Source organism: Mirounga angustirostris, unplaced genomic scaffold (genome assembly GCF_029215605.1).
Source record: "Mirounga angustirostris isolate CCGP_5_RB_7025 unplaced genomic scaffold, mMirAng1.0.hap1 SCAF_6, whole genome shotgun sequence".
Taxonomy (NCBI): domain Eukaryota; kingdom Metazoa; phylum Chordata; class Mammalia; order Carnivora; family Phocidae; genus Mirounga; species Mirounga angustirostris.
This window is the reverse complement of record NW_026991714.1, coordinates 127,634,292-127,775,774: the sequence shown is the minus strand read 5'-3', so window position 1 is coordinate 127,775,774 and position 141,483 is coordinate 127,634,292. Positions and strand designations below refer to the sequence as shown.

The following is a 141,483-nucleotide window of genomic DNA, read 5'->3' as shown; positions in this document are numbered from 1 at the left end:
TTGATCTCGGGGTTGAGTTTGAGCCCCACGTTGGGTGTAGAGATTACTTAAAAATAAAATCTTGGGGCACCTGGGTAGCTCAGTTGGCTAAGCGACTGCCTTCGGCTCAGGTAATGATCCCAAAGTGTTGGGATCGAGCCCCGCATCCGACTCCCTGCTTTGCGAGGAGTTTGCTTCTCCCTCTCCCTCTGCCTGCTGTTCCCCCTGCTTGTGCTCTCTCTGTCAAAAAATAAATAAAATCTTTAAAAATAAATAAACATAAAATCTTAAAAAGAAAAATGTATGTGCCCAGGCCCCACCCTGAATCAAGCCAAGCTGTATCTTCAGGGTTGAGCCTCAGGAATTGATATATTTTATAAAGCTCCATAGATGATAGCTATGGTTAAAAAATTCTATCAGTTTAAAAAATGACAGTTTACAAATGACAAAGCACTGCCTCTCATCTGTCATTAGCCACGGCAGTATTATTATCTCCATTTTACAGATGAGGAAACTGAGGCCCAAGTTGATTAAAAGTAGTAGGTTAACCTACCTTCTGTTCTGTTCTCCTTCCTTCCTTCCTTCCTTCCTTCCTTCCTTCCTTCCTTCCTTCCTTCCTTCCTTCCTTCTTTCCTTCCTTCCTTCCATTCTTTCTCAAGGAACCAAGGGCAGCCTGCCAAATTCCAACTAAATCTATTCAGTTACTATAATTTAGAACATCTAGATGGGTCTTCTCTGATGCAGAAGCTCTCTCCTTTGTGATGTCTGCTTTGTGGACATCAATTCCTTTGATTTAATAACCCTTTATTAAGTTCTTACTTTGCTACTACATAACATCTCAAGAGGAATAAGATAAGGGTCTTGCTCTTTACTATGTTGCAGGAGAGAGGCAACATGATGTATCTGGACAAACAAGGCCTTTGGTTTAACCGTTGTGCAATTTGTATTCTGGTTCTACTACTTCCCATCCATGTTACTTATTCAACGTATAAGCTACTCAGAGCCTCACCTGTAAAGTGGAGATATAATACCTACTTTCTAGAATTGTTCCTAGTGCCACATCTGATCAATAGATGACAAATATTATTATTTTGAATTTAAAAGAAACAACTGTAACACCTGTGGAATGGCTAGACTTAAAAGGACTGGCAGTACCACAGTGACTGGAACTCACATATATTTCTGGGAGTGTAAGCTGGTAGGATCCCTTTAGACTAATGCTTGGAAGTACCTACTAAAGCCAAAGTTATCCTACAACTCAGCTAATCTACTCCTTGGTATATGCCCATGAGAAATGAATGATTATGCTCACCAAAAGTCAGGTACAAGAGTGTTCAGCAGCTGATTTTGTAATAGTCCCAAGCTGGGACAATCCATATGTCCGTTCACAATCAAACAGGTAAATAAACTTTGGTATAGCCACACAACAGAATACTACGAAGCAAGGAAAAAGACCAGAATACTGAAATATGCAAGAATGTATGTAAACCTCACAGATACAATATTGCATGAAGTAAGTTGGACAAAAAAGAGTAAAGAGTATACACTATATGATTTACTTACTAAGGTTCAAAAACAAGCAAAAATCAATCGAGGATGAAGATGATAGAAGTTAGAATAGGAGGTACTGGGGAAAGGGGCACAAAGATCACTCTGGGGTGCTATAAATGTGCTCTATCTTGATAGAGGTTACGTGTGTGTGTGAGAGAGAGAGAGAGAGAGAGTGTGTGTGTGTGTGAGAAAAATTCATCTAAAATTCACTTAAGATTACTGCACTTGGCTGTGTATGTTACATTTCCGCTGAATAATGATGCCAGCAGGCAGCCTGAGACCATGCCTTTAGAGTAGAAAGAACTCAGAATGTAAAGGAAGAGGTACATTGGTGGTCACTGTGCCTGGGGAGGGTGACCAGGAAGAGGCATTTTTGTAAGAAGAGGCATTTATTCTAAGATTTGAGAAAAAATTGGGACCCTGATAGGTAAAGGCGAGAGCTGTTGAAAAGGAGGCCTTTTCCAGTTGGGGTGTTCCTGTGACGGGTATGCAGGAGAAAGGAGCCCACAAAGGCAGCTGGAGGTTAGATCAGCAAGACCACCCCTGAATGCCAGCCGAGGAGTTTGTACTTAACTGGGCACCATGGGTTCTGAGCGGGCCAGGGACATAATGGAGTGTGCTGGAATGATTCATCTGGTGGCAAGTGGACTGGCTGGCTGGAGGGGAGAGATGCTGTTTTCTGCAGCCCCCAGGGCTGTGCGATCCTGGACCTCAGGCCCTCTGGGTGGTAGGGCCATGTCCCAGAGGGAGCCAGAGGGTTGTGATGGGAAGCGGGCCTTAGGAGGTGGCTTAGCTTGGTGGTGGGGGTGGTCCTTGAGGAGACAGGTTCCTCCCCAGGTCCTGCTGGAGGCATCTGTTGCTGCTTCCTCTGCATTTCTGCATCACTGGGCCCAGAACACTCGGCTCTGGTCCTAGTCCTGAGGGGTTGCTGGAAGCTGGGCCTGGGAGTGCTTGTCTGAATGAGCCTCCTGCCTTCCAGCAGAGCCCAGCACTTTGCTTGGGATGGGAAGATAAGTAATAAACATTTGTAAAGCGAAAACTTGAGGTCTAGATCAACTAAGACAGCAGTGGCTACAGGAAGCCTGTGGAAAGTCCTCAGAAAGCAGAACCGTGAAAAGACTGGAAGGCAAGTGTAGTTGGTCTGAGTGTGCGTCCTTCCTGTACCACTCACTAGCTGTACGATCTGGGGCAAGTTACTTTGAGTGCCTTGGCTCCTTCTGGTTACGTGGGGACAATGATGGGGACTGTTTCCCAGAGTTATCTGGAGGATGAAATGAAATAAAGCATTCAAAGCAATTGAAATAATGCCTGATATATAGCATTTGAGAAACATTAGCAGTTTGTATAATTGCTTCTGATGGTGGGATTAGGAGTTTCTTTTTCCTGCTTCTTTACACTTACTTTCTGCAATGAGCACAGATTACTTGGCTGGGCAGGGAAAAATTAAGTCAAAGAGGGAAGAAAAAAGAAACTGGTGATAGAAACATGTTTGAAGGGGCAGCCAGAGAAACAGACACTCTTATTCAGAAACATTTCTCCAGCCCCAAACAGGGAGAAGGGGCTGCCCACCCAGGTTTGGCTCAGCTCAGAGGCCTGGGTAGGAAGGGGGCTAGGTTTGAACCTCAAGAGTGGGAGATGCGTAGACTGATTGGCGTGTAGATGACGCTGCTCTGTGGATAAATCCAACATCTTTAATAAAAAGCCATCCTTCGTCAAGTGCTTACGAGGTGCCAGGATTTTTATATATTACTGTGATCATTGTCACAACATTACAAGGTAAATATTATTACCCCAATTATTACACCACTCTGAGAAGCAACCTGCCCAAGGTCCTACTGCAAAGCTGAGATTGGAACTCAGTGTGGAGATGACTTCTGCCCACTAATTGTCCAGGTCAATTTCCACCTAGAAGATGCAAGAAATACCGCTAAACGAGTGGAGGCTGTGCAGCCAGGCTCTCATGCCTGAACCCCTCCTCCAAGCAGGACTCGGCTGGATTGGGCATCCCTGTGCCCTTGTCTTCTCTTGCCCCAGGTTATTTCAGGGAGCTGCCGGTGCCTGGACTTGCCCGCAGACCCCATCCCTGAGGGTGGGCACTGGACATTGGTCCCTGTCCCCAGCCCATTCAATATTGTTTCCCCCCGCCCCATCTCCCACCTCCCAGACGGCTGACACCCTCCTCCCCTCCCCCATCACCCCCTCCGCTCCCTCATCCATTCTGTCTTCATTGCTGGTGGACACCCCTCCTCCCCGCTGCCAGCACCATCCGTCAGCAGCACTTGAAGCTCTGCTGCATCTCCTCAAAGTTGCTAGAATAAATCCCCTATTTGGTTTAGTTCCACTCCAGCTCCCCCTGCACAGAGGGACCCAAAGGGACGCAGGGAAATTATACATGTAATAAAGAGCTGATTTGCCCTGATAATTCTGTCAATGATACACACCTCACACCTTCCCATGCACACACACTGCTATATGCACACGCACATATCACGTCCAGCACCTCCCAATCCACATGCGCACCCACACACAGCCCAATCTGCTGACATGCAGCTCACATCCTAGAGATGCTGCCCAGACTAGTGTTTATACTCATGCACTAAGGTACAGACCCCATTCGCCGGAGATTCTCTGGGTACCTCCCTTCCTCCTGGCTCCCATAGCACCCTGCACTCCCTACCAGCTGGAATTTACCAGCTGTGTCCCGAGGGCCTGTCTTCTCCGGAGCCCATTACATTGTGAACAGGAAGAGTGTCTGTGTGGTTCGCTGTTAATCACACACAGTGTTTGGGGGACATGGTGGCCCCCCCATAACCTTGTCGAGTGAATGCCTGAATGAATAAAGAAATGAATGAATGCACACACCACGACATCCATCCCCTCAGAAACACAGATCACATCTTGGGATATCTCCCATCCCTGCCCACCTACACGTCACTTCTCTGATTCGCATCTTTTACCTACAATGACACACACACCACACACTGTGGAGCCACTCACTTCTGCTAGTGGGTGCTCATGACACACAGCCCCCCACAGTGATCAGAGACTGTTGTGAATAGCTGCTTGGGGTTCTCCCATGCATGTGGGGGGGGTTGGGGTAGGAAGGGACTGTACTTGGGTGTGAGTTGGGTATGCATGAGGGAGTATGAATGTGTGTGAGAGTGTGCGTGGGTGAGGGTGGGCGGGTGTCCGAGTGAGTGTGCGTGTGCATGTATGCGTGTGCCCACAGCCTTGAAGTCTCCAAACTTACCTTCTCCCCATCTTCTTAGAAATATTGACAAGAATCAGAGGGTTCTCATTCAGATTTCCTCTTCTCCTCCCCTCCCCCTGCCCAGCTCCTTTTAGAGAGAATTTTCTTCTCAGTTTCCCTATTTTTCTGTAGCCTAGGGAGATTTAGAAAGAAAAGTGGGGGGAATATGGGGGGAAGCTGAAGAATTCTACTCCCATCATCCTGGTCGACATTCTCCCTGCTTTCACCTGCTTTCTACTACCACTTCCAACCCCCTTTCACATTTGGAGAAAGCAAACCCAGAATACACAGTGTCTGAGCCCCTGAGGACTGGCAAGCCCGAGCCTCCCAAGCCTCCCAGGCTTGCTCATCACCCAGATTGCCCATGGCCGCCTCTCTGTCCCCACTCATAAATCCTGGTCACTGCGGCTCTGTGTTCTTCCTGGTCCCCTTCTTGCTTCTCACCTGATGTCTTTGCTCAACCATCACCATCAGGCCTGTCCCCAACCACTGTCCCTGGTTCTCTTTCCTCCAACCATGGTATGGCTCCCTAAAAGCCCGGCCCTTGGTTATCTTTTCTCTAGGGGACCTCAGAGAGCCTCGGAGTCATCCAGACTTAGCCATTTTTTCCCAGGGTGGAGCCCTCTCCTGGGCAAACTTAGTCACTGCCTCAGCTCTATGCCCTTGCAGGGTGACTTCAGCCCAGCCTTCTCCAAAGTCCAGCCTCTCTCCTCCCCCACCTGCAGGACTGGTTCATGGGTCCTCTCCATGTCCCCCTCCCCCAATCATGTCAGTCCCTTTTGGCCTCCTCCTGGACTTCTCTTCTGTCTGATCCTTAATGATCCCCCTCCCCTTGCTACTTCCACCGCCACCCCAGGCCTGCCTCAGCCTCCTGCAGCTCTCCTGAGACAAGCTTCCCGAAAATCACCTGGGGTCTGGAGGGTTCTGGGGCGGCCTCAGAGACAGCCACTCATGATCAGCCTGGCCTCACAAGTACCAGCATGTTTGGGGGGGGGTGTTTCTGCTTGTCTGTTTTTTGAGGACCCTGATGTGATCATGTCAATTGCTCCCCACTCTTCAAGGATAAAGGCCCCAACCTCTGCTAAAGCCTGCTGGGTTCTGTCCTAGTCTGACCTCAGCCAACCTCTGAACCTCATTCCTCACACATTCCCCTGCACTTCCCAAGACTCAGCCACGATGACCTTCTTCATGGTCCTTCTGCTCCTGGGGCTCTCCACACCTCCTTCTGCAGGCCATAGGGCTTTGGGCATGGTCTTGCTCTGTCTGAAATGCTTTTCTCTTTACCTACTTAACTTCTTCTCATCCTCCTAATAGCTGCTCAGACATCACTTCCTGAGAACAGCCTTGCCTTGACTCCTAAACCAGCTAAGACTTCCCTGCTTCTAGATGCATCTGGAACACCTGCTTGATTAGACTTATTACACTTATAATTTTACACTCATTTATGTGATTATTTCATTAATGTTTGGCTCACCCATTAGAGCTCTGGACAATGAGGAATACGTTTTTGTGCATCACTGAATCTACAGGGCAGTGTCTGGTACATGGCGGGGGGCTTTGATAAATATTTGAGGAATGAATGAATGAATCAGCAGTCTCAGCAGGCTGAACAAAAAGAGAAAACTTTCACCAAAACCTAGGTGGTGCCTGCTCAAGCTCTGGCTCTCTTCATTATGTCACATACCTGCTCAAGAATTTTCTGTGGCTCCCTATTACCTCACAAACCTCAAGTCTAAAGTCCTCTCCCTGGATTTTTCAGGCTTTGACAGTCTAGCCTCCACAACCCATCCGAATCTATTTTCTTTATTTTTTATCACTATCTTTTGCTTCCACCAAGCAAACACAGTAGTCCATAAACACACCTTGATTAGTCTCACCTTCATGTCTTTTTTCATGCCATTCTCTCTGTGTGGGAGAACTCATTTCCTCTTTTTCACTTAAATCTTACTCATCCTTTAAGGCCAAGATCATGCCCCAGTTCTTACACAAAGCCTTCTCTGACCATTCTAACACTTATTGAGCTTCCATGCCCCGTATTTTCTATACATCCAGAATATCGGAGACCATTAACCTTGGAAGGGCCGCAGAGGTCACGGGTTCAACCAGAGTCTGTTCAACCTCTAAAGTCATGTTTTCCAAGCTTCAGCATCCGGGCACACGTTTCCCCTTCTATCCAAAAGGAGAGCATTCCTATGAAACCTTTCATGAGCCCAAATGGCGTAAAACAAAGAAGCCATTGCCATTAATTTATACAGGAAAAATTTTGAGCGTTCCCAGACCCTAAGAAAACCTCTTTTAGGCTTTTCTGATACCTTAGGACACATCTTGCTAACGGAGGCACAAGATAAATCAAGATAAAGCACAGATGTTCCCAGACACAATCCAAAGCTCTGCAGGCTTGATGCCGAGAGATGCTGAGAGTGGTCTCCAGAGAAGGAGCGCGGTGGGGCCACTCTTGCGGCACGGGGTGCACCCGCCTCTACAGTGGCTCCAGCTGCAGAACAAATTCTGAGCTCTAGTTTTGCTTTTCTCCTTTCTTCGTGATAGTGAAAGTCCTCTTTGGATTTCTTTCAGTTAGTGAAAACAGGTACGAATGCAGGTCTTTTGTAAACGAAGTGCAAGAAGGCGAACTTTTGAAAAGTGAGGGATACCCACACCAGCTTCACAACTCACGCCATATCCATACATCACCTATAATGTGGTTTGCTTCATATTTTTCTTTAAAAGAACTTCCTAGTTTTACTTATTATTAAAAAAAGACCTGGGGCACCTGGGTGGCTCAGTCATTAAGCCTTCGGCTTGGGTTGTGATCCTGGGGTCCTGGGATCGAGCCCCACATCGGGCTCCCTGCTCAGTGGGAAGCCTTCTTCTCCCTCTGCCTGCCGCTCCCCCTGCTTGTGTTCCCTCTCTCGCTGTCTCTCTCTCTGTGTCAAATAAATAAATAAAATCTTAAAAAAAAAAAACCTTCTAGCACTAAACTAACTATAAAACCAACCATCACTTGCCAAAAAAGGGCAGTAATTATAAAAATAAGTAAAATTTAAAACTATGATATTCAGTCCTGGCTGGATACCTCTGCCTCCTGAGAAAGTTCTTGGGCTTGTGGGCTCCTCTTTCTTTGTCAAGAACGGAAGGAAGAGAAATACACGTTAGAGAGGTGTTAAAGATACGCTAGCACCAAACCGAGACTTTCTCTTTGATAAAACTGGAAGAATCAAACAACCCAAAATTTCCATCAATGGAAAATGCATATTTTCCATTTAATTGTGGTGAAATATCCATAACCCAAAATGTCACCATTTTGACCAGTTTTAAGTGTACAGTTCACTGGCAGTAATTATATTGACATTGTTTCACAACCATCACAGTCATCCATCTCCAGAATGCTTGTCATCTTCCCAAACTGAAACTCTCTCCCTCTTAAACACTAACTCCCCATTCCCCTCCTGCCCTAGCCATTCAAGGACAACTCTACTTTCCATCTCTATGAAGTTAACTACTCTAGGGACCTCATGTAAGTGGAATCACACAATATTTGTCTTTTTGTGCCTGGCTTATTTTATTCAGCATAATTCCTTCAAGGTGCATCCACATCATAGCATATATCAGAATTTCCATTTATTTATTTATTTATTTTAGAGAGAGTGAGGAGAGTGCATGTGTGAGCAGGGGGGAAGGGGTGGTAGGCAGAGGGTTGCAAATCTTCAAGCGACTCCCCTCTGAGACCTGAGCAAAGAGTCAGAAGCCTAACCGAGGTACCCAGGCGCCCCTTATTTATTTTTTTAACGCTTTTTATTTTTTATTTTTTAAAGATTTTATTTATTTACTTGACAGAGACAGTGAGAGAGGGAACACAAGCAGAGGGAGTGGGAGAGGGGGAAGCAGGCTCCCCGCCGCGACGCCAGGCTTGATCCCAGGACCCTGGGATCACAACCTGAGCCGAAGGCAGACGCACAACTATTGAGCCACCCAGGCACCCCTAAAGCTTTTTATTTTTTTAAGTAATCTTTACGCCAAACGTGGGGCTTGAACCTACAGCCCCAAGATCAAAAGTCGCACGCTTTTCCAACTGAGCCAGCCAGGTGCTCCCTGAATGTCCTTCCTTTTAAAGGCTGAATAATATTCCATGCATATACTACATTGTGTTTATCTGTCAATGGACACCTGGGTTGCTTCCACCTTTGGTTCCTGAGAAGAATACTGGTAAGGACAAGGGGTAAGGAAAGTGATGTCTTTACAATAGGCTGTGGTATTCTCACTCAGTGGACTATTAATACTGTAGTCAAAACAAAGGAATTTCAGGGCATGCAACAGGATAGATGACTCAGCAACATAATTTTTTTTTCCAGCAACATAATATTATGTGAAATAGTGAATTTCCAAAAAATTTACATACAGCCTGATACCATTTTTTAATAAAAATAAAAAGAGTTAAAGTTTAAAAAATACCTTTTTAGGAGTACAAAAAGTGTAACTATATTAAACTATATTAACTCTATTAAAAGGAAAGCAAAGAGATGATGAATGTGGGATTCAGGACATCAGTTGACTCAGGTCAAAGGCTGGGAATGGGATGGGGAAACCATTTGCTTAGTTGTTAGTTATTGTCAAGTTCTTTGATTTTGTTTTGGATGATAAATTCATAGGGTGCTTATAATGTTATTTTAAAACAACTAATAAAAATACTAACTATATAGGGCGCCTGGGTGGCTCAGTCGTTAAGCGTCTGCCTTCGGCTCAGGTCATGATTCCAGGTCCTGGGATCAAGCCCCACATCGGGCTCCCCGCTCTGCGGGAAGCCTGCTTCTCCCTCTCCCACTCCCGCTGCTGTGTTCCCTCTCTCGCTGTATCTCTCTCTGTCAAATAAATAAAATCTTAAAAAAAAAAAATACTAACTATATAATAAAGTGGTCATGCAAGGACCAGGATGACATTATGTCATGAACTGAAAAATATGATTAATCCAGTTCTGTGAACCTAACATTCAATGGGGGGGGGGGAGGGAGGGAGAGGAAAAAAAAAAAGAAATGGACAAGAAAATAACTTTCTCACTATGGGATTCAGTGTGATTTAATGTCTTGTCAATGTACCATCGAAAATCATTTGGCATTCTGCCAGAGGTGCAGGTTCTGCACTTGGGTAAACAGCTCTGAAATATCTCTACCATGAGGCTGCCTGCTTCCTCTGCCGTCTTGCTTACCTCCAGCACGAGGGAACTCGGGACTCCTGGAGGCACTTGGACAGATCGTTTTGTTAGGAAATTTTCCCTTGCAGGGAGACAGTTCGGCCTCCCTGCAACTTCTGCCCACTGTCTTGCTCTCACCTTGGTGCCTGGCACAGGCTTGGGCACACAGGAACCCAGAAATTTCCACATCAATTTCCTCGTGCTTGAGCCTCCAGCCCCAAGGCAGGAGCCAAGCCGGTGTTTCCAACCATCAGACAAAGGGATCCCAAACATGTCTGGGCCTTTTCTTCTCAGAAATCAGTTTCCCATCCACCTCGCCAATTGTCAGTGAGGATGTGATTCATTTATCCAGACTTTATTTTTGCATGTCCATTTTAACAATAATTCTAACCACTATTCTTTCCTCTAAATGCATCTACCAAGAGGTAATCCTTTTATAGGTCTCTTCACTTCTAGTGAGATTGAAATAAAATTTTTTTTAATTTAGCAAATTTTTAAAATTTTATTTTATTATGTTATGTTAATCACCACACATTACATCATTAGTTTTTGATGTAGTGTTCCATGATTCATTGTTTGCGTATAACACCCCGTGCTCCATGCAGTATGTGCCCTCTTTAATACCCATCTCCAGAGGTTGAAATAAAATTTTGACACATGCTCATAAATAAATGTTCTAAAAAGACTTTGTGTGTGTGTGTGTGTGTTTCTTTAACACAATTGAATACTTGAAGGTGGGCTAGAATTTCTTAGCTATATTTTTACTAATCCTCAGGCTGGGGTTAACTGAGACTCCTTGGTCCCAAACTCCTTGACCAGACCCTGTGGGGCCACCTACCAGCTCTAACCAGCCACTCTCTTCTCCTGACAGAGTCCCTGGCCTTGGGAATTCCAGAGCAGGAATGGACAGAAGGAGGGAAAAGGAGGAACATAGGCTTGAACGTATCTCCATAAATCCAGGTCCTCATTGAATCTCGGAACTAGGGATGAGGCTGCCTTCACCCTCTCCTCTCCTGTATCTGAAAGCCGGAAGCAGTTACTGGGATAGGGGCTAGAGACCCTTGGACAGAGGGCTGACTCTGAGGCCTCTGCCCTCTTTTTGAAGGACCGGGGTTGAGGAGGAGCTGTGAACATTGGTGACTCAGGTAGTGCTTAGCAGCCTGGGTCCTTAAAACCTGGCCCCTGTCCAGCTCAGAAATGAGCCCCCTGCCTCCCATTGGACACGGGATTGACTTCAGGCACAGCTGACTCCCAGCTGCTGAGCCTGCACCCCTCCCCCATGGGCTGCCATTAAGGGGGCCCACCCAGGATCACCAAAACAGACCAGGGAAGTAGACAGTGGGCTTGGGGTCTGCAAAAGGTCTCCGTCTGCCTTTGGAGTGTCAGCTTGACCCCAGAATGATCTTCTTAATCTTTTTCATCATTTCCGAATTATGTATGTTGATGGGAGAAATTTGGAAATTACAGGAAAGTATAAAGAAAATTAAATCATACATATTCTTACACCCAGAAATCACCACTGTCTCTATATTCCTGGCTTTATTCTAGTCTTTTTGTTTAAACTATAGATTTATTTTTGTTTCATAAATGGGATCATTTTATACCTAATGCTTGGTACCCTACTTTTTTCTTATCATTATGTCCCCAAAATGTTCTTTGTGTGATTAAAATTCTTTGAAAATCTGATTTTGAGGGGGTGTAAGTTACCATAAAGTCCACAAGCTCCCCCCTCTCTCTCCCACCCCTTGATTTCCAGGGTTCCTAGTACATGGTCTACGGAGCTGTAACTGTGGTGACTCTTCCAGCAGAGGCTTGGGGCCTTTCTAGGGGCAAGAGGAGGGCTGGGCCAGGCCACAGGAACTCTCAAACTCATCCTGGGGCAGATCCCTTTCCTTCTGGAAGCTGCCGCACGCCTGAGAGACTGAAGGGCAGTCTTGGCTCTATGTTCATCCCCCACCCTAGTCACGCAGGAAGTCCGTGCTCTGTCTTCCCTCACCCCCCACTTTCCTTGGGAAATGGGTTTCCAGGGTGTCTGTGGTTGCTCAAGGCAGCTCCTCGCCACTTTGGCCAGCCTCAACCATCCTGCACCACCTCCCCACTTCTGCCTGGTTCAGGCAGCCCTGGGCCTGAGCCGGGAAGTTGAATGGGAGGGAATGGTGTGTGGGGAGTCAGAAGGCAAAAGAGTACCTGGAGCCAATGTTTGACATTTGGCCTTTAAAAAACTCCACCCCCGCCTCCCCCAGAAAGCTTCTAGGAGCTACAGAATGGCTCTGCAATGGTGAAGCCCTGGGGACAAAGGGGAACGCCCTTGGTGCCTGGCCTTGATTCAACAGAGACAAGGGGCCACCGCCCCTCCCCCTGCCTCCGCAGGCCTTCTTCCCAGCCCCCCAGGTCCTTGTCCTGACTGTGCCTCCCCACCAGCCTAACGCCTTGTCCAGGAGCATCTCCACAAGGGTGATCCTTGGCACACGCAGGCAGCTGATGGCAGCATGAAAACTCCCTTCCTGCTCCATGAGGAAATCTCAAAGCCCAGACTCTAGAGGCAGGCCGGTGACAGGTGCCAAGCGTCATCACTCAGTTTAATCTGACCTAGCGAACAACAAGGCTTTAAGAGTTGTTCCCAGCACTTCTCTCCGAGCCCCATGCAGTAACAATTCCATCAATAGCTCATTTTGAGGCACCTGGCTGGCTTAGTCAGAAGAACATGTGACTTTTGATCTCGGGGTTGTGAGTTCGAGCCCCACGTTGGGTGTAGAGATAACTTAAAAAAATTAACTTAAAAAATAGCTCATTTTGTACAGTACTTTAAACAGAGCATGTTCCCATGTATCTTCTCATTTGATCTGCTAACGTTGCTATTTGGCAAGTAGGACTGGTCTTATTTTCCTCATTTACAGGTGAAAAAACTGAGGCCTGAAGTGGCCATTGGTGACGTCAGAACTGCAGTCCTCTGATCGGCAAACCCCAAACCAGCCGTCCTTCCTGCCTCGCAGCTCCCCTGGACACTGAGAAGTCAGGTTCCCTCTGTCTCAGCTTCCCATGCCCGCAGATCTCAGATGGAGGGAGCCCCTGGCTCTTCCAAACCTAAATGGTGCCGGGTGCCCACCCAGAAAAACCCTTCTCTGTCCTGGTATTTCTGTTCATGTGCGTACATTCCTCTTAGTGGATTGTATTGGGAGGGGTGGGGACGAGCTCCTCCTTGAAACCTGTCCTAATTGATATCTCTCTGACCAGGTGCCGTTGTCCTTTCCGGCTCTGCCCTTACAGCTTCTCCAGCTTCTTCACACAGCCCCTCCACGCCCTCTCTCCCGGCCTCCTGCCTATTCCCTGGGCTCGAAATACCTTTCTTGATTTTTTCCCTGGAAGCCATCATCCATGACAGGCTTATGACCCGCATGACCATCAGGAGAGATCTGCCCCCCAGAGCCCTCCACACAGGTACACACACACACACACACACACACACACACACACACACACCCTTGGGGGGGGCGGGGGTTGTTCACCACATTCTGCTTTGTCCGCTCTGTACAAGTCAGACCGAGGGAGAGCAGCAGCTTCAGGGATGAATCTAAAGAATTCGGCCTGAGGTGAGGGCTTTCTGGCCAGATCTCTCAGCGGCTTGCCGGGGTAACCCTGATCCTCTGGCTAGGGAAGACATATTCTCCTGGGCCACCAGCTCCCTCCCCGGCCGACCCCCTTCCCGGGAGAAACGCCGCAGAGCCCAGGTGGGCTGAAACAGGTGCCTCTGGTCCCAGACCTCCGATGCCCGGCTGGGCCAGAACTCAAGCCTCCCACCCTATCCTTCTTGTCCACGCCCCCCCCACCCCCCCCCCCGTTTCATCCAGCCAGCTCTGGGGGAGGGAAAGAGACTGGCTGGGTGCAGTGCAGTGCTTCTGGGGACTGGGGGGCAGGGGAGTCCATTCAAATTGACAAAAATAGAACATCAGCCTCATATCATTTTTCTCAAAACAAGATTTATTGAAGTTCTGTCGGTGAAAAACGCTGCTGTGTGGAACGCTTAACTTATAGATTAGATTACTCAGTCGTGCCTTACTACATTTTTCATTAGAAAAATATTGGCTGGGAGAGTTTGACCTCATAATCTCTGCATTTTAAACAATAACCAGAGGAAAACCAAATAGAAGGCACAAGTTAACGGGTTTCCCCCCCCCCAAGCATTTCCCCCGGGGAGAGATCGGAGCGAGGCCGGGAAGGGAACAGGAGCGGAATCTGCTGTGTGAGCAATTCCCCGTCTCCCGACCCGCTCCCCAGAGGCTGCGGGAGGCGGCTGGGGGCGGGGGGAGGGCAGGAGCAGGGAAGGCCCTGGCAGATCCCTGCTGGGGTGGGGGGGCTGGAGCTCTGCAGGGCCCAAGCCCACGGGGGAGCTGTAGGGTGGTGTACACTCATCCCGTGGAGGAGGGGCAGGATTCCCAGGAGGGAAAAGCTTTCTCTCTGCCCCAGGCAGTGCCCAGTCTAGTTGGGGAGACAGAGCAACAGACAAGACCCCGAAGAGTCCAGAATCTTGGGGCAACGGTGGGGCTCCATCCAGGCTGCGAGACTGAAGGGGAGAGGGCAGAACTACCCCTTCATCCCCCCCCTGCCCAGGGAGGGGGGCAGTGTCCCTCCGGGAAGATTTAACAGAGGAGGAGGGAGCTTCTCCAAGGCCGGGCCAGCAGGGACCGTCTAGGCTGGCCTCAGGCATTCTGACTGTGCTCCTTGACCCAGGAGCAAAGGCTCCTGGGGGGACCTAGGCCTGAAGCCTACAGGCGGAGGATAAGCATGGGGTGCTGGCTGGCTCCAGGGAAGGGCAGGCGACTGCCCAGGTACAACTAGATCCCTGGCCACATTAGACTGCTGATCCTGTTCCTCACAGAGCGGCACCCCCAACCCGTCTGTGTCTCGGTTTCTACTTTCTGAGGCTTTGGTGATTTCCAAGTTCTGACACAGTCATTAGTTACAAAGAGCAATTATTTTTTTTGTCATTAAGTCATTTTTTAAATGGCTCCAGGCGACATCACAGAACAAAGAAACAAAATATCCATGAAAAGACTTAATCACAAATTACTAATTATTTCACCCCCTCCTCCCTCCCAAAATCGTGAAATCTGAGCCCCATGAAAAGGGAGAAGATCTCCCCAGCCATGAGCTCTCCATGGCTCTTAGGCACCTAATCCATCATGGGGGGTGTATTTCCTGCCCTTCTCTGAGCCCCGTAGGGGGGGGTGGCAAGGAGTCCCCCATTTCTGACCTCTGAAGTCACCTTCTGCCCATAGATACAACCCTCAGCCAACGGTGGGGGGATTTGAAAGTGAGTGAGGGACCCCATCCAGAGCCCCCCACCTTGGGCCCCTCCTCCCAGGCCGGCACTCTCCCCAGCTGGCATTCCACTCTGGGCCCTTTGAAGCCTCAAGGGCCAGAGCAGAGGAGCCGCCCCCTGCCGTGGGGCTCCTAGAGTCTCCAGCTGGAAAACAAGCCGGGGGAGGAAGTAATCCTGGAGGGAAAGCCCCTGAGCCCCCAAACGTGAGGAAATAAAATGTGTTTGACACCAAGATGTATGGGAGGAGGGGTAAATCCAGGGTATGGGCCCCTCCATCCGGCCAGGCCTTCTCCTAGAGCTGACTGTGGTTTCCTTATCTGACCTTTGCTGAGTGAGAAAGGGGCTGCGTGGAGGAGGCAGTCAGGGAAGCCCTGTCTCAGTTCGAGAACAAAGGAGGGTCTGCCAGGGGGGTGGGTTCTGAGACAGGGCACCTCCTAGGAACTGCCCTCGCTTGCCCTGTCTCTCTGCTCAACACACCCAGCTCCCCGTAAGGGTCAGCTTAGCAGTCATGGAAGGAAGATCCTATGAAAGATGGGCATTGCAGGTCCAGGGATGGGGCCCCTGAGGAGGAGGGGTATGTGTCCAGGGTGGGGAGGGCTGCTATGGGGTCCCCAACCTCAAAACCCAAGTAATCTCCCACAGGCTCTCTTCATACATCAACTCTGAACCCGACTCCAGAGTAAAGCCAATCCCAGCATTCATGCATTTAGTAAATGCTTCTCAGATGGCTACTATGTGCCAGGATGCAGGAATCCGTGGGTGACCAAGAGAGACCTAGACCCCACCTTCATGGACACCTAGTTTACTTTTCTTGAGTTTCTTTTTCTTGAGAAGACGTGGATCAAAGAGAAAGTCAAAGCCATGCCCAGTGTCCCATCCAGCCTGTGCTCATTCCTTGGTTGTTTGGATAGTCATCTTTGGTTGTTTTCTGACTCCCCAGTCAGAATGTTCCCTTAAGTATGGGTCTCATGTATCTCCTGGGTCCACCTCCCTGCCAGCCCTGGGCACCTGATTGAGGTGGAAATGGTCATAGGTGGCAAGAAAGAAGGCAGGCAGGCAGGCTTTTAATAAACAGAGCCTACTTAAGTGTTTGTAGCCATTGTTCCTACCTCACATGGCCAGGGAAGATCTTAAGTATAAATGTATAAAATATTGGAATCATAGTCACTGTCCCAAGCAAGAGAGCTTAGAATTCAAATAATCATCCTTGGCCACACATAGATACTCACTCTCCTTTCATTGCTCAAACTGTCCTCTTTCACCCCTCTCAAAACCTTTCTGGCCGAGGAACACCTGGGAATATGCTGAGATTTGGACTGCCTTTATTAAAGGCATTTCTTTAAAAGGAACAGGCTTTTCTTGAAGGTTATCCACTCTACTCTCCTGCTGTCCAAGGCTCTATGCTCAGATCTGTAGCATCCCTGGGGGGATAACCTGACTCTGAGTGTAGCAGAGACTGCTGGTTCTCCCTCAACATCCATTCTCCCCTTCTTTTTAAAATAACAAACCCCCAAAGTGTTAGGTGAAACCCAGTTTAGGACTACATTCCCCAGACTCCCTTGCAGCTAGGTGTGTCCAGGTATCTAGATTCTGGCCAATGAGATGCAAGCAGAAGTCATGTTCTACCTTCTGAGCTCAGCCCTTAAAAAGAAGGAGCTGACCCTCCACATCCTCTACTCCCCCTTTCCCTGGGTGTAAAATGGACATGGGAACTAAAGCATCCATCTTAGAGCTCAAGATGAAACCAGGTATTGAAGATAGTGAAGCAGGAACAAAGAAGGAGGCAGTAGCCTCGACCCTGGAGTGCTTCCACTCGGACTTAATGGGAGAGAGAAACAAACCATTTATGTGCTTAACCCACTGTCACTTTGTGATTTGCTTGCTTTCTTTCCTTTTGCTTTTCTTTCCTTTTGCTTCCCTGAACAAAGGAAAAGCAAATGATCTAAGGCAGCACTGTACAGAGTGATGTGAACCACATGTGTTATTTAAAATTTTCTAATAGACACCTTTAAAAAAATTAAACAGGTGACATGAATTTTAATAATCTATTTTATCTCACCCAATATGCCCACAATATTTTTTCAGCATGTGATCAATATAAACAATTACTAAAGACATAGTTCCCATTCTTTTCATCATGCTAAGTTTCCAAATCCAGGGTGTATCTTACACTCTCATCTCAGTTGGACTAGTTGAATTTCCAGTGCCCAGGAGCCACATTTGGCTAGGAGGGACAGGATTGGCCAGCACAGGTCGAAGGGAACTGCCAAAGGTTGAGCCAGTGAGGGACTGAGGACAGCCCAGAGCTAAGTACGGCGGCTACAGTAACCAGAACTCCTACTGCTACAAAGAGGGCCTTTTGGCAGTTAGCCCATTTGTGGCCAGATATCTGGCATACCCATTGTGCTCTGGCTCCGACCCACAAGGAAAAACCTCTCTACCTTAGTTTCCTATATTGGACCCTAGAGAAGGGCTATTTTAGGAAACATGTAGACCCTCAGGGAGATGGAGAAAGGGAAGGGAAAGTGGAGTGTGGGTTGCCCTCCAATCTCTACTTGGCCTATAATCAGGTATGATCACAGAGGCATTAGGAGAAGGGGTCCTCCCTCCTAGCTCAGAGAAGCCCGGGGCCGTGACACGTTCCTCTGGAGCTTACCTGAAGGATCAGGTTCATCTCATATACTTGTTGGGATTAACAAAAGAACAATCATACTAAACAAAGGGAGTCCATATTAACCAATGTAATCCTTGTCACCAAGTCCTGCACCTGGACAGTTGGATATCTCTACCATCGTCACAGCCACCTTCACTTGTGACCCTAATTATTATTACCACCATCCAGTGATACCGTCATCACCCCCAAAATTATTGCTTCTGCCACGGCTAGTTTCACTATTACCACGTTTCACTAGGACAGCGACCATCACCACCACCATCATGACTACCCAGCACCCCATCCCTGCTGTCACCAGGATTGTCCCATTACCATCATTATCAGCCTCATGGCCAGAGCTATGTCCCACTTCTACCATCACCATAATAAGTATTAGGATCTCCAACATCAACTTCACCTCATTTTCTAAGGTCATCCATAGCTTGTCCCTGTCCTAATTAGAAGACCTTGGAGTGTCCCCCAAATTTTCACCTGGTCAAAATAATCCCGTTGTACCCCCTTGTACCTCGACATCCCCCTCACTCAACCATTCTTGCCCCAGAATCAAGTTTTCATTGCCCTATTTGACCTTTTGGATTCTGGACTCTTGCCTACCCTGACCTGTCCATTGGAATCTACAATCCCTTTCTGCCTGCTTGGATGCTCTGGGTTTTGGGCCCTTGGTTTATATTTAACTCATAGCCACTTAGCCTTGGGCACTCTGCCGTTAGTTACAGAGGTCTGCCTCATTAGACCTGGGGAGCTTGACATTGCCGTCTACTCTCAGGGGACTAAGACCCTGCCAACACCTTTTCTTGGATTTTTGCTGAGTGAAAACAGGCTGCTTTTGTATAGCTGGTTCCTAAAGGCTGATCTGGTGACTCCCAACCCCAGAGGAAGCTGGGAAAGGGTATGTTTTGGCAGGATTTACCACAGACAAACCTAGGGCATAGAAGTGTGAGAGGAAGAATAGGTTGAGGGGAGAGGACAAGCTCTTGACTCTCCCTGGTTTGTCCAGTGGAGATTACAGTAAGATGATGGCCCTCATGTATTTCCCTGCTGACCCCAGAAAGAATGGTAACACTGCTCTTTTGTGGCCATCTTTCGGTAGAGAAAGACCCTGGACATCTCATATCTCTTCCATGGACAGCGAGAGTTTGGGAAAGGAGGCTCCTCTAGTGTTAGTGATGGTGACGGCCATGTCAGAGGCAGGAAGAGCTCTCATCTCTCCCCTCCCCGGTGCTCCAGCTGTGGTCACCAGTCACCCCCTTACCCTCCCAGGGATCCCCAGGTACCCAGGTTTTCTGTAAGCAGTCAACCCATCCAGTTACACACAGTTCACAGGGAGGAAAGGATGTGCATTGGGACTGAGTTTAGATCTCAGGGTGCATCTCTTGATCTGATCATGTTACCCTGAAGGAATGGATCTCCAATCCCTAGATCTGAATAATATTTACCAGAGGGTTGTGAGGTAGGAAGGAGGGGACTAGATCCTTGTTTTCCATGTATTTTGAGGCTAGACCCCTTCTCAATGCCTGGCAAGAGTTTCTGCCCAAAGCAAAAGGGGTTGATTTCCTGCCTATCTGCAAAGAGGATGGGGTTGGTGGCTCCATGACATGTGAGCAAGTCTGCCTACACACTGGGGACAGCCAAATGCTCATTCATAGTGACCTTCCTCCCAAATGCTGGGCCAAAGGATTGCAAAGAGACTCAGGGAAGTGGCCAGGTGGAAGGGAAAAAGGCAGCCACCTCTTGTCACTACAAGAGGACCCCCTGGTCATAGACATATCAGTTAATAAACACAACTTCTGGGACACCTGGGTGGCTCAGTCAGATGAGCGACTTGGTTTTGGCTCAGGTCATGATCTTAGGGTCATGAGATGGAGCCCCACTTTAGGCTCTGCACTCATCAGAGGGGATTCTCTCCCTCTCCCTTCGCCCCTCCCCCCACCGCATGTGTGCTCTAAATAAATAAATAAAATCTAAAATAAACACACCTAAGAAAAGAGGTAAAGTCCCCCCTTCTCCCCTCTCTCATGCTTTCATTTGTTCTATCTGTTCATTGAGCAACTACTATATGCTGAGCACTGACTGAGCTGGACTTCAGAGACACAGAGATGTACAAGACTTGGTTCTTATCCTTAAGGAGTCCCCAGCTGTCACCGAGAAGAGAATAAGGAAAAGGTGCCGCTGGCCTCTCCAGCTTGTCAAGGGTCAACCAAATGCCTGAGTCTGTCCCCCCCGGAGAGGGCGGCGGGCAACATTTCAGCAGGTAATGGATGAGCGCCGCTATGCCCTGACAGGGACATTGCCTGCGATTGGTTCCAGTCATCTATGGAGCCAAGCAGCTTTGAAAATTGCAGGAGGATGGTGACAGAGGAGGGCAGCGCCCCCCACCCCATCCTTAATCTATCCCGATCCCTCTCCTGAAAGAAGCAGGGGATGGTCTCCCATGGCCAGAAGCAGAGAAAATATCTTTGGCCTCTTCTCCCTGCTAGGCGGATCTCTGCACAGGCCGGAAACCACCCCCAGGGAAGAAGCACTGAGGGCCCCAGGAGAGAGGGCAGAGGCCAGAGGCAGGGGACTGCCAGCTCATGAGGTCAGATTCCAGAGCAGACAGCACGCTGTCTGCCTTCCCTGACTCTGGAAGGATGGGAGTGGGGGTAGGAGCGGAGGGGAAGTGTTAGGGTCCCGGTGGGCTGGGGAGGCACCTCCAGGGTCTGACTGAGCGCCCTCAGGACATTGTGTCCGAGCCTCTGCTGAGAAAGGGAGGCCGGAGGCAGCCACTGAGTGAGTGCGGCCCTCAGAGTTCCCAGAGTGCCCAAGCACAGTGCAGAGGTGAAGCTGGCCTTCTCCTCAAAGGTCTTCCTGTCTCCAGGTCACCCCTATCTTTGGCCTATTTGGGGGTGAGGGCTTAGGAAGTAGGAGAAAAGAACCTTCTGGGGAACGCCAACAACACTCACTTGCATGCACACCCCCAGCAGGTACACACAGATTCCTAGCTCAGGTCTGTATGTCCACATGCATGTGCACTCACAGATGAACACCCGCATCCGTCCTGTTCGTTCATTTAGTCATCCAGCAAATAAATGTGTGTGGAGCAATTATCGCGCCGTGCGTACTAGGCTGGGAGCTAGCGTTACAGCCACGAGTAAGACAGACATAGACGAGTGGCCTAGCCTCCAGGGGGCTTACAGCCTAGCAGGGGAGAGAGAGAGTCCACAAATACTTACACAAGATTGCTAAAGACACTGAAATCCTAAGTGCCATGGTGGAGAAAAGTCCTCTGGACTTTAGGAAAAGAGAGTAAGGAACCCACCCAGCGCCTTCACCTAGTTAGGCAGATCACACTCTGCACAAGTGGAGGGCTGTGTCTTTGTGGAGGAAGGGGTATCTTTTTCTAATCCTCACAAAGGCACCTCATGGGCTGGCAGAGGCCTGAGATCTAGCCTAGTCGGGGGGTCAGTGTCACATCTACTACCTCATACCCAATCTCATGATGTCTCAAGGCCAATGTCAGGGTGATTCTCATTGTCATACATCCAGTCTTATGCATGTCCTAGCATGCTCTTGCTCAATCCCCCACACCCATTCAACATCACCCCCAGGCTCACCTGGGCTCCGCGCCCCTGTTACAGACATGCCTTTGACATGCCCTTGAAGGGTCCTCACAATCACACGTGAACCGTCACACGTGCAGACACAGCTCCACCACAGTGCCACATAATCCTTCACGTCCTGTTACACACACACACGACTGCTCTCACACCATTTCACCCGTATGCTCACTGCTTCACTAGAGGTGCCCACGGTCCCTCACACCCCGTTACACACACACAGAGTCTCTCGCACACACAGGCGACCACACTCCTGTTAGGCTTCTGGAGACAGGCATGTGCAGCCCCTGATCACAGCTAAATGTCAGCGAGTCCCTCTCCTCCCAGTTAGAGATGAATTGTTGCTCGGGAGATATTTCATCCTTAATGCCTCCTGCTTGAACTGGAGCATGCGTCTCCAGGAGGTTACGTTTTTCCCAATCTGTCTGCTGCCCCCCGGCTGGCTCAGGGAGCTGCCCTCCTGCCTCTCAACTTTCATGGGGGGAGAGGAGAGCTCCCTCTCCCCTTACAGCCTCTCCTCATCCTTTCCCTCCCCGACAGCTCAGCTCCTGGCAAAAGAACAAAGCCTAGGCAGGCTCTCAGGCCCCGTCCCCAGCTCCCAGCACAGGAGGTCTCCCCAGATTCCAGGGCCCATCGCCTGAGTGATGCTGGTGTGAGAGTAGACTGGTACAACCTTGCAGGAGGCCAGCCAGATAAGATGTATCTACAGCTTCTACAAGCTTCTTGCCCCGGCAATGCCATATTCAGGAACGTATGGTAGGAAATAAGCAAGGATAGTCCAGACGGTTTGGCTTCAAGGGGCTCATCCTGGTTTATAAGAGTGAAAAATCAGAAACAACATCAACACCCTACAGGAGGGACTGGCAGTGGCAGGACCATCAGCGGAAAAGCACGCGCCCATGAACACGACGGTGTGGAAGAACGTTCAGCATCATCGGAAGGGGTTTACACATAATGTTGAGTAAAACAAGCAGGTTGCCTAAAACAGTATGTGCACCCAATGTGATGTGGGGACTGGGTGGGATCCTGAAATCAGAAAAGGACATTCGTGGGAAAACCAGTAAAAGCCAAATAAAGTCTGGAGCTCAGTGAATCATAATGTACCAGCGCTGGCTTCCTAGCTTTGACAAATGTCCCCTGGTAATGCAGGATGTTACCACTGGGGGAAGTCGGCTAAGGGGCATACGGAAACGTGCTGTACTATCTTTGTTAAGTTTTCTAGAAATCTAAGATTATTCCAAAATTAAGTTATTTAAGAAACCATTATGTGATTCCCCCATTTTGCTTTTTAAAAAAGTACATATTCATCAAGTTCTGAAAGACTACTCACCAATATGTTAACTTTAATAATATCTGAAGGGTGGGAGTACAGGCAATTTTAATTTAGTTTAATTTCGGTCATTTGATCATTTTGATAAACATATTTGGTCATTTTGATCATGTTCTTCTTTTCAGATTTATTGATATATAATTGAAATATAGCATTGTGTAAGCTTAAGGTGTACAATGTGTTGACTGGACACACTTACATATTGCAATCTGATTACCACTGTAGCATTAGCTAACCCCCCATCATATCACATTATTACCATGTCTTTTTTGTGGTGAGAACATTTAAGATCTACTCTCTTTGCAATTTTCAGGTATACAATACGCTACCGGTAACTATAACCACAATGCTGTGCATCAGATCCCCAGATTTTTTTTTTAAATAAAGGAACATGAACTACTTGTGTAATTAAAAAGCAAAACAAAACAAAAAACAAACTTGAGAAAATCCAGTGGGGATGCTGAAAGCAGCTTAACTCCAAGCCACCCCACCCAGCCTCATCAGTGCCTTGGAGGCAGTGAGCCCAGCCATTCTGGACAGTTTCTTTTACTTCTCTCCAAGCCACTAATTGGCATGACCACCCCTCGCCCCTGGAAACTCCAGAATTTCAGAATCTGCAGTTCTCTTCTTTGATCCCAATCTCCTATCCTTTGCCTCACTCTTTTCCTCCTTTCCACTGACTCATTCTCTGGTCCCTTAAACCCTCCACGTTCTCCCAGTCCATCATCCCCATCCTGGCTTTACTTCCTCTCTTTCTACCCTGGCTCCATATCAGCCATTTCAACAACGTGCCTCCTGCCATCTTGCCTACCAATCTCTAGCCTTAAGCAACGCTGCCATCCACTTTCTGGCTCCTACTCCTGGGCACACTGGAGCGGATGAAAAAACTGGCCCATTTATGCTCCCTCAACTCATGCTTCACCAGTATGCATTAAAAAATAAAAACCCTCTTTTTCTCATCTATAACTGAGTCATCATTACAATTCCACAACCGCTTCACACTTTCTCTACAAGCCTTCAACTCTAAATTGACTAAGAATATGGCGTCTGATCCTCAAATAATGTTCCCCTTTCCATCTGTCCCCAAATTCATCAGTTCATCCCAGAATTTCCCTATTACCCATCCATTTTCTTCCCTCCTGTCCCTGAGGAAGAAGAGTTTTTCCTCCTCACCAAGGATCCAATCTCTCCAGCATTTTCCAGAACTTCCTCCATTGAGCATCTTCTCCTACATCTTGTCCATCTTACTTTCCCCTCCCTTTTTCTCCCAAACTTTTTTTTTAAGATTTTATTTATTTATTTGTCAGAGAAAGAGGGAGAGAACACAAGCAGGGGGAGTGGCAGGCAGAGGGAGAAGCAAGCTCCCCGCTGAACAAGGAGCCTGACGCAGGACTCAATCCCAGGACCCTGAGATCATGACCCGAGCCAAAGGCAGACGCTTAACCGACTGAGCCACCCAGGCATCCCCCTCCCAAACTTTTTGAAGGAGAAATCACCCTAATTGCCTCTAGCTCTTTGCCATTCACTCTTCATGCAACATCCCCACCACCCTGTCATCTCTTATAGTTGCCTGTAATCTTGGCATTTCCAAACCTGCTGGCCATTGACTCTGCCCTCCTCACTGATCACTTTGCAGGATTTAATACCAATTCCCTCCCTAAAAACTTCATCATCTCTAGGTCACTAGCTTCCCTTGTTTTCCTCCTAACTTTCCAACTACTCTTTCTTAGTCTCCTCTGACTCCTCTCTCTCCTCCAACTTCCCAAATACAGAAATCTAGGATTCAGCTTCCAGTCTTGTCTTACTCTGCCCTTTGTCTGTCTCTGGCAAGCTCTCCACTCCCCTGGCTTCCATGAGCCATCTCTTTGGAAGAATCCTTAACTGACAGCTTTTTTTTTTTTTTAAAGATTTTATTTATTTATTTGACAGAGAGAGACACAGCGAGAGAGGGAACACAAGCAGGGGGAGTGGGAGAGGGAGAAGCAGGCTCCCCGCAGAGCAGGGAGCCCGATGCGGGACTCGATCCCAGGACCCTGGGATCATGACCCGAGCTGAAGGCAGTCGCTTAACCAACTGAGCCACCCAGGCGCCCAACTGACAGCCTTTGAGTTCCTGTCTGGAATGTCCAACTTCCTGCTGAGCATCTCTGAGCTGATGTCCCAGGACACCTCAAACTCACCATAACCACAATCATCTCCACCCCCTAGCCCAAACAAGCTCTGCCTTTAGACTTCCACCATTCTTCCCAACAATCAAGCTGAACACCCAGGAGTCACTTGGACTACCCCCCTCTCCTTCATCCCCCACCCCCACAAATCCATTCACCTGCCAGGTCTGACCACTTCTGCATTAGCCCTGTCTCTTGCCCACACTCCTTTGTGTTCTACCTTCTGTGCCCCCACCCGCCCTCACCAATCCTAGCAGAGTAATAGTCCACAGCCTCTAAAGCTGGAGTGACCATGTACTTTACAATTCAAATCTGGATGCTTTTGAGAATAAAAAGGGGCTCTGTAAAGTAATAATAATAATAATAATAAACTTTAAGAATAAAAATAATAAGGGCACCTGGGTAGCTCAGTCGGTTAGGTGTCTGACTCTTGATTTTGGCTCAGGTCATGATCTCAGGGTCCTGAGATTGAGCCGGGCATCAGGCTCTGCTGCTTCTCTCCCACTCTCCATCCCTCTGCCCCTCCCCCAACTTGTACACTCTCTAAAATAAATGAATAAAATCTTTAAAAAAAGAATAAAAATAATTACAGTGGGGCAAAAGGCATAAATTGGAACTGCCCTGGGCATAGGGTCATCCTCCCAAAAGTACACGTGTGTTCACATCCCTTTCCTGCTCAAAAACCTCCCGTGACTCCTATTGAATTAAGTTGACATTACATTGGCATTCAAGTCCTGCCTTTTAGCCTCTATCCCAGGCACCCCACTCTCCTAATAAGCAGAACTCCTCAGTGGTCCTTGAACATGACTTGTGCTATCCCAGTCCTACACTTACTTTCATTCTCTTCCTTTCTTCAGGAAGTCCTTGTTACCAACACTGCTCCCCAAATACCATCTTATTTCAAGACCCAAACCACCAAATGCCCCCCATGAAGTCTCCCCTCATCCTTTTCTCGCACCTCTCTTGTAGCACTCTGCACTTTGCCCTTTGTATGATCTTATTTCTACTCTTGGATGTATCAACGATGCTGATCTGTGGCTGCATGAGGCCCCGCTCCCCGCCAGCTCTTTGGCTGGGCAGCTGCTTTCGATGTGGCCTGGCATTTAAAAGATGAGCTGGGCCAATCCCATTTCTTCTGGGAATTCGAACTATGAAATATGGAGAGACTAGAGCAGTTAGCCGAGGTGATGCAGAGAGAGACTCAGAGAGGCCGGCTGGTCAAGTGCAAGTCACGGTTATGAGAAATTATGAGGGAATCCAGGAAGCTCTTGATGCCACACAGAGGTCAGAAGCAGTTATGAGCTGGGGCGCTGGAGGCCGCCCCGAGTGAGGGTCCTGACTCCTCCACTTCCTGGCTTGAACCTGGGGCAGGATACCTAACCTCCCTGAGCCTCAGTGTTCTCATATGTAAAATGGGGTTATGATACTCACTAACTCATAGTGTTCTTGAGAGGATTTACTGAGATAAGCATGGAAACCAATGTGGTGGGCATTTGGCATGTGTTCAGAACTTGCTAGTTATCATTCCTCTTCCCCCTATAATAATAATAATAATAATAATAATAATAATTACATTAATATTAATGAGGAGAGAGACCCTATGGAGTGCCTTTCCACCTTATTATGAAAAGGAAGTTGGTCCCCAGAGCTGCCTTGGTCCCTGCATGCTTTCTGGGCCCAGTTGCATTGCCAAGCCATGTGCTTCGATACAAAGGCCCTCCTTTTTCTTGGGATTACTCAAGTGTACCTCTGTTTCTTGCAAACAGAAGGACACCTGCCCAGATTCTTGTCTTCCTCTTGCATCTGGACTTGAGCTCCTCACAGTTCAGTATACTGAAATGTTCTACCTCAATATCCTGCCTGGGCCTTGAACATAGCTGATGCTTATTTCTTGATGAATGAATGAATGAATGAGTGCATAAGATTCTAAGTCCTCTCTAGGGAACCTACAGAAAGGCTATTTTTAGAAGACTCAGAAATCAGGCGCCTGGGTGGCTCAGTTGGTTAAGCGACTGCCTTCGGCTCAGGTCATGATCCTGGAGTCCCTGGATCAAGTCCCACATCGGGCTCCCCACTCGGCAAGGAGTCTGCTTCTCCCTCTGACCCTAACCCCTCTCCTGTGCTCTCTCTCATTCTCTCTCTCTCTCAAATAAAATAAATAAATAAAATCTTAAAAAAAAAAAAAGAAGACTCAGAAATCCATGGGGCATGTGGTGGGGGAAAGTCAGCCCCCTGGTTCATGGCTTCAGCCCTCAAAGCAAGAAAGGAGGGAAGCCAGGATGAGGATCCCCTCCCTGAATTCTGGCTTTACCCACATGCTGCCAGGCCTTGCCTCCTCCTTTCCTCACTCCCTCCAAGCCCAGGATGAGGGGCAGTAGGGTCACAGGAGGGAAAACTGAGGGAAGAGATCTGGCAGGTCAGGTTGCCAGCCTGCTGAAACAAAGCGGGTCATCGTTTACCAGGCCCGGCCCCCTCCCCTGCCCAGTCTCATCCACTCCACTTCTCCTGTATCGCAAACCCCAGTCACACTCACATCTTTCCACAGCCTTACCTCACCATGCACATTCTTATGTCTTTGTACATGCTATTCCTCCCCCTTCAAACGCACTTCCCTGCCTGCCTTCACGTCCAGTGGAAACTCTTACCGGTCTTTTAACACCTGGCTCAGAGCCAGCTCCTGTTGGAATCTTCCCTGGACCTCCCAAGCAGGATTAAATACTCCTGCTCTGTGCTTCCAGTCCCTGTGGAGATGCTTATGAGCCCTTTTACCAATTACCCGTGTATTTGTCTGTCTTCCCCTGCGAGGGTCTCAACGACAGGAATTATGTCCTATTCATCATTGTGCCCCCAGTGCACAAATGCAGCAAAGGACGTGGCACATAGTAGGCTTTCACTAAGTGTTTGTTGACTGACTGTATGAATGTACGAATCGATGAATTCAGTTTCTCCCAGCTCTGGGAGCCCTGGATCCTGCTGTTTTCTCCTCTTCTCTAGCTGTCTTGGGCATTTCTTGAAGACTTCTACAGTCTCATCATGATTTCTCCCAAAGGTACCACTACTCATCCCCAGTCCTGAGCAACATCTGATGTCCACCATGCAGGATACTACAGGGTTATGGATCTGGAGCAATTCAAGACCAGAAATTCGGGGTTTAGGTACTGAGCAGGGACCAGGGGAGAATGAGGACAAAGTGGGGCAGGCTGGGGACTTGAATGTCTTCATGGCCATTTGGGCCCTGGGGGGTGGGTCCAGGCTCTCCCTCCCAGGCAGGCCTCTGACTGGGCTGCTGGGCAGGGCTGCCACTTGCCTGCCCTCCTATCTCCCCGGGCCCATGGCTGAGCGGCTGGCAGAGGCAGCACTGGGCCAGCCCGAGCAGACAGCCTTGCGCGATTGCTGGCTCCAGGCCTCCCAGCCCAGCTTGTAGCTCCCCCCAGAGTGGCGGGATTGATTGGCTGCAGCCGGAATGGGCACCAGTCTCCCTGGCTTGGACAGAAACGGGGCCATCTGTTACACCTCTAGTTAAAAGTACATAAAGTTGAGCATTTGTGCGCCGACAATACCACCCCTGACACCCTCCGCGCGGCACAGCGCTCCGGCTCCTTGGCAGGCTTGCACTCGGCGACAGGCCGGCAGAGCAACGCCTACGCGCAGGCTGCCACCTCCGCAGACAGCGCGGCTCCGCCCTCCGGCCGCCGGCCCGGCTGGGTTCAGCCTGAAAGCCGAGATCCCACCTGTATCGGAGGGCGGAGGGAAGGACAGGGAGTAGGGGCAGGGTGCAGAGCGGTGGGAGACTTCTGCCCCAGTTCAGGGGGCCTGGGCTGCAGATGAAGCCAGACTTCAGGTTCTGATTTGGGAGGACCCGGGACAGCTGCTCACGCCAGGCTGGAAGGGGCGGCCTTCAGGTGGGCCCAGGCCAGCTCCCGGCTCATGGCAGGTCTTGGGTTTCCCGGCCCCACCCGATCAGAAGAGTCTACCTTGTTACCCAGGGAGCTCACGCACCTGGAGTGTGGAGCCCCGTGGTGGCATCTTCCACTCACCAAGAGGACAGCTTTGGATGAGGCTGGGTTCTGGACTTTGGTCTTCAGTTGTGAGTTGTACACCCTGATTTCTGAGTCCCAGTTTCCAGTTTCCGGCTTTGGGTCTGGACGTTCAAGGCATTCCACAGATGTCTTTCCCCACCTATCTTCCTCTGGTGCCGGCTCTGGCTAGGCCAGCCTTGCCTACTCCGAAACTGTTGCGAGCAGTCATGCTCTGCCCTTTTGCTCCAGCTGCCCTCTCACTCCAGCCTGGAACGTTCTATTTCTTCCTGCCAAACTCTCCATTCTTCCTACCTTTTAAGGCCTCACTCCAGTCCCAACTCTGCCACGCAGACTTCTCCCCACTGTGGCCCCCCCAGAGGCCTCCTCCCCCACCTGAATGGTTTCTCCTGAGGCTTGTCCAGGGTGAAGCTTGAGCTCTTCCTGCACGGGCAGAGCTGTGCTGGCCCTTGTCTCCCCCACAGACTAGAATAAGCCTGGGCACACAATGTGGCAGGAAGGTCTCTAAGTGCTTGCCTGAACTCGGCTCAGCTGTGGGGGAAGGAGGACAAGGACAGCAGAGTGGTACTGGCTCTCCCCATGGCCACCCTCATGGCCTTGCTGGTCAGAGCCCAGGGAGCATCTGGTCAGCTTTCGATACTCGTTTACTCCTGTGTTTGTTCAATGCGTATTTATTAAACACGTGCTATGTGCCTCATTCTGTGAGGGACATGGAATAGGAGAGGGAACGGTAAAAAAAATGAGATTAGACACAGTGCTCATCCTTCAAGAGTTTACCGTTAGTAAAGGCCACGAGATGAGTCCAAATAATCACTATAATGCAATGAACCAACCCGAATCAACAGAAGTGCCCTTTGTCTTCTGCAACACTACACTCTCAGAGCAGATAAGGACCCAGAAGGTCAGAGACTCTGATATCCCATCCTTGGCCAAAACACATTTATATGCGTTACATGGGATAACGAGGTAAAGCTCTTACATGGCACAAAGGGAGTAATCGTAAAATGATGATGACGATGACAACAATAAAATGGTGACTATTAGCCTTCTCTGCAGGTGCTAAGCCCTACTTGTATACGCCACCTGTTGGGGGAAGCTCACTCCCACGCAAGGCAGCTCATTCCATTGTTTTCACTTTTACCCTTCAGAAAGCCATTCACAAGGATAAGCTGAAGTCATCCTATCTCCACTCAGCAATTCGTGGTGGTGATTCCACCCCTGGGACCACACAGCAGAGCTGGGACTAGGGTGAGGCAAACGAGGTGCCTGAGCACAGAATTGAAGTACACAACACCGAGACCCAGTACCCCTTCAATCCTTGCCCCAGGCACCTCACTTGTCTCCCCCTAGTCCCAGCCAGGCCACACAGTGAGTTTGCACCCTGCTCCCCCAGCCAGCCCCAGGTGGGAACGGTCAGACTTTTCAAGTACCCTTAGCCTCCACACAAGCTTCCACCAGCAGCCTACAGTACGTGGGGTGACCTGGTACAGCCCCAAAGATGAGGTGATGAGGGCAGAGGAGGACTGAGAATCATGGGAGGGTATTAGTCCTAACAGGGGGACTTACCTGCCCGCTCCACTCCTTTCCTGCACGACACCTTCTGGCCTGGCCTCGTTGTCCCCAACCCTCCCCCCACAGCACTGGTAAAAGGGCCTAAGTAAGGCTGGTATTCCCAAATCTGGGCCTGAAAAGAACCCAGGCAGTGGGCTCTAAAGGACATTGGGCAGTGAGCCTGGATACGGAAATTCATGTGACTGATTCTCCTCATGTGCATCCCCAGGTAGGTATGTGCGTAGTTAGAAAGCAGACATATAAAGCTTATAGGCCATGGAAAACACTGGAGGATGGGGAAGGGAGAGGGGGAAGGTAGGGAGTGGGAGGGCTAGGGGAGGAAGGGAAGGAAGCAGAGTCTGAAGACAGTGTGACCCACCGGTGCTACATTCCGGCTGGGTCACCTCAAACAAGCCACTTGACCTGAGTCTCAATGCACTAGCTGTAAATTGGACTACAAAGACTGCTTGCCTACCTACAGGGAGGACCACAGGAGAGCCCACTGCCACAGTCCAAGATCTCTACTTCATTGAGTTGCCTTCACCATGGCTGCGGGGCAAGCTCAGAAACACGGAAACCTTCTGGGCTCTGCTCAAGCTGGAGTTGCACTCTGCTCCCCAGCCCGGGTTCAGCTTGAGGGTCTGTGTTGCCTAGAACCACTTTTGTGGCAGCCCCCCTATTTCTCTATGGCTCTCTTCGGCCCCATCTCGACAAATCCTTGCCTTTTTTCCTTCCTGTTTCTAAAGCCCTGTCCACCCTCAAGGCCTCTTCAGCCTCCCAACGAAGAGCCCTGAGAGGAAAGCGGTTATGGACTAATCGGGTTCCACCCCGCTTCCCAGGCACAAACCAAGGCCCACAGTCAGTTAGGAAGGCGGGGGGAGGAGGGGGGCGGGCTCGGACTCGGTTCTTCCGAGGCCCTCCCCCCAGGCTGCGGCCCGAGGGGCCACGGAGCCACCGGAGGATGAGCGCCCAAGCGGGACGGGCACGGGGCGCTCACGGTCGGCGCGGGAAGCACCCGGCCGGGGCCTGCGCTTCCCCCGGGCCGCCAGCAGCAGGCGCTGTGGCGGCGGCGCCCTCAGTACCCGAGCATTAACTTCAGAAGAGCTCACACTAATATCCCTGGCTGTGTGGAAACAGCGTTTTATTAAATGCTTCACACAGATTTGGTATAATAAAGATGAATATATTATATCCTTTGCCTCCCCCAGAGTGAGACAATAATAAGAGAGGAAAAAAACCAATAAAGTGAAACATAAATACAATATAATGGGACTTGTGCCGAGGGACGCATGGCCTGTCGGGGCTGCCACGGGGCGACCCTGCAGCGGGAGCTCGGGACGGGTCGCTGGGGAGCCGGATTCCAGCCCTTCCCTGCCCAGCCAGGGGTCCCCAGGCGCCAGCTTCCAGCCTGCCCACCTCTGCTCCCCCACAGACAGTTCCACTTCTGCAGCTAGGAGGACCCTACCTCAGAGAGGCGCCCCTGGAGAGGGTGAAAGAGTGGGGGGATCGTCTGGCCATACCTCTGCCCTGAGCCGTGTGCCTTCTTCCTGGCGCTCCTTCTCTCCCTCGGTCCAGGACTTCCGGGGGCGTAGCCCCCCCCCACCCGCGGGGACAGACAGACTCTTGAGCAGATGGATAGATTCGCGGGGGGGCTGGAACTCGGGGGAGCGATGGCTTCTACTTTGGCCCTGCCACGGCCACCTCCCAGGCTCGGCTTTGGAGAAATGCTGCCCTCCCTGTCCTGTCCCAGATGCACTGCAGTAACCTGTCTGAAGTCCCTCACTGGGTCTTATTTCCATCCTTCTCTGGGAGCCGCCAAACTCATTTACCTAAACACAAGAATTTCAAAGCTTTCCCAGCACGGAAAAAAGGGAACACTTGGAGATTCAGCCCGACCCCTCCACGCTTAGGTCGCAGCCAGCCCTGAGAGGCTCAATTCACCTGTCCAAGGCAGACTGCCGCTTAAACTCAAGAGTGCCTGAAACTGGATTTGGGTTGGAATCCCACCTGTGGCAATGACCAGCTGGAGGTGATCTTAACCTCAGTTTCCTCTTTGGTAAAACCAAGACCTGGTGAGGATTGGAGAGGTTTCTAATGCCTGGCACCCTACCAGCTGTAAAAGACAAAAATAAAAAGCAGCTACCAGCTGCTCCTAAATATTCGTTAAAATAAATGGCCATTCCAGACCTAGAATTCTCCCCAACCTCACTTCCTCCTTAGGCCCCAAAGCAGGCAACCCCTTTTCCCAAATGAATTAAAAGGCTTAGTCTCCCATCTCTCTACCTAAATCTCCTGACTTTTGCCCCATCAAAGTTCAGAGAGGTTAAGAGACTTACCCAACGTCACACAGCGGGCCTGGAGTGGAGTTGTCTGAGGTCATGGTGCCATCAGCCCTCTCACCTGCCTCTACAAAGACACTCAGGTGGCCCTGCTGCAGAAGGTGTCGGAAATTTGGCCGTTAACCCAACGTTTCAGCCGAGGACTGGAGAGAGGCACAGTAAGCTCAGGCCTCCCCAGGGCCCAGAGGCTGGGGCTGAACTCACCTCACCTAACGAAAAAAAACGAATGAGAAAGAAATACCTAGCAGCAGAGGCAAGAGGAAGAGGAGGAGGAAGCCTCCGCGGAAGAAGATTGGTGCGGGTGCCGCGTGGGCCAGAGGGGAAACGAGCTGCCTTCCGCCGACGCCACCGGGGCTTCTGGTCTGGCTGCCTGGACCACCAGTGAAGACCAGACTGGGGGCCTTGCCCGCGGGCAAGCGGGGCTCCAGGAGAGCCAGCGGGGCCAGTGTGAGAGTCTGGGCCCGAGGTTCAGCACGCAGGGGTAGGGAGGCTGCTGCAGGGAGGATGGGGTGGGCCTAATGGAAGTGAAGGGGCGTCGGAAAGAGCTGGAGGAATGAAGCGTCGGACGTTTGGAGCCCAGGGGCTTGTGGGAGGTAGAATAGCCAAGGGGAGCCGGTTTCTCTCAAACGAAATAAGGCTGCAGGCGCTGCGCACTGAGCAGCCTGGGGCTCCCTTCCCTCCCCCCCCACCACCTTTTCCGAGAGCGCTGGGCCCCAGCCACACCGCGGCTGGACGTGGCAGAAACTGGATCCGGGGGTCCGAGAAAGGCGAGGACAGAGGCCGGGGAACCTGGGCTCCTGCGGCTTCCCTGGAGCTTCTTCGCTCGGATCGAAAGGAAAATCCCGGCCCGCTGAAGCAGCCTCGGGGCGTCCAGGCTCGGAGCACAGGCCCGAGCCAGCCTTCTTCCCTTTGCTCCGAGCCAAGCCGCCCACATTCTTCCGTGCGGTTGGGCCCTGCCGCAGCTCGGCTCCCCGCGGGCCGACCCCCCGCGCCCCTTGTTCGGCCTTGGTTCTGCCGCCTGAGTTCTCTTGCCCAGGCTCTTGAGAGCGGCTTAGCTGGAAACAGCGCTGCCCGGCAGGCGGCCCTCTGACCTTTGGCGGACGGAGGAGCTCGGGGACCCGGGAGTCTTCTGGGCCTTCTGGGGCTTGGCCCGGCCGAATCCACGATAGGAGCAGGCAGGGGGTCTTTACCTGGCTCCCCGCTCCAGCGCGTTAGTGACCCCCTCCCCTCAGCGGGAAGGCGAGGGGCTGAGCTGGCGGCGGCACTAACGCAATGAGCCCCCGCACGGCTGCTGAATTATTCAGGTACAGTTTATTACGAGAGGCCTGACTCAGGCCTTTCCTGGGCCGCCTAGCCGCCGTGGCCCGCTCCGGGGCCTCCCTGCCTTTCCTGGCTTGCGTTTCTCCTTCTAGCCCCCTCGCCCTCGCCCAGGCCGGCCTGCAGCCTGGTGCGCCACAGGCGGGGAGACTCCTGTGGGAAGGGTGACACCGACCAGCATTAGCGGCTTTGCTCCACCCAGGAGTTCCTGGGCCAACTAGGTTAATAAGAGAGAGAATCAACTGTGGGTAGCAAGGAGAATGGGTAGTCCAGGAGCAGCGAGGGCGGGGGGGGGGGGGGGGCAGCCTCTCTCCAACTCCCCCCCCCAACCCCCTGCAGCCCCTAACAGCCATCCCAGGAACCCACCAGCCCCTGCCGCAGGCTGCAGACCTAATGGGGGTGCACAAGGGAGCAAGGATTTCACTCCCAACCTAGCAGCTTGCTGCTCAGGCCACAGAGGGAGGAAGTAGAGAGGGCACTCTGGCTCCCCTACTGGGTTTCCGCTTCTGGCCTCTGGCTTGGCTGTTACTCTTGCCTGGAAAGTGGTCCTGGCTTCCGCACCTACCCAAAGGCTCCTGGTTTTTTTAAAGCTCAATTCAAATGCCACCTCCACTGGGACGGCAACTGACTTCTCCCACTTATCCTTTCCTCTCTTCACAGTCCCCTGGGCTACTGGGGTGAGGATGTCTGTCCCCTGCCACTCCTGCCTGCCCGTCACCCTCCTTCTTCTGTCTGTTCTTCCTCTCTGCTTCTGGGCCCAAAACATGATGGGGGCTCAATCCTGTAGAGAGACAGACAGAGAGAGAGAGAGAACAAACTCCATTCCTGAATCAGGCCACACCACAGCTGGGTCCAGAACCCAGGACCTCCCTCCTCCCTCCACAGCCAGCAAGCATTACAGAATGAGGTCTCTGTGCCCCTCTGTGCGTGTTGGAGGTATGAACAGCAGGGGTGCCTCACACATCTGCACACAGCTGGCAAAACAATGCACCTACCCTTCCCTCACACCCCTAGTCCTCTCCCTGGGGCCCAGGCTGAATAAAGTCCTTCCTGGCTCTCTCTTTCGTCTCTTATTATTCCTTTACTTTATTCGACAAATGCATGAAGAGCCCTTGGTATATGCCAGGCTGGCAAAGGCCATGGGGAGGAGATCCACAGCCAGGTGGAGAGAGGGGCAGAAGGACAGACAGACAAACCAGCAAGTTCCTGACAAACTGACAGATTCCAAGGCGGGTGTGCTAAGGAGCACAGAGGAACTGAACAGGCCAGGGAAGTTGCCCCAGCTGAGCACTAAAAACAGAGCAAAAGGTACAAGGAAGGGAAGTGATAGAGACCCTTCTGATGCCGGCTGAGGGGAGCAAAGGCTTGGGACCAAAAAAGAGGGATGTTCTGGAGGCTGCACAGTATGGTCACATGGGTCATGAGCACCTCCCGGGAAGTGTCTCTTCCTGTCTCTACCTGTCTTTATCACTAAGTGGTCTGTCTCTGCCCCACCCATTTCCAAAGGGTACCTACACCCCCCACACACACACCACCCAGGGCTGAAGTGCCTGGAAGAAGTTGACCCGTGTGGTGGGCCCACCCTCTCACAGGCTCTGGAGTTCAGTTCACAAAAGAAATGGGTGGGGGAGAAGCAGGAGGGGGTGCTCTCCAAAGCAGTGCCCTAGCCACAGTCCCTGCCCCACCTCTCTTTGCCAGATGAGGTCCTAGGGCCAGTGGCCACCGACAGCAGGGCAGGTCCATAAGCAGACTTGGAGCCTGGCCGGAATTTTGGTGCAGTTGGCTCCCTACTCCCCAGGCCTACAGGGAGGCAGCCTCCCTCCCCCTTCGCCTATTGGCCTGCTTCTGGTCTTAAACTTTTCTGGATCTCCAACCCTTTTGGAGACTCCAACGTGTTATGTAATATCACCCCTGGAAAAATGTGCCCACTTGCGCTCACACACATAATTCTACACACAATTTCTGGGATCTGCAGAGCCCCTGAAGCCCATTCAGAGAGCCCCGGGAGGGGGGTGCTCTGGTTAAAACCCCCATGGTTCTGGGATTACACTTAGAGTCAGAACAAACAGTCTTCAAATCCTAATTAATCCAAAACAGGCTGTGTGACTTTGGACAGGTTACTTAACTTCTCTGGGACTCATTTTCCTTATATATAAAATTGGGGTGACAGCAGTAACTACTACCTCACAGGGTTGTGAGTAATAAATGAAATGAATAAAACTCTTAGCCTGAAGCCAGGTACACAGTAAGGGCTTATGGTGTTTATTGTCATGGTTATTGTTGTTGTTCCTGCTGACGGTGGCCCAGGGCAGAATATAAAAACCAAGTGGGCAGTCCTGGTTCAGCCAGGGAGGCAGGAGGCCATCTATCGGAGTCTACTTCTATAGCAGAAGAAACACGCTGAATTCCACAAGGAGTGTGAGAGTAGCAGGTCCCTGGCGGACAAAAGTGATCCCAATTGGTGGTCAAGTTAATTCCTTTCAAGCAGTGTCAGAACCTTTCTTTCTAAGGGGACCTCTGGCCTGAGGGCCATTGCTGGTGCTTACACAAATAATCTGGAAACAAATGGGGCTACCAAAACAATCTGGATTAAAGCTGATGGAGCATTTGGGGGTTTACTTGAATTATGCTCTTATGCTAAGGAATAACTCATTTTGTTTGGGTCTACAGGGTCCCCTTATCCTGGCAATTCATGCAATGCTCTTTCCCTCCTCTTTTGTCTGAAATATTCACTAAAGTAAGGGGAAAACAGATTTTTGCTACACTAAGCCCCTCCCCTTCCACTGAAGACAGAATAAGACTGGACCCTGGTGGCAGAGGCAGCACGCAGGAATTCTTCCGGAGTCAGGATACAGTCCAGACCAGGCTCTGAAGACAGGCATTCCCTGGGCAGCAGACTCCAGGGACCAACTGCTTCGGCTTCATGGGAGATGACACTGGCTCAGCTGACTGGGGGTGGGAGGCCCCAGAGCGTCTTCCCCACCCAGCACTGGATCCCAGGAAGGGGCTTGGGCAGGATAGCGTCTTTCCCCCACCTCCCTCCCCCCCACTGCCCCTGAATTACTCCCCTAATTTTCATCATCTCCAGAACTCCTGGCGGGGGGGAACAGTCAAGGCCCAAGCCTCCCCCCTCCATAATACACAGTCATTTATACTCCATTCGATCAACAGAAACTCATTCAACCTGTACAGGGAGGGCACCAGGTACCTGCCTGCCTGCACAGGTCTGGGGTGGATGGACTCCCCAGATCAAGGTCCCTGCCCTCGAGGATCTCCCTGTCTAGGAGGAGACGGAGTGAGTCTGACTGCGAACCCAAGATACAGCCCCTGCTCTGCTGGAGGGGTATGGGAAGCCAGTAGATCTGGGTGTCTAGGAGTTCAGAAGATCCTAGTGGCCCACACACTGGGGTCTGGAGTGGGGAAAAACTGCAGGGTTGGGAAAAGGTCAGTGGGACAGTTGGCCTGGTTTTTGAACATAGCCTGGATGAGGCAATAGAAGTAAGGGACCCTAAACAAGGGTGGGTGGCGCCATATGCCCTCTTAGCCCCCAGCTGTGCCTGCTGGAGCTGTTTTGCTGGGAGTCCAACCAATTAGGCTAAAAACAAAGCCTTCCAATTGGGCTGCAGGAAAAAGAGGTTTGGCCACGGTGGGTCTAGAGGTAATATAGCAGATGATTGTGGAATGTCCTGTCCACTTTGACATGATGTGGCCGAAGACTAAAGATCCCCGGAAACAGGGCCCCCTTGAAGGAATTCTATGCTCTTGCCCCTCTGCTCCCCAATTCACATTCCTCACCTTCCTGGCAGTGTCACAGTAATTCTGAACTCCACTGTTCCTGAGGGACTGGGAAAGGGACAACAGCAAGGTTGTCCTTAAGATACCATCCTGCAGACCAATAGCAGGTGCAGACAAGAAGAATGGCAGAGGGTTAGGGATGGAGCTCCTTCCAGGGTAGGGACTCAAGAGTTGCTGTTCCCTGATCTGGAGAGGCCTCCTCTCTAGCATGGGGGATGCGGATTGCCTGAGGCTCTGGGTCTGGGCTTTTGGGGTTATGGCAGGAAAGGGCTGGGGGGCGGGGAGGTGCAGAGGCTGAGGCAGGATCCTGAGAGCAGGAAGTTAGAGGAGAGGGCAGACCCCTCCGGTCCGAAGCTTCCAAGCCAGCAAAGGTCATCAGGCTCCCGGGCCCCTTCTCCCTCAGGTCCCTCTCCACCTCTCTCAACTCTGACCCCACTGTTGCTGGGCCCAGCATCCCCTCGTGGCTTCAGAGCAGCGCGGATGCACTCGAGATAGGCCTGCTTTGAGGACAGTTCTGCCGCTCTGGGGGAACTGAGAATCCCACTCTCCCCATTCCTGCCTCTGAGCACCTGTCCTTGCAAATGCAGGAAAGAGGGTGAATAACTCTTCCCAATACTCCCGAGCAGGGTGAGGGCAGGCACTGGGGTCCCAAATAGGAATCTTTTCTTGGTCACTGTCCCTTTTCTCTGGGGGAGCTGCAAGCCATGTTCCAAACAAACAACTAAACAGGAGATAAAGAAACCAATCTCTGCTGTGCGGAGGCCCCTATGCCGGAGCTGGAGGCATCCTGGGAGAGAACCTGGCCCCGTCCCCTGCCCCGCAGCCCAGCTTGGCTTCCTCCCTCTCTGGGGCAGTATGAGGGGGTCCAGAAGCCCAAAAGGTCCTATTCTCCCACCCTAACCTCTAGGCTGGGCCACAGTGCCCTGCACTGGCCTCTCTGGGCCCTTCTCTTGACTAAGCAGGGCTACCAGAGCGCAGTCTGCCCAGGAGTTTACAAACAAAGCCAGGAAAAGGGCTGAGGCTGTATGAGGGGAGGGAAAGAGCTCCCTTGGCTCCAGCCCCTCTTGCTCCCCTCCTTTCTTCAGGGGCAGACGGGCAAAATTAGGTGGTGGGGCCAACGCCCCCATACAAACCAGGGGAGGGAAACAAGAGTAAAAAGAGCCTGGGGGTACAGCCCCTTTGGGTGCCTCTAGGGAATGAAAGACATAGGTAGGGTTCAAACACGCCTAAATACCCACAGGTTACATATGTTTACACAAATAAACACATTGCGAACCCCACACAAATGTACATACTCAAAAAACGTAAACATTCAAATAGCGATGCGCACAAATGCTTGCCTGATGTACGCAGAGTCGGGCCCATAGGGTTCCCAGCCCCCAGTCCGACTCGAACCCGGCTTCCCTGCGGGTTCCTGGGAGCGCAGCCCCAGCCTTGGCCTGGCCCCCTCCGGGCCCCCGCCCCGCATCCGGAACAGCTGGAGTCGGGCGGTGTACTGGAGCCCGGCGCTGGGCTGGGCGGGGCCGGCAGCGGGGCCCCGACCGGGGCCTGGGCAGAGCTCAGCGGGGAGGCCCCGAGCCGGCCCCGTTAGCCCAGGCAACCGGCCCGGCTGCCCGGTCGGGCGCCGGTCACCAGGCGGTCCCGTGGCCCCAGTCGGCCGGGAGAGCCCTGGCCCGAAGAGTGTGCAAGACCGCCGGAAGAGGTAAGGTTGTCGCTTCGGGCTCAGGCCGGTGGAGAGGGGCCTGGAGCCACCAATAACTCCCCCCTCCGCCTCTCGGCTGGGGAAGACTGAGTCCTCTGGCTGACCCCCTCCCCTCAACCCCTGGGATCCTCCACCCCTGTCCCGTGTCGCCTCACCCAGGGCTGCAGTACCCACACGGACCTCCCGCGGGCCAGCCTGGAAGCTGCAGATTCCCTCTCCCCAGGCGCATGGACCAAGGCCGGGGGTGACGGACAAGGAGGGTCGAGGGGTAGGGACGCTGGGTCCTTGATCTCAGCTCGGCAAAGTCCGCACTGGGCGGCGGCGGGGCCCACCCAGGCTCCTGGTCTTACCTGGCCCGCGCGGCGGCCGCGTCCCTCTCCGGCTGGGCTCACGCCGCCCTTCTCGGGCGCCAAATCCCGGGTCGGAGAGCCTGAGACCTCCGGGCCAGCGCTGCCATCGCAGGCAGGCCGGCGGGAGGCGGGTGCGCCGGGAGCGAGGCTCGCAGTTTGGGGTGGGGGTGGCGGCTTTTGAGTCGCCCGAGGTTCGGGTGCAATAAAGGCGCCGCTAATGTAATTTACAAACAGCTCGGGCCGAGCGCGGCGCAGCGCCCGGACTGACAGGCGCATTAGGCAGGCTAATTCCAGCCGGCTCCTCCTACCCCCGGCCCGCTAATTAATGAGCTTCCCAACTTAGAGCCGCCTGCATTGGACAGACAGAGAGTGAAAGAGAGGACGAGGGAGAGGGAGAGAAGGAGAGAGACGGGGGGGAGCAGAGAAGAGAGAAGAGAGAGAGGGAGGGAGAGAGAGAACAGGAGGAGAGAGAACAGAGGGAAAGAAGAGAGAGGAGAAAGGGAGAAAGGAGAGAGAAACAGGGAAGTGCCGTTGCAGATAATTGATTACTCCTCGATCAAGGCTAACTTGTTAGCAATAGTCAATTGCCCCATCTCTCCGCCTCCCCTCGCAGTACGGGCTCGGCGCCCTCGCCTCGGCTTTTCCAACTGCCGCCGCCAGGACCCGGGGCCAGGAGCCGCCGCGGAGCCACCTGACACCTTTAAATAGCACCGGGGCTGGCGAAACTGGAGCCCCGCGCGGCGCGCCCCGGCTCGGGCCCCGGATTGCTGGAAGCCCCGGCGGCAGCGGCGCCCGCGTCAGCGCCCTCCTCCCGGGGCCCCGTGCGGCTCTGCTCGCCTCTGCCGCTGCGCTAATCGGCCCCGCGCCCGGTCCGGCGCCTGGCCCGGCGCGGCCTCCTTCCCGCCCGCCGCTGCCGCCCACCCGCGCCGCCCGGCGCCCGAGCTGCCCGCGGGCTGGGTCCCCGCGGCCCGAGCCGCCCCGGCCGGGCCCCCAAACAAGGCCGAGATGACTTCCAAGGAGGATGGCAAGGCGGCGCCGGGGGAAGAGCGGCGGCGCAGCCCACTGGATCACCTGCCGCCTCCCGCCAACTCCAACAAGCCGCTGACTCCGTTCAGCATCGAGGACATCCTCAACAAGCCTTCTGTGCGGAGAAGTTACTCGCTGTGCGGGGCGGCGCACCTGCTGGCGGCCGCGGACAAGCACGCGCCGGGCGGCTTGCCCCTGGCGGGCCGCGCGCTGCTCTCGCAGACCTCGCCGCTGTGCGCGCTGGAGGAGCTCGCCAGCAAGACCTTTAAGGGGCTGGAGGTCAGCGTCCTGCAGGCAGCCGAAGGTAGGCGCCGCCGCTGGGTTCCCCTGCGCCCAGCACCCCACGACCCGCTCCCGGTGCCCCACTCTTTGTGCCCTGTGCCTCTGCCCGCCTCCTCCCGCGCCTGCCGTCAGGGCCCTCCAGCCCAAGCCGCTGCCGCTGGGAGTGGAAATGAGTGGGACAGGACCCAAACCCTATGTCCTAGGGACCTCTGGATAGGCCAGAGTCGAGTGACCCAGGAGGGATGGCGGGAACCCAAGATCTCTCCGCAGTTTGCCTGCTCTGCTTGGCTCCCTCCCGTTCCCAGTGGCCTGGGCGCTCCTCGCCCTGTTCCTGGGTTGGAGAACGGAGAGCCTTTCAGCTAGGACTTTTTATGGGTAGGGATAGAATCGGGGTGATTGGGAAGAGGTGTAGAATCAACATTCACCCAGCAGTCGGGGCGTCCCTGTCTGGCTCCGTTGTGCTCTAGCGACCTCGGGCCTTTCAAATCAACTCCTAGGTGGGGAGCAGAGACTAAAACAATTTTTCCTAGAGACTTCCGGTAGACAGGAGCGGGGGGGAAGGTTTGCCTTAGGCGAGGCTTGCCCTAGTCGGGGAGGCCGAATCAAATCCGAGAAGGGAACTGCAACAGACCTCAGGCCGGAAGGGCCTGGGTGGGGTGAAAGAGAGCCCGGGTGTGGTCTCCTCTCCCCCGGCGCAAGCCTATACCTATGGTTTCCTCGCAGGCCGCGACGGGATGACCATCTTCGGGCAGAGGCAGACCCCCAAGAAGCGGCGAAAGTCGCGAACAGCCTTCACCAACCACCAGATCTACGAGTTGGAGAAGCGCTTCCTCTACCAGAAGTACCTGTCCCCCGCCGATCGCGACCAAATCGCGCAGCAGCTGGGTCTCACCAACGCTCAGGTCATCACCTGGTTCCAGAATCGGCGTGCCAAGCTCAAGCGGGACCTGGAGGAGATGAAGGCCGACGTGGAGTCCGCCAAGAAACTGGGCCCCAGCGGGCAGATGGACATCGTGGCGCTGGCCGAACTCGAGCAGAACTCGGAGGCCGCGGGCGGCGGTGGCGGCGGCAGGGCCAAGTCGAGGCCTGGCTCTCCGGCGCTCCCCCCAGGCGCCCCGCAGGCCCCGGGCGCCGGGCCCCTGCAGCTCTCTCCTGGCTCCCCGCTCACGGACCAGCCGGCCAGCAGCCAGGACTGCTCAGAGGACGAGGAAGACGAAGAGATCGACGTGGACGATTGAGCCGCCCGGGATCCTCCGCCGCTCTGGGCCCCCAGCGCCGGTACGCCCGCCGCCTCCCGGACCGCCGAGGGGAGCTGGGACCTCCTCGCAACTCCCGCCTTCTCCCCCCGTCCCTGGCCCGGACTCAGCTCCCGGCAGCTGCCTCCTCCCTCTCGAAGCAATAAACCCGGGCTGGCCGGCCGGGCCGGCCGCCGCGCGCGGCCTCCGCCGCCCCGGGAGCCCTCGCCGTGCAATTCTGTATGGCTCCTGTATAAATATTTAAGCTTACATAGCGGGTTCTTCCCATCTCAGCCTGACTGTTTTCTTTCTTTTATTTTTTAAAATCTCGGAGATTTCCATGTTTTCAAAGCTCTCAGGCTGCTGGGTTTGCTGAGGGCCAGGCAGTATGGAGGGTAACGAACACTTAACCCCGCGATCTGGAGGAGGGGGCCCGCCCCGACTGTTTTGATTTTTCTCTGCATGTGGCGAATGCACTGGCCCTCTTCCTCCTCGCCTCCCTAGGCCTATTGCAGTTGACTTCTTTTATTTCCTTCTGCCCCTTTTCCCCGCGTGGGAAGGGGCTGAGGGGGACAGCCGGGTCCTGACTTGCAAGTTTCAAATCGATCTTTTCTCTCCCCTACCCCCGTCCCCAGAAGTCTGTTTTCGATGCCATTTCTGCCTCCCGATGCCCACTGACGCTATTTTTAAGATTCCTCCTCGCCCTCTCTCATTTTCCTTGGATTGACTGCTGGGGTCCGGGTCTTCAGGACAAAGCAGGGGGAAGTCCAACCAATCAGCCAACTAAAATGGAACCCAAAGCCCTAGAACTATTTTTTACTCTTTTTAGAATTTTTCTGCATGTGACAGAGACTGAGAGGAGGCCACCCGAAGCCCTCACCCCACCTCCTCCGCAGCTCTGGGTCTGATTGCAGTCTCCAACGCCCTATTCCTGCTCCTAGCTCCACTTGGCCAGACAAGGGTGACTCGATGAGGGTGGGTCCTTGGTGCCCCTTCCCTGATCCTGCCCTGCCCTCTCCGCCCCGGACTGTACCCAAGGCCTCTTTCTCCGATAAATAAAGTCTTTGCCATTTTACTAGAACCGGCGGTGACCGTGTCTGAATGAGTGGGCCCTATTCAGGGAAGCCGCGGCCGGCTCCGTGTCTCGCCACTGCTTGCTGCCGGCTGCCAGGCCTTGGCGACTTGGAGGAGTTTCGGGGCAGGCGCGAGGATAAGGGGTGAGGGGAAAGCGGGAGGAGAAAGCGCCTCCTGCCCAGAAACACCCGGCAGCTACCAAATTGGGGGTGGGGGCGAGAGAAGCGGGCTTCGCCAGGTCCGGGTAAAAAGTGAGGCGTGCTCTGCTGGGAGAAAGAGTGCATACATTGGGGACGTCACGGGTGGAAAATTAATTTTGAGGGGGAAAGGTGGGTAGGTGGGGGGACTAGCCCTGCGTTTCGTGCATCCCACCCCCACCCCAGGGCATTCTTCTCGCATTCTGCGGACGCGGGCTAAGCGACCGGTGTACCCCAGGTATAGCTCAGTGGGCAGCAGGGTGCAGCCCGAGGGCTCCCAAGTTTTGGTTCCCCCGAAGGGCCTTGCCCTTGGGGGAGGGAGGAAAATGAGGCCAAAGGCACCAAGGGCAAGCTGAATTGCGCACGCGGGCACAGGGAGGTGTGAGCCGGAAGCGTCTGAGAGTTGTGGTGAATTTCTGGCAACATTCACAAATTCTGGGCCCCAAGAACTCGGCTGGGGGCAGAGACATCAATCTCCCCAGGACTCTCTGGGGTCCCCACGGCCCGAGGGAGGCTGGGGCAGAGACGCAGGCAGCTTTCACTTTTCTGGACAGAGCGGGTTTCTCTCTGGGCTTTTGTTGTCGCTGGGCTGGCGAGTGGCCGCTGTCACCAAAGGAGGGTCCCGCCTCCGGGCCGCTCGGCTCTCTTTCTCCGCAAAATTGATGTGAGAAATGCGCATCTGGTCTCGGGCAGGCGATGGGGCCCCGGGGCCTGAGTCGGGAGCGTGCGTGTCCAGGAGGAAACTAAGAGACAGAAACAGAAAAAGGAGCACAGAAAGACACTCCAAAAGCAGAGCGAGAAAGCGGGAGTCACGGAGACTGGGGGGGCGGGGGGGGGGGCGGGGGGGGGGGAGGAGAAACAGAAAGAGGAAAAGCTGCACACGGGGAGACTGAGAGACCGAGGCGGAGAAGAAGGGAATGGAAAGGGAACGGGAAACGGTGAGAAGAGAGAGGAGAGAACGAAAGGAGGAGAGGCGGCAGGGCAGCCAGACGGGCGTGCGGCCGGTTCCTCCCGGGCGACATAAATCGCCCTTTCTCAGGATGGATGGGTCTGTAATTCGGAGCGCGGACCATGAAGGCCGGGACGAATGGACCCGGGCGGCCGCTGACAGGCGACAATAGCCGGGCCCAGCCCCCCGCGGCTCCGGGTGCGGGCGCGGCCGCGGCCCTCCGCAGCCCAGAGCGCGCCGGAGCTGGCGACCATATGGTTTTTGAATTTTCTTCACAATTTGTAGACAATTTGATGGATTAGGTCCCCGCGCGCGCCTCCCCGGCACAAAGGCGGCGCGGGGACCGCGGCGCGGCGGTCACCCGGGCATCTGCGCCCGCCGTGCGCACCCCCGCCCCCGCCCGGCCCCCGCCCCGCGCCCGGAGCCCGGGGCCGCCCGCCCAACACGCCCATGAATCCCAATGAAGCGGCCCTGGCACCTCCGGCCGCTCGCAGCTTCGCGGCCCCGGGCCGGGCCCTGCTGGGTCCCTCCGGGCTGGGGGCGGCGGCCCCGGGGCTGAGCCCACCAGAGATGAGGCGCCCGCGGGGCGCGCAGCTAAGCAGGCGCATCGGGGCTGAGGAGAAACGGGGCCATTTATCCGCCCGTCTAGTTAAAGCGGGTTATTTGTTTGCTTCTCCGGCCTCCCCTCCCCTCCCCTCCCCTCCCTTCCCCCTTCCCTCCTCCCCCTCCTTCCCCCTTCTGCCTTTTATTCTTTTGTCTCTAAATGGATTTAATGAGCCTGAAAAACATGACAATTGAATATAACCAAGAAATAAAAAATAACGAGGGAGGAAGGAAGGAGGAAAAGAAAGAAGGAAAGAAGGAAGGAGAAGGATTAATAAAATAAAGGGAAAATCCATTCTATTCAGCAAATGTTTATTGTGCGTCTTTTCTGCGCCATGCCGCGCTGGGGGCTGGGGAAAGGAAGCGAATCAGACCCAGTTCCTGCCCTCAAGGAGTTCCCAGTCTAGCGGATGAGACCCGTCGCACCCCCCTGGCGCTATCAGGAGGCCTGGGCAGAGGGGCAGGGAAACGCTCTTCGCAGAGCTCCGAGAGCCGGCTCGGGGCTCGGGGTGCTGGGGGCTTCCCGGAGGAGGTGGCATTGGACCCAGGCCTTGAAAGATGAGAAGGAATTCGTTGTTTCTATAGGTCAGAAAGAAGGGCGGGCGAAGGAAGGGCAGGACGGTGGTCGGTGGGAAGCGGAGAGAGGCGGACGCCCGAGCCCTGGGCTGAGCCGAGCCAAGGAGGCCTGGGGAGAGCGCGCCGCGCGTTGGGTCCCGCACAGTTTGGGGAGCGAATTCCGGTCCCCCATCAGTCTCCTCGGCTCTGCTGGATGCGAAGCCTCCGCCAGGCTGCCTATGGGCTTCCGGAGCCCGGCTGCCAGCGCGCTTGGGCGTTTCGGCCAGTCTCCGTCCGACCGAGCACCGCGGCGTGGGCTAGTTTCCCGGCCCCCCGGCGCAGGGAGGCGGCGGCGGCCGTGGGCAGGGGCTGAGGGGTCGACTGTACGCGGGAGCTTGGGGCTAGGAGCCCGGGGGGCCTGGGCTCCCACCCACTCTCTCCTCAGCTCTCCTGGCTCTGACGGGAGCGCTTGGGTGGCCTTGGCCGCGCTTCGGTCGCTACCACGGGGACCTGCGTTGTGAGAGGGCCTCGAATCCCAGCGCCGCCCTGGGCCTCTTAGCGGCCGCCGACCGGGCCTGCCTCGGGGGCGGCCGCTGGGCCGTTGCACCGCCTGCGTGCGCTCCGAGGGCGCAGGCCGCACGCCCTCCGTGGTACTCCCCGCGTGTGGTGTACGTGTGAGTGTGGCGTGGATGGCGTGAGGGGCTGCGGGCCCTGCGCCCATTCTCGGGGCGAGACTCGTTAAGGCTCGGGGCCCTCTGGGCCACCCGCCCGGTGGCCAGTGTTCCTTCACCGCCCGGGGCCGTGGCAGGCAGGTTCCCTGAGGGCTCTGGCCTCTCTGCAGACCCGCTTTCGGTTCCTGGCCGCGCGGGGAAAACCGCCTGGCTTTCCCTCTTCCTTCCCTGTTTGGTCCGGGGCCTCGGCGGGGCTTGCCAAGCTCCAGGACGCGGGCGGTCTCTGCTCTCCCGGCCTGGGACCCCGCGGCGCGCTGCCGGGCCAGGCCCCACCGCGCGAGCCGCCTGTCTCGGCTTTCCCCGCTCTGCCCGCCCCGGCCCGGCCGGCCCGGCGGGCGGCGCCGGGTGAGGCCGGGAGGCTCAGTTCCTTATTTTACGAGGTGTCGGGCCGGTGTCAGACGCAGCTCTGATAAGTAATACTCCAGTCTGAGGGACCAGAACGTGGTAATTAATCCCAAAGACTTAAGTGTATTTTAGTTCAGGAGAAAAAAAATCACTAATTCAATCGTCCGGAAAATTGAAGTTTGATGCATGAGTCCCCCCTGAAAGGGACGGGCTGGGGCCTCGCGCCTCCCCTCCGCCCCTGCCGGTCGCCTCGGGGACCCCCTCCTCCCCACCCTCCTGAGCCTCCAGGTCCAGGGAAGTCCACTCACCCCGTCGTGCATGTCCTCAGCCACGTGAACCCAGGGGCACCTTGGCTTTGCTCCCTACCCCCACAACCAACCCCTCTTTCTTGGGGCCCAGAAAGTGGTTTGTGCTGAGACTACAGATATTCCCCCAAACACCACACCAGGGAAGGGGTATAAGGGAGCCTAGGAGGTGAAGGAGGAGTGACTGGGTAAGGGGCCCAGAGTGGAGAGGGTGGGGCGCTGCAGGGCGCTTGGAACCTGAGAGGAGTGGGGTCAGGAGGGCCAGCAGGTAGGAGGCTGCTGTCTGCAGGCGGAGAAGTACACTGGGCTGGCAGCGAGGTGATGCGAGTGGCCACTAGAACTGCTGGGTGCTGGGCGCTGGGTGCTGGTGGTTGGAATGTAGAACTGTGCGTGCTTAGGCTGTGTGGGCAATGGGTGCATCCCTGAGCTGCATGGGCAGGCCTAGACCCCTTGGCCAGAGGTCAGCAGGCCTGAGGGAGCTGCAGCCTGACCCCGAGTGGGTCCCCAGGCCACATCTCCCAAAGGAATGGCTCCCGGGACTGGAGTGAAGGAAGGTGGTGACCCCCCCCGGCCTGGGGCAGGCTCACGAGTGGGGAGCAATATGCTGGAGGGAGAATTACCACCCTGAGTTTCCTGCGGGCCCCACCTCTGCACTCACAATCCGTGGCTGCCATCCTAATTGTTTTCTCCCCCTAACGGTTGCCGGTCCCAAGAGAGACCTGAGGCTGGGGGCGGGGTGTGTGCATGGCGAGCTTTGCAGGCATCCACAGGGTGTGCCAATGAGTGTCAGAGAGGGTGTGCAACTGAGAGGCTGGGCATGTGCCGCTGACAGAGGGAAACAGAGCATGCGCAGCTGGGGGTGGCTGGGGGCGTGCTGCTGTGCTCGTGTAACCAATTGTTGCAAACTAGTGTGTGCAACTAGGTGTGACTAAGTTTGTGCAATGGGGAGGAGAGGAGTAAATCTGTCACTGGGGTGGGTGTGACCAGCAGGTGAGTGATTCTCCGGGGTGCGAGATGTGTGCAGGGAGCTGGCGTGAGCAGATAACCGGGAGAACGAACATTGATGTGGAACTGAAGCTACAGACAGGCGACCAGAATCCTAGCTCCGAACAGCTTTGATTAGGCTGGCTACTCAATTTTTCACTTAAAAGGGGGGGCGGTGGAGAGAGGAGAACATGGCCTGAAGGGAGGGGGCTCGTGAAAGGAGTGAGCAGAAGGTGGGATGAAGAGCCTTGGCCTGGGCATGAGTCTACTCTGAAGGCAGCTGAGGTCAGTGAATAAACACTACGTAGGACCAGACTCTGCTTGTTTGAGAACAGCTTGGGGTAGGGGTGGGGGGGCTGTCCTCTGCTGTGCTGTTGGGTAAAGGCCGGCGGTCCTGCCTGCCCCTTCCTTCTCAAGTTGGGTCCCAGGCTGAACCTTTGTCTCTAGAGTAATCTGCAGACCTACCTTTGGCCCTACCAGTTCCAGGACTCCCCTGAAGGCCCAGTTTCCCCCAGCTCACTCAAAGGAAGTTCCTCCTTCCCGTGGGGGCTCAGCCCTGCCTTAAACAGAGAGGGTACACATGGCAATATGCACATGTGTGCTGGGTGGATTGGCAATGCCGCCAGCAGGGTTGGGCTTGACTGAGTCCTTCCCACTTTGGAATCCGCTTTGTGTTATGTGAGTGTGTGTGCGGGGATTGCTGTGCATTGGTGTGTGCATGTGGACAAGTGCAGCCTTCCCCATGGAGAGCTGGATGCAGCTAGCTGTTTGGGAGTAGGGGTGGACTCAGTGGGGAAGGAAGATTAGTTACCTGTGACTATCATGGGACCTGTGTGGATTTAGTTATCAGCATGTGTATACAGAGGTTTGAGATTAAGTTGTCATCACACGTGGAAGTGGCATCAGATGATATGGGACAGAGGAGTTCCTAACTGGGTGTCTGCACCCCCACCCCTACCAAATTCAGGGGCCTAAGTCAGAAGCAGTGGGTCCAGGGCTCTGTGGAAAGGGATCCACAGAGAGTCTGGGAGTCCCCTCCACCAAGAAAGGGAGGCCTTCACTTGCCCTTCCTTACCCGCACCCTCCCACCCGTGCCCCACACAGAGGCTGCAATGGGGGATAGGGTGGGGAAGAGGTGACCCCTCCTATCTCTCAGAGACTGCTCAAGGTGAAGTGCGAGGTCTCCATAGGGACTGTCTCCCCTCCCCTGACGTCTGTGATGGGGCCTTTTGATCTGGATTCCTGAAGCCCCGCTGGGACCACGCGCCCACATACAGATAAAGGGCAAGCTCAGGTAGGCTCTCAGCACACCACGCATGGCCAGTCCAGAGCACACACAACAGGCACACAGTGTCACGCAGACCCACTGCGCAGAAACCCAGCGCACACCCACAATGACACAGACGTACGGGGCGCCCAGAAGCGGTGTGATCACATACAACACAGCACACGCACTGAGAAAGAGGCGGTCAGTAGCGCGTGCACAGTTAAACAGCTAAACGGATAAGCATTTGCTGGTAGACAGATACACCATCCCCACCGTTATACAGACACACACAGCGACAGAGGCACAGCCCAGAGTTACCACAAGCACACAATGCACACGCTTCCAGACAGTCTGTGCAACCACAGGCGTGGGTAGGGAGTTAGCTGGTTTAGGCGACTTTGGGGGAAATGCGGCGAATGTTCTGATGTTCTGAAAGGAGTCCAACAGCAGCGGAGGGCAGCAGATAGCAGACAAGGGTGGTGGGGCAGGGCGGCTCCGGCTGTCTGGGGGAGCTCCCAGCCCTTGGCCCAGGAAAACACCAAATCCCCAACCACCTCAGAAATGCAATCAAAGCTGCCTGCCACCTAGCCACCCTGCACAATGGCTCTGGCTGGAGTCGTTATCATTTTTGTTAACTTTTTATCGACTGTTTGCTAGATGGCGTGTCAGTAAAGTGTATGATTTGAGATGAAAAATTAGGCAGATTAACCTGAGGGGAGAGCCTGATTGATTACTAAATAGGATCAATTTGAAAGTTTTAGTCCTGGCGTTTCTGCAGAGCCTCTTAATACTTCAAACTTCAATTTTACGGGCGATTGAACTAAGCATGTTTCTGACAAAATTGATATATGTATTAATTTGCTTTAACTGGTGATTAATTACTCTCCACTGAAAGAATTATATGGAGCTGTTTGCCTGCGATTTGCATATTAATCAAATTCTAGTTGATAATTCCGCTGGTGGGGGGGCGGGGGCGGGGCGTGGGGTGTAAGGGTGTGAAGGGGTGTTTGCTCCTGTGCCAGTGTGTGCGCCTGTGGGGGGGGGGCTCCCCGCCCCCCCCTTTGCTCGCTCCCTGCTTAGCTGCCAGTTTAGTGCATTAAAACCAAAGATGCAGAACGAGTTTGCCCGGCTATTTGGCGGGAGCAGAAATTGCCTGTCCGGTTTTATGATCTGCTCAGCCTGAGCAGCCGGGTCCTTAATGTCCCCTGTCAAAGTGTCCGCGATTTAAAGGGAAAACGGCCCCCGCTTTAGCACTGCGCCGCCGGCCTGACAAGGGGCGAGGCAGGGACGAGCACCCCCTTAAATAACTCCCCTTCCAGAAGGACCATGGTTTCCGGATGCACCCCAGCTCTGGGAACCCTCAGAAACCAAGCCATGTCCTTGGAGAGGTCCCAGTTCTTGTGATGTTCTAGCCACGCAGTGCCCCCCCACCAACACTCATATACCCGCGTGGGGGGCCGGGGGGGGGGACATATGCAGGCACAGCAGAGACCTAGAGACACGGCCAGACACTTCAGACACTGTCACTTGAGCTGATGGGCAGGAAGCCACCCTCTTAGACACGTGCAAACACAGCTACCCAGTCACACTCCTGTTCCCTTAGACCCCTGCTCTTGGGTCTGTCTGTAGACACACTCAGCTACCCACAGTACACCCAGACACACAGAACCGCACACAGACAGGGAGCACACATAGGCACCCAAGTCACGTCCACAAGGCCTTTCAGGCACATGTGGTCATGCACACTCAGACACACGCACATTTTCAGATCCACACGCAGACCTCGTCCACACACACCCAGGCAGGGAGGCCCTCTCGCATGGGGATTTGCAGCTGGACACACATCAAATGCCGGCTCACCCCCTCCCTGGCACACACAGTCCCACAGCCCCTTCCAGGTCCCCTTGCCTGGCCCGACTCTTTAAGCGAAAGGGGGTGGCACCACTGAATCAACTTTTCCCATCTCTGGATTCAAAGGGTAGGAGTGTAATTAAAACCAGATAATTAATGAGACAATATTCCTCCAGCTACATCTTTAATGAACAAACCCCTTCAGGGCAGCCTCTTCTTTTAGGCTCATTAAAGAGAAGAAAGTTGGGCGGCTCGCGGACTTCCCAGCGCGTTAATAACGAAGCCGGAGTGGGTGCCTCGGCCTGGAGCGCGGGAGCCACAGCCGCGCGCCCTGGCTCTGGTCCTCCCACCACCACTTTGTCCCTCGCCTGCCCCCACTCCCACCCCTCATTCTCCACCGCCGCCGGGTCCCACCGTCTCTGGCCGCCCTCCAGCAGTCCCAAAAGCCGCTGTTCAGTGACTCCCTGCTCTGCCTGGCCTCTCTCTGGCGGGCTCTCCAACAGTAGGCAACCTGCGCTCAGACGCGGCGGGGCGTCGGGCCACCCAGCTTCCCTCCCGCTGGGCGCTGCCCGTTCCAGACTCTCTGGCTGGGTAGGGACGGCTCTGTCCAAGGGAAATCGAGGCAAGGTAGGGGCCGGAGTCTCCCTCTGAACTACAGTGCCCTAGCGGGTTGGCGTAGGACTGGCATTTGAGCTGCGGTCCCGGGAAGGCGGGGGCGAAGGTGGGGCACGGGCGGTGAGGAGTGGGCGGTGGGGATAGAGATCACTTCATTTTCCATGCTCGCCCTCGCTCACTCTCAGGGAACGCGCATTAGCAGTCCCAGGCATGTGCACTCGCGTGCACGAGAGCGTGCATACACGGACACGCCCTCTTGCTCGTGCACCCAGGGGCGGGGTCGCGAAGCCTCGGGTCCAGACGGCGCGGCCCGCGCAGCCCGGAAAACCTGGCTTGGGCCTCCCCCCCGCCGCGTGAGGTTGCCCTTGCTTCATTCGTCTCCAGGGTCGGCACGCAGCCTCCAGGGCCTGGAGCGGACAGCTCGGCCAGAGAAACTAGGAGCGAGCAGCGTAATGGGGGCCCAGGGCCCGGGGAGCCCCAGTCAGACCCAGGCGGGGGCGGCAGCTCTGGCAGCAGCTTTGGCGGAGGCGCTTGTGTTCGCCTGAGCTGGCTTTTAGGGATGAGTTATGTGGCAATGAGCGAAGTAAATCTGCATGCGCAAAAGATGCTAATTACTCTTAATAGCCTACCCAGACGCCCCGAGACTGGAAACCCAGAAACGTAAATCTGCTCCCGATAAATATTTTTAATTGTGAGATTTCCTGGAAAGAAGGCTTTGGGTGCGCGGGCCGAGGCATTTGGCTTCGGAGGGAGGGAAACGGCCCCCACTCCGGAAGCGGGGTCCGGAGTCAGGGCCCGGCTCAGGGGCGCCAGGCGCGCGGGCCGAGCGACCTGAGCCCGGCTGGCCGGCGCTGGGTAAAGTTAGTGATGTATCGCATTAATTACCAGTGTGAGCTGCAAATGGTTCGAGGCCCAGGGAAAATTAATGGGAATCCAAATTCTAATTATGTAGCTGTTGTTAGAGTTTAGATAGTCACGGAGAAAATTGGATTATGCACAGAAATAGGCAGCCAGCGTGCGCGGTCCGGGGGATGGGTCCGGGGACTCTCGGCCAGGCCACCCCCCTGCCCTGGAGGACACTCCTCCTCTCAGAGGAAGGAAAAGGCCCATCCCCGCCCCAGCGTATAAATAAAGATCCCCCGTTTTCCGATGGCAGTGGCAGGGCGGGTCTCAGGATGGGAGGAGAGGCCGAAGCTTGAGGAGGCGCGCGCTCGGATGCGGGGTCGGTGTGGAGGTCCGGGGTTCCTGGGTCTCTTAATCTGGGTAAGCGTTTGTGCCCATTTCTCAGGTTGTCTCCGGGTCTCAGCGAATCCTTCCTGCACCTCTTTCTGATAATCTTATAATTACATCTGGGCGCTGTGGACTTACATTCTTCCCACTGTCAGTTTAAGGAAATAGCCACCAACCGGAAGCCCAATTACACCCGATGCCTCGTCATTCACTTTATTAAGGACCCTGGATATGTTTTCATTTTCGCAGGAAATGAGGTCCGATCAAGCAGCACTAATACCTTGGGCCTCGGGGAGGGGGCGGGGACTCTCAGGGGCGGGCTCCAACCCCCCATAGGCCCGGCTGGCGGGTGGCGCCTGAGCTTCGAAAAGGGTGGGGCACCTTGGGGCGGCAGACACCCAGTCCTCCACTTCTCCCAATTTCTCCCAATTTCCCCCTGGATTCATTCGGTCCCGGGAAGCCCACGCCGCAAGCCTACACTCTCCGGGATCCCAGCGCGCGGAGTCTGGAGCCCCAGCCACGCTGCCCTTTTTGGGGCGGGGGTCGAGGACCTGGGGAGTTGAGGGGACATTGCAGCCCTCAAAGAGAGAACTAGAGTCCTTTCAAGCCCACCTACCCCCCGCCCCCCTCAGGAGCTTGGCACCCTCCGAAGACGCTGCTAAGGCCTATGGAGCTGGGCCGGTAGGCCTGGACGGCGGGAGTGGGGGGAGGGCGGAAACACTGTCCCAGTCCTCTCCCCTTTTAGTCTCCGATTCCGGATTTCTACCTCCCTTTCAACAAGAATGCAATCTCTCCCCACCACCCCCTACTTTAGAACGGGAAGCCGGCGGGTCCAGGTCTCACCGAGGAGCTCCAGTCCGCCAAGCCAGACCCTGCTTGGTGCTTCCCGGACGCAGGCAGATTCTAGCGCCCCTCATCGGACCTCGATTTCCTAGACGGCCCGGTGGGATTAACGCTTGCCCTGCCCACAGCGCGACCCTGGGTCTCTCCAAGTCTTCCCTTCCCTCAACACAGGCTCCCATTTGAACCCGGAAAGTGAGGAGTTGGGGAGGGATGGGACCTCCGGGATGGTCTGGAGGGAGGACCCCAAGATCGGGGCATCAGAGTCAATAATTTGAGGGCAGTGGCGAGAAGCCAAACGGGGGCACGAAGAATCAGTTCAGGGCAGGCCTCACACTGAGAAGGACGCATGGCCCGGGGGCTGTCCCTGACCTGGGGAATGGGTCTTGGTCAGATTCGTTTAGAGCCCCTCTCCCTTTCCTCCTGGGCTCTGAGGGGGTAGGGGGCCATTTCTCAAAGCTTGGGGCCGACTTCCCAGTGTCAGCAGGGGGTATCCGAAGGAAGAGCAAAGGAAAGGAAATCAAAGATTCAGAGATTACAGCCCACTCCATCCGCGTCGCCCATGGTGGAGTCTGGAAGACCCAGAGCAGGAGGTAATACACAGACCTGAGCAATTCCTGGAGGAAACAGAGTCATGAGCATGCTCTTGGGTTGTTTATTCCTGGGTCGAATTCGGATTCCGAATTCTTCTCCCAGTGACCTCAAAACAGAACTCAAATCCAGAGAGGCAGATGGACCAACAGCAGACTAAAAGACTGAGGATCCTCCACCCTTTTGCAGCTCCTGGGGAAGGTCTGGGGGATCCTTCCTCTGTCTTCGCCAACGCAAGCAGTGCCTTCTTGCCCCATCTTCTCCTCGCCATGAGGAGGAGAACCATGGCTGCTCCTTAGGCCCCCAAATACTGAGCTGTTCCCCAGTTTCAGTGAGGAGGGTCCTTGGACCGCCGCTGGCTCCTTCCTGCAGCCCTCGAGGGGTCTCCAAGCCAGCCCCCTCCACCTGAGCCGCTCTTCAGAAAGCCTGCGCTTCTCTATGAAGCGGGCTTCGAGCGCCACCTAGCGGCATATGTAGAGACGTACAACAGCGGCCGGCGCCCTCCTGCCACGTCTTCCTCTCCTACCCTTCCTGGAACCCCGACGCCTACAGCGACGCAACCCCACTCGCACACCACAAGCCCTTACGTGAGCACGATTCACCTCCACTTCCTGGCCCTGAGCCATTAGGAAAAGGCGACGGCAAGGAAGAGCAGGCGTATGGCTGGGGGGCTTCCCTGGAAACCCGCAGATGCTGGGGACGACGCTCTTTCAAGGAACTGGGTATCGCGTGGGGCTGAGAAAGGGGCCTCATGTCTCTGCTGGTGTGGCGGGGGGGTAGGGTCCTCCTTGGGGCATCGCAAGAGGACACTTCTTCTTTTAGGTGAGCGCCTAAAGGGAAAATTATGAGCCCCTAGTCATCCCTATTCCTACCCAAGCCCGGCCCTCTGCAGGCACCTGGACACTAGAAGCAAATGATCAGAACCCTCTTGGCTCTCACAAGTTGAGGTTCTTGCAACGGCCTCTGCGCTGGAAGGTTAGGCAAGGGCTCCCTCTGCTGTCCATTGTTGGGTACTGCTGCAGGCTGCCAGGCCACGGGGCTGCAAAATTCAGACCAGAAGCAGAATCTGCCTCTCAGATCCAGATCTGATCTGCTAGCGGTCATCTTAGGCATCCCTCGGCCTTCAGGAAGGATATCCTTTCCCAAGATGGGCAGAAGAGGTTTCCCTGTTCTTCATGGGTTTGCACGGGGAAGAAAGGACTCCGCCCTGCTGAGTTCCACGCCTACTGTCAGTTCTGTGCCAATCTTAGCTCTTCCCATTCTGCTGCTGGGCCAGCTGCCCCCCAGCTGATATGGTGCCTGGAAAGTTAGAAGTTTCTTCCTCTACAGTATGATTGTTAAGCTTGACAGGAGGGGCTGTATTCCCTCGTTAGCACTCTACCGATGGAAAGGTCAGGTGAGGAGAGTGCCAGCCGTTTCTGGGTGATAGCCACTCCCTGGTGGAGAACCCCCATGAGGGCGCTCACAACGCCTGACACACCCTGATTCCCTGATACGCCAAATAGCCCCTCACGCTGACCCAGGCTGCCACTATCTATCGATGCTGAACCCCCTGACCACAGCCACACTCTGGCCCAGAGACCCTCTCCCCAGATCTCCCATGGCAGAACATTTCCTAGCCCCAGACAACTAGGAGACGCAAGGATCAGCATGGGCAGGAACACTAGGCTGGTGGGGGACAAGGCAGTCCGTGAAGATCACTCTGAGTCTTTAAGCTTGATTTTGTGATTATCCAAGAGAAGAGAGAGGGAGGGCGATGTGTGTGTGTGTGTGTGTGTGTGTGTGTGTGTGTGTGTGTGTGAGAGAGAGAGAGAGAGACAGAAGGACAGATACAGGACTTTGAAGGTTCCCCCGTGACATGAGATATGGTGACAACCTTACATTTGAGGCGATGCTCTGACTGTGGATAGGCCTCTCAGAGCTCGGATCCAGGGCCCCTCCTGCCCAAAATGCAGAACTCTCGTCCTGACGCCGATCGGAGTGAGCCACGGTGCTGGGAATGTCTGCTTACTCTAGCCCGAGAAAATGAGAATCCTTAAACCCAAGCCTTAGATGGGGAAAGAGGTGAAAGGGAGTCTTCTGCTCTTTTCCATTTTATTCCGTCCTCCCTCCCTTGAGGTCTTCAGTCTCCCATGAGGGGGCAGTGCCTCTGCCTCTTTCTTTCAAGAGTGTGGACATCTTGAGGTCCTTGGAGTCACTGCACTTACAGCCCGGATACTCCGGCATCCCCTTCTCTTGCACACAGGTGGAGGAGGAGGAGGGGGCCCGGGAGGGGATGCTGAGGTGCCTGGCTCTATGCTAATCTGAGCTTGAGAAAATGCGGATTTCAGGGCCCTACTCCAGAGCCACTGCAATTCCTGGGAGCAGGGCCTGCAAATCTTCCCTGTGATGTAGCTGCCCGCTCCCTCTTTACCTCTTTTCCAGACTCTTGGGTTTTTTTAGATTTATTTATTTATTTGAGAGAGAGAGCACATGCTCCAGTGGGGGTGGGGAGGAGCAGCGGGAGAGGGAGAGAGAGTCTCCAGCCAATTCCCTGCTGAGCGACCCTGAGATCATGACCTGAGCCGAAATCAAGAGTAGGACGCTTAACCGACTGAGCCACCCAGGTGCCCCTCTTTCCCAGATTCCTTTTTTTTTTTTTTTTTTTACAATTTTATTTATTTGACAGAGAGAGACACAGCGGGAGAGGGAACACAAGTAGGGGGAGTGGGAGAGGGAGAAGCAGGCTTCCCGCCAAGCGGGGAGCCCAATGCGGGGCTCGATCCCAGGGCCCTGGGATCATGACCTGAGCCGAAGGCAGACGCTTAATGACTGAGCCACCCAGGCGCCCCTAGACTTTTTTTTTTTTTTTTTTTAAGATTTTTATTTATTTGTCAGAGAGAGAAAGAGAGCACAAGCAGGGGGAGCTGCAGGCAGAGGGAGAAGCAGGCTCCCTGCTGAGCAAGGAGCCCTATGCTTGGGATCAGGGACCTGAGCCGAAGGCAGACGCTTAACGACTGAGCCACCCAGGCGCCCCTCTTTCCCAGATTCTTAAAGTCACTGAGCTGTGAGCAGAGCAAAAGCTCTCCCCTTTCTACCCACTCCTCCCAGAACAGGTGCCAGGTGAGGAAATCAAGCCTGTCAGCAGGAACCAGCCATCCCAGTTTGAGCCTGTAAACTCCTAGCTGTGGGACTTGGGCAGGTCACTTCATCCCACTGAGTTTCCTTCATCTGTGAGTTGGGGACAGTAATGTCTGCCTCAGAGTTTGCACTGAGGACCAGATGAACCTAATGTCCCCAAAAGGGGCTTTGTAAAAGGCACAATTCATTTTTTTTTTTTTTTTAAGATTTTATCCATGTATCTGAGAGAGAGCAGGAGAGCACAGGCAGGGGGAGCAGCAGAGGGAGAGGGAGAAGCAGGCTTCCCGCCGAGCAGGGAGCCCAATTCGGGGTTCCATCCCAGGACCCTGCGATCATGACCTGAGCTGAAGGCAGATGCTTTTAACCAACTGAGCCATCCCTAAGAGGCACATTTCAGTACAAATGCTGGTTATTATTGAAGAACTTCAGTGCCAGGTGTAAGGTGTTAATTAGTCTAGAAGTCTCCCAGGCCAGGGGAGACAAGCCCCTCCTTTGGGATTTCTCTGAAACTGCTTCCACTGTTTCTTCCCAGCCCACCTTTCCCACCAAAGAAGTAACTGATCTCTTTGGACAGCTGTACCCTTACCCTTCCCATAAAGGAATTGGTTTATCTAGTGGTTTCAATATTAACAAAGGGACTGAGTGTCAAATTCACCTGCCTGGGGGAATCTTGATTAAACAACAACAACAAAACACAGGCTGAGCCCAGATTTAGGAGTTTTAAGGGGAAGGGCCCTGACTGGTACATTTCCATCACGGTCTCCAGGCAACTAGGACTCCTTTGTCCCTAAGACCCACTACCCTAGAATACCTAGTGTAATTAATGAGAAGCAGGCAGTGAGGCCCTACCAGAAAAGCTCCCCCAGAGACTTCCTGTCTCTGGTTTCTTCTAAGGCAGAGGCTGAGGTTGAGGTGGGGAGTAGTGAGCTGGGCAGACTAGGGGGACAACCACCATTGACTTTAGTATGACAGGAGGCAGGTCTCATGGAAGGAGCTGGGCTTTGAGGTGTGGGGCTGGAGAGCATTGCAGGGGTCTCACTCATGCTAGCCTGATAGTCTGGGCCAACTTCCTGGACCTCCTGGAGCCCCAGTTTCTTCATCTGTAAAATGGGGGAGACACTGAGAACTGCTCTGCTCCAGAGTGGTCCTGAGTGGCCACTATGTCCAAAGAGAGGCTTGCATCTTCACACATATGTGCACATGTGTGTGGAAGTAAGTGCAGAACATGTGTCTTGTTTTGAAATTTACTTTTTTCATTGAATGAGAGATCTTGGATATCTTTCCATGCTGATATCCTGTGGTGGTACCTCGTAAAGTGTAAACTGCAAAACTGTTAAAATGTTACTTGATTTTTTTTTTTTAAGTTTTACTTACTTATTTGAGAGAGAGAGCACGCAAGCACGAGCAAGGGGAGGAGCAGAGGGAGAGGGAGAAGGGCAAGCAGACTGCACTGAGCGCAGAGCCCAATGCGGGGCTCGATTCCAGGATCCCGACATCATGACCTGAGCCAAAACCAAGAGTCAGATACTCAACCAACTGAGCCACCCAGGCATCCCAAAATGTTACTTGACTTAAATAATAGACACAGGGGCGCCTGGGTGGCTCAGTGGGTTAAGCATCTGCCTTTGACTCAGGTCATGATTCCAGGGTCCTGGGATCAAGCCCTGCGTTGGGCTCCCTGCTCAGCGGAGGGCCTGCTTCTCCCTCTCCTCCCCACTCATGCTCTCTCTCGCTCTCTCAAATAAAATCTTTTTTTTTTTAAAGATTTTATTTATTTATTTGAGAGAGAGAGAATGAGAGACAGAGAGCATGAGAGGGAGGAGGGTCAGAGGGAGAAGCAGACTCCCCGCTGAGCAGGGAGCCCGATGCGGGACTCGATCCAGGGACTCCAGGATCATGACCTGAGCCAAAGGCGGTCGCTCAACCAACTGAGCCACCCAGGCGCCCCTCTCAAATAAAATCTTTTTAAAAAACTAAAAATAAGTAAGAGACAACACTACCCTTTGGAGAGGGTTGAGGGCTGTGTCCTTATGGGAGTATAGTGTGTGTGTATATGTTGGAGGAAAGGGAGGGTTGGTGAGCATGCATGGATGCTTCAGGAGCTGGTGATGGGGGCTTTTAATTATATACAGCCTGGAATGAAAAGGGGGGACTCAATTAGGAGCCTTTGGCCTTTAGAGAGCCACTCCCAGGAGTCCACCTCCTTGGCTACTGGCCTTTGAGGGGCTCATACTTGGGACTTAGGCAAGGGAGGGATCTATGGTCACCTCTGGGGTGGCACAGAGGGCATATTAAGGGATATCTAAGCTGCTGTAACAAAGGGGCCCCAAATACAGAGGCTAAACGGTATGGATATCTATTGTCCATCACCTAACATTGTAGTGTATAGATCTCTCTTCTGTATGCTGTGATAATTAAGAGCAGACTCTGGAACCAGGTTGCCTGGGCTCAAATCCTGCCCTTTGTGACCTTACAGAAGTTACTCAACCTCTCTGTGTCTCCAGTTCCTCATCTGTAAAGTTGGAATGGTAATAGACATGACATAGTAACCCTACCTCAGAGGATGATTGTGAAGATTAAATGAGTTAAGTCCATCCAAAAATGTATTTATTGAGTGCCTGCTGTTTGAGCCCATGGTGGCTCCCATCAGTGAGGTCAAACTGGCTGCTCTGGCTCCTTCCATCACGTCTGCCTCCCAGTCAGTGGGAAGAAGGAAAGGGCAATGGGGCCCCTGGGCGGCTCAGTTGGTTAAGTGTCTGCCTTCAGCTCAGGTTATGATCTCGGGGTCCTGGGATCAAGCAGGGAGTCTGCTTCTCGCTCTCCCTCTGCCCTCCACCCCCCACCCTGCTTGTACCCTCTCTCTCAAATAAATAAAATCTTTTTAAAAATTAAAAAAGAAAAAGGAAAGGGGAAAAGGAGCACTTTTCCATTCTTTCTAAGGCCATGACCTAGAAGTGGCATACCTCTGACCTCTTGGTGGCCATCAATCATGATTTGGTGGCATAGCCTCACCTAAGCTGCAAGGGAGGCTGGGAAGTACATTCTTCAGCTGTGTGATCGTGTGCCAGCTAAAACTCAGGCATGCTAAAGAAAGGAGGCGACAACAGATCTTGGTAGAAAATGAGCACTTCCTTCTCTCTTTCTAGGGGCAGCCGGGCGTCTTACTCACATACAGCCCTGAGGAAGACAGTGACAGAGGGGGTAGTGAGGGGGAGCCTGAGGACAAAAAAGCAAAGAGGGATCACTTAAGAAGGGAGGTCACTGAAACAGGGACAAGTTGATGGAAGGGGAGAAACCAAGACTGGGGCTGCCAGCTTGTGCCAGGACCTGGGGCCAGGGAGATGTCATGGGTAAGGGGACCATTTTTATGCATTTGGATCTTGTCTATTTCCTGCCGCTCCCTCTGGGTTCCAAGTAAAGGTCAATGGCCATTCTGTGCTGGGAGAAAGGGTATATTATTTTGTGTGCTAGCCTGAGCCCGAGAGGAAGAAGACTGAGAATATGCTGGGGGCTCTGGGGGAGTCCTGGGCAGTGAGAGGGGAATCAGCCACAGGCCAGAAAGAAGTGGCCCTGGGTTTTATGTCACCGTCACTGGGGACAATGCACTGAGATTCCTGAGGATCCCAGGAGAAGTGGCTGACAGGGATGCTCCAGCTGGGTAAGTCTGCACTTGGACCTGGGGGACTGTGCAAAGGGCAGCTGTAGGTGGCCCCTGATGGAGTTGGGAAGTTGAAGGCAGAGGGACAGTGTGATGACACTGAAAATTAGGGACCTTCGTCATCCCCACCATCTCATCCTGTTGTCTGGCTGTGTTCTGCCAGTAGCCTTAAGCTTACAGGAGCCTCTAGACCTAGCATTCCTACCCAGGGCCCAGTATCCCCGGCAAGTGGGGACACAATTGTGTGGGTGTGTGCTTAACTGTTTTTCTGAGTGGGGATGATATGGAGTGCTTTTATCAGATTCCTAAAAGGTCTGTGACCCAACAGAAGTTAATAGCATCAAGTTCCTTTTCTTTGGGTGCCTGGGTGGCTCAGTGGGTTAAGTCTCTGCTTTTGGCTTGGGTCATGATCTCAGGTCCTGGGATGGAGCCCACATCCTTGTTGTCAGGCTCCCTGCTCAGCGGGGAGCCTGCTTCTCTCTCTCCCTCTGTCCCTCCCCTTGCTTGCTGTCTCTGTCTCTCTCTCAAATAAATAAAATCTTTTAAAAAAATGTCCTGGGGCGCCTGGGTGGCTCAGTTGGTTAAGCGACTGCCTTTGGCTCAGGTCATGATCCTGGAGTCCCAGGATCGAGTCCCGCATTGGGCTCCCTGCTCAGCAGGGAGCCTGCTTCTCCCTCTGACCCTCCTCCCTCTCATGCTCTCTCTCTATCATTCTCTCTCTCAATAATAAATAAAAATCTTAAAAAAAAATGTCCTTCTCTTTTCCTCGAGTCTGCTATGAGGAAACCATCTTGATTTGATTCTGAAGCTCCTGACTGCATATAAATGTTTGTGTAAGTTAAGTTTGAAGATGAGCAGGTATTCTGGAGCCCCTGCCCCTCGGAGGACAGCCCTCAGGATGAGGCTGAGATTTGGGCCAGAGAAAGGGGAGAACAAGGCCAGGGAGAAGGGGGAGCTGGGGGGGGCCGCACCTTTACCAGCAGGAGGCTCTCTGGAGGAAGAGGGGCGGCTCACTGTTCTGTGGACCCCAGCCAGAGAGGGAGGTCAGAGTGAGGGAAACACAGAGGACCGAGAAAGACACAGCAGGACTTGCGCCTCGGCAAGTGAGGGGGTAAACTCTAGCTGGCTTTTTGCTTCTCTTCAACTCCAGCCATTTGCAAATCTGGATTCCACGAGGCAAGAGACTGCAGACAACCAACTCTTTGGAAGCCCATGATGGGTTTTCAATGTATATCTGTTGACTTGAATGACTGAATAAATAAAGCAAAATGGCTTCACGAGGGTTCGGCCATGTTAATTAAAAACAGAGAGACGCCATACGTGTAAGTCATCTGAAGCTCGTTTGGCGGGGTCCTGAGTCACTTCAACAAGTGGTTGCGCTGTGTGTGCCCAGAGCCTCACACGTGACTCCCTCATTCAATTCCCGGAACGACCTCAAGACATAGGCATCGGGAGTTAGGATGCCCCTGATAGCCAAGGTGACATGAGGCTGGGGAGCTGGGACATTTGCCCAGTGGGGCAGTGTGCAGGCGATCAGAATCAGAGCCCACACTTGGCTCTTCCCACTGGGCCACCACGGCCAGCTTGCCCTTCTCCTTGGGCTGGCCAGGTTTCGAATTGTGTCTGCAGGGTCATGGCTTCCCTTTCAGCATCTCTTCCCCTCCTCCCAGGTGAGGTGGCATCCGACTCTCCAGCTTCTTGCAACTCGGAGTGTGGTCCTGGGACCCACAGTCTCGGCATCACCTGGGAGCCAGTTAGGTGGAAGCTCAGGCCCTAGCCTGAACTGCTGAATCAGAATCTACATTTGAACAAGATTCATGTGCACATTGGAACTGGGGAAGTTCAGCTTTGGATCTCTCTGCTGGCTACAGGTAAGGGAAAACCCTGGCTAACCTGGTTTGTAGGAAGCCGCTTCCCCAGGGATGCTGGGGCAGGGATGCCTGTCTCCTTCCAGAATGGCAGCCTCTCTGGTCTCCTTCAGATATCCTGGGATTTCTCCCTTCTAAACCTTCCTTCCCCTTTTGACCAGAAAGCCAGTCTTCCTGCCCTCCCCTACATCCCTGCATTACCTTTTTTTTTTTTAAATAAGCTTTTAATTTCAGAATAGCTATACATTTACAGAACAGTTGCAAAGGTAGCACAGAGTTCCCATGGACTCCTCACCCAGTGCCCCCTCTTGTTAATATCTCTCAGTACGTGTGTCCCAGCTGAGCAAGAATAGTGGTGTATCACTTCTAACCAGACTCCGCTGCAATTCAATTTCCCTAGAGTTTCCACTAATCAGGATTCCATCCTGGATCCCACACTGCCTTTAGTCACCACATCCTAGTGTCTTCTGGTCTGTGACAGTTTTTCAGACTTTGTTTTGTTTTGTTTTGTTTGTTCATTTTATGCCCTTAAGAGTTTGGAGGAACACTGGTCAGGTATTTTGTAGAAGGTCTCTCCATGTGGCTTGTTTGGTGGTTTTCTCATGGTTAGACTGGGGTTGTGGGTTTGGGGAAGATGACCACAGAGGCGAAGTGCCCTTCTCATCATATCACACAGGGGGCCATGTCACCAACAGGACTCATCGCTGATGATGTTACACTTGATCACCTGCCCCACCTAACCTTCCCTTTCTCCTCTCCCTGAGTCTCTATAGCTCCCCGTCCTGGTGGTTTGCCATTGTTTTAGTAGTTAATAATATGTTTGTGCAACCGTGTGTCCGTGCAACAGCCCCCCCCAGCCCCGCCCCGCTCTCCAGTGCTTCCTTCCTGTGCCATTTAGGTTGTTGCTCGATGCTTTCGTGACTGGCGAGGTGTGTTGTTGAAACACATCCTTTGCCAACAGAAACACTGATATAGCCCCATGTGTCCCTCCAGCACGAAGCCTGACAGCTAAATGGAAGCTGCCCACCAGGGCCTGGAGGCAAACAGGAGGTTGGGCTTTGAACAAGCCAAGATATGCTCCGGATGATTTAGGAAAGTATATTCTACTCGGGAGGAAGGAGAAAATTAGATTAGAAAGTGGTCGGGAGCAGGGCGATACTGGACGTGCGAGGGAGGGAGGTATCCAGACATGCCCGAGTGTTTGCATTTCTGTGTATTTTATTCTTAATTCTGAATCATCCCTTTTGTCATGTTAGGGAGCAGTTATATGCTTCTGCCTTAACACACGCCAGTGATATTTTCAATGAATAGTAAGACCAAATAGGAAACATTCTGCTGTCCTCCCCACCGTGAGCCTTCAATCTGCCTGTGCTCTGCGGCAGCCTCCATCCCCGCCCTAGGGAGACGTCACCAAGTGATCATGGAAGAAAGAGAAGTTAAAGACCTACTACAGGGGCTCCTCCAAGCAGACTGGGAACGCAGGAAAGGAAACTCTGGCCTCTGGGTGGAGGTGATGTCGTTAGAGTCCTGAGTACAGGGGTGAGAAGAGGTGCCCAAGACTCATGCTGGCCTGCCTCAGGCCCTACAGCCCTACTACCTGCCTCCCCTCATGAAATCGAGAATCATTTTTAACTTCCAGAATTTTCCATTCGGTGGTAAGTCTGTCTGGTTCCAGGATCATCCAGAGATAGTGAAATATTGGTATCTGTCCTTACCGAAAGGGCAAATTATGGTGTACATGCCAGGTTGGAGTCTGCCTGTGGAATATTCTGTAGGATTCTTTGCCACCCTGCACAGGATGCATGATGGGTCCCGGTAATATGTCACCAGTTCTCCCTCAGGGGTGGTAGTGGGTGGTGGGGGAAGGGAGGGGCAGTCGGCTGCCACCACCACCAATTCTGGTTGTTCACAGGAGAATCATTGTGGAAGAATGTTCTCTGCTCTCATTTGGGAAGAACCCGCCCTTTGATCCAGCTGGACAACTCCTTGAGCCATACACCTTCCAATGAGGAGAGGTGAGGGGCAAACCGGCATCCCAAGGCTACTGGCAGTTGTCTTCATCAGTTCTATTTAATGGCAGTGGCTGGAAACCCACCCAAAGCAGCCTGCTCTGAATAAATCACAAGAATTCACCCCTGGGTCAGGGGTGAATACTGACCCAGACTGGGCCCAGAGTTATTCTGATTTATTCTTGTGCTCCCTGCAACTTTAGTCTCCACTGTGACTCATTCTGCCGGGCCTCAGCCCACTGGCTCTTGAGCCCTCGCTTATACTCTGGAGGAAGATCTGAGCAAGAGCGTGTAACTCTCCCTGTGGGTTGGTATTGCCCACTGGGGCTGAAGGCCTCGGCTCGCAGGGGCCACTGGGGCCAGAGGAGGTCAGTTCATGGAGGAAATGGTCTGTACCTGATACAGCATCACTGGCCCAGGCATTAGGCCCAGAGGATCCCGAGCTGAACTGACTTCTGTCCCTGAGAGGATCTCCGAGTAGCCCTTCCAGCAGCAATTGTAAGCCCCTCTCTGTGTTGACTTCTGTCATCTCAAGTTTTACGCAAAGTTCTATCAAATGCTAACAATAATAGAAAGACATTAGAGGTCAGAGGCCTGCAGGCAAACTCTGCCTTCAAAACCGAGACATGGGGAGACATCAGGATTACTTCACAACTCCAGTTGTCTCTCAAACAAGTCTGCTCAGACATCTTCAAATATGCATTTTAGCACTTCTCTCTGCCAGAGTGTTGACACTCAGGCTGGCTTCCCCAGGGCTGAGTGATGCCTCGGCGGGTCTGTGTAGCACTTCCCTGGTGCTCGGAGGCGCAGGCATTGCCAAGAGGCAGGAGAATGAGCCAGAAGAACATTCCTGCTTCTCAATCAGTACCTTTTCTGTTTGCAAATCCCTCAGCACAAACCACTTAATACATGTGGACAAATCTGTCCAGACTTTCCAAAGATACAATGCTTGGGGCTGAGGGAAGGACAGACTTCCCCACACCTTGGCCATGACTTCCTATCTGCCCCTCCCCCCAGGCCCCGCCCCCAGCCCTGTGCAGGAAGATTCTGAGAGTGGACGAGAAAGCAGAAGCTCGGGGACCTCAGTGAAGCCAGAGGATGGGCAAGGACCTTGACATGGGGTCTCACTAACGGCCTGGGGTTGTGCTGCCTTTGGGACCCACTGTCCTGCAAAGGTGTGGAATAGCATCACTCAGAATCTAAATTAGTGCCAGGCTGTGTTACTTTAGTAACTTCCGTTTAGCTACCTTATTTTGAAAATATTAAACATACAGAGAAATTAAAATAGTATAATAAACTCCCAAATGCCCTTTACCAAGATTCACTAATATTTTACTACATTTGCTGTATTGTCTCTTTCTTACACACGCACACGATGTAAATCATTTTAGTATTCTTTTTTTTCTGAACTATTTGAGGATAAGTTTCAGACATTATCACACTTCATCCCTAAATACTTCAGCACATATCTCTTAAGAACGAGGACATTTTCTTAACTACCAAATTAAAGACATGTCATTGATACACACTATAATCTAATATATGGTCCTTGTTCTAATTTTGCCCTTTTTCCCCCGCCGTCTTCTGTAGCAGTTTTTTTCTCAGGTCCGATACCGATCCAGAATTATGGGTTGTGGTTTTTCATTCTGGAAAAGTTCTTCTCAACTTCTTTTGCCTTTCATAATATTGACTTTTTGGAAGAGTTGGGATGTCTGACAGGTTTCTTATGATTCAATTCCATTTCTACCTTTGGGAAAGGGATGCCACGTGAATGGTGCCATGTCCTCCTCGGTGCGTCAGTGGTTAAGCCCGACTCTGGAGTCGGATGGCTGGAACTGGAGCCTGAGTCCATTCTCTTAACCTGTGTAACTCTGTGTAAATCCCTGAAGCTCTCTAGGTAGGCCTTGCTTTTGTCACCTGTGGAATGGACAGAAGAGTATCTGCCTCATGAGATTGTGCGGATGAAATGGACTAATACACGGAAAGTGCTTTGCCCAGGTGGGTTATTGCCCACCGGATGGTGTAGGTGATGGTGAGCAACTGAGCTTTAAAGGGCTCCAGCCCCAGGGTAGCATCTGCCTGCGGCCAGAACCAGTGCTTGGCTCCTGGAGAGGCCCGTGGGTCGGAGGAGCAAGGATAGTCCCGTCCTGTGGCGCTGGGAGGGCCCAGATGACTCACTCACCCACGTGGTGTTTACACTTTATCTCCCACCTGCTTCCAGAAAGACTATGAAGTGGCTCACAATGAAAGCCTCAGGTGCCTCAGCCTGCTGGGACGGGAAAGACCATGTCCCAGCTGGAGCTGGCTTGGTCAAGGTGGGTCCTGGGAGGAGGGCCCGACTTCCACCAGGGAGGGGTGGGGGATGGCAGGGATGAGAGACGGAGGAAGGAAGCCAGGCAAGCCCTGACTGACCACCTGGTGCAGAAGGGCAGAGGGGACTGGAGGCTGGAAGTGCCCAGATCCAACAAAGGAATGGGGAGGAGGACCCTGAAAAGAGGCTCCACAAAGTCTCGGAGTCTGGCTGGGCCCGTTTCTGGTATTTGCTGAGTTGCAGTCTTTGGGCTTAGACCATCCTATAGGATATTCTTGTTGGCCAGCCCTGGGCCCTCCCGCTGCCCCAAGGCTAAGGCCCTCTCCACCCAGAAGCACCTACTTCTTTCTGGAGGGCGGGCCTCTCCTGGGGGTTCCAGGTGCCTCTGGCCGCAGGCTGAAATGTTTGTTAGAGGAATCCTGTCTTCCCCCTACCCCCTCACCCATTCCCCCCCCCCACCTCCCTCCTTCAGCCCCTCCCCAACAAGAGTTGGGCCCCACCCACCCCACCCTAACGCTGTTAGGAAGTCCCTGCCCCCATCCTCCTTTCTCCGCCTGAGCTTCATCTGCTCCACCCCCACACCATTTCCTGCCTCTTAACCTGGAACATCCTGCTGGCCTAGCCTCAGCTCTGCTCAGGTTTCCTTAGGAGGCACGGTGAGAGCGTGCCCACACTACACCAAGTTTTGGCAAGTCCGGCCCAGCTGACAGACTTTCTGTCACACTTCCCCACAGCTACTTAAACCACACTTTACCGTGTAATGGAATACCTTCCATTTCAGGAAGTGGAGGGGGCTCACCCAGGCAGGATTAAACATGATGACAGTTCCCAAAGGTAGGGGCTGGAATTCAGGCAAAAAAGGAAGATGGCAAGACCTGGGGCTGGGAGAATCAGCAGTTATAGAACCAGCAGCTGCCAGCCTGGGTTGCAGGGATGCCCAAGGTGGGCAGAGGTGGTCACTTGGCTCAGAGGATCCCTGCCTCCACCCCTGCTCTGCAGAAGGAAACCCCACCCCTGAGATCAAACGTGGGGGAGAAGGAAAACAAGGTGAGAGGGAGCCCAGTGAGTAGAGGAGAGAGCATCAGGGCTAGAGCCGCACTGGCCTCATACCAGAGGACAGGCTGGTAGCTAGACTGATTGTGGTGATCATTTCCTAATGTATATAAATGTTGACTCACTATTGTACACCTGAAACTGGGACGATATTGTGGGTCAGCTACACATTGATAAAAAGGGCTGCTATAGACAGTGTGCAGGTTTTTATAGGGACATAGATTTTCAACACATTTGGGTAAATACCAAGGACCACAATTGCTGGATCATATGGTAAAAGTAGGTTTAACTTTGGAAGAAACTGCCAGATTGTCTTCTGAAGTGGCTGTACCATTTTGCATTCCCACCAGCAATGGATTCGAGTTCCTGTTGCTCCACATCCTCACCAGCATTTGGTGTTATCAGTGTTCTGGATTTTGGCCATTCTCATAGGTGTGCAGGGGTGTTTCATTGTTTTAATTTGCAATTCCCTAATGCCATAGGGTGTAGAGCATCTTTTCGTGTGCTTATTTTCCATATGCGTATCTTTGGTGAAGTCTTTTCAGGTCTTTTGCCCATTTTCTTTTTCTTTTTTAAAGATTTTATTTATTCATTTGACAGTGATAGACATAGCGAGAGAGGGAACACAAGCAGGGGGAGTGAGAGAGGGAGAAGCAGGCTCGCCGCAGAGTGAGGAGCCCAATGTGGGGCTTGATCCCAGGACCCTGGGATCATGACCTGAGCCGAAGGCAGACGCTTAACGACTGAGCCACCCAGGCGCCCCTTTTTGCCCATTTTCTAAATTGGATTGTTCCTTTTATTATTTCTGAGTTTGAAGAGTTCTTTGTATATTTTAGATAGCAGGACTTTATCAGATGTGGGTTTTTTTTGTTTTTTTAGATTTTATTTATTTATTTGACAGAGAGAGAGAGCACAAGCAGGGGGAGAAGCAGGCAGAGGGAGAGGGAGAAGCAGGCTCCTTGCTGAGTGGGACACCTGATGCAGGGCTCGGTCCCAGGGCCCTGGGATCATGACCTGAGCGGAAGGCAGACACTTAATGATTGAGCCACCCAGGCGCCCCTACCAGATGTGTTTTTTGCAAATATTTTCTCCTAGTCTGTGGCTTGTCTTCTTAATCACTTGACAGAGTCTTTTGCACAGCAGGAGTTTTTTGTTTTGTTTTGTTTTAAGATTTATTTATCCATTTGAGAGAGAGCCTGTGGGGGGGGTGGGGCGGGGGGCAGAAGGAGAGAGAGAGAATCCCAGCAGACTCTGAGCTAAGTGTGGAGCCCGACTTGGGGCTCCATCCAATGACGCATGAGATCATGACCTGAGCTGAAAGAGTCGGACACGTAACCGACGGAGCCCCCACAGCCCCAGCACAGCAGAAGTTTGTAGTTGTAATGAAGTCTAGCTTATCAATTATTTCTTTCACGGAGAGTGCCTTTGGCATTATATCTAAAGCCATACCCTAGGTCACCTCGGGTTTCTCCTAACCTATCTTGTGATGATGGCTCTTCAGTGAAGCATACAGCCACTTCTTTCCAGAGCAACCAGCACCTCATCGCTAGGATACCTAGTGAGAGTGTGGGGCCAGATGTCCAGTCACTTGTCGCAACAGCTAGAATACAGGATCTCAAACAACAAGCTCAGTTCTTAACCATTCATCAGTGAAAACTAGAAGCTGAACTTCTTCACATAGAGGAGCAACCCTGGGAAAAGAAGAAGTTCCTGGAAAGCAGATTCATTTAACAATGAACTTGAAAGGCTGTGTGGTTCATGGGTGGAAGCGGATACAGAGAAAACCACAGTTGGAATTGCACAGGCAGAGGGACCAACCTGCAGAAGGCAGAAAGAGGGAGAGAGAGGCAGCAGCTTGGGTTGACCAGGGTCAGAGCAGTATCGTTCCTGAGGAAGAGCGAGCAGCTAACCAAACCAAACCAAAGAAAGGAGATAAGCTAAAAAGCATTTCCCTGGCGACAGAGGAGACACTTGGAAGACATGACAGAAAGCCAAGAGAATGATGAAGAAGGCACGTCTGCTCCTGAGGACAAGGGGAGGGCGTGGGAAGGGGGGCTGGTGACAGTGAGGCCGGCTGGAAGAGGTGCCACAGGGGAGGAGCCACCACAAGATCCTGTACCAGAAGGCAAGAAAAAAAGAAATGTTGCCTTGTTTAATGTGTTCTAAATAATTTTATAAATGAAAAATTGTTCTTTGAGTTCAGAAGAGAACAACAACAGAGGGATGGAGCCTGTAGAGGCTGCTTTTAGGCAGCAAACAGGCTTGAGCAATGGAAACTTGATCAAGGCAGAAGAGACCCCAGCAACCACCGAGCTGAATGCAGACGGGCTCATTAAAGGACAAATCTCGAAATAACCATAGACCAATCGCGATCAAGCACAGTTTCCTAGATTGCCAAAAAAGGGAAAATTGCATATGTTCCCATAGTCCCCACTCTGCCCTAGAACTGTGGTCCCCCCACCACCGCCTGGTGGCAGACATTCTCTCCTTTGCTGTCCTGCCCTCCGCTCCCTTGTGGTGTATTCAATAAACTTCTATCTCCTTTTTTCTGCCTCAGGTGAATTCTTTCACTGCCCACACTGCTGGGTGGTCCCCCATCCGATGTGAGCACCTTCCCACCATCACTGCATGGCTGATCAGATGCTCTCGCCCAAGCCTTTGAGTCCTAATGGAGAGATAGGAAGGAGGAAATGGACAGTAGTCCCTTGTCCATGTCAGTGTCTGCCATCGTCCATGCCCCACCTTTCCTGTCCCCTCCTCCTCTGGGCAGTGGGGGCATGGGCCAGATTGCTCTGGTGTGAAGCTTTTCCTGTTGTTCCTCCTGCCTGGCTTTTGGGTTCTCTGGTTTTCCCAGACTCCTTCCAACACATCCCACCTTCTTTAAGCTCAGGTAGCTCTTTAAGTTGGTTTCTGTTGCTTGCTGTCAGGGACTCTAACTGACACATGTCTGGAAATGGCTATCCCAGCCATGACTCTGCATTTTCTCCCAGTTCAATAGTGACAAACTAGAGCTCTGTATCCCAACTTTAAATTTCTGAGACAACCAATCTGATTGGCCAGTTGAAGTTAGGTTGGACCAATCAGCCTGGCTCCAGAAGAAGGCAGAGGAACATGATGCTGACAAGGCGAATGGGGAGGCTGACAGGACATAGATCCACATATGGTTAGGCCGACTGTGCAATGCATAACTCCAAGGGGTCCCAGTCACACTACAGACATGGTAAATATGCATACTCATCATGAAACTATTTTGGCAGATGGCAATAAAATGGATCGAGAAAGGGGCACTTTTTCCCCAGTTCTTAGTAAAGCATCCCATGGGCTAGTGGCAACCCAGCAGGGCCCACACCCCAGCACGCAGGGGCTTGGTAGGCAGCTCTTAGAGAAGATAACATGAGCCAGCTAGAACCCCACCAGGGGTTCTACATATCACACATAGCTGGGTGGGGGTGGGGGTTCAGTGGCCTTGATGTCTGGCACACACATATTATCCCCTCTTCATGGGCAAAAACTGGTTGTGAAGCACCTAACACTTAGAGAGTAGTTCAAGGCTTTGGCATAGGTGGCTTTGGAAAGGATGATGGGGAGAATGTCTGGGCAGCAAAGTCTGACGAGCCAGGTTCCATCCACCCAAGGAGTTCAGGGCTGCCGCACACGCCTAACAAAATGCACCAAAAGATTTCTCCTCTCTGTAGCTCCCCTGGAGAGCGTTCATTCATTTGGCCACTGGCTGTGTGTCAGCTCTGCATTGTGGGCTGGGGCTATGGCAGGAATAAGAGGCAAGGTCTAGTCTAGTGCGGGAGACAGATGGGCAACAAATATTTCCTAGATTATGCATGTGCTAGGAGAGGGGCATGAGGAGAGTGCCCTTACAATAAGGGGATCAGACTGAAGGGTCAGAAAAAAGTGCAGGATGAGCAGGATTCAACCAGGTGAAGAGTGGGGTAGCGCAGATGAGGGCGGATTTATTTAAGCTACAGGCTAAGCTCCTGTTAGAAAGAAACCAAAAACATGCAATGGGTCGAATAAGATACAAGTGCTTTCTCTCCTGTAAAGTTCTAGCAGTAGGCAGGGTCCAAAACGAGTAGGTGTCTCAGCTCCATGAAGCCAGATCAAAGTAACAGTGGTTTAGGGGCACCTGGCTGGCTCAGTCAGAAGAGCGTGTGACTCTTGACCTCACGGTTATGATTTTGAGCCCCATGTTGGGTGTAGAGATTACTTAAAAATAAAATCTTTAAAAAGCAACAACAATGACAAAGTAACAGTGGTTTAAACAAGAGAGGAATGTACTTCCTTCTCTCAGGGAAAGGTCCAGAGCTAGAGAGGCAGGGTTGGTACAAAAATTCTGCTCCATTAAGTCTGTAGGGAAGTTATCTACTAGGGTTCAGTTGGGGAAGCGGAACCACTATATCATGCAATCAATGATTTATTATAGGAATTAGACTTTACACAGTTGTCAAGGGAGCTAGAGAAGTAAAGGTCACAAAGAGGAGGTAGAGGGTCCCAGAAAAGCCATGACTTAGCTTTCCAGAAGCACTGGGCCCATAAGAAATGAATGTTTATTGAAATATGTAAAATGTCAAACTTTGGACAAGAAGAAATAGAAAATAAGCCAACAACCAGGAAAATATATTGAATGAGAATTAAAGTCATCTCCTTTTAAAATTTTTTCTCAGCTCTTTTGGCTTTAGAACGAAGCTCTTGCCCATTGCATTACACATGTCTTTTTATTCTGCTTCTTTATATTGCTAGTCCTGGGGAGCCTGACCTCTGAGGCCCAGCCAATTCCTAGAGACAGCAAAGGATTCACCTGTGAGCACGCCTTTCACATATAAACTAACAGGTCCAGAGCCCACATCCCTCTACCTCTTCTAGCCAGCCCTTCCCACCCCTGGCTGCTACTATTTCTTTGCCCCCATCTCCCCCGGGGGGCCAGGGACCAGGCTACTGGGGACAGCCCCTACACAAGAGCCCGCTGAAATTATTTAAACTAGCCAAGCCTAAGCCCGCTTACCTTGCCTTATATCATCACCTCCTGGCCACGTGCCTCAGAGCAACTCAGTCTGGACTCCACGAGGGGACAGAGGAGTGTTGTTGGCTACAACAGAGGACTCAGTGGCATCCTAAGTATCCATCATTAGGACAGGTAAACGGGAGAGAGAGATGCATTCTGTGGAGTGAACAGGGAGCAGTTAGAAGCAATAGATTTGAGATATATAGAATAACAGGAAAAAAGTAAGGACTAGAAAGAGATCTAAAATGCATACATATACAAAACACAATATATTTTTCAAAGATCTATATATAGCTAAGGACATAAGCCAAATACTATATATTAATTGTCTTTGGGAGAAAGGGGAAATATGAGCAGTGATAGAGATGAAGGGAAGAAAACTAAGCATATCAAAGAACACAAGAGAAGGCCCTGTATGAGCCCATGATCCTGATGCATGGTCTGGGAATATGGTGGATTCAACTCTGCATCTGAGGCCCACCCCAGCCAAAGGCTCCCCTCCCCCTGCCACAACCGCATAAAAGCTACATCCTGTGCCAGATTTTTGGCTCCCTTAAAATCAAGTCTGGGGCCTCTAAGGTGGATCCTGGGGTGCAGGCAATGTTCTATTTCTTGACTTGCATGATGGGGTATTCACTTTATAACTAATCGGTAAACTGTACAAGTTGTGTTGATTTTTCTTTATTGTTCTTTACATCTTATTTCAAAACATGACCTCTTGAGGTTCCTGGGTGGCTCAGTCAGTTAAGCGTCTGCCTTCCGCTCAGGTCATGATCCCGGGGTCCTGGGACCAAGCCCTGCATCCGGCTCCCTGCTCAGTGGGGAGTCTGCTTCTCCCTCTGCCACCCTCCCCCTGGCTCGTGCTCTCTCTCTTTCTCTCACAAAAATAAATAAATAGATAGATAGATAGATAGATAGATAGATAGATAGATAGATAGATAGATAGATGATAGATAAATAAAAACATGACCTCTTAGGGAGCCTGAGTGGCTTAGTCGGTTAAGCGTCCAACTCTTGATTTCGGCTCAGGTCATGATCTCAAGGTTGTGAGATGGAGCGCTGTGTCAGACTCCATGCTGAGCAGGGAGCCTGCTTGGGATTCTCTTACTCTCCCTCTGCCCCTCCCCTTCCTGCTCCTGTGCACGCTCTCGCGCTCTCTCTCTCTCTCTCTCTCTCCCTCTCTCTCTCTCTCTCTCCCCTCTCTTAAAAAAAACAGAGTTCGATCGGTAGCGGGAGGGGAGAGCGGACCCCAGAGAGCCCTGAGCAGCCCCACCGCCGCCGCCGGCCTAGTTACCATCACCGCAACCACGAGCGAGGCCGAGACCCAGCAGCCGCCCCGCCCCCCGCCGCCGCCCCCGCCCTCAGCGCGGCCGACACCAAGCCCGGCACCACCGGCAGCAGCGCAGGGAGCGGCGGCCCCCGCGGCCTCACATCGGCGGCGCCTGCTGGCGGGGACAAGAAAGTCATCGCAACGAAGGTTTTGGGAACAGTGAAAAATGGTTCAACGTAAGAAACGGATATGGTTTCATCAACAGGAATGACACCAAGGAAGATGGATTTGTACACCAGACTGCCATAAAGAAGAATAACCCCAGGAAGTACCTTCGCAGTGTAGGAGATGGAGAGACTGTGGAGTTTGATGTTGTTGAAGGAGAAAAGGGTGCGGAGGCAGCAAATGTGACAGGCCCTGGTGGAGTCCCAGTGCAAGGCAGTAAATATGCAGCAGACCGTAACCATTATAGACGCTATCCACGTCGCAGGGGTCCTCCACGCAATTACCAGCAGAATTACCAGAATAGTGAGAATGGGGAAAAGAACGAGGGATCGGAAAGTGCTCCCGAAGGCCAGGCCCAACAGCGCCGACCCTACCGCAGGCGACGGTTCCCACCTTACTACATGCGGAGACCCTATGGGCGTCGACCACAGGATTCCAACCCTCCTGGGCAGGGAGAAGTGATGGAAGGCGCTGACAACCAGGGTGCAGGAGAACAAGGTAGACCAGCGAGACAGAATATGTATCGGGGTTATAGACCACGATTCCGCAGGGGTCCTCCTCGCCAAAGACAGCCTGGAGAGGAGGGCAATGAGGAAGATAAGGAAAATCAAGGAGATGAGACCCAAGGTCAGCAGCCACCTCAACGTTGGTACCGCTGCAACTTCAATTACCGACGCAGACGCCCAGAAAACCCCAAACCACAAGATGGCAAAGAGACAAAAGCAGCAGATCCACCAGCTGAGAATTCCTCCGCTCCCGAGGCTGAGCAGGGCAGGGCTGAGTAAATGCCAGTTTACCATCTCTACCATCATCCGGTTTAAGTCATCCAACACGAAGAAATGAAGATGAAATTCCAGCAATAAGAAATGAACAAAAGATTGGAGCTGAAGACCTTAAGTGCTTGCTTTTTGCCCACTGACCAGATAAATAGAACTATCTGCATTATCTATGCAGCATGGGGTTTTTATTATTTTTACCTAAAGACGTCTCTTTTTGGTAATGACAAACGTGTTTTTAAAAAAACAACAAAACCTGGTTTTTCTCAATACATCTTTAAAGGTTTTTAAATTGTTTCATATCTGGTCAAGTTGAGATTTTTGAGAACCTCATTTTTAATTTGTAATAAAAAGTTTACAACTTGATTTTTTCAAAAAAATCAACAAACGGCAAGCACCCGTTAATAAAGGTCTTAAATAATTGTCCAAAAAAACCACCAAAAACAAAACATGACCTTTTTTGGAGCTTCTCTAGTGAAATGGGGATGGGGGCTTTGAACATTTGGTGCTCACCTTGCCACATACCTCTCCCTGCCTCCTTGTCTCTGCGGGGTACAGAAAAACACAGTTTCAAACCTTCAGTGTGGTCCAACCCTTGTTCCACTGAGAAGCAAACTGCAGTTTGTGTGGGGCATCTTTGGGATGGCCTCTGTCAGCTCCCAAAGTGGGCTAAATCATCAGTGGTTGTAATGAGTCGTGACAAAACCAAGGCCAAGGGATGAAGGTTCTGGTCATTCTTTTTTTTTTTTAAAGATTTTATTTACTTATTCATGAGAGAGAGAGAGAGAGGCAGAGGGAGAAGCAGACTTCCCGCAGAGCGGGGAGCCCGATGCGGGACTCGATCCCAGGACTCCGGGATCATGACCTAAGCCGAAGGCAGACGCTTAACCATCTGAGCCACCCAGGCGCCCGGTTCTGGTCATTCTTGACCCCAGAAGGCTGCCCTCTAAGTGCCAGGCACTGAGCTGGGCACAGATGGTGGAGCTCTTAGTCCTGCCTGCTCGAGAGGCCGGACAGTACCCCAGTAACTGACCTGTGAAGTCTATCCATGTGCTTACTCTGCCTGGAAATCCTTCTGCTGTCCTTTTTCTGACCTTGTCAGGTCCGGTGCTTGTCAGTCCTCATCCTCAGCCAGAGTCCTCTTGGGAGAGAGTTAAGAAAGGGAGCATGTGGATTTCCTGCCAGCCCCCACCTGAACCCAGGTTCACCTCTTTGGCTTGAAGTCATCTGTCAAGAGGCGGCCTCCTCTCCTTTTGGGAAGTTACCTGTATGTCAGTTTCAGTGTGTGTTTAAAGATGTTCCATGGGTGAGGGGAGAAAAGCATTAAAGAGGCTCGTGAATATTCCCTTTTCCTGGAACAACTGATTCCTTAGCATCTCATAAAGTAAAATGTTAGATCTCTTCTTTTAATCTCTATTTCGTGTAAGATGACCATGGAGGTGATGTAACTTGCCCAAGTCACCAGCAGAGTGAAGACTGCACAACAGATCTATCTCACTCCAGAGCATGTAGCCACCCAACCTTCTCCAGAAGCCATTAGGGTGGGGTGGTGGGGGTGTGTGTGTTCAAAACCAAGTACATTTCTAACTCAGGAGGGAGACTTGTGGGAAAATACCTTCTCATCCCCTCCAGAGAGAGACTGGGTTCTGTGCAGAGAAATGAACCTCTGCTGGCCTAGATGGCCCAGGGGTGCCAGGGGCCAGTGCCTCGTCTCATCCGTGCTGCTCTAGGGGTGGGCCCAGTGGATGCTTCGAGTGGGTGGGATGAACCGGGAAGGGCACCTGGGTGGCTCAGTCCATTAAGCGTCTGCCTTTGGCTCAGGTCATGATCCCAGGATCCCGGGATCGAGTCCTGCTTCGGGCTCCTTGCTCTGTGGGGAGCCTGCCTCTCCCTCTGCTGCTCCCCCTGCTTGTGTGTGCTCTCTCTCTGATAAATAAATAAATCTTAAAAAAAAAAAAAAAAAAGAACGGGGAAGGGTGAAAAGAACATAAACTGGTGGCTATTTGGGGGAATCGGAGCTATCGCGAGGTGATGAGAGTCCAGAGGAAGCAATCCTGGGCTTTAAGAGGAAACACAAGGAAAGGGCTGTCAGGAGCCACTTGAGCTCTGGCATGCACTACACTTCGCAGGGGGCTGCCAGGGCCCGGGGGTGCTTGGTAACAGCTGGGTAAGGTGGAAAGAACCAGCCTCTGACGGGAGACCGGCCACACTGCAGGTAGAGGGACAGGAGCCCAACACACTAGAACAGCTGATGCGCTCCGCCTTGTGGCACGTCGGGGAATGGCAGCCCCGAGCTCCGGCCTGGGCATCTGGGGAAATTCCTTCCCAGCCGGGCTGGCACTGCCGGAGCGCCCACGGTGTGTTGGGTCTTGCACGAGCCATTTACATCCACCGGCTCACCTTCACAACAGCAGGCCCCAAACCGCTTTTCTTCATCAGCGCCTGTTCCTCCCTCCATCCCCAGGTGTGAGCCGAAGGCTGGCTTCCTCCCCGAGGGGTCTGCTGTCCCCCGTCCGGGGTCCTGTACCTCTGCTTGGTACTTCTGGAAAGCCTGGCTGGCTCTCTGACGCTTGTTTACTATTACTAGTTTATCTAATGGTGTACCTTCACCCATGGGCCATAACTTCCTCGGGCAGCTTACTCTCCTTTACGGTTGTGACTGAGAGAAGGAACCAGATGAATATGTGATGAATGAGAGAGTATTCCTGGCATGTATAGCTTGGACGCCAGGGACACCACAGCCTGCAGTGACGCCGTGCCCGAAGCTGGCACTCACTTTCAGGGAGAGTGTCTCTAAAGGCCATTAACCTTGAAATCTCAAGCACATCCCCTTGCAAAACCCCAGATGACTACATGTTATATTCCTCTGTATTTGCACTGTTCTCTCACTGGTGAGATCCTGGGAGAGAGGAAGCAATCAAGGAATTTTATGACATAATTGTCTGGTGTTGAGACAGGGTCCTGGAGAAGGTTGGTCCTGGCCGTGGTTGCTGAAATGGGGGAAGAGAATCCATTAGGTAATGACCCCTGTCAGGTGAACCCTAAGAGGACACTTATTTATTTTAAAGATTTATTGATTTATTTTAGGGGGAGGGAGGGGCAGAGGGAGAGGGAATTCCAAGCAGACTCCATGCCGAGCATGGAGCCCAACTCGGGACTCGATCTCATGATCCTGAGATCACGACCTGAGCTGAAGCAAAGAGGTGGATGCCTAATGGACTGCACCATGCTGGTGCCCCCTAAGAGGACCTTTAAACTGGTCCCGGATCCTGGGGCTCAGATCAGTAGGGTCAAGGACCACATCATCCATCTCTCACTATTGCCTTTTACGAGGTTCCCATACATGACCTTGGCCTCTCCTGGTCAGAGTTTTGTCCTCATTTGTCACCTGTGCGTAGTGGTAGAAATGGTAGCAGTATCAGCAAAAACTTGGGCTCCCCAAGTGTGCCACGGAAACACCTCTGGCAAGTCTTAGAGCACCGGGCAGACTTCTACAGTCTACTTTTACAGATGAAGAAACTCTTACTCAAAGACTAATATAACTTGCTCACAATCAGACAGCTGGTAATTGGCAGAACGACGATGGCGATCCAAGTCTTTGCTCCAAATGTGTGCTCTTAAAATCTGTTTTGAATAAATAATATACTCACGGGCGCCTGGGTGGCTCAGTTGGTTAAGCGACTGCCTTCGGCTCAGGTCATGATCCTGGAGTCCCGGGATCGAGTCCCGCATCGGGCTCCCTGCTCGGCAGGGAGTCTGCTTCTCCCTCTGACCCTCCCCCCTCTCATGTGCTCTCTGTCTCTCTCATTCTCTCTGTCTCAAATAAATAAATAAAATCTTTAAAAAATATATATATACTCACACAACACAAAATCCAAACAGTTCCAAACAGTGACGAGTCAGACTACCTTCCATCCTCTAGCTCAGGTATTCTGTTGCTCTCCCCAGAGAGCCAGAGCTATAATTTTCTTGGGTATCTTTCCTGAGCTTTTCTATGCATATTCAGACATATATATTCTCTCCCCACATAGCACATGTGGAGGGCAACCTCGCATGTGCCCTATTCCGCATCCTGTTCCTCGCACCTAACACTGTGTCTAGAGTTTGCTCCACATCCGCGTATTTAGAGCTGTCTCATTCATTTCATGGCTGTATTCTATTACACTGATAATTTATTGTCTTGGTCCTCTACTGATGGACATTGATTTGTTTCCGATCCTTGAGACTGCAAATAATGCTCCCACGAATATGTTGGTACACATGCCATTTCACACGTGTGCATATATAACACATCAAAGCCTCTTAAGGCTTTGATTGTTTGCTCATTTGTTTGTTTGGTCATTCGTTCATCTAGGCCCTGAGGACACCAAGATGAATAGGACCTGGTTCCCTCCTGGAGGGGTGTGCACCTTGGCAGAGATGGTGAACGGGGCATGGAAGAAGTACTGGCCGTTCTGCTTCTGGAAACTTGAGGCTGACAACTGGTCTGAGGAGTGACCTTCTGCAAGCTCCTGAAAGGATGCTGGGACTCATGTGGACCACACTCTTCTTCATGCCGCACTGTGCCCTTCCCAAGCCTTCCTGTGTATGGCAGTTTTCTGCCCCATTTGTCAGTCTTCATTTGAGTAGTGTTCAGGGAGGCGGGTTGGAGATGGTAGGAACAGGTGCAGAATGGAGAGCACCCGCTTGTGGATCTCTGTGAAGGCAGTGTGGGAAAACCCAGGATAGACAGCCTCTCCTGGTCTTCTGGTGCTCAGTTGGATACCCTCAAGACCCCTCCTTTGCCTCAGGTGGTAAAGGCATGGGCGAAGAGTCCTCCCAAATCCTGGCACCCCCTACTACAGAGTAGAGGCTCAATTTTAGAGGCATCCTGTGCCCTGGGCTTTAGGATGTGAAATAGGAGTCAGAGAAAAGGGAATTAGGAAAATAAAAACAAAAATGAAGGAAGGATCAGAGATGGAAAAAAGTAGGTCCACCAAAATGGGGATCACGCCTAGGGGAAAATTACAAAGACTGTACTTTCTTCATTCTCCAGGTTCACAGACCTCTGTCTGTCCCCAGACACCCCTCTCTTTGCAACTAAGACAGTGATGCTCAAACTAGCACCCAGTAAGTGGGGCTCAAATCTAGCCAAGTTGGGCAGGGCTGGCCCTTAAGGAGAGCTATCCCTGCAGCTCCTCCCCATTTGGGAAACACTGTGAGTTGGAATTATGGCCTGATGTAGCCTTATGGATCGGACCAGCCCCAAGAAAGACAGTGCCTCCAGGCCCCAGTCTGGCCCCTGGTTCTACTCCACATCCGGCCTGTCTGCTAACCACTGACAATGGCCATATCAAATATATCTACCTGTTCCATCAGCTGGGGCAGCTGAGTTCTGGGTCCCTGTCTTCTGAGACCAAAATCTCTCTGAAGCTGGCCTGGATCCTCACTTAGGAGAGGCAGGCAGGGCTGTGGGGATGCTTGCCTTGTATGGCCATGGTCATAGGGAGAGAGAGAGGGGATACAGATGGGAGGAGAAAGGAGTTAGTCCTGGTACTGGGAGCTTTTACAAGTTAGGGGTGTGGTAGGCAGTCTCTGTGATGGTCTCCAGTGATCCCTGCTTCCTGTGTAATCTCTTTCCCCTTGTAGAATCACCTCCCCTTGAGTGTGGGCTGTACCTAGAGACTTGCTTCTAATGAATAGAATATGGCAAACGTGAGAAATGTCACTCTTGAGATTAAGTTATGAAGAGACTGTATTCCATCTTGCTTGCTCTCTTAGGCTCTCTTGCTTACTTGCTCTGATGAAGCCAGCTGCCACGTTGTGAGCTGCCCTACGGAGAGACTCACATGGCAAGGAACTGAGGGAAGCTACCAGCAAACAGCCAGCGAGAAACTGAGGTCTTCAGTCCTCAGTCCAATAACCCATAAGGAACTGAATTCTGCCAACAACCATGTAAATGAACTTGGAAGTAGATCCCTCCCCAGTCAAGGCTTCAAATGAGATCACAGCCCCAGATGATACCTTGATTGCAACCTTGTGAGGGGAATGCACACTAGCAGAAGGTTGGATGAACATTTAATGGGCTAATTCGTAGTATCTACCACACCTTCCACTGAAAGTGGAACTCCATCCTCCCTCCCAGAAATTCCATGGACTCAACCCAGCTAGCCCATACCCACAACCCCCTTCTACCTTAGCCCTGGCCTAATTGTCTCAGGGAAGAAGGACCCTCCCTATCCTGCCAATTGTAAAGACATCTTATTTGTTTTAGTGAAATGTGGCCTTGTTCTCTGGGTACAACCAACGTTCAGTAATTCTCACTCTGCCTGTCCCTGAAATGCCAAGGTCAGGCTGGTGGGCTTGGGGTCATTGTTACCCAAGTCCCCAACTATTTCTGCCTTCACATAATAGGCCCTAATTAGGAAAGCCCCAGAACAGAGGAATCTTGGCTTATTGTCACTCAGAGGATTCTCCTCAATGCCGACCAGCCTTGGAGAACCTCAATCCTCGGTCCTCTCCAGGTCTTGTCTCCTAGTATCCTGCTGATGGAATAACGTGGTGGGGGGCAGTGGCCCTGCATTTCTATTATCCTAAGATGTTCTTGATCTCTGTGGATGGGAGAAGGAGCCCAGGAACAACTCTTATTAAGCACCACTTCTGACTCAGCCCTGAGACAGGCACTGGGACAGACTTGGTTATAACTCAGAGGCTGGCCTCTGGAGCTTATGGTCTCATGGGAGAAAAAGACAAGTAAATAAGCACTCACAAAACCTCATGATGAGTGTGACGAGAGACAAGTACCAAGGACATTTTGGGAACTGAGAAGAAAGTCTAATTCTTTCCTAAGGGCAGGGAAAGCTTTGCAGAGGGTAAGAGTTTACTGGGTCCTATGAAAGAGAAGACATTCCAGACAGAAGAAATGGCATGCACATGGCCAGGGCCATGTGAGAGAGGGTGGTGCACTCAGGGAATGGCACGCTATTTGGAGAGCTGGCACTCCAGTGAGACAGGGACACAGGAACCACTGAAAAACTTTTTATTTTTATTGACATGGAAAGATGTCCAAGATAGGTTATCAATGAATAAAGCAAGTCACATGAGAGTGTGTAGTGTGATCCCTTTGTATTCTGTGTTAAGGATATACCTATATAAGCACCTGCTTGCGTGTGAATGTCTGGAAACTTACTGAAAGAAAACACAAGAAATCAGCCCTTGAGGAGTTGGACTGGACTGGAAAGGAGAGGAGAGAAGAGAAAGGAGAAGAGGAAGAGGGGCACTCTTCCTTTTTACCCCATCCCACTTTGCACTGTTTGCATTTGCATTATTACACAAAACTGATATGTTAAAATAATTTAATGGGGGAAGTGATGTAGCCATATTTTCTTTACAGAAAGATCACCTTCACAAGATTTGGGGAACAATTTGAATGTGGGATGGATATTAGATGCTATTAAAGAATTATTGTTAATTTGAGCCACATATGAAAAGAATCTTATTTTTCAGAGGTAAATAGTATGATATCTGACATAAAAGGATTTCTAAGCCCTAGGGAGATTCAGCAAAAGCTGGACCCCATGAATTTACCTGTGTGAGTTTCTCCAGCAGTGCTCTGTGGCCTGGGGGAAAAGAAAGCATGCGGTGGTGATGTGGCTTTGGGCCTGGGGTTTGTCAGTGACATGGGTTAAATGCAAGGACAGGCTGCAGCTGGAGATGGGTTCTTGGCCATATGGAGGAGAAGGCGAGCCAGGAAGTCTCCAACCACAGGGAACAGCTGTGTGTATATGTGTGCTTGGCTACTCCACATCTGGACACACTCCAATCTGGGAGGAACCCCCCTTTGTGGGTGACTTGGAAGAAGGCAGAATCTCATCTGCCACTAGAAAAGCAAAGGGGCCAGAGCTTTCTCTTTCCATCCCACTATCTGCCAGCCTGTGGGCACACGACCCAAGTTAAGCCAACTAATGCTCCTCCCAGGGATGACTCAAAGATGCAGGGACAGGTGATAAGTTATTCAAAGTGGGAACACTGGGGAAGGAAACACAACACCTGCAGCACTGAGTGCTCAGTGGCAGAGACACCAATGTTCAGTGGGGACTTCCAGCCAGAATATTCTAGTGGTTTGACCTTGGCTGTATTTCTTGCCTTCCTAGTTCTTGAACACTGGTTCTTTAGCATTTATATGGATTCTTTGAGCTACCCAACTCTTTTTTTTTTTTTAAGATTTATGTATTTGTCAGAGACAGAGAGAGACATCAAGAGGTACACACAGCAGGGGGAGCACAGGCAGGGGGAGAAGCAGGCTCCCCGCTGAGCAAGGAGCCCAGGCAGGACTCGATCCCAGGACCCTGGGATCATGACCTGAGCTGAAGGCAGATAATCAGCTGACTGAGCCACCCAGGCGTCCCTGAGCTACCCAACTCTTTCCAAAAAAACTCTCTTTACTCTTTTATATTTAGGGTAGCCAAAGTTAATTTTTATGCTTGCTGCCAAGAACCCTAACTGGTACATAAATTGGTACCACACAAATGATGGCAGGTGAAAGATCATAAGGAGAGATGGTGAGTTATTTGGCTTAGTTAGGGCTATAGGTCTACTGGAATTCAGGAATGGGAATTCAGTGGCTTATGCCATACAGTACAAACCATCTATTAAATTATTGCTTGTGATCACCTAGAATGAAGTATCCACTGAGGACAGGCTTTAGGAGACCATAGGGAAAGGAGTACCTGCTTCTAAAACCACAGAACAGCTTCTAGAAGTTGGATAACAAGTTCAAGCCCTATTCCCTCAGCTCAAAATATTAACTTAAACCCATGGACTTCCTGTTGTTGCTGGAAAATATACCTTATTTCTTGTATCAACAGGGCTGACATAAATGAAAACCAATTTCAAGAATCTGATCTTAATGGTTCTTGAACTATAATGTTAGACAAATCATAGTCTTATAAAATTAGAACATTTGATTAGAAAAAAAAGGGAACCCCAAGAACCAGAACAGGGCTACATAAGAGACATTTAGAGGAAATCCCCAACTATCACTGAGCATCCCTCACCAGCTGAAGCAGCTCCTCCCCACTGTCTGGCAATGCCCTTCCCTTGACTGATGATGTGACTTCTCCTGAAGTTGCCTTGCAAGAGGACACCATTTATTTTCACGCTCCACCCCTCCTACCCAACATTTTCTTTAGATATGTCAAATCTCAGCATGCCAATTTTGGCGGGTGGTCCTGTTTGAAGGAGCACATTGTTGACAAACCTGGACTGCCAGCTGCCCAAACTAGAACACCAACTTCAGGATCTTTGATAAGTATGCATACATCAATCCATTCAGATTGCTCTAAGGTCACAACGTCACAAGCAGTATAGGCTCATAGGAATCTGAAGACAGATGAAGATAGGAACATTGGAGAAGATTTCTCCTGTGCAACTTGACCACCCACACATTATGTCCCTGAAAAGGGTCCCAGATGTTTCAATTCTCAAAGATCTTGGAAAGTGCTTTGGTGAAGGAAATAACGGAAGCACCAAAAAGCACTTTAGTAAGCCGTTCTCTGCAGGTTAGAGATGCTACCGAGAGATGGTGAGTGGCTCTCTGTTTCAAAGAAATGAATTGTGTGCTTCATTTATTTTTATTTTTTTAGAGGGGGGGAAGGGGAGAAGGAGAGGGAGAGAGAGGATCTCAAGAAGGCTCCATGCCCAGCACAGAGCTCAACAAGGGGCTTGATCTCATTACCCTGAGATCATGACCTGAGTGAAAATCAAGTGTCAGAGGCTTAGCCGACTGAGCCACCCAGACAACCCAAACTCTGTGTGCTTTAGACCAAGTAGCAACACTTAAGTAGCAGAGGCAAATGTCAATAGCACATTTGGCAGCAGAGGTCCCTGACCATTATAATTATTTTTGCTTCTTCTAACTAAGTGCGTGGAACTAAAATAGCCCATAAGGTGCCACTTGATCAGTATTTTTTTAATGGTAAAAAATGGTGAGTAGAAGTTTGAGTTGAGTTATTGTGGCAAAAACTACAAATTGTTTCCCAATATCTCTTTTCCCCTTCTCTCTCGTAGAAATAGGATCTCTGATTTTTAGCAGAACACACGGCTACCAAGAATAAAGACTACATTTCCCAGCCTCCCTTGCAGCTAGGTATGGCCATGTGACTAAGCTCCAACCAATAGGATGTGAATGACAGTAATATGTATAATTTCCAGATTGTGTCTTTAAAGGTAGCGGTTATATCCTTTTTTCCTCCTCTTTCTCCATCTTGCTGCTCAGAATATAGAAGTGGTTATGAGACATTTTGGAATGTGGACCAGGGCAATATTTTAGTGATGGTGACAAAACAAGCTAAAAAGGAGCCTAGGTCCCTGGATGGCCTTGTGAAGTAGAGACATCCTACAGCCCCTGGACAGCCTACATTTGGGATGTCATATAAGAGAGAAATAAACTCCCATTTTGTCTAAGTCTCTGTTATTTTAGGTCTCTGTTACTTAAAGAGTGAGTAACTAAGCAATGACGATAGATATAAGCCCCCAATGACAGAGAATGTAGGCATCTCTTTTGATTCCCAGACCTGAGTCATTTCACAGACCCAAAGCCCCTTAAGTAAAAGGGAAATTAAGCATTTGTAATGAGGAATTCTGTAATAACAGCACAATAATGTTCTTTAATAATTATAGCTACCATTAATTATGAACCAAGCACCATTCCAAGCGCTTTACATGTATTAGTTCATTTAATCCTCAAAACTTCCCTATAATTTATATGCCAAAAAAAGTTGATGAATACCTTGCAGCAGGTACAAAAATTAACTCAAAATGGATTATAGATCTAAATGTAGAATTTAAACTATAAAACATTTAGAAGAAACAGAAGAAAAGTTTTATGACTTTGGGTTACCCAAGATTTCTTAGTTATGACTCCAAAAGTATCCATAAAAGAGAAAACTGATAGACTTCATAAAACAATTTAAACTTCTACTCTTCAAGAAACACTGCTCAGAAAATTAAAAGACAAACCAACACACTGGAGGAAAATATTTGCAAAACACATATCTGATCCAGGATTTGTATCCAGAATATATAAAGAGGTCTCAAAACTCAATAAAAAGAAAGTAAGCAATCCAATTTTTTAAATCAGCAAATTATTTGAAGAGACACAGACATATGGAAAGATGATTAACATCATTACTCATTAGGGTAATATAAATTAAACCACAATAAGATACCATTACTTTAAAATGGTTAAGGGGTACCTGGGTGGCTCAGTTGGTTAAGTGTCTGCTTTTGACTCAGGTCATGATCTCGGGGTCCTGGGATTGAGCCCCACATCAAGCTCCCTGCTCGGCGGGGAGTCTGCTTCTCCCTTTCCCTCTGCCCCTCTCCCCCACTTGTGCTCAATCTCTCTCTCTCAAAAAATGAAATCTTTAAAAATAATTAATTAATTTAAAATGGTTAAAATTTTTAAAACTGAACATACCAAGTGTAGACCAGGATATGGAGTAACTAGAACTCTCATACATGGCTCATGGAATTGCAAAATGGCAGAGGCATTTTGGAAAACAGTGTGGCAGTTTCTTATAAAGCTATACATACATACATACTTACTATATGACCCAGCAATCCCCCCTTCTGAGTATTTACCCAAGAAAAAGAAAAATTATGTTGATACAAAACCTAAACATGAATGTTTATATTGACTTTATTCATAATTACCAAAAGCAGGAAATAACCCTAATGTCCTTCAACTGATGAATAGATGCTTAAACTGTGGTATATCCATACAACGCAATACTATGCAGCAACGAAAAGTAATGAATTACTGATACATGCAACAGCATGAATGAACCTTCACTGCATCATGTTAAATGAAAAAAGCTAGACTCAAAAGGCTACATACAGTATGATTCCATTTACACGACATTCTGGAAAAAGCAAACAATAGGAACAGAAGGCAGATCAAATGTTACCAGGAGCTGGGGATGAGGGAGAGACTGCCTACAAAAGGGTATGAGGGAATTGGGGGGGGGGGCAGGGAGGGTGATGAAAATGTTCTATATCTTGGTTGTACAAACTCCTTCTCACCCATCAGCGTGCAGCTGTAAGATCACCTCCTACAGGAAGTCTTCCCTGGTTGCCCCTCCCAAGCTAGTTTGGGAACACCTCCTACTGGTTTCACCAACAGTGGCATTCACCATACTATACTGTTATAATCTGTGAGTCTCCACAATGGTTACACAAATGGGTACATTTGTCAAAACTCAGAACTGCCCATAAAAAGGGCAAACTTTATTACATGCAAATTATATCTAAAATCTGACTGTAGGGGGGAAAACTACCCAATAAAGTAGGCACTACCATCCCATTTCTACAGTTTAAGAAACTAAGACACAGAGAGATTTCACACCCAGGCCAGCTCCAGATCTGTGCTCTTGACCACAGAACTATATTGAATTCCCCTACTGACCTTCCTTCAAGGAAGCCTCAACTATTCCCAGAGGAATTAAGACCTAGAGAAAGAACCATTTACCCTTTGAGAGGTTATTAATCACTGGCTTTCAGCTAACACAAATGCCCCATTAGTCAGAGTGGAGGCTTATGGTTGGCTCAGTCGGTTGAGCACCAGACTCTTGATTTCAGCTCAGGTCATGATCTCAGGGTCATGAGACTGAGCCCCATGCCGGGCTCCATGCTCAGTGGGGAGTTCGCTTGAGATTCTCTCTCTCCTTCTCCCTCTGCCCTTCCCCGTGCTCACTCTCTGTCTCTCAAATAAATAAATAAATCTTTAGGGACGCCTGGGTGCCTCAGTCGGTTGCCTCAGTCAGTTGAGCGTCTGCCTTCAGCTCAGGTCATGATCCCAGGGTCCTGAGACTGAGTCCTGCGTTGGGCTTCCTGCTCTGCGGGGAACCTGCTTCTCGCTCTGCCTGCCACTCCCCCTGCTTGTGCACTCTCTCTGACAAATAAATAAATAAATAAATCATAAATAAATAAATAAATCTTTTTAAAAAGCTATATCCTGGAGGAATTGCAAAAATTACACCATAAAAGACATTAAAAGTGAAGGGTGATGTTTCCTCTCACGTCTCCATTTAATTATCAGAGATGGTAGGACATGGATGAGCCTTGGAGAAAGTTCGTATTTTCTATGGCCCATCAGGGCGCTGTATGGGGCCTATAGCACGTCACAGTGGAGGCAGCTCTCATGGCCCAATAAAGAACCAAGAGCCTTTTTTTTCCCCTCAAAAGAAAATAGCTACAGGGTGCCTGGCTGGCCCAGTCAGCAGAGCATGTGACTCCTAATCTTCTCAGGGTCATGAGTTCAAGCCCCATGTTGGACACGGAGCCTACGTTAAAAAAATAAAGAAGAACATAGCTACTTACAGAAGAAGGCCTGGGTTTGCTATAAATCACTTGGTGTATATGAGCCACCAAGATGGACTGAGCCAGCTGCTATCTGGTCTACCTAGCCATGTGCTGGCTGTATCCTTTAGAGTCCATCAGGTAGAAATGGAATCTGTGGGATCAGGTCCAAGTAGGTCCTGAAGGCATAAGCAAGCATCCTATGCAGGCCACTCACCAGGGCCTGGACTAGGGTGAGGTGGACGACAGGCCTAAGGTGTAAATTTATTGAGGCCCTCACTCAGGTGCTGACCCAATATTTGCATGACCCTGACAGTGAGGGCCTCCTTACATTTTTTACCACAGGCAGCCAACTTGCCCGCCCCCCCCCACACTGTGATGTGCCACCCCTCACTCCACATCTCTGAGCCTATGGGGAATACCCTAACACCAGATGGCAGAAAAAGAAAAATTTCAAGTCTAATTTATAGTGCAGTACGCCAACCCTGGCCAGAAACGGCCCATTGCTGTACAGAAGAGAAGAGAAGGCTTCCCCGTGGGCAGAATGCGGAACAGTATCTTTTGGGGCTCACTCAGTCTGTAGGGAGAGGCGGCCCGACGTAAGCATTTGTATAGAGTGTATGGGCGGTGGCTGAATACAGATGGCAAGGACTTGAAAGGAAGGAAATTAAAGATTCTGGGGCAAGGAAGAGGAAGGAAAAAGCATAAAAAAGAATCTTTGGGGATGGATATAGAGTGTGAAAATATTTGTGTTTTAGGGAATTGGTCACTAAAAACCTCCCACTACAGAAAGCGTTCTTAATCATCAAGTGGAGATAACCCCCCCCCCCCCGCCCCGCCCAGATCTCAGTCTCCTATCCCAGGGAACCTCAGGGCCTGCTTTGGAACAGATGGCCCCAAGATGGAGATGAAAGCTCTGTATGAATGCAACATCTCACTGAAGCTAACCTGGTTACCATCACTACAAGATGCCCAAATTGCCAGCAGCAGCCATCAACCCCAAGTCCCCCATACTGTTCTATAACCCCAGGGAGACCAGGGAGCTATCCAGTGGATATGCCTTCACTGAGTGTCACCTGCCAATACTATCATCCATGGACTTACTCTATGCCTTATAACTATCTGATTTCCCCACAGCATGGCTTCTTAAGAATTCATTTTGCAGGGCGCCTGGGTGGCTCAGTTGGTTAAGCAACTGCCTTCGGCTCAGGTCATGATCCTGGAGTCCCTGGATCGAGTCCCGCATCGGGCTCCCTGCTCGGCGAGGAGCCTGCTTCTCCCTCTAACCCTCCCCCCTCTCATGTACTCTCTCTCTCATTCTCGCTCTCTCAAATAAATAAATAAATCTTAAAAAAAAAAAAAAAAGAATTCATTTTGCAGTTTAAAAAAAAAAAAAGAAGCTAATGTCCATGAGATTCACTGATCTTACTTATGTATCCCATCATCCAGAAGCAGCTGACTTTATAGATCCATGGAATAGTGTAGTAAAGACTATGGCTTGTCCCCTCACACTCCATCTCCCTTCCTCCTGAGCAAATGGTTGTCCACCCAGGGACTACATGTCCCAGCCTCCCTCATGGCTAGTTCTCCTCCATGGAATGTGGGTGGAATTGATAGGTACAGCTTCCAAGTCATCTTCTGAAAGAGCTTGCTTTGGAGTTGCTGCACCCTTTCCTTCCTGCGGCCAGGACTGGCAACTTTGGAAGGCACCTGTTGAGGCTGTCAGAGTTTCCTCATTAGCTTGGGTCTCTAGATGTGTTCACAGAGCAGAGCTATCTTTCTTCCCTAGTTGTAAGACAAAAATAAACTTTTATCTTGTTTGAGCCATTGTGTTTTTGGAGTCTTTTTAGAACAACTTAGAATTTTGTGATGGTGGGGTGCAGTACTTCAAGGAGGGGGTATATGCTTTGAACCAGAGATTAATATCAGGATGCTATTTCTCCCAGAGCTCCAGAAAGAGGGGTGGCACTTTCTACAAGTACCCATTGACCCCCTCATTTCCTGTGACTCTTGTTTCTGCTGCATTAAAGTTAGAGAGTCTTGGAGAGAAGAAAGTTCCCACCAGGAGAAACAATATTTTTACTGAATTAGAAGCAGAAATTGCTGCCTGGTCACTTACGGTTGCTCTTGCCAATGGATGGATAGATTAAAAGGGGATAGTGGGATTGGCGAAGGTGATTAATTCTGAATATCAAGGTCAATTAGGATTTTTACTCTACACAATAGGCAACAAGAAGTACTCATGGAACCAACTTGGGTTGCCTCCCAGTGCTGTTAATGTCCGGTGGTAAAAGTTAATGGAAGACCACCACAGCCTTCATAGGCAGGATCATCAAGGGCTCAGATCCTCAGGAACAAAGGCTTGCTTCTTCCCTGAGTAGAGAACACAAACCCGCTCAGGTGCTGGCTGAAGGCAAAAGAAACATGGCATGGAAAAAGGAGGAGGGATGTCATAAATACAAAATAGAATCTCATACTGCAGAAAGAAAGATAGGGGCTTTCACCTCCTAAACTTTATCATGGTAGATGCTTGTATATTTTAACTTACTTGCATTTTTCCAGTTTTTATTCCCTTGCTGTTGTGTTATGTATGATGATGATTAACCTTATAATTTGGTCTAGTCCACAGGTTGCAGAATACTGAGACAAGATTCCAACGGAACTAGAAGGGGAATAAAATAAAGATCCTGACCCCAACCTAGAGCTATGAGGTCTGGATTGTCTCCTTGGGGGCAAGTTGAATATAGTCTGTATGAGTGATAGATAGCAGCATATGTTGGATGGGAGCATTTTGTGGGGGAAAGGACTGTAAATTCAGAAAGAAAGGCACATGTGGATGTTGAGCCAAAGGGGTGGACTGTAGTGACATCATTTTCTTTTTTTAAAAAAGATTATCTATGTGAGAGTGAGAACAGAGTGAGCAGGAGAGAACACGAGCGGGCGGAGGGGCAGAGGGAGAAGCAGACTCTCCACTGAGCAGGGAGCCCCACCCTGGGCTTGGGCTCCATCCTAGGACCCTGAGATCATGACCTGAGCTGAAGGTAGACGCTTAACCGACTGAGCCACCCAGGCGCCCTGTGACATTATCACTTTCTTCTTTTTAAACCTAGCATCTGAACACTCTTCCTGATTTGGGAGACATTCCCCAAATGAGGTAAATATTGGTGGAGGAGTTGCAGCTTTTCATATAGAAACCTAAGGGACTATGTTTGTTCTCTCCCCATCTCTGACAGCTGGTGCCTGGACGTGTGTCCTAGAGTTAGCCAATCAAACGATCCCACAGAACGCTTGGAATCTTGAGGGAGTGAAGGTCCTAACGATGCAAGGAGACTAGAAATTATACACAGTGATGCCCATGCCCAGAGTCTAGTGATGGGGTGCCCGCAGCAGTGCCCTAATCAAGCTTTCCTGCCCCTTGACCCTGTGGTGTTTCCTAAAATGGATTTTCCTTAATTCTTCAGTCTTCCTGCCTCTCCTAGTATCCCTGCAATAAGTGAATTTTTCCCTTGAGTTAGCTGAACCCAGACTTACACACTGATGGGCTTGGGGAAAATCAAGTGTTCAGGGAAGGGGAGTATTCTCTGCAGGCTAGGGTTGAAAAGTACTCTCTGAACCTTGTGTAGGTGAGACAGGCTTCTGTCCTGTACTGGTTGGAAGGGGTTGATGTTTCCCCCAGGTCTCTTTTGTGGACTCGGGTCACTAAGAAGACCCATTTATCAGGACAACTGGGGTGGCTATTGACAGGTGCCAGGCCTGCGGCCCAGCGATCCAAAGGACTGGGCACTCCTACCGCCTACTCCTACCTCCAAGGGCCACAAAGGCAGAGATGTAGGGAAAGTTCAGCCCTCTGGAGCGGAGCGGTCAGGGCTGGGTTTGCTCTTCCCTTTCCCCTAGGATTCCTGCCCTTCCCAGGAATGTAACGAGGAGGCTGCAGCATTCACCGTGAGGACCCTCCCAGCCCAGCTGCGGGGCAGCTTCCCAGCCATACAGGCGCAGCTGTGCTTTCTGCTCGACGAAAACAACAGCACCTGGACTTCTCTCTCAGCCTGGCCCCGAGAGGAGCAGGACGCAGGTGGGACTGGAGAGGAGGAGGCTCTGGGTGGTGCTTCTTTGCATTCGAGAGCCACGTGGAAGTGCGCCTTTCTCCTTCCAGGTTGGAGCCCTGGAGCCCTCGCCCTTGTCCTCCTGGCCACTGGATGAATCCTGACCGGAAGGCCCGCACTCCTTCATGGGCTCCCAAGCGCTTACCTCTCTGCCTCTGGGCGCGTCCGGTTCCCGGGAGCCGAGGCGCGGTGCCACGTCCGGGCCGGTGGAGCGCGGCGCTTGAGTCTCTGCCCCAAACTCACGGGAGCGAATCTGCGGCCCGGGGTCCCGCAGTGGAGCGGGACAGGGCATGGCTCGGCGCCCCTTTCCCATCAATACTGGAGGGGAGTCGGGGGGCTGGTCCGGAGCCGGCAGAAAAAGCGAGGGAGCCGCGTCCTCTCCTGCCCAGGCCCGGGTCTTGTCCCAGGAAGCGATGCACCCACAGGAGCACCCGAGGGCTGGTCTCGAGAGGGCCGTGCGGCCTGGGCCTTGGGCCCTGGAGCGCAGGAATAGAAAGCAAGCCCTTCTCGGCCACGGCCCGGGGCGCCGCCTCCCGGGACACCCTCCGCAGCCCAGGATAGCGCAGGGCGGCGGAAGTCCCTCCCAGCCTGGCGCGCTCGGGCTCTCGCGGCGGAGCGGGGGGACCCGCCGCGGAGGAAACGGCCGGGTTTGCGGCACTCTCCGGCCGCCGTGGCGTCGAGGCAGCCAGGCCCGCAGCCCTCCCGGCCGGCGGAGTCCCGGCCAGAGCCGGGGGGAGGCTCGAGTCTGCCGACCGGTCGGAACCAATAGCTGGACGCAGGCGGCGTTTTCTTCCCGGACGGCCTGCCGGGCCTCAAAATGAGCGTCCGTTTCTCGTCCTTTTCGCACTTCTGGTAGATTGCAACCCGGCGTCCCCTGCCCGAGTGTCCTTTGCTGTCCGGGCGCCGACAGGCCGGACGCTTGTGAATCGTTTCCTAACCTTCCCGACAGAGCTTTCGCCCGGACGGGCGGGAGGCCGCGGCTCGCCGGGAGCGGAGCTTCCCCACGCCCTGGGCCGTCTCTGGCGCACCGCGGGGCCGCTCCCTGCAGGTGGCCGCTCCCCGGGCTCCTGTGAACTGGCAGCGACGCCCGGTGGCAAGCGAGGAAGCGAGGCTGCTGCGTGGAAGGGAGCGGGGAGCCCACCCCCCAGCGCAGAAGGCTCAGGGATTGCAGGGCGCCTCCTTTGAACTGGGAGCTCTGCTCAGTTTGCGCAACCAAAGGCCCCCAGGCCTTCCAAAGACCCGCCGCTTCAGCCGACTGCCTCTCGAGAAACATCGCGTCTCTCACACACCGCCGCCCCTCCGTTTTCTCTGCCCTACAAGCCTCTCCCACCGGGTCTAGGCCGGTTGCTCTCACCGGTCCTGTACACGGGCTGGAGGAGCCTTGGCGGGCCAGTGCCCTGCGAGCCTGTCGTGAAGGACCGCACCTCACCGCGCCCTAGGACAGTAGTTAAAAACGCAGAGGTGACTTGGGACTTCTGTGGGGTTAATAAACTGCCTTCTCTCCCTCTCCTCCTGCCCAGCCCTCAGCGGAATCCACCCCATTCGGTAACCGTGCCGCTCCTGTGCTGACCGGGAGGAGCCCAATCTCTGGCCTGAGATATGAAAGGGAAAGTCAAAGCCTGTGGATATTCCGAAATAGGTTCAAGAGTATCTGCCTGAGCGTCTGTGAGCTCGCAGGCCAGGCTCCTAACACGTGTGCCAGCCTGCTGGAGCTGGCTTCCCCTTGACGGCAAGGGAACCGGTGAAAGACCGCGCGAGGGCCCCTTAAGCGCTTTCCTGTGAACCCGCAGCATCCGCCCCGCCGTTTGTGTGCCGTCGGGTGGTGGCCCTGTGGCCCCTGGGAAACACATGGGTGAATGCACGCCCTCCTGCGTTTGCCTGGACTAGAGGCAAATGTGAGGGTGAGGTCTGGAACAGCAGCTGGTGTGTAACCAAGACCTCTGGGGGAACGAGGGGGTAAATGTCTAGACACGCAACACGACTGTCGAGCTGTGTGGACACGGGGTCTCAGGCTGACACCCAGCCTGAGCGTGACATTGTGCACACGCGCGGAGGGGTTTGTGTGGGGGAGTGGTGAGCCCGGCTCCGGCAACCACCCCACCCCTGCCGGGCGCCTGGAGGCCGGGAGGGCTCTAGGGCTGGGTGGGTCTTCACTGAGGGTTCCCTCCCTTGGGTCTCCACCCAGCCGGACAGGATCAGCACCAGCTCCTTCCCCACCCGCCCGCCCCACGGACAGCCGGGCGCCTGTGAAAGCGGGGGACTCGCTAATCTCCTTGCTTGGAGGGGCGGGCAGAGCACTTAATGCACAATAGCCCCCCTCCCCCCCGCCCCGGAGGCGCTGAGGAGGGAAAGCTCCTGGAGGGGAGGCCCGCCACTCCACTTTCCCCAGGAAATCAAGGGTCTGGGAATGGGATGGGGAGGGCGGCGCCCCTGCAGTTTGTAGGACGTGCCTCCTACCGCCCCACCCCTGCCTGGTGCGTAGAAAAATCGGGTCAAGCCACCCCGGGGTTCCCTGCGCCTTTCCTGGAGTACCAGCCAAGAGCCAAGCGTTTTCTACCTGCATTATCTCCTTAATCCCTTCGGTAATCCGGGAAAGGGTTGGTTCTATAATTTGGGCAAGGAAACGGTAGCCTCCTAAAATTTAATTAACTTGCCCGAGGTTAGGAAGCAGAGAAGCTGAGCTCAAAACCTAGGCCGACGTCCAAAGCCACCTCAGCAGCCGCCTAGGAGTGAAAGAGGATTTTAGAAAGAGGGACAGGTGCAGGAGAAGAGGAAATGGGAGATCGGAGGGGGCCACTGTAGGTGACAGGGAAGGGGCAGGACACAAGATAACAGGGAGTGGGTGAGGCATGTGGCATAGGGTAGAGTGCCTTTTTTTTTTTTTTTTTTTTAAGTAGGTTCCACACCTAGCGATGAGCCCAACCCCGGGCTGGAACTCAAGACTCTGAGATCAAGACCTGAGCTGAGATCAAGCCAGATGCTTCACTGACTGAGCCACCCAGGCACCCCCTGGGAAGAATGCATTTTAAAACATATCAGAAGGGGTATCACTCGTGTCTATATATTTCATTTCTTTAAATAAAATGGAAAAAAATACTCCTGGGCAATAAAATAAGGCTGCAGGCCATATGTGACAGGCAAGTTGGAGAACCCAGGATTAAATCTCAAAGGGTGATAATTTACGACCTTGATCCTCCAAGCAGCATCAACAGCACCTGAATTTTGTTCTAAATTCAGGATCCAGGCCCACTCCAGATGTGATAAATGAGAATCTGCATTTTAACAAGATCCCCAGTGATTCCAACATATTCAAGTTTAAGACACTGGCAGAATCTATTTATATATAAGTTAATACAAGTGAATACACCTTCCCATGTTTGACATAGAGCTTACATACATACATACATACATACATACAAATAAAAGGGCCCCTGGCTGGCTCAGTCAGCAGAGCATGCAACTCTTGATCTCAGGGTTGTGGGTTCAAGGCCCTTGTTGGGCATACAGCTTACTTTAAAAAATGAATACACCTTATAATGTATATAAAAGAACCTTCCCAGGGACACTCCCCTACAACTCTGGAGGAGGCGGGGAAGAAGGGAAGGCCATGCTCTCTTTTCCTTTCATATTCTGACTGAACCTTACTGTCTAAATGGTCAAAAAAAAATCCCTGCCAGCTCTCAGAACTTCAAGCTGCACTCTCCCATCCACCCCAACCTGTTCGCCCATTCTCCAGCCCAGAGCTATAGGCTTTGCACAGAGCAGATGGAAAAGGAGAGGAAGGATTTTCCTTCCTGGTTCTCTACTCCTTTGTCTAATAAAGCGTAATTCATTTGGTTCTATTTTTAACTTTCTGCTTGTTTGAATCCTCCCACCCTGCTGACCCAGAAGAGGGAGGGGAAGTGCAGAGAACCTCCTTCTAATCCTAGAGGGCTCCTAGAAGGAGGCAAGCCCAGGCTGGGAAGGCCCAGAGGATGGGTGCTAGACAAGTATGGGGAAGAAGGAGGAGGAGGTCTCACAGGGCTGGCAGTGCTCCAGGATGGGTCCTTGAGGGGTGGAGGGGACAGTCAGAGCTGAAGGAGGCCCAGTGGACTGGAGTGGATTGGAGGTGGTTTTTCCAGAGCCCCAGAAGGCAATCTCCCGGTGGATCTCTGGGCTAAGAGCCTCCACAATAAGAGAAATCCAATGAGGAGGCTGGTGTGGTCTCACCTCCAATCCTTCCCAAATCCACCGCACCCCTGGACTCAGCCATCCCTCCCAGAGACCCTGGCTCTAGGGTTAGACCCTGGGTCGGGATACTGCCCCATTACCAACTGCAAGCTCTTAGGCAAGTTGCTTAACCTCTCTGGTCTTCCATTTTCCTTGTCTGTAAAGTGGGATGAAAATACCACTTACCTCACAGGATGGTTGTTGGAAATGTACAGGCGACCCTGTATTAGTACTTTTAAAACCTAGTGTAGTGCCTTGAACACAGCAAACACTCAATACTGTTATTTATTAATATTATTACGGTTATTGGGGCGCCTGGATGGCTCAGTTGGTTAAGCGTCTAACTAGGGCTCAGGTTATGATCTGGGGGTACTGGGAGCCCGTGTGGGGTTCCCTGCTCAGTGGGGACTCTGCTTGTTCCTCTCCCTCTGCCCCTCCGCCCGCTCTTTCTCAAATAATTAATTAATTAATTAATTAATTAATTAATTAATTAATTAAATATTTAATATTATTATCGTTATTATTTTCCACCATGGCTGGTAGCAGCCGCCCCAGTACTCCCAAGGGCTCCCTCAGACCCAGGTTCCCAGGGCCCTACCTCCAGGCGCCTCTCCCCACGCGGCCCCTAGAGGGCGCCCGGAACTCACTCGTCCTGCGTTTTTGCGTTGGCGCCTCCGGTCTGGCTCCCACTGATGGGTGACTCCTGAAGTCGCCGCCGCCGCCGCCTCCAGCTTTTGGGTCTTGCGACTCCTCCCGAAGGAAGGGAAGATCTGTAGGCTCTGGGACTACAGGGCGGAAATGAGGGGGCAGGAGCAGCTCCCACCAAAGCCTTCCTGAGGGCGGCTCGCAGCAGTGGGGACCTTGCACCCCTTATGCTCCCCAGACCCTAACAACCAAGCACACAAAAGGAGGCCGGATTTCCATAGGCTTCTGGGAGGCAGCGGCGACCACTGGACCTTCCGAGCCTAACTAGGGTCCTTAGCTGGAATTCCTGGCGGCCCGCTGCCCCCAAGCCCAGCCTCAGCGTCTTGGGGTGTCGTCACCCACAGGAGCCGCAGGGCTGGCAACAGAAGCACGGGCCTAGGAAATCCCCACCCCGCGCCACCCGCGGGCGAGTTAGGCCTCCCCCCTCCCAGCAAGGGGAGGAGGGCGGGGAAGGGGAAGGGGAGTGCCCCTGGCGGAGTGGCTGCGGGGTAACCGCCTGTGGGAGCTTCATGGGGCCTGGGCGGGTGTGAGTTGGAGGGAACCGAGAATGCCCGCAGTGGAGACTGTGTGTGCGCGTGTGTGCACGCCTAGCACCCGCACACCCGCAGCTCCCTCCCCTTGTGCAACATCGCGCATCCCAGGGGTGGCACAGTGGGAGGCTGCATGTGAGGCTGCACACAGCGATGCAGGCTGTGACTGAGATGTGGGTTTGTAGGCACCCCCCAACACAACGTGGGTACCCCACTGCTCCTTCCACTCACCACCCTACGCCCTCCATCGAACACACCGTCTTATTCTGCTCTGAGCTCCTTGGAAAATCCAAACTGGCTCTAGCCCTTGCTCAGTCTGTTCCTATCGGGCTCCCCAGGGTGAGGAGTCCAGGGGTGGGTGTAGGGCAGTGGTGCCGGGGCCTCCCCGGGCTGGCATTGGGCAGCCCATTCGAGCCATGCGGGGAAAGCGGAAGTACCTCCTGTTAGTTGCCCGGGCAGCGGCCTGGCTGTGGGGCTCGAAACTCTGAGCTGCTTAGAGAGCAAGACTCCGAGGGCTGTGTGGGAGTGAGTCGTGTGTGAAGGTGGGTGTGAGGAGAGCAGGGAGAGCAGGGCAAGAGAGAGGGGGTTTCCTCTGCATCTGGCCTGAGGGGCCCTCCAGGCAGCCCCAGGGCCCCAGTCCCCCTCCCCTCCCCTCCCCACAGCGCTGAGGCGGAAGGAATACCAAGGGCTCCAGCTCTGCACAACCCGGAGGGAGGTCCCTCTTAGTAGTCTCAGACACCTGGAACATACCTTGCCCACCTGCAAGTCACACCATAAACAGGATGCCCTCCGGAGTCCTGGGCCCAGGGCAAACCCCACACCTACCACCACGGTAGGGGCGCCACAAGGCAGTGCTCAGGCCATGCCCACACAGCCCCTGAGCACAGATCGGAACAAAGCCCTATTTTAGTTAACAGGTTGAGCCAGATTCTCTGTGTACCGCCGGCCGCACGGCACGGGCCTCTCGGACCCCAGCCCTGCCTGGGTTTCTGGGCCCCGCAGGCCGCCACCCACTCAGCCACCACGCTGGGCTGCGCCTGGTCTGAGCGGGGGCTCCGGGCTCAGTCGCCGCCGAATTTGGTCAGTGCAGTCGGCTCCCTCAAGCCAAGGAAGGAAGCGGACCTTTCTGCTCCGACAGGTTCGTGAATTCCTCTTCTCTTTCCGCATCTCTCCACACAACTCTTCGGTTACTGAATTCCTTTTCTATTTTTTGAACAGAGACCGACCATTTCCGGCAGGCGCGGTGGCAGGCCGGGAGTTGTGAGCTTTTGGCTGCGGGCAGTTGGCCCTGACTGTGACCCTCGCAGCCCCCTCCCCACCAGCCTTCGCCCCACTCGGGACCGGGTGTGCGGGTCCAGCTGCCCCCCGGCGGGCCCCGCCGCCGTCCCGGTCTTTCCCCGCCGCCGCGGCCCTCGGCCGACCCGGGATTCGCCGAGATTCGGTCCCAACGAATTCCCCGCGGAGACGGGGAAGTCGTGCGCGGCCCCTGGGTGCCGAGAGCCCCGGTACCCCGGGGGAATCTGGCACCCCTGGGACCCCTCGCCCGAGGGCCTGGGAGCGCGGGAGGGGCCCGGGAGAGCGCGCGCCCCCGGCCTCCCGCGCCCCGGAGCGGCCAGAGCCAGCGCCCATCCCGGGAGCCGGAGCGCCGAGCCGGGTGGCCTCCAGCGATGGGCGCGCGGCCCCAGGGCTGGGGATCCCCGCCTGCCGGATGCCCACTTCCCCGCGAGTCCCCGACAAGCTGGACGGGGTCCGAGAGCAGTGGCGCGGAGGGGGCATTCGCCCGTATGGTTATGAGTGTGAACCCTAGCTGTTTGCCAAGATCCGGGAAGCAGGAGGTACTTCGGGGAGGGGTGTATGATGCCTAATTTTGCTCAGAGTTTGTCTTGTAAGAGGGGACGAGGGGCTGGGGGCAAAGCTTGGACTTTGAAGCGGGTTTGGGGGCCCTGTTTGTGCCGAGCAGTAGCCCGCATTCCTGCCTCGGCTCCTCACCTGGACTGTCCACGGCCAGAAAGTATCGAGCAGCCTCCGGGGCCAGCAGCCTCTGGAGGGATCCTGGGGATTGGGAGGTGGGAGGAAGGCTCCAGTCTCCGCTGACGTTCAAAGAGACTCTGGAATCTTACAGCGGGGAGGCACTAAAGGTGCGTCTTTAAAACACAAATGAAGAAGATACGGGGCCACGCAGAGAAGGTGCGGGCCAGGCGGCTCCAGTCCCCGCGGGAGAGGAGGGATCTTCCAGACCTGCCCAGGCAGACGGAAACGAATTCGCTGGTTCCGGGAGGCCATGTCCGGATTTCTCCCGGCCAGGTCCTGGGTGTTTCAGCTGGCGCAGGCGGGAAGCCAGCTGCAGACCCAGTGTGGTGGCCAGAACCTTCTCCCCAAGACCAACACAGTTTGCTAGGGCCTTGCCTGGTCACCCAGTGGGCCTGGGAGGTGGGAGCAGGAGGTCCAGGCTTAGTCCTTTGGACCCAGAATCCTCTTCTCCTGAGGAGATCAGGCTCCAAGGGGGCCATGGATAAGATGGATGAGCACCGCCCCTCCGTCAAATTTCCCTTTGGGCCTCCTAGGGTGTGAGGTTGTTGTGCTTTGTCCCCCTCTGGTATATCAGGTCCAGGATAGCAGCCTGGGCAGGGATGAAGGACAGAGTCTCTGATGGCACCCTCTGGGTACACACAGCTCTGTATGCCTGAACAAGACCCACACCCACTCGCTTCTAGCTTCTAGCCACAAAGTTCTTTCACTCTCCCATCCCAAAGAAGGAGCCTCCTATCCCCCCACTTTATGCCCCCAGGATGGCATGTCCCCAGACCCTCCACCACCTAGCTTCTTCCAGAAAAGCAGCCCCAAATCAGTTTTGCGCACCTGAGACCAGTCTAGTGCGTGGGGGACTAGATGTTATAGGGAGCGTTGTGTACCGTGGCTGCTGTCCTGGCCCCCGTAGTCCGGGTCCCTGGGAAGTCACTTACTATTCAGATCTCTCCTAGGCCAGACTAGTGCTGGGAGTGGGAAGTCCCACTTAGAGGATCCTGGCCCAGTTACTGACTCACTATGCTCCAACCTGTGTGGCTTGCTGGGTAAGGGCCTAGAACCCTGGAACTCCTATCAGATGTTGGTACGTCCCCCGATGTATCTGCATAGCCCACCTTAGACGCCCCCACCAGCTTTGCACCATTACACGCACTCAGTGACAACCACACACACTCACCTGCAGGGTCACCCACAATGATCCACACTCCCCCCTAATTCACACCCCCATTGCATACTGTCACACACACATATATACAGTAAAATACACATCTCGTGTATTATTACATGTCATACATGATTAAATGTCACACATGATTACATATCACACACAATTATATTCATACAATTACAGATGATTCACAATTACACACATTCACACATTTAACACAAACATAGATTCACGAGGAGAAACGAATAGGTACTCCCACACACATTAGCACATGATTCATACACAGTCACAAATACGGGTGGGTGATCACAATCACCTAAAAAGAAACAATCACATTCACACATGGTTAAAGACGCACCACTGCAAGTTCGTGCGTACAGTGATAGTTTCGATTTGCAACTTAAGCAGAAACAAGCACTTACAATAATTGCAAACACAGTGACACGCTTGAACACGATCACATTCATTATCAGTATCATCCGATTGTCCACACCATCACGAACACAAAAGTCACACCCGCGACCCTCACACCCAGAGACAGCATATCCTCTAGAGCATTAGCCATCCCAGGAGAGCCTGGCACTCCTTCCTTTCCGAGGTCTGCCGCCTCTCTGCTTGTCCCCCTCCTCCCCTCTCCGAAGAGCCCGCTGGTCCTGGCCCCCAGATGTCCCTCCTGCGCAGACACCCGAGCTGTCCCAGCAGTGCCCCTTCACCCCAAGCCCAAATAGCTGCAAGTTGCTGGGCTTAGCAAGGAGCAGGCAGCCCTGACTCCGGATCCGGAGGGTTTTATTTTTTTTTTTTCCACATAAATTACACAAGCACTTTATAAAATGGTTACACAGAAAACACCTTATAAGTGCATAACTTAAGCTCCCCTATGAACAGGATCTGGAGAAATAGGCTGAGTTTGTGTGAAAACCTGCCTGTGCATACCTGGGTGCGGCTAATGTGTGATGGGGGCCTGGCAGGCCGTGGAGCTGTTGTGTGGGGGATAGTGTGTCACAGTGTGGCCGTAGCCTTGTGTTTGTGAGAAGTGCCATGCTGTTCACAATGAAGCTGGGTCACCCCTAGCTTATGCCTGATAGAGTCAGGGGTGTGAAGGCCATGACACTCTGCCGTAGGTCCTCTGTGTTTGACTCTGGGTGACACCAGGAGGGACAGTAAAATCACCTCTGTCAGGGCCTTTGGGTGTCGTGTGTGATGGGGAGTGGAATACAGAGGGGGTCTCCCCAGAGCAAGTTCAAATGACAGCCCATGCTGTCCTCTGAGGACCTCAGAAGCTCTTCTTCCCCCATCTCCTCTGCCTCTCTCAGTCCCACGTTAAAAATCAGAATAAAATAAAATAGACGCAAACTGGAGAGGACTCTGAACAGTTCCAGAGGGCGCAGGACCACGTAGGCATCTGGAAGGAGGTCCATGTCCCTGTCTCCTGCGCTCTTTTTTTCTTTCCCCCATCAAAGAGGAAACAGCGTCGGCAGGAGCTCGAGGGCCGGTGCGGAGGGGCGCCGCGTTCCCCTCCCACATGCAGTCTGAAGCGGGAGAGGGGAGAGCGTCCTGGTTCTCAGCCTCAGCGCCCCCTTGGCTGGACCTGGGCTCTCGAGGGGTGGGGCAGGCAGGCTCACTCGCAGGCCGAAGCCACCGACGTGACGCTAGTGATCTTGGTGGAGTCGTCGGACCAGGGCTGCAGGTTCTGCAGGGCGAAGAGCGAAGAGTTGTGCACGCACAGCGGGTCGGCGGGCAAGGGCTGTGCCAGACTCTTCTGGAAGGCCTCTTGCTGCAGCTGCAGGAGGATTCGGTTCGCCTGCTGCCTCTCAGCCTCACGCTCCTCGGCGGTCTGCCGCCTGTACCGGGGACAAGCCATTACCCACGCTTCGGTGTGCTCCCGGGAAAGAGCCTGGAGGAGCCCTGCCCCCCTCACGGCTCCCAACTCCAGCTTGGGCCTCTTTAACACACACCCTTATCTTGAGGGTCCTACTCCGACAAAGACTGGAAACCCCAAAAGTAAATGGAGCGCGGGCATCCCGGGGGAGCTGTGGGAAACTCCGCTAGGCCCAAGCATCTGGGGCTCTCCGTCTCCCACTAGCCTAGAATGGCGCAGCCAGGGGTAGGATGGCATCTTGCCTCTCCCCAGCTCTGCTGTCCCAAGCCTGAGGTGCCCCACCCTCCCCACCAGCCCAGGGCAGAGACAAGGGCCGGCGGATTAGGAGCTGCCTTGCCTGACCTCTCTTCTTGCCCTTTTCTCTGCGATCCTGTCGCAGGCTTCCTGCCTCCTGCGCGGAGCCCTGTGCCCTGCGGGGACTCCCGCTGGACCAGCCGCCTTCCTCCGAGGCGGTCCGGGGAGGCGATGACTCACTTATTCCATTTAATGCCTTCCCTCCACCCCGTCAACTGAGATCAAACGTCTGTCTCTAAGGTGGACAGACCTAATGGGAGTCCCGGGGGCCTCCAGAAGCAATTTGTAGGCGATCGATGAAGCCGGGCGAAGCCGGCAAGGGCCTCTCCCAGCGGTGGACTCCCGCCTCCTTCCCGCCGCCCCTTCTTGCCTTTTGCTCCAAGCGTCTTTCCGTCTCTCGTCTTACCCTTCTCTCCTGCATTTCAAACTGCCTGACTGGTTCTCTTCCTTTTAGGCGTTGTGTCTTTTTCTCCCATTTTCTCTCACCCCCACTCCCTTCGTTCTCTCAGAATTAAGAGAATTTGTTTGAAACGAAAATGGAGATTTAATCATCCATTGCTTTCCTTTATTATCCTAAGACTTCTCCAGGCTGCCTGGTTTTTCCTTTTCTTCCTAGGGTGGGCTATTTATCTTTGCCCCCTCCCCTCTCTCTGCCTGCCACTCTCTTGTCTTTCTCTGTGCCCCTCTCTTCCAGGGGCTTGTGTTGCTCCCTCCCCTTGCTTAGGCGGCAGCCTGGTGGGGCCTTGGGAACACTAGTGCCCCAAACCCTATTCAGCTAGCCCTTGCTACCTCTTTAGCCTTCCAGAGGTCTGAAGCCATACCCCCATTTCTTCCCCAGAGACAGGAATGGGGGGACAGAGTGGTGGGGCAGTGGCTTCCTTTGTGGCCACGATGGCAGAATCCCAGGCAGATTCCTCGCCTTCATTCAGAAAAAGAGGAAACTCCAATTCCTTCCTCCAGCTCTAGGCCCCTCTGGCCCGGAGCTGCGGATTTCGCCCAGACCCTCCTGTGCTCTCCCCCTAAGGCCTGAACTAGCGAGAAACTTCTCAAGTGTGGAGAACGGAGTACGCGAGCCATATGTGCCAGAGGGTGCAGGAGTGCAAGTGGGTGCAGCTGGAGAAAGCGCCGGTAGTTGCGGTGAATAAGTCTGCCAGAGTGTGGGACTCGCGTTACGAGAGAGAGAGAGAGAGAGAGAGAGAGAGAGAGAGAGAGGGAGAGAGGTATGTGGGGGGGATTTTAGTGTGGTTGTGGGTGTGTGACGGGAGAAGGGTAAATGTGTGTGTCTCCTTCTCTCTCACCACACCCATCTGCTCCTAATTGATCCCCCTTTCAGTGGGACTCTCCAAAACCCCGCTACAGCCGGTGCGGATTGATTTTCCTTTTCCAGAGTCGGGGATTGGCTGCGAGAGGGCCGCGCGGAGTGCCTGGGGAGAGGGAGTCAGCAGGACCCAGGCCGGTGGAGCCTGGCGGCTCCGCTAGGAGCCCCGGCTGGGGCGCAGAAACAAGGCGCGGGCCATCCGGCCTCCAGTCTCATTTGGAGGAGACATCTCTGTAAGCGTGAGTTTGCGCAAACAGAAAGTCCCTCAGGACTCACTGATCCCCAAAGCACGGATTGCCTGGACTGTGCTTGAGCCCCGCCATTTCCCCAAGCAGCAGCAGAGACCAGCCGCCTCTACACCGGCACTGAGTGTGTCGGCCAGAAAGCCAAGAAGCCTCCCGTAAAACAGAGCCGGCGCTCTCCAGCCTCAGCTCGGTTGCTCCCCGTTCCCGGCCAGCCTAGCAGGGAACCGATCAGAAGCCGGCGAGTGGAGGGGGTGTGAGCGCCCCAGGAGAGACCCTGGGACAGAGAGCTGCCCGCCCAGCGCGCTCACCTCCACTTCGTCCGCCGGTTCTGGAACCAGGTTTTGACCTGCGCGTCGGTCATTTTGAGCGCCTTGGCCAGGGCTGCGCGCTCGGCCGAGGCCAGGTACTTCTGGCGGTGGAAGCGCTTCTCCAGCTCGCAGATCTGCAGGCGCGTGAAGGACGTGCGCGGCTTCTTCTTCTTGGGGGGCGTCCGGTTCTGATAGGGGTGACCTATACGGCGTGTTACAGTGAAGGGTGAGAGGGCCACTGGAGCGGGAGACAGACAGACGGCAGAGGCAAGCGGCAGAGCGTCAGGAGGCGTCCCAGGCCCGACTCCCCGCGATCAGCGAGCGCAGCGGCCAGGCCCCAGGAGCGGGGCCGTGATCCTCCCGTCAGCCCTCAGCTCCAAGCCCGCGGCGGGCAACGGCCCCCTCCCGCCCGCCAGGCCGCCGCCGCGGAGGCCTCTCTAGCCCGGGGCTCCCACGTGCCCAGCCAGAACCCATGCAGTCGCCTCCCCAGTCTCCTTGAGGGGCATGTCTGAGGCGAGCTAAAGGCTGCAGGCCCCCACTGCCCCAGGCCTCCGGCCTCAGAGAAGCTGCCCAGCAGCAAGGGTCAGTGTGGGGGGGGGAGCGGGGTGGACCCTGGGTCCTGACCTGAGCCACCCATACGCAGCAACATCCCCAGACACATCACATACCACGGGGGTAAATTACAGATCCATACACCCAGTCTGACACACGGGGACAGGGACACAGGCAGACACATACAGGACAGGGGGCAACACAAGTGACAGTTATTCACTTCCTCAGAACCTTCTTCAAGCCTGAAGCAAGATTAGGGTGCGCTGTGGCTCCCCTAGGCCTATGTGGAACCCTTTCACCAGAGACCCAAGACCAGTGGGTTCTAGGCTGAGGGTTCCATTAGAGCCCTTCAAGGCTGGCCTGGCCTGCGTTGGGGGAGGGGAATGAGCAGCAGGCTCTGCCCCCCAGGCCTGAGAAGACTTGGGGTGGGGACTGGGGTCCCTTGAGTACAGGGTCCTTCCTGGAGGCCCAGAGCAGAATGCCTGTATTGCCTCTGCTGCCCGCCCCCGCCCCCCTTTGCCACAGACCTAGCCTGTGAGCCAAGGTTCCAAGGCCGGATTGGGAGCAAGGGGCCTGGGTGCCTTGGGGTCGCCTACCTGAAAGTGTAGCTCTAAGCTGCCTATTTCCTTTCCACCATTGGGCCCAGATCCCTAGCCCCATGGGAGTCCCACGTCGCCATCCGCAGCGGCCCGTACCTCCCGCCTCCTCTCTCTAAGTCCCGGCCAGGAACCCAGGCTCAACTCGTGGTTACTTCTCAGCGGGCATGGGAGCGGGGCTGGGCGGGAGGATCGAGGATCCAAGCCTCAGATCCTAGGAGTGCTAAGGGGCTAAGTGAGGCCGGAGAAAGGGGCCCGCGCGTGAGCGAGAGCTGAGTGCCGAGAGCGGAGGCGAGAGCGGAGGGAGCCGCGGCGAGCGGAGGAAGGCGCGGAGCTGGCAGCCGAGAGGGCGGCAGCCGGCCGCCGCCGAGTGCGTAATCGTCCCAGGAGTTGTCCTTCGGCCGCCGCCGATCGATCGCCGGCCAGGCCGGTGCATTATTCACACTGGAGGGAACAGGGCTGGGCCCCGAGGGGAGGACGCCATGCCACGACCCAACGAAAATGAAGCAGGAGGCTCACCCTCACGCTGCCACCGACCTGGACGAAGCCCGCAGTCCGGGAAGAAGGGCCCGCCAGCTCTGCTGCTTTACTCAGGCTCGGGGCCTCTGCTGGGCCGGGCAAGGGCAACGGGCACTGGAGCTCCGAGCGCGAAGTGGTGTGTGTGTGTGTGTGTGTGTGCGCGCGTGCGCGTGTGTGTGTGCGTGTGTGTGTGTCTGTGTATAGGGAACGAGAGGTGGGGAACCTGTTCTTCCCTTGCGTCTGATTCTGGGGCTCGCCGCCTCAGCCAGAGAACGTTGGCCGGGACGGAAGAAACAGTTTGTTCACATCGCTCCCCTTTCTCCAAGATTACCGAGCCCCAAATGTCGGCGAAGGTAGTCCCCAAGCTACATCCCCCTTTCCTCCGCCTGACTGAGCCCCAGGGACTTCGAGAGGGGATCGGGGAGCGCTTTTCAGTGTGGGGGTCCTGCGGGAGAAACGGAGAGGGGCCCAGACTGGGAGAATTCTTCTCGAGCATGGCGATTCCGCGAGCGTGGAAAGGTGGCGGGCGGCTGCACTTGGGGGAAGCACCGAGAGGAGCTGAGCAACCTGGTGCACAGAGGGGGCTGCCGGGAGCCACCGGGCGGGGAAAAGGTAGCGCAGAGCCCGGGCCGCGGCCAGGCGGGGCGCGCGCGGGCCGGACTCACCTGTGAACCTGTCCTTTGTGTATCTGCGGTTACTCTCCATCCAGGGGAAGGTGAGGCCGGTGAGGTTGTTGACACCCGGCACCGCAGGCACGGAGGGCACGGTGGGCAAGCCGGTAGCCAGAGGCTGAGGGTGGGCCACCGCTCCAGCTAGCGGCCTATGCGCCGGCACCCGAATCACCCCCGCAGCGCTCAGGGGGCCCCCCCCGCCGCCGCCGCCGCCGCCGCCGCCGCCGCCGCCGGGACCAGGGCCGCCCGCCAAGGCCATGTTCACGTTGTAGGAGCCAGCCAGCGGGCCCATGCTGCAGGCGCCGCCGCCGCCGCCGCTCGCGGGGCCACCAGGGCCGCTCGGACCGCCAGCACCATAGGCCCCCGCGCCCCCGGCCCCCGCCCCGGCTGCGGGGCCCCCGCCGCCGTAAGCGTAGGCGCCTCCAACCAAACAGCCAAGGCCGTATTCTCCGTCCTGGAGGCGCGAGGCGGGCCCCATGCAGCCGCCTTGGTCCGGGCTGTTGAGGATCTGGTCGATGCCGAAGCTGATGGGCTCCGCATGGCCCGGGTGGAGATGGTGCGGGCCCAGGTGCTCCATGCTGGCCCCCGGCCCCGGCCCCGCGGGGGGGCCTGGGCGGCGGCGTTTGCTGTGTTTGGCTCGGGGGGTAGCGCGCAGGGGCGCGGAGGCGGCAGCGGCTCCTGGCTGCGCGGCGACTTGGAGGCGAAGTGCGCGGAGGGCTAAAGTAGGGGGGAGGGGAAGGGAGAGGGGGCGCCGTATTCTTCCCCTCTCCCGCTGCTCCTTCCCCTCTCCGGCTGCTTGCTAGATGTTGACTCTGGGACATCAATCACCGGGCGAAAAAGCCCGGTGCGAGCGAGTCTAGCCGTTTCGGCCGGGTCTCTCCATTGGCTGTGCGTGGAGAGGAGCGGGGTGAATGACAGCGCGGGGGAGGGGCGGAGAGGGGGAGAGGGAGGCCGGGAGCCGAGACTGATTCAGGAGCCAGACACAGAGGGACGGAGACCGAGGCTCGGAGAAGTAGTTCAGGAAGAGAGAGAAGAAGGGATTCGGAGACTTAAAAGGAGAAAAAGAACAGGAGGCGGCCCTTCCCAGAGACCCATAAACAGACGGACCCAAGGAGGTGGAGGACAGAGACCTCTTCCCAGCCTGGCAGGAGTCTCCCCACTTTGAATTGGGCCAAAGGGATCCAGCTTGCTAGGCCTCTGGGGAAGGGTGTCCGTGAGCTACTGGAGAACCTCCCCAAGGGCTCAGCTGGGAAGCACCTGTCCTTCCACAAGAGGATTTACTCCAAACTTCAAGTCTGGCTTGTTAGAAAGTAGAAGACTGTCTACTCCCCAGGTATGGAGCCCAGGCCCCTGAGGCGGGAAGGTGAGTTCAGGCTTGTCCTTTTTTAAAACACAGGCCTATGAACAACTGGCTATATGTTGTTGGAAAAATCAACAACCACCCCCAACTCAGCCTATTTAGAGAAACTGAGGAAAGGAAGACTTCCTGAGAGGCAGGCACAAGTCAAGGGAGTTGGCTTGCGGCCTGCTGCCAGGGTGCCCATGCCTCAAGATACCCCTTTCCTTTTAAATAGAAGCCTCAAGAAGCAGTTCCCACAGTGTGTGAATGAATTCAGTCAGATTGCTTTCACCTAGCAACTAGCCCAGGGCTGGCTATTCCAAGCAAAAAACCCTTGGACTGTGGTGAGAGGAAGGAGTTATTTTCTTACTTTTGGAATCCTGGGAGGGAGGCGTAGGGGACTTAAGGCAGTGGGGGCTGGGTTTGGTGGGACCAAGATCAGGAAAGTGCATCCGGACAAATTGAGGCCTTTTAAAGTTTAAAGTCAGCCTGTGGCTGACTGGCTTAGAGCCCAGGAGAGAAGGCGGAAACTCCCTTTTTCTGCTTCCTCTCTTTTCCCTCTTCAGTAGGGAAAGGTCTGCTCCCTTGAAGGAGCCAAGCTCTGGGAAGGGTGCAGGTTGGATCACTTGGGATCTATTTCTGGTCTATATCAGATTCAACAGGTCTTCAAGGAGGGATTGTCTCTATCAGGCAAGATGCTAGAATATGAAGGTTTGCATTCTCCTCATCAAATCTCGTTACAGTCTATTTGCTTTGGTCATGTCTGTTATTTCCACTTGAAGAGATCTCCTTGGAAGCAGGGAATGATTTGCTCATCTCAGTCCCCCCCCTCCCCAGCTGTGGAGTACAGCCCCAAACCGCAGGATATACTCATCCTGGGTGAAAAATGAAAGAATGAATCTTATTATTCAACAATTATTTATTGAATACCTACCATGTGTCAGGCATTGTTCTTGGCATTGAGAAAATAGCAGTAAATAAAACAAAGGTCCTGCCCTCATGGAGTTTACATTCCATAGAAGGGGTTAGACAATAAACAAAGAATCAAATACATTACGTCAGATGGCAATAAGTATTATGGAGAACACTATGAACTTCACTAACTCTTCAAGATGAGTATTATCCCCATTTTATAGATGTAAGAAAGCAAATTTCAGAGAGGCTAAGTGATCTGATCAAGACAGAGGAGCTGGATTTGACTTGCTTTTATAGGTTAGTCTGGAAACCTGGCTGCTGGTTGGAAGCACATCTCTGTGCGGAAAACCTTGTCTGGGCTCCAGGCAGGTGGACAAAGGCCCACTCAGAGCAAGGCCAGATGTGAAGAAGGTGGTGGTTTGTAAACACTAAGCAGAAATAGGAGAGAGCTCTACTCCCTTGCCAGTTTGCTCCTCTCCATCCACCCACTCCAGGTTCTACACCTCTACCCAGGAGATGCCATAACTTTTATCAAAAATTGTTTGAACCTGTCCACTGTAAACGTCAGATCATCTCAACAGATCAGAGCTTCACTCAGTTTGAGAGCCAATAAAGGAAGGTTTTGTAACTTTCAAAAAATATTGTTTGAACCTAAATTTGTCTCTTTCCTGCCCTTGTCTTGGGGGAACCAAAGCAGAGATAAACATAAGTGTTTTACTGAGAAACTACTATGTGCTAGGCACCATACCACACTGATCTCATTTAAGACAACAAATCTGTGAAGTTAATGGAAAAATCTCCCATTTTTAAATAACTAAGAAAATTGAATGAATGTTCATAGCAGTGTTGGTCATCATGTGATGAATGGATAAATAAAATGTGGTATAATCATACAATGGAATATTATTCATCCAAAAAAAGAATAAAAAGGAAGTCCTGATTCATGCTACAACATGGAAGAACCTAGAAAAGATGATGCTAAGTGAAAGAAGCCAGGCACAAAAGGCCACATATTATATGACTGCATTTTTATGAACCATTCAGAATAGGCAAATCCATAGAGGCAGAAAGTAGATTAGTGGTTGTCAAGGGTTGGAGGAGGAAGGGTAGGAGACGGCTGCAAATGGATACAAAGTTTCTATTTGGAGTGATGAAAATATTCTGGAATTAGATGGTGATAATGGTTGCACAACTTGGTGAATATATTAAAAACCACTGAATTTATGATTTAAAGGGAATATTATGGTATATGAATTATATTCATTTTTAAAAAGAAAAAAACAAAAACTGAGACTTGGTAAGATGAACAAACTTGCCCAAAGTTCCACAGACAGAAGAAGATTGATCTGCGTTCCCCAAATCTGAACTCTTTTCCCTGGATGAGGCTGAAAAGTATGGAGAGAGGTGCTTCTGCTTCCTTTGAGGCTGAATCGCAGTGGCCCTGGTCCTTTTCATGACTAACTACAGTTCTGCCTGCTGCAATTAAAACCCTGTCTTTCTAAGTTATCCTTAGAACAACTTCCCTTTGCCACTCTCTGGCCCATGCAGGAAACCCCCTGCATGTTCCTAACACCCTCCCCATTCCTCCCTCCCTCCTCCTCTGGATGAAACTTTCCAGTACCTATGTCTTTCTGACCTTGCCCATTTGGGCACCTGCCTTACTTACTGCATCTTGAACTCCTCAGATCTGGCATCAGTTGGCCAGGGTCCCTGGCAGGAGATTTCACCCTTGCTGGCCTAGCCCAAGGTTGGCAGAGGTCACAGCTGCCTAGTGGCCCATTAAGACTGTTGGGATGCTCTTCTCATCAAAATCCTGCAACCCAGGGACATCCTGACTTTCCCCTGCCCTTACATCTGTTCGCCTCACCGGTCTCTTCCATACTCCCCTCCACCCCCCATCGCTCCTACTTATCAGAGTCAACTTTTCTCCCAGTCCAGTTCTGAGGTGCTGGCCTCCCCCAAGATGAGGTTCTTTGTGTCCAACTTGACCTCAGCCTTTGTTTTCCAATGAGGTAGTTGCTGAGGGCCTGGGGTACCCTTTCAGTCCCTTCTCTTCCTAGGAAGTTGAGACAAGAGGGTCAGGAGTCACTGGGTTCTGGCCCCCGCCCCTCCTGGAAGCAGTGTTCCCTGAGCACACTGCTGCAGGTTGGAAAGTTTTTCTGAACGGGGAGGAGACTCACATGGAGCTTACCTCCTGTGGTGCAGCGTTTGCATCTCCCCAGTGTTTCTGCATGCCATGTAGAGTAGCCCTGTTAGGAAGGAGTAGGGGAGGAAAAGAAAGCTGGAGGACAAAGCACAGTGACATCCTAGGCACCCTCAGTCACGGTGATTATCTCATGTTGTCCACCAGTAACCCTGTGATGTTATCTCCATTTCACAGATGAGAACACTGAGGCACTGAAAGCCAGGAAGGGACAGGAACTAGACTCAAATGCTGTTTTTCTGACTCCAATCATTAGAAGCTGATTTCTCGACATCAAACTTGGTAGATGTGGCCCTTGCTTTGCAGGAGTATCTTGCACACACATCTAGGTGAGTTCCAGCCCTAAGGCCACCTGGTAATCCACCCCCCCCTCCCCATGCACCATCCACTCTCCTAGCCTGCAGAATAAAGAAGTGCCTCCAATTAAAAGAGGAGCAGCTGGGGCTGAGGCTGGGGTTGGGGGAGGAGAAACAGGAGGGCTCAGCCACCAAGGGCGGCCCCTTTGGATCCCACAGGGTTCCCTCCGCCCCTCTGGGAGAGACCCCTGGGCCAGGGGTTGTCCTTTAGCTTAGGGGTGTGTGTGTGTGATAACTTAATTACTTTGTGTTTGTGGGACTGTGTGTCCATGAGGGGAAAGCCAGATGTGAAAGTGTGGGTGACAGTGAGGATGGTCATGCAGATATACTGGGCGTGTCTCTGAGGAATAATTTTTTAAATTTACCCAACAAATATGTATTGGGTGTCTATTATGTACTAGCGTTAGGTTGTTGGGATTCAACTGCAAGCAAAACATGTCTGTAAGGGGGTTGGGGGAGAGGAAGGGAGTCTGGGTCGTTTTTACAACTGGATTTGTCTGTGTAAGAATGCAAGTGAATGTGTGTTTTCTGTAACAGATAGTGTGTCTCTCTAACTGTTCTAATGGGCATATATGACGGGCTGAGGGTATCCCTCAGCTACTGTACGAGTGTAATCATGATGTGTGTGTGTCGGTATCTGTGGGAGAGGTGTCTTATTTTCTAGTGTAGTTGTCAGGGAAATGGCCATATGTGGGACTGTGGGTGTGGAAAGGAGGTGACAGGATATGCCCAATAGATATGCAGCAGGGAAAGGGTAGAACAAACTGAGAAATGTGTAAGGGGATGTGTAAGATGAAGCAGTTCATGGTGGGGCCATTGGGATCTGGATTTCCAATACCAAAGGTGCCAGTTCTGCCTTGCTCATCTGCCTCAGGAAAGGGGGCAGAAAATGGAGGGGCAGGTGCAGCTGGTGACATAAGCACTTAGAGACCCAGTAAAAGGCACTCCACCTCCAGGGTGGGAGGGTGTTCTCTCTAGGAAGCTAGGTTGAGGAAGTGGGGGGTGAGCAGGTCAGGCTGGTTCCAGCTACACAACTTAGTGATTTCTCAGGGCTGGGGGTAGGGGTTGTCCAGGGCCAGCCCCAGGTGCTCCTACCCAATCCTTAGAGTAACAAGGACTGAGGATCTCTCCAACATGGAAGGACAGGCATACATTTCATCAGTGGAGGGACCCCAAATAGATTGAGAACAGAGGGACAGGGGACAGACCTCCTTTCTTGCTCTAAGACACATCTCAGCTGTCACCGAGGTTAGGAGCCAGCACCTTTCTTCTCCTCCCACCGCCCCTACCCGAAGGTCTGCTTGAGCAATGGGGTCATTAAGTCTAGGCCCTGCCCTGTAAGGCTCCCCTTCTTGGCTTCTGACACAAAGGAAGCTGTTGGCCCCATCACCTCTGGGCATTGAGCTAGGGCCTCAGGCCTCTCACTGACCAACTCCCTTCCAAAGGAGGCCTGGAGACCCCCAGATACTACCATCTAGAACTGGTGCCCTTGACAGAGTATATCTTTGATGCTAGGTCTTCTCTCAGGATGCCAGAATGGGGATAGAGCTGGGCAGGGGGTGGGCTGAGGTTCAGGGGAGGACAGAATTCTGCGGCGCTGCCATCCCCTGACAGCTCCTGAAGGGCTCCCTGGGCACCAAGTATAGTTTCCCACCACTGGACCCCAGTAGAGCACCCCAGCCTACGACCCAGGACCACAGGCACACCCCAGCTTGCCCATTCTTGGCCTCCATCCTTGGCCCTACCCAGCTGACAAGTGGGTCTGAGCTGGTCGGAGGGATTGAGGAAATTTCCGGAGGCAGAGAGCATTCCACAGCCAGCTCCTGAGTGTGGTGCAGGGGAGGAAGAAGGAGTAGGGAGAGCACTAGCTTGCTGCAGGCCAGGACTCTGAGGGCCATTACCACCTTCTAGGCACCTACTCCCTGCGCTGGGGGGCTGATGGGCCAGCCTTCTGCGGGTGTGCGGTTCTCTCACTCCAGCCCCTCAGCCTCAGTCAAGCTGAAGGTGGGGGAGGGAAGGCTCCGGCTGGGCCACAAACCTGCAGCGGCCAGATCTATCCAGACTTCTCGCCTCAGTTAAATTCTTCAGCCTGCCGGCGCATCCATTTGGGCTGCAGAAGAAGGGCGGGTGGAGACCTCCCAGTTCCGGAAACCCGGTTCAGTCCCGGGCTCTGGTGGGGGAGCCTGAAGGTCTCCCGGTCACCCAAAAGAGCTTGGGCCACCTTGGCTTGGACAGGTTTGGAAAGTTCCACGGGCGCTCAGGGCACGTCGGAAGCTGCAGGAGCTCCCTGAGCCACGGCCACATTGCACTGAGAATGGAAAACCCGGCTAGTTCAGACCGCTGGCGGCTGAAAGGGCCCGGCCGCCGCGCCTCCGCAGCCGCGCCTCTGCCTCCGTGCTGCGCAGGGTGGGCTCGGGAGGTGTCCTCCGCATACACGAGTTGAGCCGGAGTTGGGGTTTGAAATGAACTCGCCAAGCTCCTCCTCCATCAGGGCCCGGGGTGGGATGAGGGGGACCGAATTCCAGTTCCGCCTGGGAGTCCCAGCTGCCGGGCTGCTGCTGGCGAGGTCCTGTGTTCTACGCTCCGGCCTGACTGCACATAGCCCTCACGTGTACGCGAATGGTCCCTGGCAGACACAGCCAACACCCGAGGCTTTCCAGATACAGCGCTGGAGCAGATCCAGCACCGTCTCTCTCAGGCCCAGACTCACAGACCCACACTCACCCTTGCACACAAAAAGGCACACTCCTGTGTGCAATCCCGGCCGCCGCTCTCGAAGCCTCCTTCACGCATCCCCACACAGGCACACTGGCTTCCTGCGCCTCAGATAAAAAACACATCTCTCCCTCTAGGCACACACTCTGCCGGCCACATTGGGCCCACAAGCAGCCACACAGTTTCCCAACTTTTCTGGGGAGGCCGAGGGCAGGGAGGGCCAGGGCGGGCGGGCGGGAGCCGCAGGTGCCAGAAGTTGAGGTGGGGGTGCCTAAGGGGGAGGAACTGTATCCATATGTATGGGTTCCGCACACAAAGAGCAGCTGCCCTAAACCGAGCCCCAGCGGGCCCAGAGTCGCACCGAGGCGCCAGCGACCCAGCTAATTGAATTAGACCGGCCAGGCCCCGCCACCCGCTCGCCACCCGCGTGTGTTCTGCCACCCGTCCCTGGCTGCCGCAGGCGCTCGTTGGGTGCCGAGGGACGGATTGAGGGAAGGAGGCACCGCCGCCTGAGCCCCTGCCCAAGGCGTCCTCTCCCCCCGGAAATAATCTCATTGTTCTGCGGGCTGCGTGTGGCATGGGGCGCCTGGGATCCCCAACTGGACTGCGAGGCCGTGATTAATGGGACAGCAGCGAGGGAGCTGACACGGGGAGGGCCCGCGGCCCTCCTCCGCCCACCCTCCTCCCTGGTTCTCAGCTGCCTTGGGTTCAGGTGCCCCTTCCCCACCGAGTCTGGGGAAGTGAGGGCGCAAGGGGGAGGGAGGGCAACGGGCCACCGGAAATTAGACCAGTCGATGTCTTAGTGAGGGGCGCGGGCTGCGTTAGGGCATTGAGAGCTGTGAGTCCCTCTGCACTGGGGGTGCTGGGGATGTGTGTGACTGTGGCTTAAGTGAAGAGTGTGGGGCTGTGTGTGAGATGCGTATGGGGTATGCTTCTGTCTCTGGGAGCTGTACCAAGCCCAAGGCCAGAGAGCTGGGTTGAGCCCTTGGCACTGCCCTGGGTCCCCAGGAAATGCCTGCTCGGGCACCTGCCTTCTCATAATAGATTTCAACAGCCACCTCAGCCAAGACCCCACCCACATCGCCAGACCACCAGCAGTTGAGAGTGTGGCTCCTGAACCCATCCCCCACCTCCCTGCCCCCACCTTTCTGGATAACAGTTTCCAAGTACAGGCATCTTTTTTTCCAGCTCTTCTCCCACTCTGACATCCTCTGCTCCGGTGCTCGCAGTTGAGACTCGTAGTGCCCTAAGCACGGAAAGCTCCCTGATGTGTGGCTGGGAAATAACTCCTCTGTCCAAGGTGGCCTTCGAGTCCCTGAGGTAGGTAGCATGTCTGTATGTCTGCCGTGCTCTAAACTGCAAGTGCCTGGGGGCACACCGGCTGGCCCCTCAATGCTGAGGGTGCTCTCAGCACCAGTGACACCTCCTTGTCTGGTGAGCTCCACCCAAGAGCTGTGGAGACCTGGGCTCTCAGGCAGGTGGGCACACAGCCATGCTTCTGGAAACCATGGGGCAAGCTCACATCCTCACCTTCTCCACCCAGAAGCAGGAGATGGGGGACTGGCCCAGAGTGTGTGTGTGTGGCCGGCGGGGGGGGGGGGGGAGTGCCCTAGGGACAGAGCCATGGATCCTAGGAGGGCGGAAGAGGACCGCCCCCTCCCCCCCCACCGAGAACCTAGGGCTTGGGTCATCCAGCGGTGAGCACTGCTACTGAGACCCTGTCCCAGCAAGGACGTCTGGCCCTCAGACTTCCTGCTTGCTGTTGCCCTCCACTGCTGCCCGCTGAGCTTTGCCAAACCGCCCAGGTGATGCAGCCAAGGCAAGGTACCCTAGAAATCCAGCTAGGGGTGGGAATGAGCCAAAGCTGGGGGCCTCGCGCCCGCCAGAAGGGCTCAGTGCATCTGGCAGGGACCAGGGCCCTCTGGAGGAGTGACACCAAGGGGAGCAGTGGCTGGTGCCTCTACCCACACCCCCTTGCCCTGATACCCGAGGCTCCAGAGAGGTGGTGGGGGTGGGGGCTCTGGTCTGGAACAGGCCCAGTGGGTCACCCTGAGAGCGCTAGGCGCCAACACTGCCCACTCTCTCAGGCCCAGGGCCAGGCCTCGGCGGCCCTCAGTATATTTCCTGGGACTTTTACTGCAGCACCAAGATGAGCAGTGACATCCCCCTCTCCCCTTTCATAAATATTGCATCTTCCCAATGCAATTACAGGAGACGGAGCGGCATGAGCGTTTACTAAATAAGATTATGGGGTAATGCTAATGCAGTTTATGTCTGCGCTCTGACACCAGACAAACTCCCTATTAATAACCTCTCAATGAGGCGCGAGGCTCCGAAGGCAGAGCCGGGGGCAGCCCAGGGCTGCGCACTAGGTAAGAATGGTCACGGCATGGCCACTCCATGCTGGGGGCGGCTCCCGCGGCTCCTACCCTCCTCTTTGGGCCTCTTGGCTTGGAGTTCCCGCCACACTCCTTAGGAGGCAACCTGGGCCTCCACCCTCAATTCCAGAGTCTCACTGACACCCTACTTCCTCCACTTCACTTCGGTTTCCCAACAGTTTGGTCCCAGCTGGTGCCCCTCTCCTCTCTGGAATTCACACTGCTGGAGGGGCCCAATTCCCCCTCTAAAGGATGTGCAAGGCACATTCTTCTCTGGCTTAGGAACCACTCACCATTGCCTATGGGAAAATCCAAGCCCTTCATCACACCGTTCAAGGCCTTCAATTTACTGCTTCATTGGTAGTACCCTCCCCCAATCCCTGGCTACCATTCACCATCAGCTGTATTAGCTGATTTATCAGCTGAGACAAATACTCTCATACCTTTCCACTTACACCCATCTCCTCAGGGCAATACTCTGACAACACCCACTTCTCTCCTACCCCAACCCCCCCCCCCCACACACAAATCCTACTCCTCCTTTAAAAACTAGCTCACACTTCTGCCTCTCCTGACATTCTCCAGGTGCATTTCATGAGTCCAACTGGCCAATAGCAAACAAGTTTTAAAAATTACCTTTTTAGTTGTTGTTGTAGATTTGGAGTCACAGAGACATGGTTTGGAGTCCCAGCCATGCTGCTTTATAAATGTGTATCAGAACAGATTAACCTCTCTGGCCCTTACTTTTGTTTGTTTGTTTATAAAACAGGTATAATGGGGGCGCCTGGGCGGCACAGTCATTAAGCTCTGCCTTCAGCTCCGTGGTCCTCGGATCGAGCCCCGCATCGGGCTCCCTGCTCCGCGGGAAGCCTGCTTCTCCCTCTGCCGCTCCCCCTGCTTGTGTTCCCTCTCTCGCTTGTCTCTCTCTGTCAAATAAATAAATAAAATCTTTAAAAAAAACCAAACAGGCACAATGGACTCTGCCTTCCGTTTCAGTAAGCCATTGTCCGAGTCTTTGGAGTTCATTGGGTGTATCTCTGCTTTACCATCTTTCTTATTGTATTAAAATTTGTGTAAAATGTTTTGTCAATCTACTTGTCTGGGAGTCATTGAAACTCAATGTTGTTAGCCCTGCTCAGTTTCCCAGAACCAGTTGATGAGCTTCTAGGACTCGTAGAATCTCTTCTCCTTGCCTCTCTTATTTTCCTCCTCTTGAGGCCTCTTTAAGTTCCCATTGAGAGGATAGGGCTAAGGCAGTAGAGACAAGTTCTGGAAAAATAGAACATCAGTGCAGCAGAAAAGTATAGGCAGGATTTTAAGGTCAAGAGAGCCAGTCCCCTGCCTCAGGCCCTGGTGCAGGCTGGTCATTAAGGAAGCCCTGGGTTCTTCTTGGCCTTCAAATAAAAAGACATTTCATGCCCAAGGACCTCAGTAATGAGGAGCCAGGGAGGGGCTGGGTAGCCTGCAGGCTCAGCAAAACCTTCCCCATCTCAGAGGCCTCCCCTCCTTCCTCCCTCCTCTTCTATCTCTTTGAAGTCAGTGAAACCTTTCAGCAGCTTCTGGAAGAAGGAGGTTCCTTTGCCTTTGGAGCAGGGAGAGGGATGAAGGGCCCTGGCAAGGCCTCTATAGAGGCCTCCTGGAGCTTTGCTCCTCTGCCCCCACCTCTCTACCAAGGGTGAACCATCTTGACCTCAGAGAAGCCGATCTGTCTGTGGGGAAAGGCTGAGGCCCAGGGCCTGGAGGATGGGGGCAGTGCCTTCCCATATTCTCCAGTCCCTCACCCTTTAGAACCGGGGCGACACCTGATCAGGCTAGCACATACTCACCACTAACTCTAACCTGCCGTTCCTGCCCTGGGCTACAAGTGACTTTGCTAAATGCTGCAAACCTGTCTGAGTCTGTCTGGGGCATTTCAGACTTACCACAACATCCCTTCGCTTATTTACAAAGTATTAGACTTGACTCTTTTTTCTATTTTCCCTTTCTCTCTACCTTAGCTGTCCTATCCAGTCTCCCCGCTGAGTCTTAACACTTATGGTCTGGGAAATTTCCTAACCAGCTCTTTTACCCAACTTGTATGTTGCATGCACACAACACACATGCAAACTCAGAGGCACATGCAGACCCCTACTCTCAAAAACACATGGGCAAACTCTTGAGCATGACACATTAACCCATCATGAAGGCCTGGATCCACCTGTGCAGACGTGCATCTGTGCTCTCTCCCACTGAAAGGCATATATGCAGAGAATACAACCACAGAGGTTGGCATGCTCACAGAAACACAAATACACAACCAATCAACATGGAAGCACAGTTTCTGAAGTTGGTACTGCCATTGAATCTTCCAGAGTTTGCCGGGGGCCAGGGGAGTGTCTTTTTTTATCCTTGGTGGGAACTCAGTGTATGTAGGATAATGTCTGCTCAAGGGTATTTGGGGTTTGTATAATTGTATGGCAGGATTGGGAAGAACCACTCCCCACAAGGTACCCAAGCTCTGAGTCATTCCAGAGGACCTGGAAAAGTAGGAGGAGCACACACCTGAGCAGAGGGATGTGGTCTTGTCATTGGAATCAGAACCTGCCCATCATCTGTACTCTGTAAATTAGGTGAAGATCCTAAGGCTGGAAGTGAGAACCTAGAGGGCAGGCTCCAAAGGGGCGTGGACTTCAAAACAGGAAAGGAAGGAGCTATTTGGGCCTCTCTCAGGAAGTGGCCCTCGGTTCCAAGAAGCACGAGGTAGAGATAGCACTCTCCTTGGGCCCAAGTGAAGCCAGTCCTGACCATGGCCAGGAAGAGCAGCGGAGCTCTAAAGGCTTTGTTTCCACCTCAGTGTCTTTGAAGCAAACCACTCATGGCAAAGAGAAATGGACTAGGGTAAAGCGGGGGCTTCGGGAGGTCAGAGAGGGAAGTAGAATGGAGAGACCAAAGGCACTGATGTTTGAACAGGATTCAAATTTTCCCTATGCCGCTCTACTGGCTGTGTGGTTTTGGGTAACACACTTAATCTTTCTGATCCTCAGTTCACTCCTCTATAAGATGAAGATATGCTATCTACTTTGTATGGTTGTGGTGAAAAATAAAAGATGAAAAGACTGGCTGACACACGGCAGGATCCAATAGATAGGGGCTGTATACGAGAAGAAGGCCTTCCTTTCCTGAAGGAGATTTGGGCTGCTGGGGCCAAGGCAGGACCCAGAAAAAGAAGGGCAGCTACAAGCTGAAATGCCTGTTCCTGGTCAAGAGAGCAGAGCACAGCAGTTAATAACCTTTTTTTTTTTTTTTTTAAGATTTTATTTATTTGACAGAGAGAGAAACACAGCAAGAGAGGGAACACAAGTAGGGGGAGTGGGAGAGGGAGAGGGAGAAGCAGGCTCCCGGCTGAGCAAGGAGCCCGATGTGGGGCTCGATCCCAGGACCCTGGGATCATGACCTGAGCCGAAGGCAGACGCTTAATGACTGAGCCACCCAGGCGCCCCAGCAGTTAATAATCTAATGCCAGGGGACACCTGGGTGGCTCAGATGGTTAAGCGTCTGCCTTCGGCTCAGGTCATGATCCCAGGGTCCTGGGATCGAGCCCCACATCGGGCTCCCTGCTCGGCGGGAAGCCTGCTTCTCCCTCTCCTACTCGCCCTGCTTGTGTTCCCTCTCTGTCTCTCTCTGTGTCAAATAAAAAAAAATAATAATAATCTAATGCCAGGCTGCCTGAGTTCAAGTCCTTCCAGCTATATGACCCACAGCAAATTTCTTTTTTTTTTTAAGATTTACTTATTTCTTTGAGAGAGAGCACACAACTGGGAGGGACAGAGGCAGAGGGAGAGAGAAACTCAAGCAGACTCCACCCTGAGTGCAGAGCCCAACTCAGGGCTCAGTCTCACCACCCTGAGATCAGACCTGAGTGGAAACCAAGAGTCAGACGCTTTAACCAACGGCGCCACCCAGGCTCCCCAGCAAATTTCTCAATGGTTTGGTTTCTTTATCTCTAAAATGGGCACGATAATAATAACAGGATCTAGCTCGTGAACTTGATTTGAGAAGTAAATGAGTTAATATTTGTAAAGTGCTTAGAGTGGTACCTGATACATAATAAATGCCATACAGATGTATGCTAGGTCAATAAAAACAAACCAGGCCCACGTGCTGATGGGGCATCTGTCTCTAAGGAGGACTCAGGCAGTCCGCCTCTCTGCATGCAGGACCAGTGCCCTTCGGAAGCCTGTGCTCTTCAACTCCTGCATTTGTGTCCTCCTCTGGCTGTGGTTTGTTTGCTTTAGGAGCAGGTTACCCTTTTAAGTTTTCAAGCTGCTCAAGGGTTTGTTAAGGGAAAAGTAGATACTTCTTTATATGTTGCTGGTGGTGCTGTAAATTGGTCCCATCCTCCTCGGGTTATGTAACAAAGAACCATGATACTGTTCATATCCTTTGATCAGATAATCCCACTTTTGGGCCCATATTCCAAGAAAATAAAAAAGCAATTCGTACAGAGATGTTTAGAGGAGCACTATTCATAATAGCTCAACCTTGGAAGCAGTCCAAACACCCAACGTGAGGGAAATGGGTAAGCCAGCCAGAGAACATCCGCACAGAGGAATAGTACACAGCCGTGTAAACTGCCAACGATGACAGAGATTAAGTAGAGGGAGATGCCGTAGTCCCAGGTAAAGACACCAAGCAGCGTAAAAATGACAATATTCCCTAAGAAAATGTACAGGCTTACTGTCCTACTAATCAAAATCAAAGCAGAATTTTTCTTTGAAAATTTTTCAGGAAGAAAATGATTCCACCATTCACATGAAAGAGTAAATAGGTGCACATAGCAAATAATTTTCTAAAGAAGAACAAGTTCAGGGGCGCCTGGGTGGCTCAGTCACTGATGCATCTGCCTTCAGCTCAGGTCATGATCCCAGAGTCCTGGGACGGGCTCCCTGCTCAGCGGGGAGTCTGCTTCTCCCTCTGCCCCTCACCCTGCTCGTGCGCTCTCTGTCTCTTTCACTCTCTCTCAAATAAATAAATAAAATCTTAAAAAAAAAAAAGAAGAAGAACAAGTTCAGGGATGTGGGGGTGAAACAGGTGAAGGGGATTAAAGAGGGCACTTGTGACCAGCACCGGGTGATGGATGGACTCGCTGAATCACTATATTGCACACCTGAAACTAATATAATGCTCTTTGTTAACTATCCTGGAAATCAATCAATCAATATATATTTTTAAAGCCCAACCATAAAAAAGAAAAAAGAGCAAGTTTGACCAGATGTTAAAACATTTTGTTATAGGGCCACGGAATGAAAACCGTGGGTGTCAGCACCAAACAGACATTTAAATCAGTGGGACAGAACAGAGCCTAGAAATAAATCCAGCCACACCTAGAATTTAACATAGATGTTAGAAAACAAGAAAGAAGGGAACCTAACTCAATAAATGGTTTGGGAAAGGCTTTGCCACTTTGAAATTATTTTATGTTATTATTTATTTATTTTTTATTTCCAGTAGGCGCCACACCCAACGTGGGGCTCGAACTCATGACCCTGAGATCAAGAGTCACATGCTCTACCGACTGAGCCAGCCAGGTGCCCTAGAAAGAAGTTATTTTTTTTTAAGATTTTATTTATTTATTTATTTGAGAGAGAGACAGAGCACAAACAGGTAGAGCATAAGCAGGTAGAGGGGCAGAGGGAGAGGGAGAAGCAGGCTCCCCACTGAGCAGGGAGCCCAACACAGGGCTCGATTCCAGGACCGGGAGATCATGACCTGAGCTGAAGGCTGGCGCTTAACTGACTGGGTCACCCAGGCGCCCCAGGAAAGAAGTTATTTTATATCATATAAAATTAAGAGCGATAAGATTAAATAACTAGGATGATGACTAAGAGATGTAGATGCAGAGAAATATGGATACAATGCAATCTTAAATTTTAAAGATTCAAAGATTGTGTGTTCTTACTGACTACAACTGGGGGAAAGTACAGGTCTTAACCTTGAAAAGGATCAAGAAATGAAACATGATTGATGTAAATCATTGGTGTTTCCAATTGATGGAACTTGCTGAGAAGGCAGGAGTTCAATACAGTGGGGAAAGGAGAGGGATGTGAGTGCTCCCACCTGTCCCTGCACACGGACAAGAAGGCGGTGCTGCCGTGGGAGAGCTGGGACTACAGGTGCTCCAGGTCAGATGGAGAGACCCTGGGAGTAGAGATCCAGGACAGCTAGCTGTGAATACTTGCTAGCTTCTGCTCTGACTCCTGAACCTGAGATTCCCTGCCTCCAAACCAGACTCAGACACCTCCTACCAGCTCCCTAGAGACCAGACTGCCTGGGTTCCAATTTCAGTTCTCCACTTAAAAACTGGGTGACCTTGGACCAGTAACTTAACCTCTCTGGATCACAGTTTTCTTATCTGTAAAGCCGGATAATAATAGTACTTACATAAAGAATTATTGCGATGATTTCATCAGCTGAATGGAAACCTACAGAACAGTGTCTGGCCTAGAGTAACTTCTCAGTAAAAGTTGGTTATGCTTTGGGTTGGGTTTGAGGGAACTCTCAGGGAGGAAGCAGAAAACAGTGTTTAATTTCTCTGATGCTTATGTCTTCTGGGTCTCTGGTTTTAAAGCTTAGCGCACCTGGCTTTCTCCCTCATCTCGGCTGTTGAGGCAAGAGAGACTTGGCCAAGAAGGGGCCCTTGGTGCAGACCAAGAATCCAGTGCTGACACACAGGGCTCAGCTGCCTCAGATTCTTCCTGCCGGCATGCCCTCCCCACCCTGGCTGGGGCTGGGATGGGTGGGTTAGCCTTCCCCTGCCCCCAGGGGCCAAGACCAAATCAAGTCTCCATCTGGGTTCTGGGGGAAAATAGGCTTTGTGCTTGGGGGATAAAGAAGGGGCAGGTTTTGAGCACTTGGCGGCAGGCGATGTCTCACTAACCAGAGGTAACTCCCCCAGCCGAGGACCAATTGAAGACAGGAACTCCCACCAGAAGTTTCCAGGCATACAGGAAAATGGGGATGCTTTTCTTGAACTGTCTCTGTGTATTCCTCTTGCTAAGTCAGGCACAGATGGGGTGACAGGGTGTAGTGGGTCTGTTTCCTGTCATCCTTCCCTATATGTCCCTCACACAAACCTGGGAGTGTCCTTATCTTTTGGTGAAAATTTTGTTTATTGCTATATCGTATTGTTATTAGCACTCTTATCGTAATTAACCAGGGTAGGATTTCCCAGGATTGACTTAGTGGCCCCCAGGAGGAGCAAAGTGAGTGACTCCTGGGTGCATGCAGGAGGGCAAGACACAAGGGCAGGGATCTCTCAGAACCAGATTGAAAAGCACTTCCTTCTTCTGGGGACTACACCAGGTGAACCTTTAGCAGCCAAGGGGGCTATAGAATGAAGTGAGTGTCAGGCCTGGGAGAGGGTGCCCAGAGGGTCCACTGCAAAGAGAAGACAAGGCGGAGGCCTGGAAAGGACTGAGGGTCCTTCCTGAGTCCCCAGCAAGGCCAACCCCATGTATGTGCTCAGAGAGTTTTGAATCCACAGAGTCAGAGAGAATGATTACCAAGAAACCTTTCCATTCATCTCCCCATTCATTTATTCAGTTATTTGTCCATGCAGCCTACTTTGTTGAGCTTTGCTCCAAGCCAGGGACTGTGCGTGCCCTGTGTGAGCTAGGCAGGCACCCTGGGGAAGGGGCTCAGGAGGCCCCCTGGGAGACAGGCCCAGCAACACCTTCACTGCTATCAAAGCCAGAATCAATCACTTTTCAACTTTTCTGGGACTCCAGTAGTTTGCCTGTGTTTGTTTGTTTTTGCTAACCCCTGTTTGTCTGCAGTTCCTGGTGGTTAGAGAAACAAGCAGGGCAAGCCTCAAACAAGAGAAAGAGCGAGAAAGGGGACGTACACTGATTTCAGAGCCCAGGAGCAGAAGTGTCTTGGAGAGGTTCCAGGAGAGAGGAGTCCAGGGAGGGAGAGCCCAAAGTCAGCCCTCTTCCCTGTCCCCCCTCTCCCTCATGGCCCTTGCCCTCTCCCCAGTGTCCCCCACCCAACCTTCTTATGCCCTACTGCTTCCTCCCCGCCCCCCCCTTAACTGTCCCCTAGCATCACACAGTTTCTCATGTCCCTTCCCCCTTGGGAGTCTGACCTTGAGCCTTGGGTGCTGGAGAACTTGGGCTGGGCCTGAGCAGCCGCCTCCCTAATGAGCATTCATCCTGGGATGAGCCCTGGCCTCCGGGGGTCAAAGGTGGCAGCTTTATTTACTCCCAGCCCTGCTCTCCCTGTTCTGGCGCTTTCATCATTTTGTTCTAATGGAAACAGCCGATGGCCACGGGCGCCCTGGGAGACGGCCCGCCACCTCCCTTCTCCCCCCAGCCTCCAGACACACAGACACCTGTAGCCCCCCAATAAGGGCTCAGATTTCTCCACCAAGTACAGCTTTGTGCTCACGACAGTTTTCAGCTGTCGATTTGATCACATTCCCCTGTCTGTTTAGAGCCTGGGCCTGAGAGGCTGGGGCTGGGCCAGCGTGTGAGAGTGGGCACGTGTGTGAGGAATAGGTGCGGTGTGAGAGTCTGAGAGTGCGCGGTGTGTGTGTGTGTGAGAACGTGCACGAGTGCGTGTAAGCATGCGTTTCTGGGTGAATTTATAGACGCATATATGTGTGTATTGATAGTCACAAGTGTGAGCATAATGAAAGTGTGCATATGTGCACGAGAACCTGGGTGTGTTTGTGCCTGTGTGCGTGCGTACTTGTACCAGACCCGTGTGCAAGCTCTTCTAAGTGTGTGTGCATCTTCATGTACAAATATCATTTAAGAATGTGTCTGCAAGGGGCGCCTGGGTGGCTCAGTCGTTAAGCGCCTGCATTCGGCTCAGGTCATGATCCCAGGGTCCTGGGATCGAGTCCCACATCGGGCTCCCTGCTCAGCGGGAGGCCTGCTTCTCCCTCTCCCGCTCCCCCTGCTTGTGTTCCCTCTCTCGCTGTGTCTCTCTGTCAAATAAATAAAATCTTTAAAAAAAGAAAAAAAAAGAATGTGTCTGCACAACGCGGATAGATCTGAGAACTATAATGTTGGGCAACAGAAGACAGACAAAGAAGTTAACACACTCTGTCAACATTTATATAAAGTATAAAAACAAAAAAGTAATCTATGGTATAAAAAATCAGAATAGAATATTGTGCCTGGAAAGGTGGCCTGAAGGAGCTCCTGGGGACTAATAACATTCTACTTTTTGACTGGATGCTGTTTACATGTATGTGTCTATTTTGCAGAAATTCACTGACTTCTATACTCCTATATAATGAGAAACCATAAAGTGCCTATATAATTTTACTGCCTGGATATATAATTCAATAAAACTTTGGTCTGAACAAAATCAAACCTGAAGACTGTCCCCTGCACGCTCCCCCACGTCCCTCCCACATGCCCGCGTTGCTCACCTTCTCCAAGCGGCCCCTTCGCCTTCTTTCCCTCCTCACACCCCCTGACGGTGAGGGTGTCTGTGCATGAGGGGCAGAGGTCTCTGGGTTGCCAAGACGCCTGCCCAAATCCAGCTCCCCTCTAAGCTTCTCCCCCCAGCCTTCCTCCTCACCTCTGGCTCACCTTTCTTGGTCCCTCCTGGGAACTCAGGGTCCCCCTTGGAAGGCAGTGTCCTGAGGGCAGAGCTCAGATGGGGAAAGATTTGGCCCCACCCTCCAGGAGCCCCCGCGCTGATGCTCTGGAGCGGGTCAGACCTCCGACCAGAGGTACTGGAAGGCCAACAGCTCTGCCCAAGGACAAACCGCACGTGGGAGGCAGTGGGTGGCTGCAGGGCATTAGTGAAGTATGGCTTTTTACCAAAGAAAAACCTGGGTCTCTCTTTGAAGACCCCCAAAAGAGCCTTGGCCACACTATTTAAGCTCCCAGGATCTGGTTTCTTAACCTGTAAAGTGCGAGAAAGGGCTCTGGTTTCCCGCACTGTCCCTGTGATTGCCTGGGCTTCCGTGTGTCTTTGCGTACAGGACGGCGTGCGCGTGCCCGCAGGTGATGTGCATGAGTGTGGGTACGTGGGTGCCTGTGCGACCAGGTGAGGTCCTGTGTGCTTCATAGGTGGTGTGCGCAAGCTCCATGCAGGAGGTAGGGTAAGTATATCCCATTCCAAACTACTTTGCCCTGTGATTCCCACAAACACTTGCTGAACTGTCCCAACTGGGGGCTCAGAACCTCTGATTCCTGCAGGTCTATACTGGGAGGGGGGCTGTGGTTCCAAGGAGGAGGGTCAGCCTGGCTCCACTCTCTCATCTTCCTCCAGGTTGGGTTTGTTTATTCCCCTCCCCAGCTAGCGCCTGGCATGACACCCTGAGGAACCTGGCTCGTCAGCTCCATCCCTGGCCCAGTGCCCTCCCCCCAAGTCAGGGCTCCTCCCACCCTCTCCCAAAGCTGCTCAACCCGCCTGGCAGCCCAGCATCTCCCAGAGGCGCCTCTGGTGCCCCTCTTCAGGGGAACAGCCATCCCACCAGTAGCAGGAGAGGCAGCAAGAGTGGGAGTGGGGTAGGTGGGAGGGCAGGCTGATCCCTTCCCAAGGGGTGGGGGGAATTAGGCTTGCTGCTGCCAGAAACTGCCTTGGTGCTTCTCTCTCGACTTGGCTTGCAGCGCCCCTCCCCCATTGTCCCTGGTCCCACTTTGCTACCAGCCTGAACTCTCCTCCTCACCTCCACCCTTTAAGATTCAGTCCTCCCTCCTGGCTCAGCTGACATTCTATCTGTTTGACCCAAGGGGGCAATTGGGACATTGTCCTCGAATGTCCTGGAATGTCCTGGAATGTCCTAGAAGCGTAGAAGCGATGAGAGCTAGATGTGAGTCACCCCTCTCCTCCCCAGGGCTCCCTTTGAGGACGGGCCCTGGCTCTGGATCTCAGTCTCAGCAAGCACAACCGATCTCTGTAGTAGGGTGTACAAACCGACGGGAAGGGCAGAACTACCCAGCCATCTTCCCTACCTGATGAAAGATAAGCTGGGGCAGTATCCCTTCCTTTAAGAGGATAAGAAACATTCACAGATGCACAAAATTAAAAAAAAAAATGTTGAACACTTATGTGCAGGGGCTGTTCAAAGAGTTTTATAGAATTCGGCTCATTTTAACCTTGGTAGCAATGCTATAGAGTACGTATATTCATTATCCCCATTTTAAAGATAGGAAGACTGAGGCACAGAGAGGTCAAGTAGCTTGGTCAAGATCATATCTCCAGGGTGCCTGGGTGGCTCAGTTGGTTAAGTGACTGCCTTCGGCTCAGGTCATGATCCCGGAGTCCTCGGATTGAGTCCCGCATCGGGCTCCCAGCTCAACGGGGAGCCTGCTTCTCCCTCTGACCCTCCCCCCTCTCATGCTGTTTCTCTCTCTCTCTCTCTCTCTCAAATAAATAAATAAATAAATAAAATCTTAAAAAAAAAAAAAAGATCATATCTCCAGTAAAGAGTGGATTCAAGATTCAAACTCAGGCAACAGGACTACTGAGCCTCTGCTGTTAACCACCACATTATAACATGTGCATAATTACCCTTAAGGATATATACACCCACTCGTACTTAGAGCAGGCTGGCTCACATGCATAATTGTACATAGAAACATATCATTACCCAGATGCTAATCATACCTAGCATTTATACAGCAATTTATTTACAAATCTCTTTTACACCTAAATCCAATGCCCACTGAGGAGGGATTGTTGCTCCGTTAACAGACAGCAATTAAGGCTGCCATTCACTGACTTAGCTGAGACTCAGTTATTTGGCTGGAAACAGGTTATCTTTTTTTAAAGATTTTATTTATTTATTCATAAGAGACAGAGAGAGAGAGAGGCAGAGGGAGAAGCAGGCTCCCCGCTGAGCAGGGAGCCCGACGTGGGACTCGATCCCAGGACCCCGGGATCATGACCTGAGCCGGAGGCAGATGCTTAATCATCTGAGCCACCCAGGCACCCTGGAAACAGTTTTATCTTTTTCCTTCCTGCCTGCCTTCCTTCCTTCCTTTCCTTCCTCCTTCCATTTTCCTTCCTTCCCTATTTTATTTATTTGAGATATAGAGCACGAGCCGGAGCTGGGGAGGAAGAGAGAATCTGAAGCAGACTCCACGCTGAGCATGGAGCCAGATGTGGGGCTCGATCTCACAACTCTGAGATCATGACCTGAGCCGAAATCAAGAGTCGGACGTTTGACCGACTGAGCCACCCAGGCGCCCCTTTCTTTCTTTTCTTAAATAAAAGTAAAATATGCTTCGTAGTAATATTAAAACAGTACAAAGAGAATAAAGTGAAAAGTAAAAGTCCCCCTTTTTCCTCCTGTTATTCCCACTTCCAGAGGTAACCACTGTTGACTGTTTCTTTGTATACCCTTCTGGAAATTGTCAACACATAAGCAAATAGTATTAAAGAATTATTTGTGGCTTTTAATCCTTGCAACTTCACACTGGTGAAGAAGCTCTGTTCTCCTCCTTTTACAGATGAAAAAACTCTTAAAAGCCGGCTGGCTCTCCAAGGTCACTCAGGCCGCCAATCCAAGTTGTCCTGCCTGGAACTTGTGTCTTTTACTCTCTCTGCCCTAGGGTTCCTTGCCTCCTCCATCCCGTGCTGGCACCATGATGGTTCAGCTGAGGTGAGAGGCTCCATCATCCCCATAGGCAGGCCAGGACTCTGCTGCTCTGTGCTTTTAGTGGTCCCCTCTGACAATTCAGTCTAGGGGAGAATTTGCTGGGCCGAGCCTTACTGATGGGGACGGCAGGAAGCAGGCCCAAGAACTTGATTGAGATGACTATAGGGGCCACATCAGCTGAGCGGTGCATCCCTGGATGCCCTCTGGGATGCACCTGGCGTTTCACTGAGGTCTTGAAGGTCACAAAGAGCTGCAGGCCTCAGTTTCCATGGACAGGGACATAGGATCGGGGAGGAGGGGGGTCTGGAGCTCCCACGGAGGGGAGGGACCTTTAGATGAGAACTGCAGCCCTCCACACCTCCCTCTGGGAGGGGGCTGAGCAGGAGCCAGCAAAGTAGTCTTGCCCCTGGATACGAGGAGAGGCTCTGGAAGGCCCCTACCCCCTGGGTAAGCTTTCAGAAGGACCCCCAGACCTGTCTTCAACTCCTCTTTCGTACAGAGCCTATAGGTTGGGACCTTAGGAGATGTGAATTGCCCAGGTCCAGCCACAGCTGCTGAGGTTTCGGAGACTTTCCCAAGGGAGGGACACAGTGGGCATTCTGACCCCAGCGGCCTGGGCTGTCCCTGCTGGGGCCTGCATGCCTCAGGCCTGTGTCCCATTTCTCACACTCCTATCCTTATACAGACTGTAGAGAATGGACCAGGCCAGGGCCAGACTGGGACCTACCCTTTCCCAGTCCTCATGGGACACTCTTTGGGATGGAGTCCTCAGTGAGGTGCCCCTTCCTGGCTGTCCAAGAGGGAGTTTATGTCAGGGATCCCTGAGGTCAGTACTCAGGGGATGGAGAAAAGCCATGGCAAGGCTAGCAAAAGCCAGAGGAGGGTTTGAAGTTGGATCCATCTCTGCCATTTCTGGACCAAGCTGACTCCAAGGGACCAGGCAGCCCTCCCCCAGAGCTCACCCTCTCTCTCTGCATATGGTAGAGCCTCTCCAGGTCCCTGTTACCCCCAAGATCATGTCCACACACCTTAACATAGACTTTATACTTTCAAAGCCCCCCAGCTCTTTTGAGTACCGGGGGGGAATTAGTGGTACTCCCCATTTCTATCTGTTGGTAGTGATAGTGCTAGACTGGGAGTCCAAGGACATGGGTCTGTTCTCAGCTTGAAGGGTCTTGGACACGTCACTTCCCCACTCTGAGCCTCAGTTTGCCCATCTGTGAAATAGGAGAGTTGGACTCCATTTGGAATCATGGAAATCTGGGGATGAACTGGTGGGAGTGGGGTTGGCAGTGGGAGTTCTGCTTGTTAAACTGAGTAGGATCTCTCTCTAGGGGACTGGGGAACACTGTGGAAGGTAGGGAATCCTAAAACGATATTATTGGTCAAGAGGAAAGAATGCATATGAGTTTGCTATGAGTGCTTGTATCAGTGTGTATGTGATGTGCATATATGTACACGTGGCATGAGTGCATGTGTACGTGTGTGTGTGTGTTTGTACAGCAGCTAATTGATCCTCGTCTCCCAGTTGGAGTGGGGGAAGGGACCGAGAAGGCAGTCACTCATTAGGAGGCAGCTAATGGGCCCAAATGGCCGTGTCAGCAAAGGCTGAGCTCACATGAGCTTCCTCCGGAGGGGGGAAGGGGAGCCATGTGAAATAGGAAGACGGGGGAGAAGAGAGCAAAGAAGAGGAGAAGGAAGGGGAAAGGATGAAGCTTTCCCAGGAGGAACAGTAAGATTTACCATGTTCTGACTTTGTCCCCATCAGTAAATACTCCCACCTGTGTGGAGAAAAAGCCCTGGGAGCAGAGAAGGGGAGGGGGAGGGCAGTGGGGAAAGCACACATGTGTTGGAGAGCCCACCGACACAGGCCCGGCAGCCCGCACTCACAGGCCGCCTGTCGTGCACACGCATCCAGGCACATGGGGGCCACATGCTCACCCAGGGACATGGCCCTTGGGCACACGCAAGTGCAGGTACATGTGTACACTCTGTGTTACGTGCGGGGGAGGCAAAAGTGCAAAGGACAGGTCCCTGGCCCCTGGGGGCTGACATTTTAGTGGGGGTCCATGCTAAGGAAACAGGCCGGTCATGTGACATGATGCACGTCTTACACCTGGCGCACATAGATGCGCCTCTCGGGGCCCTCGGGGGATCACCCACCGTTCCTTTGCCTGGGGCCATTTTCATCCTGAGGGGTGGGAAAGGGGGAGCCAAGGCCAAATTCTGTACCTCACTCAGCTGAGCCCGATGAGGGGACCCTCGCATCCACTTCCCCCACACCCTTCCTTCACTGCACCAGATCCTTGCCATCGCTTACAAAATCTCTCGCTTTCAAATTGGGAAAACACTAACAGCATGCCTTGATACGAGCAAATCAGATTTGTAATCTGGAAACCTTGTGATTGTGGGGTAGGTCTCTAAACTTGACTTTACAAGAAGATTATTTCTCTCTCGCACCACTTACAAAGTAGATTCCAGAGGAAATAAAGACCTGACTCTAAAACTGTTCGAAGACAATATACGTTAAAATAAAATAACTTTGGGCGCCTGGGTGGCTCAGTTGGTTAAGCGACTGCCTTCGGCTCAGGTCATGATCCCAGGGTCCTGGGATCGACTCCCGCGTCGGGCTCCCTGCTCTGCGGGGAGCCTGCTTCTCCCTCTCCCACTCCCCCTGCTTGTGTTCCCTCTCTCGCTGTGTCTCTCTCTGTCAAATAAATAAATAAAATCTTTAAAATAAAATAAAATAAAATAAATAACTTCACATTAGAGAAGGCTGTTTAAAATAAGACACAAACTGTAACAGCCATAAAGAAAAACATTGAAAAATATACTACATCTAAATTTAAAACTGCTTTCTGATAAAAGGTTGAAAATAACATAGAGAGAAAAGCAACCAAATCATAACAAATATTAACATGCAAAATAATGAATTCTAATACACCAATAAAAAAGATTTTTTACAACCTGTTAGAAAAATGGGCAAAGTATGTGAACAGGCAATTTATACACATAGAAATACTAAGTGTCCAATAAACTTAGGAAAATATATTCAACATTAGAGAAATGCAATCATAATTGGGAAAATGCAAATTAGAGAAAGATAACATTTATTTTTGCTTGATCCATTAGAGTAGCAAAATTCAAAAGATTGCTAGTATCCAATGTTGGAGAGAGTGTGTGAAAAAAGGGTTGTCTCATCAGCAATTGGAAGCACCATAAATTGATCCAGTCTTTTGGGAGGGTACCTTGGCAGTTTCTATTAAAATTAACAATGTCCATCTTTGTCTTAGCAACTCTATTTCTAGATATCCATTATCCTAACGAAATACTCATGTCTGCCCACAGAACCACATATCAGGGAGTTCACTGGGCATTGCTTATAACAACAAAAAATTGGAAGGCACCTACAGTCCACTGGTGGGGCATGACAAAACAATGGCACCCTGCACTATGGAACACTTCATACGTTGCAGTTAAAAATAATGAGGCAGGGCGCCTGGGTGGCTCAGATGGTTAAGCATCTGCCTTCGGCTCAGGTCATGATCCCAGGGTCCTGGGATCGAGTCCCGCATCGGGCTCTCTGCTCCTTGGGAGCCTGCTTCTCCCTCTGCCTCTCTCTCTCTCTGTCTCTCATGAATAAATAAATAAAATCTTAAAAAAATAATAATAATGAGGCAGACCTATAGGTATTGATTCAGGACAATCTCCAAACTATATATTTTTCCAAGCCATATTTTTAATTAATCAAATTGCAGAAAAAATACTTGTATACAAAGATAAAAAACACACTGAAAAACCTGCATGTATATATATATATATATATATATATATATATATATATATATATGGGTGTGTGTGTGTGTATATATATATATATATGTGTGTGTGTAAATTCACAGGAGATGATCTGGAAGGATACTCAATAAAGTGACCACAGCAGTGACCTCTGGGGAGAATTCTGGAATTGGAAAGAGTGCTTCATTTTTCTTTTTCTTTTCTTTCTTTCCTCGTTATTTTTTAATATTTTATTTATTTATTTGAGAGAGAGAGAGAATGAGCAGAGGGAGAGGGAGAAGCAGACTGCCTGCTGAGCAGGGAACCTGACACAGGACCCTGGTATCATGACCTGAGCCAAAGGCAGATGCTTAACCAACTGAACCACCCATGCCCCACAAGAATGCATCCAGGGTGCCTGGCTGGCTCAGTCGGTAGAGCATGCAGCTCTTGAACTCTAGGTCTTGAGTTTGAGCCCCACGTTGGGTGTAGAGCTTACTTAATAAAAAATAAATATGGGAAAAAGAATGCATCCATGGCTTACTTTTTACTTATTTTTTTAAAGGTGGTTTTATTAAGGGACGGGACCTGTGGACAGAAAGAGCTGTCTTACTTTTGAAATTTAAAATAAATTTTAATAAAGGTGCATTGAATGAATGAATTACTGAGGGGGTCTGCAATGAGACCTGACATACACACATTAGGCACCAAGAGTTTTATCCACTGAATGAAGAGTGGAGACCCTCTTTGGCAGAAAATCTACTTTGATAGATGTCATGAGAATTTGCCTTCCATTCCATTCTTGGAATGCCAAACTTGGGGAGCTATACAGACTGACTGGCTAGCGTCCCTCATGTTACAGAGGTAAGGAGAGATGGCCGGGGCCCAAGCCATAACTGCCGAAGGATCACAAAAGGTTAATGGAAGGCAGAGAGGCAAGTTGACTGTACCCTTGTTTGACTTGTAATTTATTGTCTCAGAGACAAGTCCAGGCCCAGGGGCTCCTGGCTATTCCCATAGCCCCTGGATTCAGTCCCAGCAATTCAAAACAAATATTGAGTGCTGGCTGGTGCTAACAGTCACTCCAAGCAGCCCTCTGCGGTTGATAGGATCCTGCCTTGCACATTTCCTCATTTGTTCTCATTACAACTCTGAAAGGTAGCTTCCATTGTTATCCCCATGTTACAGATGGGCAAACTGAGGCTCAAAGAAGTTAAAAACTTGGCCAGGTTCACTCAGATATCAAGAGGCAGAGCAAGACTCAGCCTCATTAATTTTGAATCTTTATCCCCAATTCTTTCTGTTGCAGCAAAATTCCTTTTGGGATTACCATCTGCTCCCCGCCTCAGTTTTCCTGGGCATGAGCCTTAGCCCTGGCCTGACACGTGCTCTGGCAAGAATCCAGTTCTGAGGCGCAGGGAGAGGACTTAACTGCCTTGGGATGGTGATGAAGACAAGAGGCAGTCCTCAGCGATGAAGGGCAAGCACTTGGCATCAGATGCACCAGGGCTGTCTAGCTTAGTGACCTTGAGCGAGTTACTTAACATTTTTGCCTCTGTTTCTTCATCCATAAAATAGCAATGATATGAGAATCTCTCTTGGGGCTGTGGCAAACATACACCAAGATAATAATACATGTAAAGTTCTTAGTTTGGTGCCCAGCATTTTATTAGCTCTCACTAATATGCTGAAGGTGCTGATGGCAAATATTTATGATGGAACAGCCCTTCTGCCCTGGTAAGTGTGACTTGAATCTTGGTTTTATTTTATTTTTTAAGATTTTAAAAATTTTATTTATTTGAGAGAGAGAGAGAGAGTGTGTGCGAGAGAGAGAGCACCAGAGTGGGGGGTGGGGAGGAAGGGGCAGAGGGAGAGAGTGGGGCAGACTTCCCGCTTAGCAGAGAGCCTGAGGCTCGATCCCAGGACCCTGAGATCATGACCTGAGTCGATGGCAGACACTGAACCGACTGAGCCACCAGGTGCCCCTTAAATCTTGGTTTTAGTGCACACTTGTACCACAGAAGAAGCTTTGTCAGAGAAAAGTGTGATAGCAGTTTGGGAACTACAGAAGAGCATCTGGGGCTGGGGGATACTGAGCCAGCCACCAGCTGCCAACAGCGAGAAATAAATCCCCAAACAGGAAAACAGGCTCAGTGTCTTCGGAGTGGATGGTCTGAGAGGCAGTCAGAACTCATTGTGGGGGGAGGGAGAGGGCTGTGGTCAAGGTCAGGATGGGGCCCGTGTGCCAAGCAGAGAGGCCAGGAGGATGGGGTACTTAGGATCCACAGGTGAGAGTCAGCCAGATAAGATCCATGAGCCAGGGTGCTTCTTGGACCTGATTTCCCTTCCTCTGGGCTTTTGTATCCAGAAGGGAGCCAGAGAGGGATAAAGTGGAGGGCCAAGGTACTCAGAAGACTGAATCCCCAAAGCAGCCTCCAAGTCTTGGCAACTGCTGACAGGGAACATTCAGAGTCTTCAAAGGTCAAGGAGAGGGGCTCTCTAAGACAGTTCCATAACATTTTCCAGGCTGCTTCCTGTTGCCTCTCCCCACCCTAGCCCCACAGGAGCCTAAGGCCAGTTACCAGACTGTGGGGGCAGCCAGTGTGGAAGGAAGCTTCCTAACCCAGCTGAAGTGTGAGGCACTCGTATTCGCCAGTTGCCAACTCAGCAACAACCCAGAAGCCACTCTTAAGCCTCCCTCACCCTCCACCTCACTCCACATCCACCTGATCCTCCCTAGGGTTGCTAACTTCTCCCGCCCTGCTCCCTGTTTCCTCAGCCCAGGCCACCGCCCGCCTGAACTGAGGCAATGGCCTCCTGTCAACTGTCCCCTCTTCCCATCCACCGCACGTGGCCACAAGAGTATTTCTAAATTATTATCGGAGCAAACTACCCCTCTGATAAAAAAAAAACAAAACCAAAACAAAACAAAAACCCCTTAGTGACTCCTCAATGCCCTGGGAACCAAGTTCAAGTTCAAGGTCCTTGTCAGGGTGTCTTATCATTGGCCGTTTCATAATTATGCTCTGGCTGGATGGAACTGCCTGTAGTTCCTCAGGCTCTCACCTCAGGACCGCTGAACTAGACTCTGCACTCGAACCCGCTCCCTAGGTGATTCTCACGCCCAGCAAAGTTTGAGAGCACAACTCTAGGCTGGGGTCTCTCGAATTCTCTGAGAATTTGAATCACCTGCGATGTTTATTAAAAATGCAAATCCCCGGGCCTCACCCGAGCCCAGCCAAATCAGAATTTCCAAGGGAGGGGCCTGGGAAGCTGTGTATTTAACAGGCATCTCAGCTGACTCTCTTCATCAGGGAAGTTTGGGAATCATCATCAGTGGTTCTCAATCTTGGCTGCCCGTGAGAATCACATAAGGGAGCTTGAAATCTCTACTAATGACTGGGGCTGGTTGTCTGGGGTGCAGTCTGGCCGGCATCAGGATTTTTCAGATCACCCCCAGGGGACTCCTGTGTGATGGGCAGCCAGAGTCGTGACATGCCGCACCCAGTAGACGGTTTCCAAACGCAGCTGCGCGGACTAGGGGCACCAGGAGCACCTGGGAAGCTCAGTGACAGCTGGGACTGGAGGTGCCCTGGCCCTCCAAGCCTGGAATCATAGTGGGGAATGGTCTACAGAAGGTCAGAAGGGGAACCTGGACAGACAGCCTCCCTCCCTGGGGCCTGTACCTTCACAGAAGGAGATGGCAGTGGTTCCAGCGGGTGGAGGGCTGCAGGGAGGCCGTGGGGGATCTCCCGGCTCTGGAGCAGAGCGGCGCCGTGGCAGCCTTGAGTAGAGCATGAGGCACCAGGGTGGATAGATGAGGCCGCTGTGCCCACGCCTCCTCCCTGCGCCTACCCAGTCCTCCTGAACCCGGGCCCCAGAGCCTCCCCGTATGGGCTGTCTGTGGGATGCCATCCGCTCCAACGTGGAACCCGGCTGGGGTGAGGGCAGGGAGAGAGGCAGAGGAGGGAGCGGGCTCGCTGGCTTCCCAAGACCCTACATTTGACAGACTACAAACTGTTCTCCACCGCACAACTTCACTGGAGCCTCAGGATTACCCTTTGAGGGGATTTTCTCCCCACCTGCAGGTACAGAAACAGACTCAGAGAAGTCACACGTCCAGAGCCACATAGCTGGTCGGTAGCAGAGCCGAGCTCGGGCTCTGGATCTTCTGGGATTTGCCAAGATACACAGGCAGCAATGCCTTCCCTACTCATTTTGTGCTCTCACGCCCAAGCACGATCACACTGCTTAGCGGCACTCACTCTTTCAAAGTTCCACACATTCACACGCACAGTGGCGCCCGCACTCGGCCCCAAGGGCACATGCCTACGCAGTCACAGACTTGCACACTTTTGGTCTCCAGCAGGCACACTCACGGACACAGGTGCAAAGGCACCCCCACCCAGTCTCGTAAGCCCCTGGGGGCTCTCCCTCTTTCCCAGAGGCCAAGTCTCTACTCTTAACCTGACCCCATTCAAAGTGTGTTTTGGGTGGTCAGTCTGGGCCTCAGGGTGGCAGGCAAGCAGGTGTCTGGCCCCAGCAGCCCACTTCTCATCCCTCCACCTGCCACATTGTGGCTCCAGCCCCAGGGCCGAGAGGCTGCCCATGTATCCTGGAGGGAAAATCCCAGAAGGTCCAGGGCAGCAGCCAGGGTTGAGTAAGAGAAGCCAGAACAAGGTTGAGTAAGAGAAGCCAGATCAGAATAGAAACCCACCATCATCCAGACGCCCCCTCAGGCCATTCTGAGTCTGGATCAGGACCCTTGGGCTGGGAGGTGAAACCTAGTTGGGTCTGAATCCCATCCTACCACTTCCTGGGGGCAGCTTCGAGCAACTCACTTAACATCTCTCAGTGCCAGGCACCTCTGCCGGGAGCAGGGCTGCCCCCTCTGCCCGCCGTGCCGAGCTGGTAGGAAGATCCCATTGCAAAGGCGTCTGGCGCCACAGGTGGAAAGTGTTCAGGCAATAGGGGCTGTTTTCCATCATTCTTGCCATTATCACAGTGAATTTTATCATCATTATGAAAAATGCTCCCAGGTGTGGCCCACTGCAGAGCTCAGCCAATGGTCAGATGGGCTGAGGTGGCCTTTCCAGGGCAGAGCTGAACGGCAAGTGTCGGGGTGAAAGCAGGTCCTGGGGCAGAAGCTAGAGAGGGCAGGAGTGAGTGAGGGGGCTCCTTCCAGTGGGGGGCAGACACAGCTGGTCAGGGTGCTGAGCATGGCCTCGGTTGTGTCCCCTGGTTCAGAGGGCAGTTCCTGCCCTATCACGGAGGCAAATGGAAGCTGGAGGCCCTTCCCTAGTCTTCAACGCCTGATTTCCTATCCTTCTGAAGCTCTAGATAGAAATCAGGGCCCACCCCACAGCAGTGCCCCCATGAGTCAGCACCACATCCTGCTCACCCGGGCTCCCTGAGAAGCTTCACTGCGTTCTCCAGGCACCCCAGGGAGGCTTGGAGGGTCAAGATTGTTTTCCTTCATGATGAGTCAGAGTAGGAAGCATTTTCTGCTAATTGACCTTGAGATGGGAAACTGAGGCACGGGACCCCAATCCAAGTCACAGGGAGAACACAGCAGAGTTGGGGCTGGGATCCCTGACTTTTACTGCCACCCCCAGACACTGAGTACAGGTCTGGGAGGGGATAAAAAGGTCTCTCTCGGCTGGCCTGAGTTGAGGGGTCAAGATCTACATCTTCTGGAGGTAAGGCCAGATTTAGCCAGGAGCTGGGGAGAGGCAAGTCTTTTCCAAGGCATACCCAGGCCTCTGTTAAATGAGACCAAAGGGAAGCTGAGATGGACCGGGGTAGTGCATGGAGGCCAAGACTGCCCTCTCTGTGGTCTGGGCCTAGCTGAGGGAGGCCAATTACCCAGGAGCCCCTGCTCCCCAGGGCCCCATCACTAGGAGCAGCTCTCATCACCTCCAAGCCCAAGCGGATCCCCCTTTATCAGCCCCCCTGGCACCAGCCTGTCTGAGCCTCCCGCACCTCTGACGCCCAGGACATTTGTTTTGGTATCTGTGGTGACTGTGGTCAGAACATAATTGGAGTCGAAACACCCACTCGGACCCCTGAAGGATAAACAAGCCAGGCTGGGGCAGCCCTGGAACTGACGTGAAGACAGACATAAAGACAGTGGCTCAAGGAAGAAGGGCAAGCTGGGTGTGGTAGGGCAGGCGGGGAAGGGAGAGGGCCCAGGTGGAAAAACAGGGAGGAGGCCAACCTTGAGCCTCTGCTGCAGAGAAGTCCAGGTTCGGATGCCAGCTAGGAAAACCTACCCCGCTCTGGTCTGCAGCTGCCCTCGGGCAATGCGGGCTTTCCCCAGCCTCGGGGAAGTCTGCAGCACAGGTAGGCAGGCAGGTAACTGGGTTCCCCAGAGCCCATCCCCACAGGCTGCAGCTCGGTAGGTCTTCAGGCCCAGGATATCACACTGGGAAAAACACTGGTCCTCACCAATGGGGACATCTTGACCTTGTTTTCCGGGAACCTGAGAGCGGGAGATAGGGCCCTGCCTCGCGCTAGGACTTCCCATCAGGACACGAAGGTCCTGGAGCCAGGAGGGGCCCTCCAGGATCCTGGCTAATACGCCGCCGCAGAGAGCTGGGGGGAGGAGCT

At 52.5% G+C, this 141,483-nt stretch overlaps 2 protein-coding genes, 1 long non-coding RNA gene and 1 pseudogene across 4 annotated transcripts; 2 read left to right on the top strand and 2 right to left on the bottom strand.

Annotated features, from left to right (window-relative positions):
• Nucleotides 1–40,967: 40,967 nt before the first annotated feature.
• On the top strand, nt 40,968–42,848 carry LBX1 (ladybird homeobox 1). The gene is made up of 2 exons (XM_045878655.3): nt 40,968–41,473; nt 42,175–42,848. Exons 1-2 carry the CDS (start codon nt 41,149–41,151, stop codon nt 42,687–42,689), a joined length of 840 nt encoding a protein of 279 aa, XP_045734611.1. The 5' UTR covers nt 40,968–41,148; the 3' UTR covers nt 42,690–42,848.
• A 21,821-nt stretch (nt 42,849–64,669) lies between these two features.
• LOC135364795 (uncharacterized) lies at nt 64,670–94,348 on the bottom strand. The gene is made up of 3 exons (XR_010412552.1): nt 93,714–94,348; nt 73,857–74,012; nt 64,670–67,395 (listed from the first exon to the last, which is right to left on the bottom strand). It is a non-coding gene; the product is annotated as an uncharacterized LOC135364795 (long non-coding RNA).
• LOC123845604 (Y-box-binding protein 1-like) lies at nt 74,280–76,387 on the top strand (annotated as a pseudogene). The gene is made up of 2 exons (XR_010412107.1): nt 74,280–74,295; nt 75,147–76,387. The product of XR_010412107.1 is annotated as a Y-box-binding protein 1-like (transcript).
• Nucleotides 94,349–103,080: 8,732 nt separating the features above from the next.
• Nucleotides 103,081–109,183, bottom strand: TLX1 (T cell leukemia homeobox 1). Its single transcript, XM_045876285.2, has 3 exons — nt 108,582–109,183; nt 106,250–106,451; nt 103,081–104,046 (listed from the first exon to the last, which is right to left on the bottom strand). The coding sequence occupies exons 1-3, from the start codon at nt 109,162–109,164 to the stop codon at nt 103,824–103,826; spliced, it is 1,008 nt and encodes a 335-aa protein (XP_045732241.1). The 5' UTR covers nt 109,165–109,183; the 3' UTR covers nt 103,081–103,823.
• Nucleotides 109,184–141,483: the final 32,300 nt, after the last annotated feature.

Bases quoted from the DNA above. Each gene is read 5' to 3' on its own strand.
- LBX1 (XM_045878655.3), top strand. From the start codon at position 41,149: ATGACTTCCAAGGAGGATGGCAAGGCGGCGCCGGGGGAAGAGCGGCGG. The intron at 41,474-42,174 runs GTAGGCGCCGCC...GTTTCCTCGCAG, and splicing joins CGTCCTGCAGGCAGCCGAAG to GCCGCGACGGGATGACCATC.
- TLX1 (XM_045876285.2), bottom strand. From the start codon at position 109,164: ATGGAGCACCTGGGCCCGCACCATCTCCACCCGGGCCATGCGGAGCCC. The intron at 106,452-108,581 runs GTGAGTCCGGCC...CACGCCGTATAG, and splicing joins CACAAAGGACAGGTTCACAG to GTCACCCCTATCAGAACCGG. The intron at 104,047-106,249 runs GTGAGCGCGCTG...TCCCCGGTACAG, and splicing joins AACCGGCGGACGAAGTGGAG to GCGGCAGACCGCCGAGGAGC.